The sequence below is a fragment of the Podarcis gaigeae genome, assembly GCF_964106915.1.
Source record: "Podarcis gaigeae genome assembly, chromosome: 13".
Lineage (NCBI taxonomy): Eukaryota > Metazoa > Chordata > Lepidosauria > Squamata > Lacertidae > Podarcis > Podarcis gaigeae.
The window spans coordinates 16,707,494-16,818,155 of record NC_139689.1 but is presented as its reverse complement, the minus strand read 5'-3'; the positions used below and the strand labels follow the sequence as shown (position 1 = coordinate 16,818,155).

Here is a 110,662-nt window from a genome sequence, read left to right as displayed (position 1 = left end):
CAGGCCAGGCATCACCCTGGCATCTCTGTTTTCTAGAAGCACTGCCTGCAATCTGAAGTGGTACAGCACTGACACAATTTTACATGATCCCCTCCTCCTCCTCGGACCTTACAAGGACCCTGCGAGAAAAGTTAGGAAGATTGGTGTCTTAGTAGTTGAGGTCCAAGCTTCAGGTCTAGTGAGGAATCTTTGAAGGTACGGGGGCCGTGACCCTGAGCCTTAAATCCGAAAGCATGTCTCCCTCTCAACTGGGCAAGTGCAGAGTGATTAACTCCCCAGCTCCTTTTGGTACCATAGGCCAGGGGTCAGCAAGGTTTATCTTGCCTGGGTTGGATCGGTCCCACAGAGAGCTCTCTGTGGGCTGGATCGTGCGATTTCCGGTGCTGCGGAAGCGAGTCCCCATGCCGTGCCAGTTTAGCGCAGCGCACGAGTGGGCAACTTGGTTTGGGGGTGGGGAGGGGCGGCTCAAACGACCTCTGCTGGCCATTTCTGGCCCATGGGCCTTAGGTTGCTGACCCCTGCCATACGCTATGCAGCCTTCGATGCTGTCACCCAACTGCAAACTTTGTCAAGCTGTTCCCTTGAAGCAGCCCTACAGAGGCACCTAGTGGCTGACTTGCAGTGCCTCCTCACCTCCTGGCTGGGTTTGTAATGTGTAATGATCTGTTTGCTGGGAGATTGGACAGTGCTGGCTATTGAATGAGCATTGAATAGGCTAAGCAAATCAGTCTCTTAAGCTTAAGCCAAGAAAGAGTATTCTCTCTATAAGATTGAGTATCAAAATACATATCAAGACTTTGAGATTAGACCACTGAAGAAGAACTATCTTGGGAGTGTGCTACCTGCAGGCCCCAGTAAAAGGGCCCCATTGGGGGCGAACAGCAGCCTCTTGATTATTTGGATTGCCAGGGCGAAACAGGTGCAAAAAGCTGGCACCCTGTCGTCTACAACTTTATTGTCTACAACTCTACTAGCATCTCTCGGTATTGTGAATAACACCGAACTTACCTTTGGTTGGTATCTTCATGAACTTATCTAAAAGACTGAGTTAAGCATTTGAAAAATCTATTGAAACCAAACATTATAAGTTCATTATAAGTTCGCAAGTCTCTGTGGCTTGGTTTAATGTTTTGTATTTTTCTCAGAAGGTTAATAAAGTATGTATAATTATTGTTCTGTGTTGCATGAGTGTTGCATGAGTCGCACTACTACTATTGAATGAGCATTGGCTTCTGATTTGTTTGTGGGGAGGTGAGATGACTTTGCATCCAAGTAAGTGCTATCCCACACTTTCCAGCACATTTCTTCTTCACTTTCCTTATCACAAAAAGTCTGGTCTTTGGGGGAAGCAGATTGATTGCACAGGACCTCCCAGTCAACTGTCATTGCACAACCTGAAATTGCTGATATGTGATTGAATCCCACCCGAAAATAGCAACAGTCTGGAAGCAGCCTGAGTCGGCTGCATTCCCCTATTAGCCTGGTTTCCAGGAAACGTTTGCACAAAGATGACTCCAGAGCAGAGCCAAGAGGTGTGTCAGTGAAATATTAGGTTTGAAGAAACAAAACATCTGCTCAAAGGGGCAAAAACCATGAGATCACTGGATGGAAGAATGGTTTTAACTGCAACTGCTTTTAGAATGTTTTTTTTTTTAAAAAAAACTTTTATCTGTTTTTGATTTTTTAAAAAATTGTAATTGCTTTTAGAATGCTTTAACTGTTTTAGAAGGTTTGGTTTTGGTTTTTAAAATGTGTGCCTGCTGTCCTGGGCAAGAAGGGCAGGATGTAAATTCAATAAATAATAATAAATATTAGTATCAGACAGTCAAACGTTCTGCTCAAATGGGTGATATACTTGGTTCAGATAAACAAAAGATCTGTTCAAAGGGGCCTGTCCAATCACTCACCTAGTTCAGCATTTTCTATAGGGAAAGTCGTTACAGGAATAGCAACAAGGATCTGGAGTCGCCTTAAAGAGCAACATATTCATTATGGCATAAGCTTTCATGGGTCCACTTCATCTGATGTGCATTAACCTCAGTTCGCAGGAGTACATGTGCAATGTGCATGCAGCTGGAAAAGTGGAGTTAAGTGCCAATGAAATGCAAGTAAAGCCTGTAGCAATTCAACCAGAGGTGGGTTCACCATCCCTGAATCAGTGCTATGAAGAATAAGACCAGTGACCATTGACAATTCCTCACCAGGAATCTGAAATGTTCTTCTACTGGTTTGTGAATATTTCTGATTTTTTCTACTGTCAGATGTGTGTTCGTTTAGTCCAGCAAGGTAGAACTTTGAGGCAGATGCCCGGGAACCCACCGCAGTGGAATGACCAGGAGGGACCCCAAAAGTAGGAGGCCTGGCTTGCCACATTTTAAAGTCCGGGCAATGATAACCCTTTGCCATCTCAAGGGAGCTCCTGCCCCCCCCCCCCATGAGAATATTAGGCATTACCTGCACTGTGGTTTATACAGGTGGAGAGGCTCCCTGAGCAACCTCACATTATGCGGGAGGTTCCAGCTCCTTCCAGCTAGGAAACTAGCCAGGATTCGGCCCTGGTAGCACTGGGAAAGGAGGCTAAAGGCAGCGTGCTAGGACTGCGCTACCTCCATCTGGCCACTCGAGGGCACTCCTGTACAGTATAAGTAATCGCTTTTGCGCCTGCTGATAAGCACCAAAACCCTAGAATGCCAAAGGTTGTTTTGCGTGGAAAAGGAAAGAATTTTCCTTATTTTATGCATGAAAAAATCAGAAAGTCAGCTTGACCTTCAGGTTTCTGTTTAAGCAAAGAGATCGTGGTTAGAGATTATGCAATCTTGCTGACAGGTTGGAGGAGCTCCCTCCAGCTATGCGATCTTTCGTGAGATCTCCCCCATCTAAAAACCTCTGAAAGAAGCCCAATAATTATAGCCTCTGACGCCTCCTTTCTCCTGCACAAGCATTCAAAATGCTTTACAGTACTTAATTAAGCTGGAACAGCTTTTAAATGGTTTACCTGCTTGAATCGTTTACCGAGGCAGGATGCAGGGAGGCAAATGAACCCCATAATTCCTAAGTCAAGTACAGTGGTACCTCGGGTTAAGTACTTAATTCGTTCCGGAGGTCCGTACTTAACCTGAAACTGTTCTTAACCTGAAGCACCACTTTAGCTAATGGGGCCTCCTGCTGCTGCCGCGCCACTGGAGCACGATTTCTGTTCTTATCCTGAAGCAAAGTTCTTAACCCGAGGTACTAGTTCTGGGTTAGTGGAGTCTGTAACCTGAAGCGTATGTAACCCAAGGTACCACTGTACACAAAAGTTTCTTAGGTCTTTTTAAACCGGGGGGTGGTTCGGCCCGCCTCCTCCCGCGGCTATTGAAAAACAAGCTGGCCTAATCGAACAGCTCATCTCAACTTAGCCAGCAGGAGTCACGTGTTGCAAACAAAAAACAGGATCGCGAAAGGCAGAAGCGAAAGCGCCGGGTGAGCAAACGGACACGGATGCATTCTCTTGCATTTGCTCAGCGCTCGCCTCTTTCTCAGCGCGGAAAGGAAGCGGCGGCAGCTCCTCGTCCGGCTCCTCCCTCTTCCTCGGAGGACGGAAACGGATCCTGGGCGATCCTGGGCCTCCTTCCTTGAGTCTCCCCGGCGCGCGCTCGGGCTGAAGGGGCGCGATGGCCAAGAGCGCCCGGCAGCGCCTGATGGACGCCCTGGAGAACTTGCACGACGGCGAGCTGCGCAAGTTCAAGGCCAAGCTGGCCGAGATCCCGCTCGAGGAAAGCCACGAGCACATCCCCCGAGGGCGGCTGGAGAAGGCGGACGCGGTGGATCTGTCCAGTCTGCTGATCAGCTACTACAAGCAGGATTACGCCCTGCGCCTCACCGCGCAGGTCTTGGACGAGATCCACTGCAAGGACCAGGCGCAGAAGCTCCGCGGAGGCGGCGAGCAGAGTAAGGGAGGAGGGGGAGGCCTGGCCGGGAGACAAGCGTGGATCCGGATCATCTCATTGGACGAGGGGAAGGGAGGCGAGGGGGGGGGGACTTCCCCAGCTTTTCTTTCAGGTCCGTCCCGATCAACTCATCAGGAGTTGGTCCGAGGAGCTCTTCAAGGTCTAAGTGAGGCGCCTCTGAAATATTAGGTACACTTTTGCAAGGAAAGCCACATAAAGAGGGGGAGGAGTGATTTTGAAATCAGCAGATCCTCACCACGTACCTTCTTCCTCGCTACCCTAATAATAATAATAATAATAATAATAATAATAATAATAATTTTATTATTTATACCCCGCCCATCTGGCAGGATTTCTGGGTGGCTTCCAGCACATAAAAAAATGTAAGATAACGTCAAACATTAAAAACTTCCTGATATAGGGCTGCCTTCAGATGCGTTCTAAAAATTGTGTAGTTCTTGATTTCCTTGACCTCATTTGGTAGGGTGTTCCACAGGGAGGGTTCCACTGCGGAGCAGGCAGTACCACCCCAATATGGAAATTAAATCCTATTTGGAAATCGTACCCAATATATTTCTCAATCACTCAGTTCTGTCCACAGAGGGCTTTTCTTTTCAGTAATGTTACAAATTAAAACTTAAAACCACAGGACTGTCCAAACACATCCACCCATGCCACGTGTCTTGACATACTTGTCCTGCAGACTAGAAGCTATGATCTTCTTTCCACTTTTCTCCATTTGGAAGTATTTCAAAATTTCCACAGAATAAATGCATATAGCAGGTATTTAAATATCTTACTGTTTTCCGTTGCATCCTCTGTGCATCTTTACATCACCTTCATTTTACATGGCTGCCTCTCAGCTGTTGTATTTTTCTCCTTTCTACATTTCCAGAAATTAGTTTCCTGATATTTAGTGGCCTTATAATCATGAAAGGATTGCTTATTTCGTGCATCTAAAAATCACATCCATTGAAATGCAGAGATGGTGTTATGCTTCTGTTAAATGGGTGGAAATGTTTCCAGTTACACCCATTCCTGATTATTGTTGGAGCTGGTTTGGGGGGCCCAGAGGTGCCTTTGGTGGAACTGCCCTGCCATCAAGAGTTTTGGGGTACAATTCTAATGAGGTATCAGAAAGAAAACATTTTTAATTTTGTCTATAACCATGAATGATGTTTGTGGGGAATGGGAAACTCAAAACATCAACTCTCTTTTCTGTTCCAGCTGCTTGCTGTAACCCTCAGATCCCTGTGCCTTCCACCAGTACCACCTCTGGAAGAAATGGTGAGCTCCAGCCTCTATCTTCTTAAATATTATCCATCCCCCATCAACATCCATAAGATAACCTTCAGGTCCCTCCTAGCTGTTGGCCTTCGCTCCAGCCTACAGTAATCTTCTCCCTTAAGCCAGATCCACACTACAGTGGTACCTCAGGTTACATATGCTTCAGGTTACATACACTTCAGGTTACAGACTCTGCTAACCCAGAAATATTACATCGGGTTAAGAACTTTGCTTCAGGATGAGAACAGAAATTGTGCTCCGGCGACGTGGCAGCAGCAGGAGGCCCCATTAGCTAAAGTGGTGCTTCAGGTTAAGAACAATTTCAGGTTAAGAACAGACCTCCGGAACAAATTAAGTACTTAACCTGATGTACCACTGTATGTGGAATCTGTGGGAATGTTGTGGCTAGTAGAAGACGATATATTGATTAAATATTATCCTTCCTCACTCACGCTAGTGAGTTAGCAGCAGAGTACATTCCTCTTTATATTTTATGTGTGTCTGCCTTGCTCCTCTATGCAATATCCTGGTGAGCGCTTCTCTTTTTCCTAAGGAAAGCTCTTGCCATTGGCTAAGTAAAGAATACAGACACAGCTGCCTTTGCTTTTTCCGTGGCTAAGTATGGCTTACTGCAAACTACTATTTCCATTTTTTGTGTGTGTGGGAAGCCTGGACAATTAAAGCAGCATTTGCTGTACAGTGGTACCCCGGGTTAAGAACCTAATTCGTTCTGGAGGTCTGTTCTTAACCTGAAACTGTTCTTAACCTGAAGCACCACTTTAGCTAATGGGGCCTCCTGCTGCTGCCACGTCGCCGGAGCCCAATTTCTGTTCTCATCCTGAAGCAAAGTTCTTAACCCGATGTAATATTTCTGGGTTAGCGGAGTCTGTAACCTGAAGCGTATGTAACCCGAGGTACCACTGTACAGAGGAACAACACAAGAATCTGCCTCGTGTAGAGTCAACCCATCTAGCTTAGTACTGTCTACACTGACTTGCTTTCCCACTTCTACCTGGATATGCTAGAGAATGAATCTGGGACCTTCTGCATCCCCTGCAGATGCTCCACCGCTGAGCTGTGGCCCCTCCCCCACCTGTGGACACCCTTAAGGAACCCATAGTCTTCCCTCACAGATAGGACAAGTGTAAATGTCTGGTGTGTGGCTGGATCCCTTGATTCTGGTTCTTCCTTTGGCAGAGACACAGCCTCCAGCCCCACCGGAGCAGCATTTCATTGAGCGGCACCGGGAGGCCCTGATCCAGAGGACGGCCACTGTGGAGGGGATCCTGGACGTGCTGCATGGCGATGTCCTGGATGACGAGCAGTACCAAAAGATCTCCGCCAAAAGCACCAGCCAGGAAAAAATGCGGGAGCTCTACAGGTTGCTGCCCAGCTGGAACCAAGATTGCAAGGATAAGCTGTACAAAGCCCTGAAGATGAAAAACAGGTTCCTCGTTGCCGACCTGGAAGGATAAGGAGGCAGCCAAAGCGCAACCCCATTCTGGAGCACAGGAATTCCACCTCAGCATGTCAGGGGACTACCTTGAAGCCATGTAATATCTTGTATGAGCAAGAAAAACAAGGAAATATACTTTCGGGAAGGAAATGCAGGCAGCAACAGTGGGAAGAACCTGGAGGAGGCCGTCACATTTGACTCGGGGACACTGGAGTGAGAAGGGAAATGAATCTGTCCTCTTTGATAAAGGCCAATTCTATTTTTTCTTTGTGTTTATCCCCCTCGGTGCTTGTAGGAACCATAATGTGTGGGAATGTTCAGGGATGCAGGAGAGGATGCATTGTTTGATTATAGCCTTTCCAACTTGTGTAAACAAGTTCACAATTTAGCAGAGTAACATTCCCCTTTTTAAACTTACAGCGGATGCGTTTGCTCAGGCTCGCTAAAGCTTCTATAATAACTGTTCTGGTATTTCCCCCCTATTCCCTCATAAAAGATAAGACACGACACAGTCTTCTGTAAAAGTATAAAAAGAGTTTACTCACATTCTGTTCACAATCGTATCCCAGAAGGCAGACTTAGCTTAGAAAAGTAACATACACCTTGAAACTATCCCATAAGGAGACAGTCCCTCTGTCCTCTCTTGGCTGGAAGCCAAGAGAGCATCTTTGGCTAAGCAGATGTTGCTTCTTTGATGCATGTAGTCAAAGAGAGAGAGATGGCTGCCCTGCCCTGTGCTTTTGTCATTACCTGCACAGGTGAGGCCACACCCACCTCTAGTCACATGCAGAGGAAGTCTGTCCCAGCCCAGAAGGAAACAGGAAGCTTACCTGCTGGCTGGACAAACATTCCTCCCCATGTGTAAAGATGTTCACTCTGGGAATGTTGTACAGTGGTACCTCGGGTTAAGTACTTAATTCATTTTGGAGGTCCGTTCTTAACCTGAAACTGTTCTTAACCTGAAGCACCACTTTAGCTAATGGGGCCTCCTGCTGCAGACGCACTGCTGGAGCATGATTTCTCTTCTCATCCTGAAGCAAAGTTCTTAACCCGAGGTACTATTTCTGGGTTAGCGGAGTCTGTAACCTGAAGCGTATGTAACCTAAAGCATATGTAACCCGAGGTACCACTGTATTTGACTGCTCTTGTGTTTCACATCCCACATGATGCCCTCAGAGAACCCACTGGCGCCTGCCAAGGTCCCCTGCCCCTCCTAGATTCATCTTTTTCTTTAAAAAACTGGTGGTTGGTAGGTCATTTTTGGGGGGGGGGGAGGATCCTTGTTTGGAAACCTGTTCTCTGCTTTTGTGAGATGTTTGAGGTGTTTTGAGTGGGTAGGTTCTGAGCATTGCCATCCCCCCCCCCTGTGAATTGGGATTTTGTAGTGCCCATGGCAGTTTCTTATATTTCCAAATGGGCCCCTGATCCCCAAAGGTTTAGGAAATCTGCTCTAGAGAAAACGATTCTACCTCCTATATGAGGAACAGACAAGCAGGGGCTGTCAATATTGCCTGGATTCTAACCTTTCCACCCAGTGAAGAGGTGGCGAATAAGCTAGTACATTTTGTTATTGGTGCTATATTTATCATTTTTCAAATACTTAAAATTGACTAAGGACTTGTAAGCAGATTAAAAGTCCTACCTCACCGGCTTGCAATCTAAAATTCAGAACCCAAAAGGAAAAAGAGAAGAGGAGGGAAGAGGAAAACAAGCAACCTCTAGCACTAGCTCTTAGTTACATGGTTCTTGGTAGGATGAGCTTAAATGAAACATTTCAGGGAGGAGAGGAGCTAGATAGCAGCTGTTTGCTCAGCTGAGCCAAGGGAGAAGGCTTTCTGCTCCACCTCTTCCTCCACTGCAGCCATGTGGCTACTGGCTGATGATAGTTTAGAGGGAGGAGGAGGAGGGGGCTAATGGACGCAGATCTCTCAAGCTCTTTCTCTGCAGCAGCCATACAATTTAAGGGATAAATTGCTTTGCATGCAGATGGTCCCGTGTTCAATCTCCTCTTTGAAACTCTGGAAAACCGCTGCCTGTCAGTGTAGACAGTACTGAACTAGATTGGCCAAATAATCTGACTCAGTACAGTGGTATCTTGGTTCTCAAACTTAATCTGTTCCAGAAGTCCATTCCAAAACCAAAGCGTTCCAAAACCAAGGCTCGCTTTCCCATAGAAAGTAATGCAAAATGGATTAATCCATTCTAGACTTTTAAAAAACAACCCCTAAAACACCAATTTAACATGAATTTTACTATCTAACAAGATCATTGATTTATAAAATGAAAGCAATAATTAATGTACTGTACTATAAATAAATAAGACAGTACTGTATTGTAGATGTGAAAAATTAAAATTACATTTTTTTCTTACCTTCATTGATGATAGTCATTGTTTGGATGGGGGGGGAGGGGGCTTTTATCCATTTCCGCAGTCACACAATCAATCAGTACTGAACTGGCTTCAACACAGACACAAAAACAAATTAACCGAAAAAGCTTCAAGAACAAAAACGCAAAATAAATAGCAAAAACAAAAGCACCAAATACAGTGGTACCTTGGTTCTTGAACTTCATCTGTTCCGGAAGTCCGTTTGACTTCTGAAATGTTTGAAAACTAAGCCACAGCTTCTGATTGGTGCAGGCACCCCTGAAACAATAGCCAACAGTCGCACTGGACATTTGGCTTCCAAAAAATGTTCAAAAACTGGAATACTTCTGGGTTTTCAGTGTTTGGAAACCAAGGCATTTGAGAACCAAGGTACCACTGTATAAGACAACTTTCTATGTTGCAGGACTATCCAGCATGGTGGACCTCCTTTGTCCCTAGTCCAATATCACAAAATTCCCGTAATTGGTTTCCCATTTTATAATCAGACTGCCTTGTCCAAATTCCCCCAAACTGGCAGGCAAAATGTGTATATGTTTGTGTATTTGTGGATGGGTTGGGAAAACAATTTCGCAACTCAGTACGTTGTTGTGTAAATGAGATAAGAGTGTCTGTTGAATAAGTATATTTGTGCCTTCAGGGTGGTTTTTTAAAATAAACCCAGATTATGTTTTCAGTTCCAGGAGAAATAAATATATATATATATATAGTAAATGTTCATAAATGTACCAAGCAAACACTCTATAAGGGCTCTTGTGTCCCCCATAAGGGAATAAGGGCAGATTTACATTTATTACACACGCCTGAAGTGTCTTCATTTGGTGAAAGGTGGGCTGGAGTGACCTATCTGGGGGATTTGTCTGGAATTATCTCAGTCATTTATTTCCAGTTCAGCCATTGTTCCACTTTATTAGCTGTTCTGCAATGCTTCCCCCCCGGGGGGGGGGGGGAGAGAGAAAGAGCAAACAACACATTTCCATCAGCAGGTAAACAAAAAAGAGTATGGTCTGAGGCAAGGAGGAAATGCGAAATCCTTTGTCTAAGTTTCCCTCCATAGAAGTTCAGTGGAAAAGAATGCATAGAGGTGTTCACAGAGGAATTTATGAAGTCTTAATCCGTTTATGGGACGCGGGTGGAACTGTGGATTAAACCACAGAGCCTAGGACTTGCTGATCAGAAGGTTGGCGGTTCGAATCCCTGCGACGGGGTGAGCTCCTGTTGCTCAGTCCCTGCTCCTGCCAACCTAGCAGTTCGAAAGCATGTCAAAGTGCAAGTAGATAAATAGGTACCGCACCGGTGGGAAGGTAAACGGCGTTTCCGTGCACTGCTCTGGTTCACCAGAAGCGGCTCAGTCATTTTGCCCCCATGACACGGAAGCTGTACACCGGCTCCCTCGGCCAATAAAGCGAGATGAGCGCCGCAACCCCAGAGTCTGTCACGACTGGACCTAATGGTCAGGGGTCCCTTTACCTTTAATCCCTTTATACACAGTAAACAGAAATTGTCATTTTGGCTGCAGATTTTCTCCACACTTCAAATGACCACAGCATCCGTTTCTTTCACACAGAAAAGAAAACACACGTATGGAAAGTCAATTTCAAATTTTACTTGTAATTTACAGCAGAAGAGCAATCTTGGGTAGCAATAGGAAGCAGCCGCCGACAGATGGGAAAACCCATGGGAAAACATGCATCATGTTTCCTTAACCCTTGTTAGAGAACTAAGGTACTGATGGAACCCAGAGCGTTTGAGAAAGCATTGAGTTTTCCCCTCCCCTGCCAAATGACAAAGCAGAGGAGGGAAAGGAGGAAAAACCGCTCCTTCTGCCCTGGGATGGCGAAATCTTTCTTAGTGCAATCCAAAATGCCCCCAGCCCCCAATCGTCTGCCGAAAGAAAGAAAGAAAGAAAGAAAGAAAGAAAGAAAGAGCAGGCAGGCAGGCTTTCCTACAAGCCCCCTCCGGCGTCTGCACTACTTGCTGCAGGAGTCCCAAGCGCCCGCGGACTCCGCCCTGCCAAGCACCTTCGGCGCTACTTTCCCGAGGCTGCCACTTGCAGTTCAGGGGAGCCCACTTGAATAAGCTATTGGGGAGCGCAGGTAAGCCTTGCCCCACATAATGGATCACAGGATCACACCCTTTGAACGGCTGTGACCGTCAGCCTTGGAGGTGGATCTGGCCCCCTCAAATATTTTAGGGGGGGCAAAGGGCCCCGGGGCCCTGGCTCCTATGCTGCAGTTAATCCCATTGAAGATCTAGGCGGTCAGGTGTGGGGTGTCTTCCTCCGTGTAGTAGCGAAGCCGGAGCAGGCCCACGTGCGTTTGTGGCACCCGCTCCTTCAGCGCCATCCATCGATGGTGTTACGGAAGGGGGGGGGGCATGTCTTCTTCACCTTCTTCGCTATAATATATCCATTTATTAAGGGACAAAAATCTATAAAATCCATAGAAAATCAATGTGCCAATTTGCTCAATTTCTCTAGGACTCCCTCACACCTTCCCTGTCCTCCATAATCCCTCAAGCAAGGTGTCAAGACCCTAATCCTGTCAAATCACTCTGCCAAGCCTTTCCTCCAGGAAATGCCAGTACATGGACCATTGTCTTCTCATCAGGATGTGCTTATCTGCGCATATCTCCAGCTCTGCATATTCCCCCTCCCTCCTCCATATGTTAATCCTGTATAACCCAACCTCTTCTTAATATATTCATGATGTCATCTGTGTAACCCAACCTCTCTTTAATGTATTCATGATGTAACTGGGATGTATTTTGCACTGTATTCTGGGACATGGAGGGAGTTTCAAAAGTTCATGTCACCCCTTTCTCACTGTTCAATCTCGTCTTGAACCTGTTGCGCAATAAACTTGGATCTTCTGTAGTTTGCTCCTGTCTACGGCTGAGCTCATTTTCCTCCGCAGGGACCCGCGGACACTTAGTCCGGCGAGCTGGGTGGCAGAGTAGCCCCGCACCCAGATTTTAGCCTTAACAATGGGAATTGCCTTCAGTTTCTCCCTGAACTTCCGCAGCTCGTCTTTCTCCAAGTTCTCTAGTGGGTCCTTCAGGCACCGGCGCGTGGGCGTTGCCAGGATTATTATTTTTTTGGGGGGGGGTGGACCTTTGTTAGGGGGCAGAACCGACGTGATTGTTCAGTTAAGTATTTCTCTTGTTTTACTTCATCTAGGCCCCCCTGGTTGCGCCCCTGCACCGGCCGACGGTCTTCGGGATCCCGCAGCCAGAAGGTGGGCAGCCACTTTGGCTTCTCCGAGGAAGGGGCGGCGGCCAAGGGCTTGCCTTCCGCGCTGAGAAAGAGGCGCGCTCCACCCTCTTTCTTGGCTCACCAGGCGGTTTCGTTTTTGCCTTTCTGGGTCCTGCAGTTCAGCAAGGGCGGATGTGCTCCTTTTGGCAGCGGGGAGAGAGAGGAGATGCTTGTGGCTGATATGCTTTTAGAGGTTGAGCCAAACTAGGAAGGAAGCGGCGTGTTTTTATTTTGCCGTTTTCCCCCTGCCAGCCAGCCATTCTTCTGGGAGCGCCGGGAAGACCCTTCGCACGTTCTCGCCTGCCCAGGTCCGGCGCTGATTCTCTTTTCGGCGGGAGGAAACCTCGGGAGCCCCCCCCCCCCGCTTCCTTCTTCCTCCTTCGGACGCTGCCGCCTCTCCGGCTCTGCCGCGGGGCGAGACTTTCCTCTGGGCAGGGGCGCCATGGCGACTCCCGAAGACCCCTCGGCGAAGGAGGCCCTGGAGGAAGGAGGCGAGAAGCTGAAGGCGAAAGAGGCCGGCAGGTCCCCCGAGAAGAAGGGGGAGAGGGAGGTGGAACCTCTCCTCAAGTTCCAGAGGTCCCGATGGCTCGAGGGCGGTGGGCACCAGAGTAGCGGCGGCGGCAGCAGCGACAACGACGCCTGGGACCCCAACACGTGGCGATTGCTGCACTCCTTCGCCCCGCTGTCTCTCTCTGAGCGGGGGAATCTCTTTCTCGCTCTGCACTGTAGCGCTCGCGACTTGCTTTTCTCCCTGGGGTCTTTGAGTCGGGACGAGCTGCTGAGGTTCCGGCGCAAACTGCGCGAGATCCCGCTCGAGGAGGGCTTCGTCCGCATCCCCGAGGAGGCGCTGCAGGAGGCAGACGCCTCTCGCCTCCGAGACCTGCTGCTCAGCTACTACGGCGTAACTTACGCAGTCGAGGTGGCGGCCGACGCGCTGAGGGCCGTTGACTGCGAGTACGAGGCGGACAGGCTCCACTCCGTCAGGGAAGGTAAGGCTTTGCTGGATCCTGACCTTCGCAGCCGTTCAGTCTGACAGCAGATCCTTCCTTCCCTGGTTGCGCCAGCCCCGCGCTGAGCTGCAGCCGCGAAGGAGGGAAGGAAAAACAACCATAGCGCCAGGCATTTAGCGCATATGGAATAATTTGGTATGTTTCAACCGTCTGATTGCTATTGCTTAAAATATTACAAATACCTTCAGGGCCCTTAGGACACACAGAACAGCAAAGAATCAGCCTTAAGTACAAGGGCAGGCAGTTCTTTGGACTCGGGGTTGAGCTTGTCCCTTTGTAGAAGGAAAAGTCCTTTTTCTTTCCTGCTTGAGCCCTGCAAAAAATTTAAATCAGGCATGTAAGTTCAGAAGGTTTGCAGGCCATCCTGACTGACATCTCTGGAACAGAGGAAGGTCCCAAATGGGCCTCAGGGTCCATCTAGCTCAGGATTGCTAATCTTGCCTCTCCAGGGTTCCAGGCAGGAGTCTTTTGCAGCCCTACCTGGAGACCCCAGGGATTGAACCTGGGACCTTCTGCAGTCAAAGCAGGTGTTCTGCCACTGAGCCATGGCTCTTCCCTGGTCATCCAGCTGGAAGTGCTGCCTGCTGAATGTCCCGCAAATAGCTTCCTCTAGGAAGAGGAGGAGGAATTTCCATGCTTTATGATGGTATAAAATGGTTTAGTGATGTTAAAATCTAGTGAATAATCTTCTGGAGAAGAATCTTTTGGGGAATATTCTCGAGAATATTATCAATTAATGAGAATGTTAGAGAATTTTCATTTAAAATAGGAGAATATTCATTTTAATGCATTGAAAATGGTATAATTTTGATGCATTGAAAATGATATAATTAATTAATATGCATGTTTATTCACGGGTAAACTTGTTCAGATGGCAACCAAAAACTGTACAGATGCTTTTATTCAATGGGGCAATGCAGTGAATTCACATTCTTTGATTTTTTTGCACCAAACTTGAAATTGAAAAATCACTAAGCCTGCCACTAACCGTATATTTACCATCAACTTTGAATTCTAATTATGTTGTGTATGTATGAAATGTAGCTTTTAAAGTAAAGGGAATATTAAAAAAAACCTCAGGTCCGCTATATGAGTAGGTTCTTTAATAAGCGTATCTACATGGTACAGTATTTTCAGTACCGTACAACACTAATAAAATCAATATAAAGTTTAAAATAAATGCTATTATTTCCGGAAAATAAAACACAAATAATCAGTAATGACAAGTTACATAACATCAGAAATGCAAATTACTATCTGCTTAGAGTTATCTGCGACTGGACTTAATGGTCAGGGGTCCCTTTACCTTTAGACAAGTAAGGCAACACACAACATATTTAAATTATAGCTGAGAAATTGTGACAAAGCCTATTTTTTAAATAAATTTATTTCTTAAGTAACAAGTCTCATATGTTTATAAATTTATATTGACTCCTCAAACATCTTAAGAGGATAAGTCACCATCTTTGTCTCCACTGATAGCTGAGCTTTCAGTTCCACACTGATCATCTGCGAGATCATAGAACGAAGTTGATGGTTGTGTAAAATTCAATGAGCTTGTTAGAAGCTGTGTTTTCTTCTCTTCTAGGAGCTTTAAGTTATGAGCTACATATGCAAGCTTTTCTGCTCTGTCTCTGCCTATTTCTTTTTGCTAAATAAATAAGTCCACCTCACGTGATATTACACATAATTGTATAGGCCTAGGTACTTTAAGTGTATAAAGCATTAAAGCTACTTTCTGTAAAAAAAATCACACTGTATGGCCAAGGGTATACAATTGCTAAGAATAAGGTCACACCAAAATAGAGTTGAAATACATACAAATTAGTTGAAATACATACAAATTCAAATGTTCATCAAATTGAAACGAATAGCATTTTTAAAACAAAACAAAAATGCTTTCTGTAGCTCACATTTCAGAAGTGCCAATGGTGAATGACACATTGCCCAGTAATGTAACTGGATCAAAAAATTCATTATTCATTACTTGCACTGGCAATATCACAGCTTAACTCCCCTGTGTGAGTGTCTGAGGGCCCTGCTCCTGCCACTTACCACCTGGCCCAGGGCGGGGCCTGAAGCCTCAAAAGGACTGCTTTGCTGCCCACAAGGACAGTTGCTGTTACTGCTGCTGCTGTCCAGTAGGACTCGGAGGGGCACAGAGTTCTTTTAAAAATGTTTTTAAAATTTTCTTTTGATCTTTTTGTATATGGGGGGGGGGTGGGGGTGGGATGGATGTTTGGTTGGGCTTGGGAATTTGTTTGATTTTGATGTTTTGTAACTTTTACAGTTTTTTTGATTGTATTGTTTTATTGGTTTTTTTATTTTTAAGCTTTTATTTTGTTCTTAAGGGGGAGGGGTCAGGGCTGCCAGGGAGTGGGTCCCAGCCAACAAAATGGCTGGGGCATGTTCCATAGAGGGGGATGCACTGGGACAACCGATCTCAGTGATCACGGGTAGGAGGAGGAGTTACACTAAGACCAGACCATGTCATTACAGAGGAGGCAGGTTTATGGGACTATCCCTGCCTCCGAACGGATACTAGAATCAGCAAGGGATACCCACATGACCTGAAGGTGCTGCTGTGCAATGCCAGGTCAATGATTCATAAGACCACTGCCATCTATGACTTGATCATGGATGGAGGACTTGACCTGGCATGGGTAACAGAGACTTGGTTGGATGAAGCAGATGGGCCTGTCCTTGCTGCTGCTTGTCCACCAGGTTTCTCTTACGCACAGCAACCCAGGTCATGTGGGCAGGGAGGGGGGGTTGCAGTGATTTTTAGGAAGTCATTAGTTTGCACCAGGCGTCCTATTGGGAAGACCCAGTTCTCTGAGTGCATGTTCTGGAAGTTGGGCAATAGGGGCAGAACAGGATTCCTTTTGGTGTACCGACCTCCCCGCTGCACCAAGGATTCCCTGCCCGAGCTGCTTCAGGTCGTGGCGGATGTTCTCCTGAAGACATCTAGTTTGGTTGTCTTAGGGGATTTTAACATCCATGCTGACACGACCTTACAAGGGGCCGCTCGGGACTTCGTGGAAAGCATGGCCTCCATGAGGCTGTCCCTGAATAAGTCTGGCCCAACCCATAGCCGCGGACATGCCTTGGACCTGGTGTTTACCTCTATGGATGTTGGTGATCTGACACTAAGTAAAAGCGAAACGAAAGAAGTGCCATGGTCAGATCACTTCCTGGTGCAACTGGACTTCTCCGCGACCCATCCCCTGTGCAGGGAGGTGGGACCGATTTGGATGGTCCGCCCCCGCCACTTAATGGATCCAAATGGCTTCCAGAGAGTGGTAGGGGATGCTTTATCCCATGTTGATGGCCTTTCAGCTGATTCCCTGGTGGCCCGCTGGAATGTGGAGTTAACCAGGGCTATTGACTGTTTGGCTCTGAAGTGCCCTCTCTGATTGCATGGAGCCCGGACAGCCCCGTGGTTTTCCACGGATCTGAGGGCAATGAAACAATCATTGAGATGGCTAGAGCGCCAGTGGTGGAAAACTCATTCTGAAGCTGACCAGACACGGGTTAGAGCTCAATGTTGAGCCTACCAAGTGGCGGTAGCGATGGCGAAGAAGACTTTCTTCACCGCCTCTATTGCATTTGCAGAAAACAGCAGCAGGAGACTCTTTCAGGTGGTTCGCAATTTAGCGGTACCACCTGCTCCATTGGGGCCCAGTACGGGCCACATGATCTCCTGCAATGATTTACAAAGTTTTTTGCAGATAAAGTCGCTCAGATTCGGAAAGAGGTAGACTCCACCGTGGGGGCAGGGCCAGGACGGGAGAGTGCTAGAGTCCTGTCTAGTCAAGTTGTGTGGGTTCAATTCCAATCTGTTACCTCCGAGGATGTGGACAGGCTGCTTGGACGAGTGAAACCAACCACCTGTCTCCTTGATCCTTGCCCATCCTGGCTTATAAAAGCTAACCGGGAAGGGCTGGGCAATGGGCTTCGTGGGGTGCTGAATGCTTCCCTCCGTGAGGGAAGACCCGCTGAAAGAGGCGGTTATTAAACCGCTTCTTAAAAAACCATCTTTAGATGTGGCCATGATGGCCAACTATCGCCCAGTCTCAAATCTTCCTTCTTGGGCAAGGTGATTGAGCGAGTGGTTGCTGAACAACTGCAGGCACGCCTGGAAGAAGCGGACCATTTTGATCCCTTCCAGTCGAGATTCAGGCTTCATCATGGGACTGAAACTGTCTTGGTCGCACTGGTTGATGATCTCCAGCGGGCTAGGGACAAAGGTGAGAGCTGTTTCCTAGTTCTGCTGGATCTCTCAGCGGCGTTTGATACCATCGACCATAACATCCTTCTGGACCATCTTGAGGGGCTGGGAGCTGGGGGCACTGTCATACAGTGGTTCCGCTCCTTCCTCCTGGGCCGTGTTCAGAAAGTGGGGGGGGGGGATGAGTGTTCAGACCCCTGGGCTCTCACTTGTGGGGTGCCTCAGGGTTCTGTCCTCTCCCCCATGCTTTTTAACATCTACATGCAGCCGCTGGGAGAGATCATCAGGGGGTCTGGGCTGGGTGTTCATCAGTATGCGGATGATACCCAGCTCTACCTCTCTTTCAAATCAGAACCAATGAAGGCGGTTTGAAAATGGAATAGAAGCAATATATTCAGAACAAAAAGCTAAATTGATAGTAAACAATGTGGTGACAGGGGAGTTTAAAATTGAAAAAGGGACACGGCAGGGGTGCCCCCTATCCCCCCTACTGTTTATTTCAGTTCTGGAGGTGCTATTGAACATGATTAGAAAGGACCGGTTGGTACAAGGAATTGAGGTCGGAGTGAAACAATATAAATTGAAAGCATTTGCAGATGACTTGGTATTAACATTACAGGAGCCAGTCTCTAGTACTAAAAGAGTGTTAGAACTAATTTCTGACTTTGATCGGGTGGCGGGATTTAAGCTGAACAAGCAAAAAACTAAGGTTCTAGCAAAAAATTTGACAACTACAGAAACAGATGAGTTCCTGAAAGAAACAAAACTAAATGTGGTTAAAAAAGTAAAATACCTAGGGGTGTATTTGACCTCCAAAAACTTGAATTTGTTTAAAGATAATTACGAGAAATGTTGGTCAGAAATCAAAAGAGATTTGGAAACATGGTCAAGATTGAAACTTTCCTTGTTGGGCCGAATAGCAGCTATAAAGATGAATGTATTGCCGAAAATGTTATTTTTGTTTCAGGCCCTACAGATCGTGGACAAGGTGGAATGCTTTGGAAAGTGGCAGAAGGATATTTCCAAGTTTGTTTGGCAGGGCAAAAAGCCCCGAATAAAGTTTAAAATATTAACTGATGCGAAAGAAAGAGTGGGATTTGCCCTGCCAGACTTGAGGTTATATTATGAATCTGCAGCCTTCTGCTGGTTGAAAGATTGGATCTTATTGGAGAACACTGATGTCCTAGATCTGGAAGGGTTTGACAATGCTTTTGGGTGGCATGCATATTTGTGGTATGACAAGGTTAAAGTGCACAAATTGTTTAAAAACCACATTGTCAGAAGAGCAATTTTGATGGTCTGGACAAAATATAAAGACTTATTGGAGAGTAAGACTCCGAGGTGGCTCTCACCGGTGGAGGCCAAGGCACGTAAGAGACTTAACATGGAGGCCTCCTGGCCTAAATATTGGGAAAAAATTGAAAAAATTGGAGACAATTGGAGGTTGCAGAGCTTGGAAAAACTAAAAAACAAGGTGCGAGATTGGTTGCACTATGCACAAATTCAGGAGGTTTTTAAAGTGGACAAGAAGGTTGGATTCCAGGTGGAAAAATCGAAACTAGAGACAGAACTGTTAGAGCCAAAAAATAAACTACTTTCGAGAATGTATAACTTGCTGCTTAAATGGAATACTCAGGATGAGACAGTCAAATCCGCCATGATAAAATGGGCGCAGGATTTGGGGCATAACATTATGTTTGAAGACTGGGAAAGGTTATGGAACACCGGAATGAAATTTACGGCATGTAGTGCCTTGAAGGAAAACATTATGAAAATGGTATACCGGTGGTACATGACCCCAGTCAAGCTTGCTAAGATATATCACCTGTCTGACAATAAATGTTGGAAATGTAAAGAGGCGGAAGGGACATTCTTTCACCTCTGGTGGACTTGCCCGAAAGTGAAGGCCTTTTGGGAGATGATTCATAATGAACTAAAAAAGGTACTTAGATTTACCTTACCTAAGAAACCGGAGGCCTTTCTTCTGGGCATGGTGGACCAGAGAGTGCTTAAGAAAGATAGAACTTTTTTTATGTATGCCACTACAGCAGCAAGGATCCTGATTGCAAAGCATTGGAAGACACAAGATCTACCCACGCTGGAGGAATGGCACACGCAGTTGATGGACTACATGGAACTGGCCGAAATGACTGGCAGAATCCGAGACTTGGGAGAAGAAACAATTGAGGAGGACTGGAAAAAATTTAAGGACTATTTGAAAAAACATTATAAGCTGTACGAATGTTAAAAAGTGCACTCTCTAGGAAACTCTAGCTTCAGCAATTGCAAATTAATGAAATGGAAATTAAGGCACAAGAAGTCAGAGGTAGAATAATGAAATAACTTTATTGTGTTTAAACGAAAATGTATAAGATTTGGGTTATAACATCTTTGAAATTAGGTAACATGATAAAATGAAGGATACAATAAGTATTGAAACAAGTTAACAAATTGCTGATGTTCTGTATTGCAGAGAATGCAGGTTTGGAGGATGCGGGGAAGTCCACTAGACTTGTTGGAAAAAAAGAACATGGAAATTTGTAACTTTTTTTATTTTATTTCTTATATTTGTCTTCTATTCTTTTTTTCTGTATTTCATAAACTTAATAAAAATATTTTTTTAAAAAAAAGAACCAATGAAGGCGGTGAAGGTCCTGTGTGAGTGTCTGGAGGTGGTTGGAGGATGGATGGCGGCTAACAGATTGAGGTTGAATCCTGACAAGGCAGAAGTACTGTTTTTGGGGGACAGGAGGCGGGAAGGTGTGGAGGATTCCCTGGTCCTGAATGGGGTAACAGTGCCCCTGAAGGACCAGGTGCGCAGCCTGGGAGTCATTTTGGACTCACAGCTGTCCATGGAGGCACAGGTCAAATCTGTGTCCAGGGCAGCTGTTTACCAGCTCCATCTGGTACGTAGGCTGAGACCCTATCTGCCTGTGGACTGCCTCGCAAGAGTGGTGCATGCTCTGGTTATCTCCCACTTGGACTACTGCAATGCGCTCTATGTGGGGCTACCTTTGAAGGTGACCCGAAAGCTACAACTAATCCAGAATGTGGCAGCTAGACTGGTGACTGGGAGTGGCCGCCGAGAACATATAACACTGGTCTTGAAAGACCTACATTGGCTCCCAGTACTTTTCCAAGCACAATTCAAAGTGTTGGTGCTGGCCTTTAAAGCCCTAAATGGCCTCGGTCCAGTATATCTGAAGGAGCATCTCCACCCACATCGTTCTACCCGGAAACTGAGGTCCAGCACCGAAGGCCTTCTGGCGGTTCCCTCACTGTGAGAAGCCAAGTTACAGGGAACCAGGCAGAGGGCCTTCTTGGTAGTGGCGCCCTCCCTGTGGAACGCCCTCCACCAGATGTCAAAGAGAACAACAACTACCAGACTATTAGAAGACATCTGAAGGCAGCCCTGTTTAGGGAGGCTTTTAATGTTTGATGCATCACAGTATTTTAATATTTCTTGGAAACCGCCCAGAGTGGCTGGGGAAGCCCAGCCAGATGGGCGGGGTATAAATAAATTATTATTCTTATTATTCTTATTCTTATTCTTATTCTTATTCTTATTATTATTTTATTAGATTTTTAAAATGTGGGTTGTAAAACTAGTTCTTACATTAGAATTTACAGTTTGTGGAGAATATTCTATACCCCCCAAACAGCTAGTGTGACACCCCTAGTCATTGGTTAAGGAAAGAAATGCTTACCCAGGAAGAAATGCACTGGCACCAATTAAATATAGAAAAAGACTGTTTGGGGGGCAGGGGGAGGGGGAATAAAGCAGCCAATTTTGACCTCTCCCTTACCTGCCTACAGGTATGCAGACCAATGAAAGAAAGAGAAAAGTGTGGTAAGTCCCAACACAATTCTCTTTGCAGGATGGGCAACTGTGTTGCTAGAACGAATGGTGCTAAGGGATTCGATGATAAGCAAGGGGGACGGGGGACTCACAACCCCCCAAATTTCAAGGAGCGGGTTGGGTCCCCTCAATATTCTGTGCCCGTGACCATGGGAGTAGGCAGAGGGCCAGCTGCCCCCCCATCAAGTAAATAAAAAAAACCTTAACTAATTGATCAGTTGTGTCCAAGAGAACTCAGTTCTGCCCCCCAACATAAAGCCTGCCCCCTAAAATAAATCCTGGCTACACTCAAGGCTTCGACTGGCCCCAATGGGCTGCTGTGGTGGACCCCTTCAGGCCCTCCCTGCTGTTGTGACAGAACCCATCAGGCTTTCTCTCACCACATGACATCACATCCAAACCATAATACTCTGAATTCAAACTTCTGCGTATTATCATAGAGCATGCTTTGTATGCAGGGCTGGCCCCAGACATTTTATGGACTGAGGCAAATCAAATGGGTGTTTCCCCAGAAATTGTAGTTTGCTAAGGGTGTGTGTGTGAAAACACAGGGGAAAGTCACTTCTCTCCTTTCTTTCCCTCCTGCCTTCATTCCTTCTCAGCAGCCCCGCCAGCAATGAGCATCAATGGCAGGGAAACCCCTTGCCCTGCTGTGGGTGGGGGCGATGCTGGGACCAGGGGGGCTGAGCCAGGCTGGGATGGATGAGGCAACCTGAGATGAAGTGGCTTTTTCCTTCTGCTGGTGGAAAGGAGGCTGCCTTACCTGAAAGAGGAGGCAGAGCTGGACCTGACAGCCAAGACCAATCAGCTGGATAATAATAATAATAATAATAATAATAATAATAATAATAATAATAATAATAATAATATAATAGTCCCGAGGGGAGAGGGGGAGGCACAGCTGCTGCATCTTCCTTTCTCAGGAAGATGGAAAAGTATGGACAAGAGAGGCAGCGGACTGGTTTGAGTATATCCTTGGCCATTAAAAAGGATGGCAAATTACATCATGCTTCTCCCCCAGTGTGGAATAAATCAGCATGTTTTCCAGGTTGCAAAGAAAAGCAGATCTCAGCATGCTCAGAGGATCAGTGAAGGCAGTATACCAGAGGTGGAAAACTTAAGCCCCAGCTTGTATCCTAATCAGGTTCTAATTCTCCCCACAACAATGTCTAAAATAAAATCAATGTTTTTGCCACAGGTCCATGAAAGGAGTCGTTTTCACTGGTGATGAAATAGTCTGCAAGGGAAGAAAAGAATTACTTGAAATTATTGAAAAGGACCTAGAATTCTTCTTACGTGAATTAAGCTATGGCTATATTATCACACAGAAAGAATACTGGGACTTTCAGAAAGCAGAGGAAGACTCCAAAGAGAAAAGTCAAAAACTGCTGAATATGGTCCAGGAAAGGGGGGAGGCAACTTGTTGCTGGTTCCTGAAACAAGTAGAAAGGAAACATCCAGGATCTATTAAGATTCTTCTAGTGGCAGTCCATGGTGAGTTTGACTTAGAGTACTTTCTGAATTTCAAGGACAGTTCAACTACCTTCCTCCTCCTTGCAACAGTCATGTCAGGTAAAGAATTGTCTTTTACAGGCTTGGGTAAAGAATTGGTCCAGGAGACAGGCCCCTCAGGGCTGAAGTCAGAATCCCCCCTATTTGTAGAGGAAGGAAGAAGAAGCAAGATGGAAAACCGAGCAGTTTGTGGGGAAAGTGTTGTGTGTAATCTGTGTCCCTGTGAGGTAAGTGGCTGAACACATAGGCCCAGACCGGGGGAGGGGGCAGCTGCCCTCCCCCCAGTCAAGTAAATGAATAAAAATACTTAACTAAAAGTAGGAATTGTAGAAAGATTTTGACAGATTTTTCTGGACACTTGGGGTAAAAAAAACAAAAAACAAAGTACCGTATTTTTCGCTCCATAAGATGCACCTGACCATAAGACGCACCTAGGAGGAGGAAAACAAGAAAAAAAATATTCTGAACGAAACAGTGGATGTATGATTTTTGTGGTTCATGCTGTGGCCACAGACATGATATGTGATTTGACGGTGAGTTTGGGGTAGCCCAATGCAAAAATCCTAAGGATCCATGTGGATCCGTGCTTAGTACCCACATTTTTGTGCCATTGCGGCCCCACAAAACAGTGGCTGTGTGGTTTTTTTGGTGCAGGCTGTAGCCATGGACATGCTATGTGATCTGATGGAGAATTTGGGGTGACCCAATGCAAAAATCCTGAGGATCCATGTGCTTTTACCTCCCTCCTTTATCACTAGAGTCCCTTATCTCCTCACCCGATCGCTTGCTGATCAGCTGCTCATCTGCTTTGTTTCAACACTCCCTTCCCTCTTTCTAAAAAAAAAAAAAGCACAAATTGCTTTTTGCCCCTAGGCAATTCGGCTCCAGGGACCACGCATTCACTCCATAAGACGCACAGACATTTCCCCTTACTTTTTAGGAGGAAAAAAGTGTGTCTTATGGAGTGAAAAATACGGTGATTTTAAACAACTGCTGTTGAGACATTTCATTCCAAATCTGCAAGACACAACCAGACAGATTACTCCTGAGTGTCCCTGCTCAGAAACTGGAGCCAGACCAGCCGCCTGGTTCTCTATGGAGCTGGTAATGAATAAGCGTGTGAGAGGGTGACTACAAGGAAGTTGGCAGAATGAGTCTGACTGAACACAGACTAGAGCCTCTTTGAAGACTTATTCTGTGGCAGTGCATTCCCATTTCCTGGAATGAGAATGTTTTCTTACATTTTCTTTTCCTTTCACTGTATCTCTCATGTGATTGGTTGAGTGTGGGTCACATGAGAGAGGCATTCCATTCTGTTCCAACTGTTATTCCAGTTGAGAGGAGGGAGAATGGCTGCCAAGAGAGAGTTTTCAGGATACTCATTTGGGCCGTGTGTGTTAGTGTGATCTGTCTAAAGTGAAACAGAAGGAGGAAGATCCCTAAACGTTAATAGGGAGAAACCTGTGCAGGGTCTCTCTGTAAGGAACAGGGAGAATGCCACTGAGGTGAAAGAAAAAACCTTTCATAAGAAACTGTCAGACCTGAGTGAGAACTACTATGGCCAAAATGAATGTAGAAGAAAGTAGCTCTAAAAGAGCCATTAAGGTAAAGGTAAAGGTACCCCTGCCCGTACAGGCCAGTCTTGACAGACTCTGGGGTTGTGCGCCCATCTCACTTAAGAGGCCAGGGGCCAGCGCTGTCCGGAGACACTTCCGGGTCACGTGGCCAGCGTGACATCGCTGCTCTGGCGAGCCAGAGCCGCACACGGAAACGCCGTTTACCTTCCCGCTGGTAAGCGGTCCCTATTTATCTACCTGCACCCAGAGGTGCTTTCGAACTGCTAGGTTGGCAGGCGCTGGGACCGAGCAGCGGGAGCGCACCCCGCCGCAGGGATTCGAACCGCCGACCTTTCGATCGGCAAGTCCTAGACGCTGAGGCTTTAACCCACAGCGCCACCTGCGTCCCCAAAAAGAGCCATTAGTGGTCTGTATTTGTGGGTTTGACCTCAAGCAGTGCTCCTTGATGTGGTCGTATGGGTGTTAGAAACAGACAGGAATGTCCTGCTTTCAGGTGGCAAAGGGGTATGGCGGTCATATTAATGATAAATTATTTTGTAGCAGGATCTTCCAGAAACAATCAGACCAGAGGTGTTTTTGGACTCAGAAATGAGTTGTGAAAGATACAGGTGAGCAATGTCTCTCTCAGATTTTCAAAGCTTTCTCCTTTAAGGGAAAGTTATCTACATTGAATATCTTTTGGGGTTTCAGAGAAGTGTTCAGCAGAGCACATTTGGTATATGAAGGTTTCACAATCATCACATGTGGTGGTGCTCTCTAAAACGTTCCCAAACTACATCTGTGTCAGGGACTGGGCAGAGGAGGAGTGGGGGGGAGACCGTCTCCCCCCCCCCCCGAAGCATCCAGGGAGGAGGAAGAGGAAGACAGTATAGATTTAGAACAGGGGTTTGAGGGAGGTCACAGCTCAGAGTCAGATGAGAGGAAAAGTTGGAAAATCATGGGAGAGCAACACACATGTCAGAGCCGCCCCTAGGTCCCAGCTCACAGAGGACCAACGCCCGGCTGTAGTTGTATACAAAAGTCTTTATTGACGTTCAGTTTCCATTTCAAAGCCGCAGCGTGCAGCTCTATGTCTTAAACCCTAGACTGGCGAAGCTCCGTCTGAATCGCCTCCCCTTCCACACCAGTTTAAGACTCTAGCCTTGCTCCACCTCTTCCTTAGCTCCTTCCTCCTCTGGGCCCTCCTGCCCGCTGGGGTTTCATCCTTTCTGGACTCTTCTGACGCTGACCCCCCTGATTCTTGCCCCTCCTTCCGGCGGGCTTTAGGACCTGGCTCCCTATCCGGGCTACCTGCTGTGCCGCTCGCCTGTACATTTGAACTTGGCGCGCGCGCCCAACCGGCAACCTTCCTCTTGACCGTTCCCCCGCTCTCCGATGGAGGCGTGGTCAATCCAGACTCATCTTCTCTCGCTGGTGGTGAATACGCTGGCCCCGATACCTGGGACTCCTCCCCCCCACTACGCTCTGGTGGGGAAGCTGGTCCTGATTTCCAACTGCTGCTCTGGGAGTCCCCGCTGGCCCCTTGCTTCTGGGGTGTCCCCCTTGGGGCCCCCCTTGCCCTGGCCACCGGCGCCCCCTTCTGTGAATCTTCCAATTCACTGGAGAGGCTCATGGAATCTCTCGGGCTACTGTCATCTTCTCCTACGCTGCCCTCGGATTGCTCCCCCTCGCTCTCCATCTCCTCCTCTCCCTGCGCTCCCGCTGCGTCCCTGACAACACAGCTAACATGTTGTCATTGGAAAGCATTCCAGATGCTCCATCTTCCAGAACCCAGTGAGCCTTTAAAGTAGGAGAGCTAAGAGCTCAAAGACACCACCAATAGAAGTGACGAATGAGGAAGAGGGAGAGACGGGATATGTGGAGATTCACTTGGGACAACTCCATTATTGAAGAGACTGGGTGGTATAGCCTCTCTCTGTAAATATTGAATAAAAAAGGATGGTAAGAAATATTCCCTTGTTACGATAATTTTCTGGGCAACAGCTGCGCGTTGCTGACAGCATCCTGACAATCTGTCACTTGCACATTGCATTCTTGGGTTCTCAGGAACAGAGCTGGGAAAACATTACGATTCAACATTGGTGTTGCTTAAATCCAATTGTTTATATCCCCCATCCTCTGAGGAATGGGCGTAGCATCACAAAATGATGTCTAAGCCAAAGCAGATTATGAGGAAAGTGAAATCTGTAAGTTTGGAGAAAAGGTTTTTCTACTCTTTAAATAAAGGAGCTCAGACTTATCAGATCTTGCAACATTGCAGGCACATGGAGAAGAGCAGAAAGGAGGTGTGCCCAGGCAGAGAGGAGGAGATATACCTTTGCCCACTTCCTGCCTGGGCACAAGGGGATGTTCTCACAGAGCTCTTGCTAGCAAGTTTACGGGAAAATTTATGTTGAAATTCTGCCTCGGTCAGAGGGATGTGCCTATCTGTCCAGGCACCGGCTGAATTCCTTTTGACCTCCCTCCTGCGACTCCCGGCAGGAACAACAGATGAGGTCCGTATCGGCGATTTTTCCCAGACTGTGAGAAAAACACACCACTGCTTCTCCCTCCCTGCATATCCCCAGGGAGGGGAATCAGACTCAGACAGAAATGTATCTACATGCTTTTATTCCTGTCTTTAGCAGCCATACAGTTAAAGATGTCTGCACTCTTTGAACAACAGAGAGAAACCTCTCAAACTCCACCCATGTACATCCTGTACAGGTCATATGACACACACTGAGCTCACATCCGGTGCTCAATAAGGAGAATGGACTGCCCCTTTATTGCCATGGTAACAGTCACAAACATCCTGTCTGGCTTTCCAGCCAGCAGCAGCTGGCTTAGCTGCTTCTTCTTGCTTCTGCATTGCTTCTTTATGGTAACATACTCCCCCTAAAGAATCAATGCGTGCAGCGTGCAATGCTTGATCCAGAGAAGAAAACAAACAGTTGTTATATGTATAACACTCCCCTGTTGTTTCAGTTCCACCCTTGGAACTACCCGCCACTGGTTTTACCAATGTACCTCTCTGGTTGTGTGACTTCCAAGGAATGAGTGCATCTGCATTACCTTGGTTAGCAACTCTCTGTTGTGCTTTTGTCTCTGACTCAGACACAGCTTCAATTTGACCTTGGTCGTTTACAACAGCAACACATGCAATAGCTAGGTTGGCAAACTCTTTTGAATACCTCTTGGGTGGTACACCCTTCGTTGCTCTCTCAGACCTATGTAAGAGGTGCTGCTCTTCTTTGCTTTCTGGTTCAGCCTTTGGACTCTTTGGAGAACCAGTACCAATTGTAAACAGTGGTTCATCCTCCTCTTCTGAGGTTTTAGTCATTATGTGAGGCTTCCTCTCAATGACTGTTACAACTGAGCTGTCTGAGCTATCGCTGTCATCATCTGTACTACTGAATTCAATAAAATCAACATCATCATCATCATCAGCAGCAGCAGCATCTCCTGTGGGAAATGTGTGAGCAATCACTCTCTCCTGTTCAGGAGCACTCTCTAGAAATTTTGTGAGAATCACCTTACCAGATTCAGACAAAATTACTCTGTAGAGACCCTTTTCATAACCCACAAAAATGCCTCTGGCATTCTTTACTCCACCCGGAGCTTCTGTCCTCACATGAGACCCAAAAACCTTGAAATGGGCAACAGAAGGTTTTCTGTGGAACAGTTTCTCAAAAGGAGAACTTCCCAACTCTTTTGAAAACTTTCTCAACCACGTATAACAAAACGACATTAGCGACTCAGCCCAATACTCATGTGGCAGATGTGAACTAAGCAATTGCGCTTCCATTCCCTTTTGCAATTCTTTGTTCACCCTAACACAGACACATCTCTTCCAAGCTTCTTCGGAAGCAGCTATTTTGTGTCTTATCCCTTTCTTCTTCAGGAATCTCTGGAAATCCTGTAAGAGAAAAATTGGCTTCTCATCTGTGCAAAGACAATCTATGTCAGCATCATGCATATTTTTAACTTGTCACAAAACTCTTTAAACCTTTCTAAGGCGTCTTTTGGTCTCTCCAAAAGATAAATCCAGACAAAACCTGTGAAAGAATCAACACATATTAGGTAATACTTTGCATTGCCTCTAGATGGTGATAGAGGACCAATCACATCAGCATACACGCGCTGAAATGCCCTGTCGACCCTCGAGGTGACCTGCTTGGCGTTCTTCTTGGCTACACCTGCAAAAGAGATCATGTTAGAATTACATTTCATGTAATCACTTTGATCAAAAGTCAACAAATACAGTCCATCTTTCTCTTTGGCAGAAAGATACAGCTCTCCATCTTTGTAGATCTCGCAGCATTCATCATCATAGGACAGTTTTAGTCCCTTCTTGGCAATCTGCGAAACGCTGAGCAGATTGTACTTCAACTCTGGAACCAAATAAACATTGTTTATAGTCAAGTTCAGACTTTTAAGATACACAGTTCCAATTCCGGTCGCTTCTAGCTCCTGACCGTTGGCTTGTTGTACAACAAAGCTTTGCTTCTTAAACGACGAAAATAGATCCCTGCGATGGGTCATGTGAACCGTACACCCTGTGTCTAAAACGAAAGAATTCCCCACTTCTGGTGTGGCTTTTAGCGACATCATAACCTTTGCAGGCTTCGCCTGTGACTTGGCATGACTTCTGCCTGATGCCTCAGACTTTGTGGAGCTTCCCTTGGCACCTTTGTTCTGACGTGGCTTCTTGCAGTTCCGCTGAAGATGCCCAGTCTGTCCACAATTGTAACATCGGACAACGTTCAAAGCTACAGCATTTTCTCCAGTAGCAACAGCAGTGGGGGGTGTTAGAACTCCGTTCTTCTCTCCCCCTGTCCTTTACCTCCAGGGCAGCAAGTCTGTCCTGTTCGTTCAGAACGACGGCATAGACCCTCTCCGAAGTCAATTCATTCGCTGGGAGGGACCCAAGCTGACTGGCAACGGTTTTGTAAGTCCGATTAAGGCTGTTTATCACCATGAAGCAAAACACTTCCTCCTCCAGACGGAAATTGCGTTCCACCATCTGTTGGCGCAGATATTTCATTTCCGTCAGGTGCGCTTGAACATCTCCATCAGGCGCAAGCCACAGGTTGGTCAGCTTTTCAAAATACAGCAACGCTGAAGAACCTGCATCTCTCTGATGTGTCCTTCTCAGTGTGTCCCAAACCTCTTTCGCGTGCTCTAAAGCTTGTATATGGATAAGCTGAGAGTCTGACACACACAGAATTATAGCCGTAATGGCCTTCACATCCTGTGACTCCCAAGCACGCGTTGGTGCTGCAGGGATGGGGTTCTCAATCACCCCAAACAGTCTTTGATTCTGCAGCAAGGCCTTCATCTTAATAGACCAAGATGCATAATTGTCATTGGTCAGGAGGGGTGGAGAAGGCAAACCTCCCCCCTTCTTGGCATCCATTTTAAGTCCTTTGCCTTAACTTTCAAACACAAGCCTCTAAAATCCAATAGCTGACTTGTTTACACTCTTGGGCACCTGGCAGCTCTAACACTGGCTGTGTGGAAAGTTCCTTCCAAGGGTTCGTGAGAGCCTAAGTCAAAACATAGGTTGTTTTTGCCTCTCTGAGGCATAGCCTGACTTCCAGCCCTCTCGTGTAACTGGCCGGCGTTGCTTAGCAACAGTGCATTCCTTTCCTTGGACAGGAAACCACAAGAATCCCTGGAATGCAGGCCTCTTTCACTCAGAGCTGTTTTTCCAAAACGCTGCTCCTTTGAAGCAGAGAATGAATCAATCTGCATTCGCACTTTTAAGCCCGGAAATCTCATACCTTGGGCTCCGTGGCTTGGCTGTCAGCTTCTTCTGGTCAGCTTCTGGCTGCAGAGAAACAGCCTCTTGCTTCAGGCTTCCATGGATCGGAGAAACCAGCAGCTTTGCTACTATCTTTGCAGACTTCCATGGATCGGAGAAACCAGCAGCTCTGCTACCAATGTTGAAATTCTGCCTCGGTCAGAGGGATGTGCCTATCTGTCCAGGCACCGGCTGAATTCCTTTTGACCTCCCTCCTGCGACTCCCGGCAGGAACAACAGATGAGGTCCGTATCGGCGATTTTTCCCAGACTGTGAGAAAAACACACCACTGCTTCTCCCTCCCTGCATATCCCCAGGGAGGGGAATCAGACTCAGAAATGTATCTACATGCTTTTATTCCTGTCTTTAGCAGCCATACAGTTAAAGATGTCTGCACTCTTTGAACAACAGAGAGAAACCTCTCAAACTCCACCCATGTACATCCTGTACAGGTCATATGACACACACTGAGCTCACATCCGGTGCTCAATAAGGAGAATGGACTGCCCCTTTATTGCCATGGTAACAGTCACAAACATCCTGTCTGGCTTTCCAGCCAGCAGCAGCTGGCTTAGCTGCTTCTTCTTGCTTCTGCATTGCTTCTTTATGGTAACACTTGCTAGCAAGTTTACGGGAAAACCCTTTCATGCGCCTATCTAGCAAAACACAAATTGTTGGTTCGACTGCATTTTAAATGTCTCACACAAAGAGCTCATGGTTTTCCACTTTTCAGTTGTGATCTTGGGGTTAATATTCCACATCTCCATTTCACTCTTTTACACCCTGCTTTCCATAGGGGTTTAAGTGTGCGTAGGTCTCTTCCTAGAATCATAGGATTGTTGGAAGGGATCCTGAGGGTCATATAGTACAACCCTCTGCAATGCCAGAATATGCAGCTGCCCCATGCAGGGATCAAACTTGAAACCTTGGCATTATCAGCTCCAGGGCTTTTTTCATCTGGACCTCACCAGAACTGAGTTCCAGCACCTCTCAGGTGGGCGCCATGGCCATTATAAGAGAAGAAGGGAAGCGTTCATGGTGAGTTCCAGCATCTCTTTCTAGAAGAATAACACTGATCAGAACCGTGCTCTAACCCATTTTATTGTTTCTTTGAGATTTTATGGTCAAATATTATTGGGGTGGGGATTGCTTCCCATCATGGGGGATGCAGAGGGTGTTCAGCTGGTGTTTAATCCATTTCGCTTTCCATTTTCTACTTTGTGGCATTCAGACTGTGTTTCACGGAGGCTGGATCCTTCCTTTGCTTTTATACTGATGTCATATTTGAGGTGAGAGGAGCTGTGACCATCACCTACCACTTTGATTCATGGTCTAAGCACCTGGCCAAACAGAACACGAAGAAGTGGGTTGTTGCTGGGCCTTTGATCAACATTGAAGCAGATCCAGCAGAGGCTGTGGCAGCAGTTCACTTCCCTCACTTCTTGTGTCTTGCAGGTATGACAGGTAAAAAAGCTTGCAACAAAATAAATATTGCATGTAACAGGAAGGGTGCAGTGATGAGCTTTGTCATCCAAACTCATGGGAGGTCATGCACAGGCTGGCTGCAGAGGAGTGGTGGGAGGCACCAGTTGGGGAACCCCCAAGGGAACCCCCAGGGGAAGAAGGCTCAGAGCCAGGAGAGTGCTGGTGGGACAATGACGAGGGAGCAGAGGGAGCAGACTGGGAGGAGATGGTGTTGGAGGTTGGAGAGGGAACAGGGTTTAGTGAGCAGGAAGAGGCTGTGACCGAGAGCAGTGCAGAATTGGGGGCAGAAGTGGAGACTGGAGAGGAAGGGGACCAGGAGACAGATGTGAGGCAGGCCGCTGAGAAGCCAGGGAGTCTCCCCTCCTGATGTGACCAGCTTTCTTCTCCACTCGTCTCCCAGAATCAGAAGTAGTATGAAGAAGGCAGGTCAAATACAGACATGGTGATGTAATCTAAGATCGCTTTGGGAAGGACCTGGGGGAGAAAGAGCCTTAGGGAACAGCCTCATAGGGGCTAGATGTACTGGAATGAGTTGCAGTGCTCAGTAGGCTTGGCTTCCTGGGCTGGCCTTCTTTCTTTGAATAAAGGGTTGACTTCGCTGACACTGGGTGTTTTATTGCTGACCTGCTCTTGACTCCAGTTCCTGGTGGACGGCTCCAGTTTCCCACTTGTAACATGTCTGGTTTTTTTTTCTTTTGCTCCTTTCCAGGTAAAGATGGTTCCCAAGTCCTCATTGCACATTTTGTGGAAGGCGGCATGAGTCTAGAGAAGCCAGACAGAGTGGGGCCATATCATGTTGTGTTGGAAAACCCAAACTTCTCTCCACGTGGAGCCATTTTGAAAACATCATGGTCATGGTTTAAGTGGAAGATAATAGTGCACACTGTGGCACTGCTCTATCAAATGGTTCAATTCCAGCCACCAACATTCCACCTGTACCTTCTGCCCAATGACCATTCCATCACAAAGGTAACCAGGATTCTCCAACTCTGATTGGTATTCCAGACGTCCTGGATCTTTTGCTTGACCATAGGAAGCCTGACAGAGTAGCTATACAAAATTATGCATCAGGGTGTGTCATGGTTTATGAACTGTATCTCCTTTTGTTGGGCTTGAACTAATTTACCAGACTGCTAGCCAACATCAAATTACCTACCCATATTTTGGTCTCTGCTACCGAAGTGGTTTAGTTTTTTTATATCACTGATGGAGATCCTGTGTCCCTTCAAATGTTTTGGGACTACAAAACCCATCATTACTGAACCATAACATCTGGAAGGTTGCAGGTTCCCCATCCCTGCCTTACATGCTGCAACAAAGCCAAGAAAGGGTTAGGGATCCAGTCTTCCAGAAATTGGTTACCTTTCTTGCATAACTCAGAGATGCCCTTCTTTGCCTTTCCCAGGTGGTTCATGAGCATGAAGTACAGTGCCCTTCACAGAGAATAGACAAACCCCCCTGGACCCTGAGGCCTCTGACGATTGGCTCTCGCTTCTTTGTGGAGACAAATGATGTCAGAGTCTGTCCCAAGGTGAGACACAAAGATGATGAAAGGCTTTGCTAGGGCAGAGCCAAGGCTGTGAAGTATGAGAACGGGAGGGACTCCACCAGGATCCCTCATCACGCTTTAATTTGACTCCCTTGGACTGGTCGACTGGGCTAAGCCTTGTTTGCACATAAGGAGGTTTCATGCTTCCCCACAGGAAGTGGAGTTTCAATATCTGGATGCTGACAAGATGCAGCAGTACGTGGAACTGTCTGCTGAGCAAATGCAAGACATGTTCAACTTCAGTGTGATGGAGAAGCCCAAGAATGAACTCATCTGGGAAGCCCATGTGACACAAAGTGAGTTGGATTGGAGGAAGATCGGAAGGTTTGACCATAATTGGGGAGGCAGGATGGAAAATGACACCCCAGTCACATTCCCTCTTTGACTGCTTCATGAATGAATAGACTTTATTTGCGTAGCCGACAGGCCATAGCATCAAAGGACAAACACCGACAAAAATACATTACAAATATAGTTACCCTAACATCTTATGACCTATTAACACCCTAGGTAGAAGCTGGATTATCATTCATCCATGACCCTCTGTCCCATGGGCGGCAGCCTTTTCTCTGGCAGATTGTTCCAGGTCGGTTAAGTGAATAGACCAGCCAAATTGAAAGATTATAAATATAACCTCGGAGGGATGGTCAGGACAGGGAGAAAGATGGTAATAACCAGATGCAGATAAATTAATAATCTCAGTACTTAAAACTTGGCAGAGGTAATAAAATAATAATAATAAAACGTAATGATAATAATAATAAGATCCTAGGCGAGGAATCCAGGTGACAACACTGATGTCACTCAGATAGCAGCTCACAGTCTCATTGCTCTCTTGATAAATTTGGCAACCTTCTCTGTTGTCGAGCTGTTCTGGTCGGCTAGGAGTGAGAACAATTTGGCTTCACAAGAGCGGCCCGGGATGGCAGATAGGAGTGGCGTGATGGTCTCGTCCCTGAGATCTTTATATAGGGAGCAAGACAAGAGAACATGTGACACAGTCTCTACGTAGCCAGCTCCACAGGGGCAGAGCCGGTTCTCGAATGAAATTTTTTGATATCTACCTTCAAGAACAGCTGAGGGTAACATATTTAGTCTGGCCAGTGTAAAGGCCCGTCTGAGTTTTGGAATGGTTAAGGTAGACAAATAAGGTGCCCGAAAATCAAAGTGGGAGGGGGGCAGATAAGTGTACCAAGCACTAAATTTCTTAATATGGGCCAGATTATTCTGCTGCTCAGTATCCTTCATGCGCTGGTCAATAAAGGTTTTTGCATTGGGGAGACCCATTTTCAGGAGATGCTGTGCTTGGAGGCCACATGTAAGTAGTTTTTGATGCACTACTTTGGACCACCGACTTCTATGAGCATCTCGTGCTGCTAGAGGTGACTGCCTCTTTCCTGTTCTCTTTCAGAAGAGTTAAAGTCTCCTGAGATGACGTCTTCTCCTTCAAGCTCAGAGCAAGGTCTGCAGGTTTTAATTACTTACTTCCTCGTAGTTAAATCCCACCTTCCTCCCAATGGCAGCACAGAGTGGCTGGTGATACAGTACCACTGAAAAGTCACTTTTGTAATGTTAGGGAATCGCCTTCCGGTGCAGGTTCCCCATTGCTTTATAGTCTCCTTTGGTGCCAGATGAAGTTCTTTCCACGCAGCTAAATTTTGTAGAAACAGCTTTGGCTTGGATTCAGCACACCCAGTGTGCTAACGGAATCCAGTGCAAATGCTCACGATACTTCAATTGGGCTTTCCTCCCTTCACCCGCCACTTCCCTCAAATGCACTTTGGAGGGTCAAGGGGAACCCTCAGAATAGTCGGAAAGGGTGCAGTGTGTGTACTTGGCTGTTGGGGAGGGATAGCTCTGTTTGGCAAGCAGGAAATGTCACGGAGGGTGACATTTAATTTCTCCCTGTATGTTTTACAGCCTGGACTTCTTAGTTTTCAGCTGAGTGTCAGTTGTTGAACTATTTTTCTAATTGCATGTTAATGTGTGTGTTTGTTGCTCTGTTTTTCCTTGTGAGCCAACTTTGGAAATTGTGTTATGAAGGGGTAGTGCAAGTGTAAGACTTTAACAAGTAACATATGTGACACAGAGTCCAAAAAGGTGGTATTCTTCCAAGGACAGGAGCCTTGTGGGTAGTTTTCATGGATTTAAATGCCGGCAGAATGGCCTCTCTCTCCCTGCAGTATCGCAGCAGACCCCTGCCGACAGTCCTGGTTTGCGCCCCAAAAAAATTGTTCACCCGGGGCGATGGCCCCCTGGGCCCCCCACGCTATACCCCTGCTACAACTATGATGTAGAATGGAAGGTGAGAAGCGTGTGAGTGTGCAAAATTTTGGTGTCACACACAAAGCTGCTGTAATTTGAGACCCGAAGGTCCTCTACTGGTTCACGTTCCATGATTATCATTTCCCCGTGATCCCTCCTTGTTTCCTACCTGTCCATAAACTTTCTCTCTCTCTTTTCCAGGTGCTTGTTGCTGCACTCTGACCTATGCTGCTTCCAGCAGCACTGACTCAGGACATGGTGTGGAAAACAGGTAGGGCTTGACATTCCCTTTCCTCACACAAAGCCAGTCCTGCTATTAGGGACAATGCAGCAGCTGCCACAGGCAGACAGCAGATGTTGGGGGGTGCTGTTTAGGCATTGGCTGCACTGCTGTTGCTGGAGGAGCAGGAACATGCAAATGTGTAAAGTCAGCAGAAGCTAAATTGGGTATCTCTCTAAATATCGGTTGCATGCAAGGCTCCCCTCAGAGCAGGAGGTGGTTTAGCTCCAATCCCAGCATTGTGTTGCTCGGACCTTGAATCACTGATCAAAGATGGCTCTCTAAACTTCAAAGCAACTTCAGGCCACCCCTCTTTCCCCTCCCTCAGTGCCAGTCACAGTCATGGAAGGTGACAGCACCTCCTGATGTAGTTCCTTCTCATATCCCTTTGCTGAGCTTCTCTTGTTTTGTGTCTGCTTTTCCCTGCTGTTGGAGGCGCCAGTGCAGAGTGAAGGTGAGGACCATCAGAGAACGTCTGCTGTCCGTCCTGGAGAATCTGGATGAGGATGAACTCAAGAGGTTCAAGCTCAATCTCAGCGATTGGGGTGGCTATGGCAACATCCCTCGAGGGAAGCTAATGAAGGCGGATGTCATGGACCTGAGCATGCTGCTGCTTGGTTACTACATGGAAGATGCTGTGCAGGTGGCGGCTGAGGTGCTCAGAGCCATCAACTGCAGGCCTGAGGCAGAGAGGCTCATCTCCCTCTCGGAGACTGAGTAAGAAAAAAGGAATTCCAGCTCACAGAACTTGCTAGGGTGGAAGGCAAATGGAGTGCCACCTGCCCCAGCCCCCCCCCCCCGGCAAATGCAGAGTGGTGGATTGATAATCTCTTCATGGGGGCAGTGGGGATGAGAGGATAAAAACCTTACATCAGGGATAACCAACCTGGTGCCCTTCAGTAGTTGGCTTATCTCTTTTATTTAACAGAATGTGTGTAATGCTCAGTTATAAGAAACAAATCTCTAAGCTATTTGTATAAAACAAAAAATATTATTTTTAAATAAAAGTCAGAGGTTTAAAATGAGTTGAGCTTAAAAAAATTCAAAATGTTAATAATATCAGCAGCTAAAATATAATTTTTAAAATAAAATCACCTCTTAAAAGACGTGTCAGCTTTACGTATCTGGGTAGGCTTGCCGAAACAAATTTTTTATTAGCAGGCCCTGAGCATAGTACAAAGAAGACAGCTGTCAATGGGCAAGTCGTTCCAGAGTGTAGGTGCTGCCTTGCTAGAATATGGATCCCCTAGAGGTGTTGGACTGCTGCTCCCATCAGTCCCAGCCAGCACTGCTAAAAATCAGGCATGATGGGAGTTGTAGTCCGGCAGTTTATTTAGGGCACTGTGTTGGCTACCACTGCTGTACATACAAAAGCTGTTTGCTCTGGGGCAATGTTGTTGGGGATATGAAGACATGGATCTAGTTGTGCATCCACACCACATTTTTAATGCACATTTAGAGCATGTGGCTTCCCCCAAAGCATCCTGGGAACTGTAGTTTCACAGGGCTGAAATACACCATGCTCTAAATAAAATACTGTTCCCAGGATTCTTTGGAGGAATTTATGCACTTAAATGGTGTTGATCAGCCCTTCGTCTTTTGTCCCTCAGATCTGAGGCTTACAAAAGAGCATTTCCCATGGTCACGCAAGATGGGAGTTGTAGTCCAGCATCTTCTGGAGGGCACCATATTGACTACCCCTGATTCACATGGTCTTATGTTCCCCAGTTTGGGGAGTTTTGCTACAACATGATCAGGGGACAGTTTGCTCTGCCTGGGAACAGGTACATCAGTGAAGCTTCTCGCAAATTTAGGGATGTGTTTCTCACTTTAGGTAAAACATGCCCTTTCTAACTTCCTGAACCCCTTGCCTGCACCCACCGTCATACTTTAGGATTACATGCCTAGGCCACCACTTGGAACATTCTAGAGCTGTTTTTCAACTTTGGATCCCCTGATGTTGCTGAACTTCAACTCCCACCCTCTTTGAGGTCAGGTTAAGCTGGCTGGGGGTGATGGAACTTGTAGACCAACAACATCCGGGGCCCAAAGTTGAAGATCATTCTCTAGAGCAGGAGCAGGTAACCGTTGAAGCTCCAGAAGTTGTTGAACCAACTCCCATCACTCCCAGCCAGCTTGGCTAATGGAGCCCAGGATGATGGGAGTTGTAGTTCAGCAACATTTGGAGGGCCAAAGGTTTCCCACACTTTAGAAATTTGGGGGCTTCTTTTCCCTTCATTTCCTGACAGTATTTAATAGCTTCACACATGTACTCAATGATCCCTTTTTTCCTTCCTCCAGGAAGTAGTTCATGCTGAAACCTGTGCCTTAGAACTTGAGAAGAGCCTGCTGGATCAGGCCAGCATCCTGTTCTCACCTCTGCCAACAAGATGGCTGTGCGAAACCTGCAAGTGCAACAACTCACTCCCTTTCTGTGGCTTCCAACAACTGCTATTCAGAAACATTTCTGCCTCTGACTGAGGAGGGAGAGCACAGCCATCATGGCAAGGAGCTGTGTCTTCCATGAAGTTGTCCAGTAACTTTTTTGAAACCACCCAAGTTGGTGACCAGCACTGTCTCCTGTGGAAGTGAGTTCCATGGCCTAACTCTGCGCTGTGTGAAGGACTTCTATCTGACCTGCGTCTTCCAACATCCAGACTCATTGGATGCTCACTGGTTCTTGCTTTCTAAGAAAGGAATAAGAACATTTCTCTGTCCACTTTGCTCACACCCTGAAGCATGTTATAAACTTCTATCATGTCCTTTCTTACCTTTTCTCTAAACAGTCTCAAACCCTGCAGCCTCTCTCATATGGGAGTTGCTGCATCCCTGCAATCATTTTGCTTGCGCTTTTCTGAACATTTTCCAACTCTACGATGTCCTTTTTGAGGTGTGGATACCAGAACAGTACACAGTATTCCAAATGTGGTTGCGCCATGGATTTGCATAACGGTATTATGATATTCAGAGTTTTAAGTTCAGTTCCTTTCCTAATGATCCCTAGCATGGAATTTGACTTTTTCACAGCTGCCACACACTAGATCCACCTCTTCTTCATGCTACCCACTGTGAATTTTAGCCCATTGAGCTCTTAAGAATTCTCCCACAAAATCCCTAGCCTTTTCCAACAGAACTTCAATTTCCAGACCTCCAGGAAAATACCAATGAGCCACACAAGGCAGTTCTGGTATTTCCCCCTTTATTCCCTTATAAAAGAAAAGACAAGACACAGTCTTCTATAAAAGTATAAAAAGAGTTTACTCACATTCTGTTCACAATCGGATCCCAGAAGGCAGACTTAGCTTTGAAAAATAACATACACCTGAAAACTATCTCATAAGGAGACAGTCCCTTTGTACTCTCTTGGCTGGAGGCATCTTTGGCTATGCAGATGATGCATCTTCAACTAAAGTAGTCAGAGAGAGTTAGATGACTGCCCTGCCCTGTGCTATTGTGGTTACCTGCACAGGTGAGGCCACACCACCTCTAGTCACATGCAGAGGAAGTTTACCTGCTGGCTGGACAAACATTCCTCCCCATGTGTAAACGTCCACTCTAGGAATGTTGTACTTGACTGCTCTTGTGTTTGACATACCACAGAAGAGCTGTCTCATTCACTAAGCACAGTGCCTCTGGTGAGCAAAGTTCCACCTGAGGCTGCAGTTCAGTGCATGTTACTTTCCTGACAGGACTTTTTCTCCTGCTGGGAGATGTACATCTTGGGAGGAGGAGCAGGTTTCAATCCCAGGAGATGAAGCCAGAGAGAGACAGCCTGTCCTCCTCTGAACTTCCTGGGTGGTGGAGACTTGAAGTTGTTTTGCCTTAAGGCTTCCTAACATTTCTCCTTTCCAGTTTGTACATTGTAAATAAAAGTACTTTGTAATAAAGATATTTTACCAATAACATTCTGTCCTTTACATTAGGCCTGCATAAGCTTCCAATATTCTTTCACTGAAAGGAAACTGGTCCAAGAAGTCTTGCTCAGTTTTTGATACAGTTCATGGGAATTTGGTTATTTGAAAGAAATGAGAGGAATGGTCTGGGATGCACAGAAGTCCACCCAAGATTTCTCGGCACCTGCGCTAGATATTGAAGAAAGCCCTCCTCTAACCAGCTCCCTACAGATCCAGATAATTTGATCAGGTCCGACCTACCTGAGAACTTGGGGAAATTCTCCTTCGTATCCCTAGTCCAATCCACTTCCCGGAGCCTGTGCCTGGTCGCTGCAGCTCAGGGAAACCAACTTGAACGAAATATGGGGGCGGGGGGCCTGCAGGTATGCCTTGCCCCACATAGTCGATCACAAGATCGCACCCTTTGAATGGCAATGACTCTCAACCTCGGAGGTGGACCTGGCCCCCTTCAAATATTTTAGGGGGGGCAAAGGGCCCTGGAGCCCTGGCTCCTATAATGCAGTTAATCCCATTGAAGATCTGGGCTGTCAGGTGTCGGGCGTCTTCCTCCGTGTAGTGGCGAAGCCGGAGAAGGCCCGGCCCACGTGCGTTTGTGGCACCCGCTCCTTCAGCGCCATCCATCCATCCATCCATCCATCCATCCATCCATCGGAATTGCCTTCAGTTTCCTCCTGAACTTCCGCAGCTCGTCTTTCTCCAAGTCCTCTAGGGGGTCCTTCAGGCACCGGCGCTTGGGCGTTGCCAGGATTATTTTTGGGGGGTTGGACCTTTGTTAGGGGGGCAAAGCCGACGTGATTGTTCATTTAGTCCTTTCTCTTGTTCTACTTCATCTAGGCCCCCCTGGTTGCGCCCCTGCACCGGCCGACGGTCTTCGGGATCCCACAGCCGGCAGGTGGGCAGCCACTTTTTGTTCTCCGAGGAAGAGGCGACGGCCAAGGGCTTCCCTTCCGCGCTGAGAAAGAGGCGCGCTCCACCCTCTTTCTTTGCTCACCAGGCGGTTTCGTTTCTGCCCTTCTGGGTCCTGCAGTTCAGCAAGGGCGGATGTGCTCCTTTTGGCAGCGGGGAGAGAGAGGAGATGCTTGTGGCGACTGGAAGTTGAGCCAAACTTGGAAGGAAGCGGCGTGTTTGCATTTTGCTGTGTCTCCCCCCCCCCCCCCGCCAGCCAGCCAGACTTCTGGGAGCGCCGGGAAGGCCCTTCCCACGTTCTCGCCTTTACAGGTCCGGCGCTGATTCTCTTTTCGGCGGGAGGAAACCTCGGGAGTCTCCGCCCCCGCCAAGCGCCCGCGGAGGAGCCGCTTCCCCGAGGGCGTCTCCCGCTTCCTTCTTCCTTCTTTCGGATGCTGCCGCGGGGCGAGACTTTCCTCTGGGCCGGGGCGCCATCACGACCCCCGAAGACCCCTGGGCGAAGGAGCCCCTGGAGGAAGGAGGCGAGAAGTTGAAGGCGAAAGAGGCCGGCAGGTCCACCGACAAAAGGCCGGGAGGAAAGAAAGCGAAGATGGAGGTGGAGCCCCTACACAAGTTCCAGGGGCCCCGAAGGCTCAAGGGTGGTGGGCGCCAGAGTAGCGGCGGCGGCGACTTTTCCCCCTGGTGCCTCCCCAAGGGCAGTCTTCATATCTCTTTCGCCTTGCAATGGGACCTGCAGCATTTGAATGACGACGAGCTGCGGAGGTTCCGGCGCAAACTGCGCGAGATCCGGCTCGAGGAAGATTTCGTCCGCATCCCTGAGGAGGCGCTGCAGGAGGCAGATGAGTCGTGCTTCGGAGACCTGCTGCTCAGCTATTACGGCAGAACTTACGCCACCGAGGTGGCGGCCGACGCGCTGAGGGCCGTTGGTCGCAAGGACGAGGCGGACAGGCTCCTCTCCATCAGGGAAGGTAAGTCTTTGCTGGATCGTGATCTTCGCAGCCGTTCAGTCTTGACAGCAGATCCTTCCATCCCTGGTTGCGCCAGCCCAGCGCTTGAGCTGCAGCCGCGAAAAAGGGAAGGAAAAACAACCATCTGGTTGGAATATTTGGAAGTATCTTTACTTTAGCGCCAGGCATTTAGCGCATATGGAATAATTTGGAATGTTTCAGCAATCTGATGGCTTTAAAAATCACAAATACCTTCAGCGCCCTTAGGACACACAGAACAACATCCATTACAATTAATAGCCAAAATATGTAGAAAAAGAACAAGGAAGTAGAAATGTGACCACAATAAGCTTTGGACCATTTCAAACAAGACACTCAGTATGGAGGATACTGGCCTCTACAAGATGGCATTGTGTCCAACCCAGTGATTTTTGGGGTCCAAAAAACTGTCAAGGGTGTCAGCCATTGCCAAGAATAGCCTATATATTAAAAATAATGAGGAACGGAGAGTGTGCACCCCACAGTAAGCTGCTCTCCACGCACAATGATACAGCCACACCCCCAGGAGACTGTCGGTGGATCATATCCATCCCAATCTCTAATGTCTAATGGACCCAACAGCAAAAAACTTGCCAAAATATTTAGACTAGAATAAAGTGCTGTGAGTGCTATATTATTTGATCCACTTCTCTCTAAGTATGGCTGCTGCTGTGAGAACTGTGAATTCCCATCAGTTTCCAGGAGCAGCTTCTGCCAGCGGGGCTTTTCATAGCCATCCTTTTCCTTGTAAGAATTCTCAGGTCATTGTCAATCTTGCTTCATATTTCTTTTTTAAAAAAATAATAATATTTATTACTTTTAAAGATTACAAAATAGGAAAAGAAAAGAAAAAAAGACGAGAGAAAAAACAAAAGAGAAAACAAGCAATACAATACAATATATAAACAATACAAAACACAACCTAAACACATTAAACTAAACACATTAAACTAAGCTAAACAAAATCTTAACCCTAACCCTAAACAAAACAAAACAAAAACAATTTAAAAACATACATCACACCTTTTCCATACTCTATCTTTCATTCCCTTGTTTCCTCGACCTCCTCTCACCTCCCTTTTTGTATTCCACTTCTATTAATTGTTTCAGCAAATCCTTTCCATCTTTCTCTATTTTCTATCATATTATAAATATCTCAACATATTTTTAACCTTATTTTCCATTAAGACTAAAATACTTATATATGCTTAACTCCTTATAACATTTCTGCTAAGGCCATAAAATTTCATTCCACCATTTTTCTATCACTCATTAATTTTACAGTGTTTCTTGTCAGGGAACTGCCATTGGAAGGACAGGTGGTGGAGAGGCTCCAGGAGAATAGGAGAGACTCTGCAGCAGAGGAAGGAACCAGCAGGGGGAGAGCAGGAGTTCCAGCGGAAGGGGAATCGGAGGGGAGGCTCTGGGATACTTCTAGTGAGAATAGTGAAGAGGTAACAAGACCCCCGTTAGGAACTCCCACCCTTCGCCGGAAACTGTCACGCAGAGAGTCACGAAGGCGCATGTCCGTCAAACAGCTTTTGTGTTGGCGTAAGTTCCGTAGACGCCCACTGTCAGATTCTACCAGCGACTGACGGAGTCATGCTTTGGGGGCTCCGTTAGTGCCTCGGTTTGGTTGACCAGCCAAACCCCAGAGGGATCAAGCTTTTACGCACAAGCAGCTCATAATCCCATCACAGCAATCTGACAGTCTTTGAAAGCAGCTTGTGCAAGCAGAGGGCATCATGAGCGAACCAGCTGGAACCGGAGGAGCTGGAGCTGGAGCAGGTCCAAGCCTGGAAGAAAGGTACAGGGTGTTGGAGGTCCAGCTCGCGCTGCAAACGGCAAGGCTCGAGGAGAGGAGGGCTCAAGATGCGGATAAGGGGAAAACCACCCCACTTGCCAGAAAGGTGCCTGGATTGGTGCAGAAATTTGGGGGGGATCCCAGGAACTATCAAGCCTTTAGGACAGAGATGCAATATGCTCTCAATCTACTGTTTGATGACTTCCCCGATGAGAACTCTAGAGTGGCGTACATGATTGGCCATCTAGAGGGAGGGGCGAGGGACTGGGTTAGACCCCTGATGGCAGCCAATAATGAAATCTTAAAGGACACAATGAAGTTTTTTCGCGCCGTGGACTTGATGTTTTCCAGCGAGATTGAGCAGGGGGTGGTGCGCAGGCAGTTAATGGCGTGTAAACAGGGGAGCCGATCTGTACGTGAGTACTGGACTGAGTTCACCATGCTGATTCATAGACTGGGGTGGAACCTTGCGAGTGAACCTATTCAAATGCTGTTTGAAGAAGGGCTCTCTCCGGCAGTGAAAGATGAACTTTCCCGGGCGCCTAGGGCGGAGTCTATAGATCAGCTGACTAAATCTGCGCTGTCCATAGGAGCGCGCCAGGAGGCAAGAGCTTTGGAAAAGCGGGAAGGAAAGGGGGAACGTTGTAAGGACTTCCGCATTCCAGAGATTCCGGAGCAGCCTTTCCCGCCAGCAGAGCCGATGGAACTTGGAACAGCGCGCGCGTGCGCAGTTTCAAACACCAGTGAAGGGCGGAAGAAGGAGGGAAAGAGCGCCAAGAGATGTTATCTCTGCCAACAGCCAGGTCACTTTGCCAGAGTCTGTCCGCAAAGGAAGGAATGGCAAGGGATGGCGGGAACTGTTGGGGGGAAGGAGGAAGAAGAAATCAAGGAGCAAGTAAAAGCCAATGCCTGGCTGCCAACATCAGGGCACAGCAGCCAGGCCAGGGAGTAGTGAATGTGCCCACGCCGGAACCTCCAAGACCAGCGCTTGTGATAGAGGTGTTGCTGGAACTGTCAAACGGACACCCACTAAAGATAAAAGCGCTATTGGATTCAGGCAGCTCCTGTAATTTCATGAGTAAGGAGTTTGCAGCTGAACACCAGATACAGACTATCCCATTAAGTAAGCCTTTGCAGGTTACCACGATTGATGGGAGGGAACTGTTGGGAGGAGAAGTGAGCCAACAGACTGTACCAATGATAATGAGGGTGGCAAGGCACACAGAACTGATAGCGTTTAACGTAGCCACCTTGGGAGGAGCTCCTATTATTTTGGGAATGAGCTGGCTGGCAGTACACGATCCGCTAGTAGGCTGGCATCAGAGAGTGGTTTCCTTTGGATCAGCACATTGCCTAGAACACTGCAAGGAGGGAGAGGCTCAGGCAGGGGCCAGGGCCACTCTAGCAGGGATGGAAGTGATGGACAAGGGGAAGGTGCCACCACAATACGCTGACTTGATTGACGTCTTTAGCGAAAAGGAAGCAGATAAACTGCCCCCGCACAGACCCTTTGACTGTCAAATTACCTTACTCCCAGGAGCACAATTGCCAGTGGGCAAGCTGTATGCAATGTCAGACAGTGAGATGCAGGAGTTAAGGGAGTTCATTGACAAGAACCTCAAGCGAGGTTTCATCAGAGAGTCACGAGCGGTGGGGGGCAGCCCAGTGTTCTTTGTGGACAAAAAAAACACGGGTAAACCCAGGCTTGTATGTGATTTCAGGACCCTAAATGCAGTGTCAGAACCAGTGACTTTCCCTATGCCTAGAATTGATGACATTCTGACACGGGTGAGAAAAGGGAAATTTTTTACTAAGCTGGACCTTAGAGGGGCATATAACCTGATACGTGTGAGAAAGGGGGATGAGTGGAAGACCACTATGTTCACCCCCTTGGGGGCCTTTGAGTACTTGGTTATGCCTTTCGGATTACAAGCGGGTTCGGCCTGTTTTCAATCATTCATGAATCACGTCCTGGGGCCATTGCTCTACAAGAACTGCGTGGCATTCTTAGATGACGTCCTGGTGTACTCAGAGAATGAGGAGCAGCATGTGCGAGATGTAAGAGAAGTACTGAGCAAACTGCGAGAAAATCGGCTGTGGGTGAAACTGGAGAAGTGTCAGTTTCATACCAGGGAGGTGGAATTCCTGGGGTACCGGTTGTCTGACAAGGGATTGGCCATGGATCCCAGCAAGGTTCAAGCGGTACTGGAATGGAAAACACCAAAGACCAAGAAGGACGTGCAACGATTCCTGGGCTTCGGAAATTTCTATAGGAAGTTCATCAAAAACTTTGCCCATTTAACAGCGCCCATCACGGATTGTCTTAGCAGCAAGAAAAAATTTGTTTGGACGGAAGAAGCGCAGCGGGCGTTCGAACACTTAAAGCAGGCGTTTGCGTCGGAAGAGCAACTTTTGCACATAGATCTACAACAACCAATGAGAGTGGAGACTGACGCGTCAGACCGAGCGGTGGGGGCCGTGCTTCTCCAGCCGGGAAAAGATACGTCTGAATGGAGGCCGTGTGCATTCTTCTCGCGGAAGTTGAACAAATCCGAGAGGAACTACACAGTATACGACCGAGAACTGCTCGCCATTCATGAAGCATTCCGGAGATGGCGGCACTTGCTGATTGGGGCGCAGCACAAGGTTCAAGTCCGAACTGACCACAAAAATCTGGAATACTGGAGAACAGCCCGAGTGCTGAACCAGAGACAAGTGAGATGGGCCCAGGAGTTCTCCAAATTCCACTTTGAGATTCGTTACGTGCCAGGCTCCGAGAACGTGAGGGCGGACGCTCTTTCCAGGAAACCTGAGTACTTAGAGGGGGAGGGAGCGCCTGAGGCAAGGCATGTAATCCCTGAAGACCGCTGGGTGTGTGGGGCGGCATTGGTGGGGCAGAGGGAACTGATAGAGGGTACTGAGAACGATGAATACCCAAGAGAAAATCAGAGAACTCAGGAGGACAGATGAGAACACAGGGGGGTTTGAAGAAAAGAACGGGGCGTTGTATTACAAAGGGGCACTGTACATACCCGATGGGGAACTGAGGGGCAGAGTACTCAAGCAGTTGCATGACAGCCCCACAGCGGGACATTTTGGACAGCACAAAACCATGTGGTTGGTTACCAGGGAGTTTTGGTGGCCCAAGGTGAGGGAGGACGTACGGGAATATGTCAGGGGTTGCGACAGGTGCCAGCGAGCGAAAGGGGAGAGGGTGGCGCCAGCGGGGCTATTACAACCCTTACCCACACCAGAAAGGCCATGGGAGGCAGTATCCATAGATTTTATGATGGACCTGCCAAAATCCAAAGGCAAAACAGCTGTCATGGTGGTGGTAGATCTATTAACTAAGATGTGTCATTTTATAGCCTGTTCACATGTGGTCACAGCGGAGGAAACCGCCAAGTTGTTTGTAGAGCATATTTTCAGGTTGCATGGCGCCCCCTTGAGGGTGGTCAGCGACAGAGGGAAACAGTTTACTTCCAGGTTCTGGAGGAAACTTATGAGCTTACTGCACGTTGAACTCAATTTCTCAACTGCCCGGCACCCAGAAACAAATGGGCAAGCGGAAAGGGCAAACGGGATTTTACAACAATACCTGAAGTGTTATGTAAAAGACAGAGAAAATGATTGGGTAGATAAGTTACCTCTGGCAGAATTTGCCTACAACAACGCGGAGAACGTGTCCACAGGGATGAGTCCTTTTCTGGCAAATTATGGGTGTCATCCCCGGGCATTTCCAGGAGAAGGAGGGGAGAGGTGGAGCGTGCCGGCGGCGGAACATTTTTTTGAAGAGATGGAAGCGATCCACCATCAGCTTCAACTTAACTTAGAGAAAGCCAAGGAAGAATATAAGAAGCAAGCAGACAGAAATAGGAGGGAAGGTGAAACTATAAGGGTGGGAAACCGGGTGTGGCTGTCCACCCAAGGACTACCGTTCAAGGGAGGGAGTAAGAAATTGAGACCCAAAAGATTGGGACCCTTTGAGGTTATACAGCAGGTCAACCCAGTAGCATTCAAACTCAGACTGCCCAGTCACATGAAATTGCACCCAGTATTTCACAGGTCATTACTGTCGCCGTACCGAGAGGGACGTGAGTGGGGGGAGCGTGAGAGAGAGGTCACCCAAACGCCCGTGATAGAAGAGAGAGAACGCGACATGAACGTGGCAGGAATCATTGATTCCAGGTGGAAGGGGAATCAGGTGGAATATCTGGTAGAATGGGAGGGGGAAGTAGAGTCGGAAAACACTTGGGTACCAGCAGAGGTAGTCAATGACGAGGTTTTAATAGAAACATTTCATCAGCGTTTCCCAAAAAAACCGCAACCCGTGGCACAATTTAGAAGGGAACACTTTGGGACCACCGATGAGGAAGGGGAGTTTGAAGGGTTCCCAGAGTCAGGGGTGGGTGAGGAAGCCGACTCCGACGAAGAAGAGGAAAACAGGGAGAGAGACGGTACGCAGTGGCTAGAAGTGTTTGAATCCTCGGACGACGAGGAGAGTTCCTTCAGGGGCTTTCCGCCCTCACCGCCAGTGGGAGAGGAGGCGGGGGGGTGAAGGGGGCCCTGGGGGGGAGGTGGATGTCAGGGAACTGCCATCGGAAGGACAGGTGGTGGAGAGGCTCCAGGAGAATAGGAGAGACTCTGCAGCAGAGGAAGGAACCAGCAGGGGGAGAGCAGGAGTTCCAGCGGAAGGGGAATCGGAGGGGAGGCTCTGGGATACTTCTAGTGAGAATAGTGAAGAGGTAACAAGACCCCCGTTAGGAACTCCCACCCTTCGCCGGAAACTGTCACGCAGAGAGTCACGAAGGCGCATGTCCGTCAAACAGCTTTTGTGTTGGCGTAAGTTCCGTAGACGCCCACTGTCAGATTCTACCAGTGACTGACGGAGTCATGCTTTGGGGGCTCCGTTAGTGCCTCGGTTTGGTTGACCAGCCAAACCCCAGAGGGATCAAGCTTTTACGCACAAGCAGCTCATAATCCCATCACATTTCTATATATAAACTTTAAATTTTCCAATCTTCTTCCACCATCTCCTCTCCCTGGTTTCGGATTCTGCCAGTCCTTTCCGTCAATTCCATATAGTCCATCAACCTAGAGATCTTATGTCCAAGGCTCTTAACTCTTTTCCAGGTCCCTTCTGCAGGTCTTCTTCATATTCTTTAATGCTAAAGAGCAGATCTCGGGAAGACTCCAACCTAACAATACTTTTATTCCTTCTAGACAGGTCAGCCAAATTTCCATAGTTGAAGCTAAGATCCATAAAGTGTTTCAGGACATGTTTCAAGATTCCTCCAAATCCAACGGCCCCCAGAACTTCAATCTCCTCCAGACCCAAGTCCAAGTCAGTTAATCCCTACATAGAGGGATATTTCCAACTTTCCTTCTTCAGTCCAGGCCGGGATCCGATCCTCAAATTCTGACTTTTTCTAGATTCGATCATAAAAGGCCTCAACTTGTAGTCCTCAATTTTCTTCTGTAAGACTGAGGATCCCGCTTGTATTACTTTAGGTTCAACAGCAACAGCTTTCTCCTTCTCCTCCACAATTTGTCCTGCCAAAGTAGATTCTTGTACCAAGTCCTGAATTATTTCTGTGTTGGTGCTCACTTTCTGTCTCATGTTAGTCACTTTTTGTCCCAAGTTGTCAATTTTAAAAGCCATGTCATCCGTCGTCTTATGAAGCTGTTCCAGCGAATAGCTTATCTTGCATAATACAGTCACTATGGCTTCTCCTGTCAACATTTTTAAATGGTCCAAGGTCAATCTCTGGTTCTCACAATTTCTTATCTTGCAGCTGGAGATTCCCCAGTTACACTCCTGTAACAGTTTCAAAAGCACCCTCTAGAGGGAAACAGTCTCCACTTGTATCAATCCTTTCAAACACAACTCAAGCCATAAAAGATAGTTTCAATTTTCAGTTACTTTTCCTCCTTTTTAAACGCAGAAAAGGACAATGGAAACAGTATCTTTCTCTTATTTAGCTAGCTGTCAAATACTTTCTGTTCATAGTCAATGAACTCTCCCAAAACGTCACTCTTTCTGGCAGCCCTTTTCCAGGTTCAGAGCAGTGGTAATTTGATTTTTCACTCTCTCCTGCAGGCTCGCTAGGTCCAAAATTTCACCCCTCTTCTCCTGCTTCCAAGGGTTTTTTTTTTGCAATTTTAACCGATGGAAATTTAATCCTTTACCAAAGGCTTTCCAAGACTTTAGCTTGCAACTTCTTTGCTTCAATCTATTTACAAAAGGGGAAGGCGGACTTCCTGTTTGAATCCTTCCCATTTCGGTGCCAAATTAAAGTATTTAAGGATCCAATTTTCCGTTCTACTCACAGGTAGTTGTTTAAAGTCCAATTGTCCACAGGAAAAAGTCAGCGCTCTCTGGCAACAGCAGTGCGGCTTCACTCTGTGAAAGAAGCAGTCAATTCGAAGCACCGCGCCACTCACCCCACGTTGCTCCGGATCCCCAAAACAGGGTTTCCCCGTGAGTTGGGGAGGCGCAAAAGGTGCCAGCCGAATCCCAGGTTCACAAGCTTCTCCCGCTTGTGATTTCAATGAGTCTCCGCCTTCGCCATCAGACTCTGCTTTTCACGGAGCAAGTTCCTCCCGATCGGAGGAGCTCCGCCATTGCCGGAGGCGCCAACCCGGAAGTAACAATTTTTCATATTTCGACCCTCCTCCCTTGGACTTCCCTCATACTCCCCTTTTGTTTTATTTCCATATCGTTCACCCTGCGTATTGTTTCCCTAAAATTTGCTCAATACATAAACAGTGGTACCTTGGGTTCAGAACTTAATTTGTTCTGGAGGTCCGTTCTTAACCTGAAACTGTTCTTAACCTGAGGTACCACTTTAGCTAATGGGGCCTCCTGCTGCCACCACACGATTTCTGTTCTCATCCTGAAGCAAAGTTCTTAACCCAAGGTACTATTTCTGGGTTAGCGGAGTCTGTAACCTGAAGCGTATGTAACCTGAAGCGTCTGTAACCTGAGGTACCACTGTAGTCTTATTTTTTGTTGTAAACAGTTGTGATTGTTTACTCAAACCCTGCCAATGAGTCCATTTCTTCATATATGTTGTAAATGGTTCCCATTCTCCTTTAAAGTCTTTGTTGTCCTTTTCATGTAATTTTTCTGTTAGTTTTGCCAGTTCTGCATATTCCATGTTTCCCTTGCCATTGTTCTTCTTCTGTCTTCCAAGTTTGTGCTAATATAATTCTTGTCGCTGTTGTTGCATACATAAATAATTTCCAATTTCCTTTTTTTACATCTTGGTCTAAAATTCCTATAAGGAATGCTTTTGGTTTCTTAACAAAAGTCTTTTTAAACATTTTTTTTCAATTCATTATATATCATTTCCCAATAATTTCTAATCTTTTTGCATTCCCACCACATATGATAGAATGTCCCATCTTTTTCTTTACATTTCCAACAAGTTTTTGATCCCTTTTTATACATTTTGACCACTTTCTCTGGTGTTATATACCATCTATATATCATTTTCATATAATTCTCTTTCAGTAAGATACAATCTGTAAATTTTAGGTTCACCTTCCCCATCTTTTCCCAATCTTCAAGTTGTATATTATGACCTAAACCCTGAGCCCACTTTATTTGTGCTGACTTTACCATTTCATCTAACATTTCCCCATAAAGTAGGAGATAATACGTTTTTTAAAGTAATTTTGTGTCACTCTCAACTATCTCTTTTTGAAAGTTTGAAACTGTATAACTAAAACCTTTCTTTTTGTATTCCTTAAACTGTTCATTTAATTGTCTGTGATGTAGCCAGCTTTGTAAAAAGGTCTTCACTTCCTCATAGCCTTTCAGCTTTAACCCTTTTCCCGCCTCTATTAATACTTCTCTATATGTCGGCCAATTCCTCCCTTACTAACTGGTTTTAATGCTAATGCTTCCACCGGTGAGAGCCACCATGGGTTTTTTGGTTCTAGAAAGTTTTTATATTTATTCCAAACTTTTATAAGTGTTTTTCTTATTATATGATTATGAAAACCTTTCTTTTTCAATCTTTCCTGTACCATAAATATGAATGCCAACCAAATCTATTATCATGTCCTTCCAAGTCCAGTATTTCATCTCTTTCTAACTTTATCCAGTCCTGAATCCATGTGATGCAAGCTGCTTCATAGTATAATTTCAAGTCTGGAAGGGAGAAGCCAGAGGAGGCTGACATCCACACCCCTCAACCCCCGCCATCGGTGGCGTTCTGAACTACCTCACCCTCAGTGGCGACGGGAGGAGAGGGTGGGAAGCCAAGGAAAGAATTGTCATCCTCCTCAGTGTCCTCAAAAACCGCTTCCCAACCCCCCCCCCACAACCCCGTCCACATTGGAGAGTCCTCGGGGTGTTCCTCCTCATCAGAGCTCTCAGTGACTTCATCAACTATTCCCCCCCCCCTCTGAGGGTGGGAATCCCTGGAAGTCCCCCTCGTCCTCTGTGGGTCCAAACACTTCTCCAAAAAACCTCCCCGGGGGTTTGGGCTTGTCTGGGAAGAGAGCGTGGAATTTCTCTATGAGAAACTCCTTAGTTACGCACCCCTCAGGAATCCACGCATTTTCCGAACTGGGCACCCCCTCCCAGGCAACTAGATAATCTAGTTGATGTCCGTTCCACCTGGAGTCAAGTCTCTCCATCACTTCATTGTATTGTTCCCTATCTTCTACGTTTGGCGAGGTGGGCACCTCCCTCCCCCTCCCCGGGCAGCCGTGCCCCTCCCTGTAAGGTGACAGCAGGGACCTGTGGAAAACCGGGTGTATTCAAATGTCTGAAAGCTTCAACCTAACCGCTACTGGATTGACCTGCTGGATGACCTCAAAGGGGCCCACTCTCCTAGGCGGCAGTTTCTTGCACCTCCCCCTCAAGGGCAGCCCCTGAGATGACAACCACACCTTGTGTCCCACCTGGATGATCTCCCCTGGTCTTCTATGCTTGTTGGCCTCCTTCTTGTATGCCTCCTTTGCCCTCTCCAAGTTCATCTTGAGCTGTTGATGTATCGCCTCCATCTCTTCCGCAAATTGCTCTGCGCCCAGCACACTCCAAGCCTCCTCCCCACCGCCCTGGGAAGGCCCTGGGGTGGCACCCACAATTGGCAAGAAAGGGACTCATCCCAGTGGATACGTGTTCAGCATTATTGTACACAAACTCTGCCAGTGCTAGCTTCTCCACCCAATCATTCTGCCTCCGATTGATATAACAGTGCAAGTACTGGTGCAAAAGGGCATTCGGTCTCTCAGCTTGTCCATTAGTTTCTGGATGCCTTGCTGTCAAGAAGCTCACCTCTACCTGCAACAAACTCATGAGCTTGCACCCGAAACGTGAGGTGACCTGCCTTCCATGGTCCGAAATTACCCGCAAAGGGACCCCATGCAGTCGGAATACATGATCCACGAATAACATGGTGGTCTCCTTTACTGTCACTGCATGGGAACATGCCACAAAGTGACACATCTTGGTTAGTAGATCCATCACCACCATGACCGCCATCTTACCTCTGGCTATGAACAGGTCCGTCATGAAGTCAATGGACACCACCTCCCATGGCCTCCCAGGTGTGGGCAAGGGTTCTAGCAACCCCGCCGGCACTGCCCTCTCACCCTTTGCCCTTTGATAAATGTCGCATCCTCGCACATAATCTTGCACATCCTCCCTTACTTTGGGCCACCAACTAACTAACTTGTGTCGCCCAAATGCTCAGCAGTGGGGTTGTCATGGAGCTGTTTGAGAACTCTGACCCTTAGGGACTTTCCCAGTACATACACTGCCCCTCTGTAGGACAACAACCCCCCTTTCTCCTCAAAACCCCCCTCTGCTCCCAACCCCCGCTTGAGCTCGCTGAATTTCCTTTGAGCAAAGTCATCTTCTCTGGTGAGTCGCACCAGTTCTGCTTCTTCCACTAGTGCTCCTCCACAGGTCCATTTGTCCTTCTGTAACATATGTCTGGCCATGGGGGTTCTTCTTCCTCCATGTTCTCTGGTTTCCGAGATAACGCATCTGCCCTCACGTTCCGCTCTCCCGGGACGTACTGGATCCTAAAGTTAAAGTTGGCACCCAACTTTAAAAACTTCACCCAACGGCAAAGCACACGTGTGGTTCTCCAGTATTCCAAATTCTTGTGATCTGTATGCACCTGTATCTGCTGCTGAGCCCCAATCAGGAAGTGTCTCCACTGCTTAAAAGCCGCAAAAATTGCCAACAATTCTTTGTCATAGATACTGTAGTAATGCTCCAATTTGTTCAGTTTCTGGGAGAAAAAGGCGCAAGGCCTCCAATCCCCCCCCTGCATCTTGCTGAAACAGGACTGCTCCAATGGCCCGATCGGAAGTGTCAGTTTCCACCTCTAATGGCTTGTCAGGATTCATGTGCAGTAGCTGCTCCTCTGATGCAAAAACCTTCTTCAGTTTCTCAAATCCCCTTTGCGCCTCCTCAGTACACAGAAACTTTTTCTTCCCACTGAGACAATCAGTTATGGGTGCTGACAAATGGGCAAAGTTCTTGATAAACTTTCTGTAGAAGTTGCTGAAGCCAAGGAATCTCTGTACATCCTTCTTTGTTTTGGGTCTTTCCCATTCCAAAACCACTCTCACCTTCTCCCGGTCCATTGCCAGTCCCCTATCTGACAGCCGGTACCCTAGGAACTCCACTTCCCAAACATGGACTGGCATTTCTCCAGCTTGACCCATAACTGATGCTCCTTTAGCTTCTCCAACACTTGCAGGATATCTCTTGCGTGCTGTTCCTCGTTCTCCGAGAAGACTAGCATGTCATCCGAAAAGCAGACGCAGTTCCGGTACAGTAGGGACTCCAGTACATGGTGCATGAATGCCTGGAAACAGGGGCTTCCACTTTGTAATCCAAACGGCATAACAATATATTCAAATGCCCCTAGGGGGGTAAACATGGTCGTCTTCCATTCGTCCCCCTCCCACACCCTGATCAGATTGTACGCTCCCCTGAGGTCCAGTTTGGTAAAAACCCTGCCCCGCCTGACTCTCACCAAAATGCTGTCGATTCTCGGCATGGGGAAGGCCAGGGGTTCCATCAAGGAATTTACAATCCTGAAATCCACCACTGGGTGGTGCTCTTTTGTCCCCTTCTTGTCCACAAAGAACACAGGACTCCCTCCCACTGCTTTGGATTCCCTGATGAAACCCCTCCTCAAATCATGTATATCTTAGTCAGACATTGAGTACGGCTTACCTGCCGGCAGCTTGGCCCCTGGGACTAAATTGATCTGACAGTCGTACGGCCGATGTGGGGGTAACGTGTCAGCTTCCCACTCGCTGAACACCTCCTCAAAATCTGGGTACTGTGGAGGGATTTTCTCCTTCTCCCCCAGACGCATCGTCACAACCCTGGCTTTCCTCTCCTGTGGCTCATCCCCCTCCAGACAGTGCTCTACACGTTGTGCCGACATGATAGTAAGGGATCGATGGTGCCACGACACCACCAGATCATGGAGAGCCAACCAACTCATTCCCATAATAATGGGGGGTCCTGCCAAGGTGGCCACGTGAAAGGCAATAGTTTCAGAGCACGTGGAGACCCTCATTCTCATGGGGGGGTGTCTGGTTTGCCACCCCCCAACAACTCTCATCAATGGTGGTTACTTGCAATGGAAAGTCAAGAGGCAACAGGTGCTGCTGATGCTGCAAAGCAAAGTCCCTGCTGAAAAAGTTTGCACTGGCACCAGAATCCACCAATGCTTGTACTTCCATTGGGTGGCCATTAGGGAGCTCCAGCAACACCCTGACCACTATGCCTGCTTTGGGAGGGCATGGTCAGGGCTCTTCTACTGCGCTCCTGCCTGGCCGCTGCCCCGGTTTCTCATCAGCCAGGCATCATCGTTTCCCTGTTCCTTGGCCCCCTGTCCTTCCTCCTTAGCCGTTGCCCCCACCATCCCTTGCCAGCCTTGACGCTGCGGGCAAGCCTTGGCAAAGTGCCCTGGTCGTTGACAGAGGAAACACTTTTTGGCTGTTTTCCAGTCACTTCCCTCCTTTTTCTTTGGATGCTCAGTGTTTGAATCTTCCCATGCACTGGCTCCATCAATCTCCATCGGCTCTGGCTGAGCCCGCCTGTGAAAAGCCCCGGCTGCTATCTCAGGAATGTGGTTTCCATGGAAACGTTCCCCTCTGATCTCCCTCCTCTCCAGCGCGTGGGCTTCTTGACACACACACCAATAGCTAATGTGGCCTTGGTTAATTCATCCATTGTTTTGGGTCAGGGCTGCCTGGAAAGCTCATCTTTCACGTCTGAATTTAATCCTGCCCTTAAAAGAGCTTGCATGGGTTCAGATGACAAGTCCCAGCCCAGCTTGTGCACCAGCATCGCAAACCTTGACCAATCGCTGCGGACAGTTAAGGAACCTTCCTTAAGTGTCAATAGCTCCTGTTGTGTCACCTCCCCCTGGATCTCGCTGGTAAACATGGCGTCCATAGCCTCATAAAACTTTCCCAAGTCCTGGAGGGCATCGTTTTCGGTTGCAATAAGGGGTCTCATCCACTCTCTGGCAGCCCCCCACAAAGGCAACCCTCTCCTTGTCATTGGCAAACTCCCTCTTTTGCAAGTCCAGGGCTATTTGATCTCAGTCTTAAAAGCAAGGTATTCCTGAGGGTTCCCCCCAAATTTGCTAACCAGCGATGGTACCTTTCTCCCCACTAGAGTGGCCCTGAGTTGCTGGTCTTGCGCTCTGCGTTCCTCCAGTCTGATTCTGAGCTCCGCCACGCGCCCTACCAGGTCTGTGTTCCTCTTCCTTAGGGCTGCTACTTGGTGCTGTGTCTCTTCATCCATCATGCTGCTCTGCCCTGCTACCTGCAAGCAACCGCAGTGACTCCTGGAATGCTGTCAGGTCTGTAGGTGGTTGCTTGCAAGTAAACAGCCAAGACTCCAACCTGTCTTTTACAGGTTTTATTTAGTGCAACTATGTGCTGTTCAAAGATCCAAAGTTCATGTCTTTCTCAGTCACTTGCAGATTCCAGGAGTGGCTTTTTCCAGCACTCCCCCAGCATAAGAACTTATACACCCCCCAAAATCTCCTCCTCCCCTCCTTACGCTTCATACCTCTACAAAAACTGGGTGACGAAAGCGGCATGTTTGTTTCCCGACCAGCCTGGCTGAGCGAGGTGCTTGGGCTCACAGTAAAGTCTGTGAGCCTCTGTCTCACTTTGTCCCTCCTTTCCCCCTTTGCTTTGCTGGAGGCATCACACTCTCCACTGCCTGACAAAGTGCTACTGCTCAGCAACGTTGGAGGCTCCCTGTACTCTTCTGCCCCCCTCCCCCCTTTCGATGGCAGTACCCTGACAGTGATTAACTACCCATGTCTTTCACTTTTGTTTCCCCACGACTAGAATTATATGCAATTACATGTCTCAAAAGGGAGGAAATTTGGCTTTCTGCCAATTGTACTGGGCGTATAATTGTGTCTTCGTAAATCTTTTCCACACAGTTAATGATGAGATCAAAATAAGCCCCAAATATTATAATACACTCCAATCTCACTTGCTTACATAGTCATTCGGCAGTCAGTCCTTCCTGGGGGGGGGGGGGGCTCTGTTGATATTTTCACCCCCTCCAATTGCGAGAATCTCCTGATATGAAGTTTTCAGAAAGAAGGGAGTGGAAACCTGCTCTTCGCTTCTTCCACTCCTGCCTGACACTGTGTGCAGTCTGTGTTTTATCTATGTAGTGATTAGATGGCTGAGTGAGAGCTGTAACAGTCATGCAAGCCAGTAGCTCTGTAGTCTTAGTTTGTAGCAGCTATTAGAAATAAATGAAGTTATGCTTCAGCAAGCTTCCACATTGTTTATACTTTGTTGAGGTTGGTGCTCACAGTGCACTGTTGTGAGTCCAGTACACTGAGACCTGCTTTCCAGGAGTGGAAGGTCTCTGGAAGTGCTCCCGTCACCTAGCCCAGTCGGGGCAGAACCAATTATTGAGCCCAGTCGCTGGTACCGGCTCAAAGGCGTACTGACAGGCTCTTGCCCGGTAAAATAGCAAATACAGAATATATCGAAGGAAGCAAAAAATACTCCGTCCCCCTTCTGTTCTGACATACGATCTCCATCTTGATGATAATCCTTCTTCAGCTCAAATCTTTTTGGCTCCTCAGTGGCTGGTATGGCCCACATTCCTTTCTGGATTGGGGGCTGGTGTTGGGCGATCTGTGGGTGTGCTGCCCCTCCAGCCCTGGTGGGGGTGGGGAGGATGATTACTCCCATCTCATCCTCAAAACATCCTGTGTTAAACGGCTCCGATGTTATAATCAGCCCCCTGCCATGGTGATCCAAACCAAAACAAAAAAAGCTTCTTCTAATCCAAAACAAATGTAAAACACTTTGCTTTTGGGTTGTTGTTGTTTAGTCATCTTAGTTGTGTCCAACTCTCCATTACCCCAGAGCCAGAGCTTGCCTTGGAAACTCTCACTTTCTTCTCAAAGCTTCTCCTTATTTATGTCCACGAAGTTTTCTTGGCAAAATACTGGAGTGGCTTGCCAGTTCCTTCTCCAGGTGGTTCACATTTACTCTAAACTCTTGGCTATGACCTGTCCGTGTTGGGTGGCCCTGAAGGGGTTGATCCATGCAGGGTTTGCTTTTCGGTAGTCCTGCTTAATTTCCATCCAATTTTTGTTCGTTTTTTTAAAACCCAGGTGCACTTTTAATTCTTTAGTTTACGCATAAGTAGATCTACAAGGTGGTCCTTTTAAGACATTGTCACTAATTATCACCTATACAACATTCCCCAAATTTCAGACAGAGACCACTTACCGCATATACTTGAGTATAAGCTGACCCGAATATAAGCTGAGGCACCTAGTTTTAGGACAAAAAACTGGGAAAACTTATTGACTCGAGTATAAGCTGGTTCACCACACCACAAACCTGGTGGTGGCAGTGGAGGAGGAAGAACAAGCAGCCCGAAAGGGGGGGGGGATAAAACAGCTAATTTTGACCTCTCCCTTACCTGCCCACAGGTTACAGTGGCATGCCTCCTCATATACAGAGGAATGTAAGAAAGAAAAAAGTGTGGTAAGTCCATCACAATTCTGTTTGCAGCTTACAGTGGAAGAGTAATGATTGGATGGTGTGAGTTTCAGAAGACAGGATTAGACCTTAGCTTGGGAGGGAGTTGCATCCAGGAACCAGGATGGGCAAATGTGTTTCTGGAAAGAACAGTGCTAAGGGATTCGGTGATAAGCAGGGGGCATGGGGGACTAACAACCCAACATTTCAAGGAGGGGTCTGGGATCCCTCAATATTCTGTGGTTGTGACCATGGATGTAGACAGGGGGCTAGCTGCCCCACCCCCGAATCAAGTAAATTAAAAAAAACTTAACTGACCAATTGTGTCTCAGATAACTCAGTTCTGCCCCCCAAACCTAAAGCCTGCCTCCTAAAATACATCCTGGCTATACTCAAGGCTGCAACAGGTCACGATGGGTGTCTGTGGCAGACCCCTTCAGGTCCTCCCTGGTGTCGTGACAGGCCCCATCGGGCCTCCTCTCACCACATGACGTCACATGCACATCACAATTTTCTGACTTCAAACTTCTGCATATTATAGAGCATGGTTTGCATGCAGGGCTGCCCCAGACATTTTGGAGCCTGAGGCAAATCAAAGTGGTGTTCCCCCAGGAATTGTATTTGCTAAGGGTGTGTGTTGGAAAACACAGGGAAAAGTCACTTCTCTCCTCTCTTTTCCTCCTGACTTCTTTCCTTCTCAGCAGCCCCACCAGCAATGAGCAGTGGCAGGAGCAGCATCAGTGGCAGGGAAGACCCTCGCCCTGCTGTGGGGGGAGGCAGTGCTGGGGCTTCTGCTCCTCTCAAGGAGGAAGAAAAAGAGTGGAGAAGTCACATGCAATCCAGGGGGGTCTTTAACAAGAGATGGCAATCTTTTTCCAAAACGCATGTTATGTGCACACATGCACACACTCTTCCTTTTTCAAAACCAACACCTAAATGTATACAAAATCCAATCTGTGGGTGGTGGGCTCTGGGAGGAGGACTGTCATGCTAAACCTCGAGTTAACTTGGTTGATTAGCAAGCTCTGCTAGAAAGGCTGCCCCATTCTGCTCCCAGTATATTTCTGAAGTCCATTATTTACAGCTGCCTAGGGGCACAAGGGTACTCTTCCCTGACACTTTGGCCTTTTAAAAAACCCTAAAATCAAATTCTGAGTTGCCAGTTTGTCAGTTCCCCACCCCCTGATGGGGTGGCTAGTGGCTATTGCCTTCTGCTGGCGGAAAAGAGGCTGCCTTACCTGAAAGAGGAGGCTGCCTTGCCTGAAAGCCAGCTTGATAATAATAATACTACAGCCCAGAATGGAGAGAGGGAGAAGCAACAAGAAGAGAGGCAGCTGATGGGATTGAGCTTCCTTTACAGATTTGGGCCACCAACACAGCTTCAAACCAGCCACACACCTTCCTTTCAGGTCTCTGTTTTGAAAATCACTCCATTACAACTTTGCCCTCCTTGTTCCTTGGGGGTACAAGTGAAGTTGTTACAGTTTCATTTTCAAAATAGGTGTGCAGCTGAGGAGGGGGAGAGTTATTGGGCTGCGAAGAGGCACCCAAGCAAGGTGAAATAAGCTGCCTTTTCATGGGCAGCCTGGCTCTGTTTTTGTATAAAAACTAAGTCAGCAGGGGCATCAGCCTTGGATGCAACCTAGAGAGCAGTGCAAAATGTATCACGAAGACTGCGTATGTTTTCCAGGTTGCAATGGAAAAGCAGATCTCAGCATGCTCCGAGAATTAATGAGGGCAGTAGAGAACCCCAGCCCCAGCTAGTATCCTAATCAAGCTCTAATTCTCTCCCCACAACAATGCCTAAAATCAAATAAATGTTTTTGCCACAGGTCACTGGAAGGAATCGCTATCACTGGTGATGAAATAGTCCGCAAGGGAAGAAAAGAATTACTTGAAATTATTGAAAAGGACCTAGGATTCTTTATAGGTTTATTAAGCTATGGCTATATTATCACACCGAAAGAATACCGAGACTTTCAGAAAGCAGAGGAAGACTCCAAAGAGAAAAGTCAAAAACTGCTGAATATGATCCAGGAAAGGGGGGAGGCAACTTGTTGCTGGTTCCTTGAACAAGTAGAAAGGAAACATCCAGACTCATTTCAGATTCTGCTAGTTGCAGTACATGGTGAGTTTGACTTAGAGTACTTTCTAAGCTTCAGGGACAGTTCAACCACCTTCCTTCTCCTTCCAGCATTCATGTCAGGTAAATAATTGTCTTTTACAGGCTCAAGTAAAAAATTGGTCCAGGCGACATGCTCCTCAGTGACGCAGTCAGAATCCCCACTGTTTGCAGAGGAAGGAAGAAAAACCAAGATGGAAAACCCAGCATGTTCTGGGACAAGAGTTGTGTGTAACCTGTGTCCCAGTGAGGTAGGTGACTGGACACCTTACTTGCATACACATTGATACTTGATAGGTGGTTCTGTCAAAGCTCTGATGGATCTCTGGAATGGAGAAATGACCAGCTTCTCTTCTCTGCAGCTGGAGCTTCTCTTCTCTGCAGTCTTTTTCTAATTGTACTGTCATAAACTTTAACTTTTAACATGCTAACTAAGGCCTGTACAGCCTGAGATGTAACTCTTGGCCCCCCCCCCCCCCAATTTCTCTGAGCATTGTACGGTAAGGCTACTAAAGCCAAAACAAATGCAGAACAAAGCAGATATAGAAGAGCCGTAAGAGGTGGATTTTTTCCTGGGTTTGACTTCAAGCAGTGCTCCTTGGTGTGGTCATAAGGATGCTAGAAACAGACAAGAATGCCCTGTTTTCATATGCAAAAAGGCGTCTGGTGAGTGCTGGGTGGGCCGCTCCCTTTCCTGCCAACTCCATCTGGCCTAGGGGGCGGAGCCTGCACTCATCGCCACAGCTTAAAAGGCCTGAGAGAGGCCTCCGGGACGCTACTGCTGCTGCTGCTCGGGTAAGTGCTGGATGGGCCGCTCCCTTTCCTGCTACCTCCATCTGGCCTAGGGGGCGGAGCCTGCACTCATCGCCACAGCTTGAGGGCCTCCATCAAGGCCTCCGGAACACTGTTGCTGTTGCTGCCTGCGTGAGTGTTGGGAGGACTGCTCCCTCTCCTGCCAATTCCATCTGGCCTAGGGGGCGGGGCCTGCACTCACCACTACAATTTAGAGGCCTGAGCAGCTACCTGCAGCAAGTGACAAAATGGTTTTAAATGTTTTAACTGCTCTTAATTTGCTGCACCTTAAATTGTGGTTGTTGTTTTTTATAATGTTTTATAATTTTATAATTTTATTTCTGCTTGCAGTTGGTTAAGTATTTAGTTAGGGTGGGGAGTAGTTTAATTTTAGCACTATTGTTTTTTGCTGTGCTTCTATTTTTATTATTCTGTTAAGTTATTAGATAGTTTGTATTTTGCCTTTTAAGGGGAAGGGTCAGGGATGCCTGGGAGTGGGCCTCAGCCAATAGAATGGCTGGGACAAGTTCCACAGGGGGGGAAGCACTGGGACATCCGATCTCGGTGATCATGGGCAGGAGGAGGAGTTAAGCTAAGACCAGACCATGTCATTACCGAGGAGGCAGGTTTAGTCGTTGTTTGAGGACTATCCCTGCCTCCAGGTCTGGTCCTGACCGGAAGGATACTGGAATCAGCAAGGGAAACCCACATGACCTGAAAGTGTTGCTGTGCAATGCCAGGTCAATGATGAATAAAACCACTGCCATCCACAACCTGATTTTGGATGGAGGATTTGACCTGGCATGTGTGACAGAGACCTGGTTGGATGAAACAGATGGGCCTGTGCTTGCTGCTGCTTGCCCACCAGGTTTCTCTTACGCACAGCAACCCAGGTCATGTGGGCGGGGAGGGGGGTTGCAGTGATTTTTAGGAAGTCATTAGTCTGCACCAGGCGTCCTATTGGGAAGACCCAGTTCTCTGAGTGCATGTTCTGGAAGTTGGGCAATAGGGGCAGTACAGGATTCCTATTGGTGTACCGACCTCCCCGCTGCACCAAGGATTCCCTGCCCGAGCTGCTTCAGGTCGTGGCGGATGTTCTCCTGGAGACACCTAGCTTGGTCGTCCTAGGGGATTTTAACATCCATGCCGACACGACCTTACAAGGGGCAGCTCGGGACTTCGTGGAAAGCATGGCCTCCATGGGGCTGTCCCTGAATAATTTTGGCCCAACTCATAGGACATGCCTTAGACTTGGTGTTTACCTCTACGGATGTTGGTGATCTGACTTTTTTTTTTTTAAAAAAATATTTATTAAAGGTTTAAAGATTACAGAAAAAAAATTAAATACATAAGAAAGAAAGCAAAAAACAGTATAGTAAAACAGAAAAAGAAAAACAAGAGCATTTAAAAACACATCCAATATTTCCATATCTTTATCTTTCATTTACTTGTTTCATCGACCTCCTCACACCTCCCTTTTTTTGTATTCTAGTTCAATTAGCTGTTTCAGCAAATCCTTTCCATCTTACTCAATTTTTGTTCCATAATTTATCTTAACCCAATCTAACCTTAAATTTTCCACTTTGACCCATTAACAATCTGTTTTTACTTAAATCTTTATAACCTTTCTGCTAAAGCCATGTAACTTCATTCCAGCATCCTTCTAACATTCCTTAATTTTACAGTATTTCTGTAGATAAACTTTAAATTTTTTCCAATCTTCTTCCACCAACTCTTCTCCCTGGTCTCGGATTCTGCCAGTCATTTCCACCAGTTCCATGTAGTCCATCAACTTCATCTGCCATTCTTCCCGGGTGGGTAAATCTTGTGTCTTCCAATGCTTTGCGATAAGTATTCTTGCTGCTGTTGTAGCATACATAAAGAAAGTTCTATCCTTCTTTGGCATCGATTGGCTGACCATGCCCAGGAGAAAGGCCTCTGGTTTCTTCAAGAAGGTATATTTAAATACCTTTTTCATCTCATTATAAATCATCTCCCAGAAAGTCTTAATCCTTGGGCATGTCCACCAAAGGTGAAAGAATGTGCCTTCAGTCTCATTACATTTCCAGCATTTATTATCGGGCAAATGATAGATTTTTGCAAGTTTGACTGGTGTTATGTACCACCTGTAAATCATTTTCATTAGATTCTCTTTTAAGGCATTACATGCTATAAACTTCATACCTGTGGTCCATAACTGTTCCCAGTCAGCCATCATAATGTTATGTCCAACATCTTGTGCCCATTTAATCATAGCAGATTTCACTGTTTCATCCTGCGTATTCCATTTCAACAGCAAGTTATACATTCTTGACAAATTCTTAACTTTGGGATCTAACAATTCTGTTTCCAATTTTGATTTTTCCACCTGGAAGCCTAGTTTTTTGTCCAAATCATATGCCTCCATTATTTGATAATAATGGAGCCAGTCTTGCACTCTATTTTTTAATTTTTCAAAACTCTGCAGTTTTAATCTATCTCCCAAAATTTCCCAATACTTCGTCCATTTGGCCTCCATATTGAGCTTTTTCTGAGCCTTTACTTCCATTGGTGACAACCATCTTGGGGTTTTATTTTCTAGCAAGTCCTTACATATTATCCAAACATTAAACAATGCTTTTCTGACAATATGGCTTTTAAACGCTTTATGTGCTTTAACCTTATCATACCACAGATAATAAAAAAAAGATCTGACATTAACTAAAAGCAAAACAAAAGAAGTGCCATGGTCAGATCACTTCCTGGTGCAACCGGACTTCTCCGCGACCCTTCCCCTCTGCAGGGAGGTGGGACCGATTCAGATGGTCCGCCCCCACTACTTAATGGATCCAATTGGCTTCCAGAGAGTGGTAGGGGATGTTTTATCCCAAGTTGATGGCCTTTCAGCTGATTCCCTGGTGGCCCGCTGGAATGTGGAGTTAACCAGGGCTATTGACTGTCTGGCTCCGAAGCGCCCTCTCCGATTGCATGGAGCCCGAACAGCCCCGTGGTTTTCCCCGGAGCTGAGGGTGATGAAACAATCGTTGAGACGGCTAGAGCGCCGGTGGCGGAAAACTCATTCTGAATCAGACCGGACACGGGGTAGAGCTCAACGTTGAGCCTACCAAGTGGCAATGGCGACGGCGAAGAGGGCCTTCTTCACCGCCTCCATTGCATCTGCAGAAAACAGCAGCAGGAGACTTTTTCAGGTGGTTCACAATCTATCGGAACCACCTGCTCCACCGGGGCCTGGTAGGGACCCCAAGATCTCTTGCAATGCTTTTGCAAAGTTTTTTGCAGATAAAGTCACTCAGATTCAGAAGGAGGTAGATTCCACCGTGGGAGCAGGGACGGGGCGGGAAAGTGCTAGAGTTCTGTCTAGTCCTGTTACATGGGATCAATTCCAGTCTGTTACCTCCAAGGATGTGGACAGGCTGCTTGGACAAGTGAAACCGACCACCTGTCTCCTTGATCCTTGCCCATCCTGGCTGATAAAAGCGAGCCGGGAAGGGCTGGCTCTGCGGGGTGGTGAATGCTTCCCTCTGTGAGGGAGTCTTCCCAGACCTGCTGAAAGAGGCGGTCATTAAACCGCTTCTTAAAAAAGCATCTTTAGACTCAGCCAATTTGGCCAACTATCACCCAGTCTCAAATTTACAATTATTGGGCAAGGTGATTGAGCGGGTGGTTGCCAAACAACTCCAAGCACGCCTGGAGGATGCGGACCATTTGGATCCCTTCCAATCAGGATTCAGGCCTCACCATGGGACTGAAACTGCCTTGGTCACGCTGGTTGATGATCTCTGGTGGCTAGGGACAAAGGTGAGAGCTGTTTCCTAGTTCTGCTGGATCTCTCAGCGGCCTTTGACACCATCGACCATAACATCCTTCTGGACCGTCTAGAGGGGCTGGGAGCTGGGGCCACTGTTATACGGTGGTTCCGCTCCTTTCTCCTGGGCCGTGTCCAGAAAGTGGTGGTGGGGGGATGAGTGTTCAGACCCCTGGGCTCTCACTTGTGGGGTGCCTCAGGGTTCCGTCCTCTCCCCCATGCTTTTTAATATCTATATGTTCAAATGGGGCCAGCACAGTAGACTACTGTCTAACTAACAGACAGGCCTTCAAATCAATTAAAAAATTCACAATAGATAATAGGACTGAAAGTGACAATTTACCTCTTATCATCTCCACTACTGGCCAAAATTCAGTTCAGCACTCTCACATAGAACATGAGGATATAGTCAAAGTAAATGATCCAGCATTGCGTAGGAAAAAATGGACACCTGAGATAGCAATTGCAGTTGAGAATAGATTGAATTCACAAACTACAATTGAGTTAAGATCAATTATAATAAACAATTTATCAATAGACTCCTCCCTGACAGCTTATGAAAATCTCATTGAGTCCTTGCAGGATGTGGTCTCGGTTAATATAAACTCAGCCGGCAAGCCACGCACTGCTAAAGGGCACAGCTGGTTTGACCAAGAGTGCCACACAAAGAAGGAAGCCTTAAGGAACGCCTATTTGGCCTATAGAAACGCTGGATTAAGCTACTTACCTCAATCTTATTTCAAAATCAAAAAAGAGTACAAAGCCCTTTTGGCCTCAAAAAAAAGGCAGTCCGAACAAAATTCCTGGTCCCTACTATTGAATGCCTCACTAAACAATGAAACTAAACTTTTTTGGCAACTGGTCTCCGACTCAATGAAAAATAGTTCCTCAGCCCCAAGCTGTGTCATTCCAGCTCAGGTTTGGGAGAACCACTTCAGAAATATATTTATGGAAAATCCAAACCTCCCTTCCAGTTTACAGGAGGATGACAGGGCACAATTGTCACTGCTCCCTAATTGGAGGCCGGTTACTGTGGAGGAAGTCCATACATTAATTGGGAATCTGAAGAGTGGAAAGGCTCCGGGGAAAGACTTTATCCCAGCTGAGTTGATTACATCAAACCAGCACTGGTGGGCTCCGCTTCTGGCAGCACTCTTTACGGTAGTAAATAACTCTGGTAAGGTACCATATAGCTGGAAACATGCTATAGTAGTTCCAATCTTTAAGAGAGGCCACCCAAATGTACCTTCCAGTTATAGGCCTATTAGCCTGCTCTCAATAATTGGGAAACTGTATGCCCATTTCCTCAGTAGCAAATTGACAACTTTTCTAAATGAACATAATATACTATCTGAAGCCCAGGCAGCTTTCCGTGAGAATCATTCAACAACAGACCATTGTCGAATGCTGTCCTTCCTAGCTGAGAAGTATACCAGACACCTACAGGGTAAACTCTTCGTGGCCTTTATGGACCTGAAATCAGCATTTGACTCCATCCCCAGATCCCAGCTATGGTCCAAATTGAGTCTGATCTTGCAGGACAAACGACTTCTCTTTCTTATAAAAGCCCTGTACAATGGAACCAAACTGCAGGTCCAATATGGTCGACAGAGACAGCTATCGAACAGCATTGAGATGACTAGGGGGGTGAGACAGGGTTGTATTTTGGCCCCCACACTGTTTTGTCTATTCTTAAATGACCTAGAAGAGAACTTAATGGACCCAGATGAACACATTCCAAAAATAGGAATGAGAAGGACCTCTTTGTTGTTGTATGCTGATGACGCAGCCATCATCTCGCGTTCCAGGCCGGGCTTGAATTATCTGTTGAGGAAATTTTCTGATTACTGTTCTGGAAATGGTTTATCCATTAATTATGAAAAATCTAAAATCTTAGTCTTCGAAAGAAGATTCTCCCAGTCTAAATGGGTGCTGGATGGCCATAACCTTGAACAGGTAAAATACTTCAGTTACCTAGGGCTCACATTCCATCATACAAGATCTTGGAAGCACCATTGGCAAACCTCCCTTCAAAAGGCGGAGATTACAAAGCTAGCCATACATAGATTCTTCTTCACAAAGGGCGGCAAATATGTTCCAGCAGCCTTAAGGGTTTTCAACGCAAAGCCCGTCTCCCAACTCCTGTATGCAGCAAATGTCTGGCATAATGGGGACCTGCCAAAGCTAGATGGTTTTCAGGCAAAATTTACACGATCTCTGCTGCAGGTACCTAACTGCGTCCCCAACTCCGTACTTTTGTTGGAAGCTGGTGAATGCCCAATTTCAGCTAGAGCGTGGTGGGCTGCCCTAAGACATTGGCTCAGGATTTCAGTGTTTAATCTAGGGAAGGGTCTGTACCAACATTTGACCAATGAGGAATTTGTCAGCAAATGGCAGAAAACCATGGCTAAAAAAGCCACCTCTATTGGTCTGTCTCCCCCCCAACTGTATTACCTGGGCTATGAAGGCGCCCAAAAGGCTTTAAAGCAAAGATTATGGGACAATGCACACAGTGACTTGCAATCTCGATCACATGCAGTCTGTAGTCCACTGGCAGCAGGAGTTCAATATGGGTATGTCTTTGAGTTAACATCTTACATCAAAAACCTGACAGTACCTAACTATCGAAGGCTTTTTACCAAGGCCAGACTGAATGTCTTCCCCTCTGCAGTGCTGGATGGTAGGTTGAGAGGAGTTCCCTACCAGGACAGACTTTGCTCGTGTGCTCAAGACATCGATTCCATAAATCATATTTTGTTACATTGTGCGAAGTATGAGCAGGCCAGGGCTGAATTGATACTACCCTTGCTGGTGCCTTTCCCGGGAAAGTCAGAGATTCACTATGTCAGGTTCCTACTGGAAGACCGGACAAAAGCTAGAACTTTGGCAGTGGCAAAGTTTTTATCGGTGGTTGCAAGAACAAATGAGCCCTATATTCCAAACAAAGTGCTTGATTAACCTGGAGGTAGGCTGTATGAACTCTGTATTGATTTGTAATGTTCTGTTGGTCTCTGGACCGTAATAAAGATTGTTGTTGTTGTAATATCTATATGAAGCCGCTGGGAGAGATCATCAGGGGGTTTGGGCTGGGTGTTCATCAGTATGCAGATGACACCCAGCTCTACCTCTCCTTTAAATCAGAACCAGTGAAGGTGGTGAAGGTCCTGTGTGAGTGCCTGGAGGCTGTTGGAGGATGGATGGCGGCTAACAAATTGAGGTTGAATCCTGACAAGACAGAAGTACTGTTTTGGGGGGACAGAGGGCGGGCGGGTGTGGGGGATTCCCTGGTCCTGAATGGGGTAACTGTGCCCCTGAAGGACCAGGTGCGCAGCCTGGGAGTCATTTGGGACTCTCAGCTGTCCATGAAGGCACAGGTTAAATCTGTGTCCAGGGAAGCTGTCTACCAGCCCGCGGACTGTCTTGCCAGAGTGGTGCATACTCTAGTTATCTCCCGCTTGGACTACTGCAACGCGCTCTACGTGGGGCTACCTTTGAAGGAGACCCGGAAACTGCAATTAACCCAGAATGCGGCAGCTAGACTGGTGACTGGGAGTGGCCGCCGGGACCACATAACACCAGTTCTGAGAGATCTGCATTGGCTCCCAGTACGTTTCCAAGCACAATTCAAACTGTTGGTGCTGACCTTTAAAGCCCTAAACGGCCTCGGTCCAGTATATCTGAAGGAGCATCTCCTCCCCCATCGTTTAGCCCGGACACTGAGATCCAGCGCCGAGGACTTTCTGGCGGTTCCCTCATTGCGAGAAGTAAGGTTACAGGGAACCAGGCAGAGGGCTTTCTCGGTAGTGGCGCATGCCCTGTGGAACGCCCTCCCATCAGATGTCAAAGCAATAAACAACTATTTTACTTTTAAAAGACAACTGAAGGCAGCCGTCTTTAGGGAAGTTTTTAATGTCTGATGCTGTACTGTTTTTAATATTCAGTTGGAAGCCGCCCAGAGTGGCTGGGAAAACCCAGCCAGATGGGCGGGGTATAAATATTATTATTATTATTATTATTATTATTATTATTATTATTATTATTATATTAATGGTTAATGATTTTGTTACAGCATCTTCCAGAAACAGTCAGACCAGAGGTGTTTTCGGACTCAGAATGGAGTCATGAAAGATACAGGTGATCTTCCAAAGCTTTCTCCCTGAAGGGAAAAGTTTCTACGTTGAATTTTTTGGGTGGGATTCACAGAAATGTTCTGCAGAAAACATACCCCAATTACATATGCTTTATATCCCTGCCCTGCCTAACCTTTTAGGAATGGAGGTAGCAGAGTGTGAGGAAGGTGAAGTCTGTAATTCTGGCTTTTGGGAGAAATGGTTGTCCCTACTCCTTAATATGAATGTATGCATTTATTTGTTTGTTTGACTTCTATCCCACCTTTCTTCCAAAGTGTTGGAATTCTAGAAGAGGATATATTCATTATGTATTATCCTTCCTTCTTCACATTTGTGAGTTCACCAGAGTGCCACATCTTTGCAGCTTAACAGAGAAGCTTACTAGGCTAGTTTTAGCTTGTGCAGTGCTATCTTTTTAGAAAAAGAGGTACCGCAACTTGCCATGAACGCCTCTCTTGTTCTCTTTGAATGGCAATAGTGCCCACCTGAGAGGTGGTGGAACTGAGTTCTGACTCAAAGAAAGGTCTGGTGTGGTGAAAGATAAAAATAATATGTGCTCACCCCAGCACCTCTCATGGCCCTATCTGGCAAAACATGAAGAAAGTGGCTAGCCCAAAACCACATAAGGAGCTTCACAAAGGAAGATCATTGTCCTGCTTTCTCTTTCTGCACTTCTTGGGCTTCATGGCCCCTTCCTCCGAATAACCGTCTCTAGTTATTTCCCCCCAGATGTGCTACACTGTCCAGACATTTGCTGGGATGCAAGCCATCCATTCCACTTTTCAATTGTGATCCTGGCATTAATATTCCACATCTCCAAGCCATTCTTTTATGAACTGCTTTCCATAGGGGTTTAAGTTTGCACAGGTCTCTTCTTAATCATCATAGAATGATAGAATTGAAGAGTTGGAAGGGACCCAGGGGATCATCTAGTCCAACCCCCATACAGGGATTGAACTTGCAACCCTGGCACTGATCAGCACCATTCTCTAACCTGTGGTACTGTTTAATTGATATTTTTAGTCAAATATTATTGAGTCCAAGTAGTTGGGGTGGGGATTGCTTCCCATCAGGAAGATGCAGCTGGTGTTCAATCCACTTCTCTTTCCATTTTCTACTTTGTGGCATTCAGGCTGTGTTTCACGGAGGCTGGATCCTTCCTTTGCTTTTATACTGATGTCATATTTGAGGTGAGAGGAGCTGTGACCATCACCTATCACTTTGATTCGTGGTCTAAGCACCTGGCCGAACAGAACACGAAGAAATGGGTTGTTGCTGGGCCTTTGATCAACATTGAAGCAGATCCAGCAGAGGCTGTGGCAGCTGTTCACTTCCCTCACTTCTTGTGTCTTGCAGGTATGGCAGGTTAAAAAGGTTTGTAACAAAATAAATATTGCATGTAACTAGGAAGGGTGCAGTGATGAGCTTTGTCATCCAAACTCATGGGAGGTCATGCCCAGGCTGGCTGCAGAGGAGTGGTGGGAGGCACCAGTTGGGAAGGGAACCCCCAGGGGAAGAAGGCTCAGAGCCAGGAGAGTGCTGGTGGGACAATGACGAGGGATCAGAGGGAGCAGCCTGGGAGCAGGTGGTGTTGCAGGTTGGAGAGGGAGCAGGGTTTAGTGAGCAAGAAGAGGCTGTGACCGAGAGCAGTGCAGAATTGGAGGCAGAAGTGGAGGTTGGAGAGGAGGGGGACTAGGAGACAGATGTGAGGCAGGCCACTGAGAAGCCAGGGAGTCTCCCTTCCTGATGTGACCAGCTTTCTTCTCCATTTGTCTCCCAGAATCAGAAGTGCTATGAAGAAGGCAGAGCAAATACAGACATGGTGATGTAATCTAAGATTGCTTGGAAAGGAGCCTTAGGGAACTGCCTCTATGGGCCAAATCTACTGGAATGTGTTGCTGTGCTCACTAGGCCTGGCATCCTGGGATGGCCTTGTTTCCTTGAGTAAATAATAAAACAAGGTGTTTTATTGCTGACCTGCTCTTTTGTGCTTCTTTCCAGGTAAAGATGGTTCCCAAGTCCACATTGCACATTTTATGGAAGGGGGGATGAGCCTAGAGAAGCCAAACAGAGTGGGGCCGTATCATGTTGTGTTGGAAAACCCAGACTTCTCTTCCCATGGAGCCATTTTGGAAATACCATTGTTTAAGCTAATGAGAAAGGTCCACACTGTAGCACTGCTTTATCAAATGGTTCAGTTCCAGCCACCAAAATTCCACCTGTACCTCCTACCCAATGACTCTTCCGTGAGAAAGGTAACTGGGATTCTCCAACTCTGATTGGTATTCCAGATGGCCTGGATCATTTGCTTGATCATAGGAAGCCTGACAGAGTAGCTATGCAAAATAATACATCAGAGTGTGTTATGGCTCATGAACTGCACCACCCTGTGTTGGCTTGAACTAATTTACAAAACTTCTCACTAACATCAGCATGCCCCTAGAGAGATCAGTAGTTGCCCTTCACTGAGTTACTTTGACTCCCACCAGTAGTGATGTTTAAAAGTGACATTTCTAAATGCTAGGCAGCCTCCTTTCCAGATGGCGAATGCCATGCCTGGTTCCATAGACAACAGCATTGTCACTGAATTTGCTTAGGAATTGGCTTGGTATTTACTAGGAGCTTTCTCCAAGAACTCATGAGGGAAAATGTTGCTTTTGGTTTGCAAAGTTGGCACATGATAGATAAATTGCCTTCTCAATTTCAAGTATTCCTAAGACTATTATGTTATGTTTTGATCAAAGTGTAATGCTTTCTTTTTTTATATAATAATTCTTATTAAATTTTTCCTTTTACAAATTCACCATCTCAAACAATATTCACAAATTTCAACTTTGTGGACTTCCACCAGCTTCTCCACCAATCATCCATATTTTCTATTTTTACGCATTCTCTATACTTAATATTGCCATTTAATATTATCCTTTCAGTTCTATTTATTTTTTACAATACATCTTTAACTTTCACAAAGCCTCTTTAAATCCCACTAGCGTTGTCTGTTCGTCACATATGCTTTTCAGATAATCTGTAAACTTTCTCCAGTCCTCGATGAACTTGTGATCCCGTTGATATCTGATCTTCCCAGTCAATTTGTCCAATTCTGCATAGTCCATAAGTTTCATTCTCCACTCTTCAAGGATCGGTAACTACTCTTGTTTCCATTTTTGGGCCATTAATATTCTTGCCGCTGTTACTGCGTATTGAAAAAGATTGTAGTCCCTTCTGTTTATCTCTCTTCCTATTATTCCTAACAAAAAGGCTTCTGGTTTCCTTACAAATGTATATTTAAACATCTTCTTCAACTCATTGTATATCATTTCCCAGAAACCCTTTACCTTCTTACATTCCCACCACATATGGAAAAACGATCCTTCTTTTTCTTTACATTTCCAACACTTATTACATGTTTTAAACATTTTTGCTAACTTAACCGGTGTAATGTACCATCTATATGTTATAATCTTTAGCCTTTGGCAGAGGAATTTGCCACTCTCCAGGCACCCGGCTTAGATTACATGTTGACCTCCCTGTCTGCGACTCCCGGCAGGAGACAGGCAAGGTCTCTATCGGCGATTCTCCTCAAACGTGAGAAGAACACACCACTCTTCCCTCCTCCCTGTCTTCCCCAGGAGGGGGCAGAGAAACAGACAGAAATGTATTTACATGCCTTTATTTCTGTCTATGCAGCAGTACAGAGAAACACGTCTGCACTCTCCAAACACCAACAGCAGAGAGAGAAACTCCACCCCTGTACTTCCAGTACAGATCAGATGACACTCTGAGCTAACATCCGGTGCTCAGTACAGTGAATAGACTGTCCCTTCGTTCCCACGGTACAGTCACAAACATCAACATCCTGTTTGGCATTCCAGCCAGCTGCAGCTCGCTGCTGCATTGGTCCTTTTTCGTAACACTATATACCATTTTCATAATATTCTCCTTTAATGCTGTACATGCAGTAAATTTCATATTTTCATTCCATACTTTTTCCCAGTCAGCCAATTGTATATTATAACCAAAGTCTCTGGCCCAATGTATCATAACCGACTTTACCTCCTCATCCATCGTTTGCCATTCCAACAACATTTTTGACATTTTTGACATCTTATAATCATTATTTATTATCTGTTTGAAATTTCGATTCTTTTTCTGTATATCCACTCTCTTTGAAGTCCTTTTTAAACATTTCATTTACCTGAAAATAATGCAACCAATCAAACACATGTTCTTTTACTTGTTCATATGGCTTCATTTTCTATTTCCCCCCTTCTTTAATTATTAAATCTCAGTAGGTAATCCAATTCCCTCTCATATTAATTTTCTTTACACTCATAACCTCTAATGGAGACAACCAGTGTGGAACTTTGGGTTCTAATATATTTTTATACCTGTCCCATATTTCTATTATGGAACTCCTGAAGATATGATTCTCAAAACCCTTATGACTTTTCTTCTTCTCCAACCATAAATACGCGTGCCATCCAAATCTGTTATCAAATCCTTCTAAATCTAACAGTTTATTGTTTTTTAATTTTATCCATTCCTTTAACCAACAGAGACAAGACGCTTCATAGTATAATTTCAGATCTGGCAGGGCAAAGCCTCCTCTTTCCTTTGCATCTGTTAATAACTTAAATTGTATTCTGCCAGATATATCTTGAAATTACTCTTTGCCGCTCTTTGAAAGTTGTTGTCCCCTTAAGTATAGGAATCATTTGAAACAAAAATAACATCTTTGGAAGTACACTCATTTTGATCGTTGAAATTCTACCCCCAAAAGAAAGTTTCATCCTTCCCCAAACTTCCAGATCCTTTTTGATTCCGTTCCACACCGGTATATAGTTGTTTTGAAATAAATCAATATTTTTTGAAGTTAACCATATTCCCAAATATTTTACCTTTTTCGCCACTTCAATCCCTGTTTCTTGTTGCATTGCTTCTATTACACTCTGGTCCATATTCTTAACCATTACTTTGGTTTTTTTCTTATTTAGTATAAACCCGGCCACCTTGCCAAATTGTTCAATCTCCTCTAACACCTTGTTTAAACTAGTTAAAAGGACCTTCTATCGTTATTACCAGGTTATCAGCAAAGGCTTTAACTTTATATTCGTTTTGACCTACTGTCACCCCTTTTATTAATTCATTTCGTCTGATTGAACTCAAAAGGACTTCCAGAACCATTATGAATAGCAGTGGCGAAAGAGGACATCCCTGTCTTGTACCTTTCAGTATCTTCACTTCTGTAATTACATTATTCACAATCAATTTAACTCTTTGCTCTGTATAAATCGCCCTTATTCCATTATAAAAATCGTTCCCCACCTCCATAAATTCTAAATTTTTAAACATAAATTCCCATGATATATTATCAAATGCCTTCTCCGCATCTACAAACATTAATATAGCTTGTTTCTCATTCCTAGCAGTCAGATATTCCAAAGTATTTATTATGTTTCTCACATTATCTTTCATCTGCCTGCCTGGAAGAAAACCTGCTTGATCTTTGTGAATAAATTCTCGCAATACCTTTTTTAATCTTTTTGCTAATATTCCAGAAAAAAATCTTATAGCCTGTATTCAACAATGAGATCAGCCTATAGTTCTTGACTTGTGTTAAATTGGAATCTTGCCTGGGAATAAGTGTGATAAAGGCTTCTTTCCAAGTTTCCGGAATATCTTTTTCCTTCAAAATGTTATTCATGACTTCTTTCAATGGTACCGTCAGGGTATGCCTGTTCTTTGTAATAACTAGATGTAAATCCATCTGGTCCTGGAGCCTTTCCTTTTTTCAATTCTTTTATGACCTCTATTATTTCCCCATTCTCAATTGGGGCGTTCAGTCTGTCTTTCTTTTCTGTCGGGATCTTTTGCACCTTTTTTTCTTTTAAATATCTTTCTATTTTCTTCATATTGTTCTTTTCTGTTTCTGTACAAATGATTATAAAAGCCCAAGAATCCTTTTCTGATGCCTTTCGGGTTCTCTATCTCTTCTCCATCCACAATAATTTTGTTGATTGTGTTTTGTTCCTTTCTTTTCTTAATTTGCCATGCAAGCCATTTACCTGACTTGTTGGCAAACTCGAAATTTCTTTGTCTTAGCTTTTTAATATTCCATTCCACCTCATTGTTTATTATCATTGGGAGCTGCGTTTGCAAAACTTTGATGTTTTGTTTTATTTTTAAATTGTTCGGTTTCTTGATTAATTTTTGTTCATTGTCCATTATTTGTTTTAAAATTTCCTTCTTTCCTTTCTCTCTGTTCTTGTTTTTAATCGCATTCTGTTGGATGAAGAATGCTCTCATTACCGCCTTACTTGCGTCCCAAACTGTACTCATCTTTGTGCCTTTGTTAGTATTGTCCATAAAATATTCCATCAACTTCTTTTGCGCCTCTTGTATGATTTTTTGGTCATCCAAGAGGTTATCATTAATTCTCCATCTAAATGATCTTTCTTCATAACCTTTAATCTCCAATTTTATTGGACTGTGTTCTGAAATTACTCTTGGCTGAATTTCAATTTGCCGAATTCTTGGAGTTAATTCATTTGAGACCCAAATTTGATCTATTCTTGATACTGACTGATTTGGTTCTGAATAAAATGTAAACTGTTTCTCTAATGGATGTCTAAGTCTCCAAACATCAATTAAGTTACAGTTTTTCGTCATTGAAAAGAAAGTATTGGGTAGTTTTCCTTCTTTGCTAACTTCTTTATCTCTTAATCTGTCCATTTCCATTGAAACTACTCCGTTCATGTCTCCCATTAGTATGATTTTTTGATCCATATATTCAAATAATCTTTCTTCCAAATTTTTATAGAAATCAGTCTTGTTTCCATTAGGTTCATAGATCCCGACAATTATTAATATTTCGCCTTGCCATTTGACCTGAATTGCAGTTATTCTTCCTTCTTCATCCTTGAAGATTTGCTGAGCTTCAATTTTTTTCCTTACATATAATACAACCCCTCTCTTTTTCCCTTTGTCAGAAGATATGAATTCATTTCCTAATCTGTTATTGATCAAAAATTTTCTGTGTTTCCTTGCCACATGTGTCTCTTGAAGACAGATAATATCCAAGTTTTTCTTTTTTAAATATTGTTCAATTTTGTTTCGTTTTTTCCTATCGTTCATTCCATTGATATTCCAATTCCATAATTTCAACGCCATGGTGAACGCCTTATTAAAATTGATTTAATTTATTTGTTCTTTATAATCTATCCTCTTCTTGTTCTTCCTCTTCTTGTTCCTCGTCCGGCTTTTCCACATTCTTCTCCTTTTCTTCCGGATACTTCCCCCCTAGAGGACCTACTCCTCCCACTGCTTCTCCTTCTTCCTCCTCCTCTGCTGTTAGTTCCTTGTATCATCTCTGGAATTTGCCTGTTTCCTCTGGACTGGTAAGTCTGTGTTTCTTGCTTTTGTAAACAAAGGAAATCCCCTGTGGGAATTCCCATTTGAATTCAATCTTGTTCCTCTTGAGAATTTGGACCAATGGTTTATATGGATCGCTTCGTTTCAACAATCTGACTGGAATATCTTTAAAAATAATTATATAATTCCCATCGATATTCAGTCTTTTTTCTCTATTTTTTTGAAGTATCAAATTTCTCATATCTCTGTCCTTAAAAGTGATCAAACAATCTCCAGGAACTTTCCTTGATTTGGTTGTTCTTACTCTCATCCTGAATGCATTCTGTACAGTTCTCTTGACCTCTTCCTTTTGTAGTTCCAGCCATTGCGCTATCTCTATTACTAATTTCTCTCTGATATTTTCACCTTGAACCTCAGGCACAGCTCTCAGCCTGAGGTTCACTTCCCTCTGCCTCAGTTCATTCATACCAATTACATCCCATATCTCCTCCTGTGACTTATTAACTTCTGATAAACCCACTTTGATTTTCTCTTCCTCACGCTTCACTTCCTTCATTTCAGCTCTTGTCTTCTTCATTCCTTCTTCCAAAGATTGTGTTCTTTTAGATACTTCTTTAATTTGACCTTTCAATTCTTTTACTGTCTTGTCAATTTTTTGGTCCATTTCCCCAATTCTCGTATCTACCTGTTCAATTCTCATATCCACTTGTTCTAGTTTGTCCTCTAAATTCTTTTCACTTTGCCTAATTTCTGCAAACATTCTTAATATTTCTCCTTTAAAATATTTCTCCTTTAGTCGTTTAGTCATGTCCGACTCTTCGTGACCCCCATGGACCAGAGCACGCCAGGCACTCCTGTCTTCCACTGCCTCCCGCAGTTTGGTCAGACTCATGTTTGTAGCTTCGAGAACACTGTCCAACCATCTCATCCTCTGTCGTCCCCTTCTCCTTGTGCCCTCCAAGGACCAGTAGATGTGTAACTCAAAAGATGTGTGCAGAAAAAAACCCCAATTAGAAAGCAAAAAACCTTCCGTAGTTACTAAAAGGCAAACAAAGGACAAGCAATGGAGTCGGAAGCTCTTCTTCCGTTGCGCAGTTTTTTAAAAAGTGAAACTGGGATCGATTTCTCTGTCTTTTTCCCTCACAGTTGCAAAGAGGACCTTCAAAGTTCCAAATTTAAACCCTCTGTTCCCCCTTTTAACTTGGATTCTTCTTAAGATACTTTATGTCTTCTAAAAAGTTAGTTTTTAGCGAGTCAAAAGGGGAAAAGAAACAATAGCCGCTAGCGGCAACTCACTTCTCTGTTCTCCGGCTTTGCTTGTATAATGCGTTCAAACTGATTGCAGATGACAGCTAATCTCGTATTTATATATTCCTCATCCGGCTCCTTCCTGATGTTGAAATCCACTTCTTTTTAAGCAATTTAGCTCCGAATTTCTTATAATCGAGAATTAAGCACTCCCCCTGCAAGCTCGGGGCTTCGTTTTCCGGAGGTAGCTGTGGCTTCCCTTCAGCCTTCTCACCCTCCCCGCAGCACTCTTCGCTCCTTTTGGGAGTTACCTGGTGGCCGGGTGGTCTGCATTTTGGCTTCCGTGGGAACCTGAGTGTCTGGACACCCTCCAGACACTGCTTCTGGGGGCCACTGCGCCCTGTGACACTCCTAAATCCTCCGAAAAACCCGGGATTCTCCACTCGGAAAAATCCCTGCTTGCGATGGGGTCGCTCTCAACCGGAAGTCCACCCAAAGTGTAATGCTTTCTATGCTTTCCTGTGTTGCCTCCTCAGGAGAGTTAGCAGGGTGTCCCAAGATAGCTGGTACCTCTGCTGTTTCATAGGTTAAGCTGGCCAATTCAGGGGTCCAGAATAGAGTTCCCCAGGTGGTCAGAAAATTGCCTGTCCATATTTTGGTCTCTACTACCAAAGTGGTTTAGTTTTCATTATATTACTGATAGAGATCCTGTGTCCCTTGAAATTCTGTGGGACTACAAAGCCCATCATTCCTGACCTATACTGTCTGTGGCTGATAGGAATCCAATGACACCTGGAAGGTTGCAGGTTCTCCATGCCTACCTTACAAGCTGCAACAGAGCCAAGCAAGGGGTAGGGATCCAGTCTTCTAGAAGTTGGTTACCTTTCTTGCATATCTCAGAAGTGACCTTCTTTGCCTTTCCCAGGCGGTTGATGATCATGAACGTAGTCATTCACAGAAAATAGAGAAGCCCCCCTGCACTCAGAGCCCTCTGAGAATTGGCTGTCGCTTCGTTGTGGAGACAAATGGTGCCAAAGTTTGCCCCAAGGTGAGGCACAAAGATGATGAAAAGCTTTGCTAGGGCACAGCCAAGGCTGTGAAGTATGAGAATGGAGGGGACTCCACCAGATCCCTCATCACCCCTTAATTTGAATCCCACATAAGGTTTAATGCAGGGGTCGGCAAACTAAGTTCCACGGGATGGATCAGGCCCAATTGCCTTCAAGATCCAGCCCATGGACTGTCCGTGGATCAGCGTGGGGATTCTGTTCGTTTGGACTGTGCCATCCCCCCACAGCGCCATTCCATCCCCGCCCTTCTCTATCACACATACCGCGGCACCCCCTCCTCCCTCCTTCCTCCTGGCTTCTCCCCACCCTGCCTAGAGAAGGAAGGGGGCTAGACTGAACTGGCTGACTGACATTTTAAGCAGCCCCTCTCCAGAGCCAGCCCTTTTGCACTGCTTATCTTCCCTCCGCTGCCGCTGCACTGGTGCTCCTGTGAGCCAGAGAGTGGAGTGGACAAGCTCACTCTGCCTACCCACGAGAAGCAGCAGTGGTAGTAGCCCCAGGGAAGGTAAGCTGGGGGTGGGGAGGAGGACCACTTGCCCCCCTCGCATCTTCTTCCAGCTCCCCCCCCCCCCCGGTGTCACTTTTCCAGCCTGCCACAAGTTCTGAGGGACAGTGGACCAGTCCATGGCTAATTTTCCCCCCCAACCCCTGGTTTAATGTTTCCCCACAGGAAGTGAAGTTTCAATACCTGGATTCTGACAAGCTGCAGCAGTACGTGGAACTGTCTGCTGAGCAAATGCAAGACACATTCAACTTCTGTGTGATGGACAAGCGCAAGAATAAACTCATCTGGGTGGCCCAAGTGACACAAGGTGAGTTTGAATGGAGGAAGATCAGTAGGTTGGACCATAATTTGGGAGGCAGGGTGATAAAGGACATGCCAGTCACATTCCTTCTTTTGACTGCCTCTTTCCTATTCTGTTTCAGAAGAGTTAAAGTCCCCTGAGATGACTTCTCCTCTTCTACATGCAGCACAAGGTCAGCAGGTTTTAATTATTTCCTCATACTTAAATCTCACCTTCCTCCCAATGGAAGCACAGAAACCTCCGGCAGCAGGCAGGGTCAGACAGAGATCCCTGAATGGGGGCGTGATTTCTCCTGGTATGTGTTACAGCCTAGGCTTCTCAGTTTTCAACTTAGCGTCAGTTGTTAAAATATTGTTTTTAATGGGTTTAACTGGTTTTCTAACTGCATGTTAATGTGTGTTCTTGTTGCTTCCCCCCCCCCCCCCCTTGTGAGCCAGCTAGAGAACGTTTGTTATGAAGTGGCAATATAAGTACACAGTAAGGGTTATTGCACAGAGTCCTAAAAAGTGGCTTTCTTCCCAGGGTAGAGGCCTTGTGGGTAAAGTTTTCATGGATTTAAAAGCTGGCATAATGGCCACTCTCTTCCCACAGAAGAAAGGAAGGATCATGGGAGACCCCCACGGCAGGCAGGGTGGAACAGGGATCACTGTGTCTCTGGTTTGGTCCCTGTAAAAATTGTGCAAGTGGGGCTTATGCCCCCTGGCACCCCACACTGCTATAATGTAGAATGGAAGGTGAGAAGTGGGGCTAGAAAATTTTGATGTTGCACAATGCGCTGCTATAATTTGAGACCCGAAAGTGTGGCACAGGTTCATGTCCCATAATTATCATTTTCCCATAATCCCTCCTTGTTGCCTACCTATCCACTAAATTTCTCTTTTCCAGGTGCTTCTTCCTGCACTCGGTCTCATGCTGCATCAAGTGGCACTGACTCAGGGCATGGTATGGAAAGCAGGTAGGGCTTGACATTCCCTTTCCTCACACAAAGCCAGTCCTGCTATTAGGGACAATGCAGCAGCTGCCACAGGCAGACAGCAGATGTTGGGGGGTGCTGTTTAGGCATTGGCTGCACTGCTGTTGCTGGAGGAGCAGCAACATGCAAATGTGTAAGGTCAACAGAAGCTAAATTGGGTATCTCTCTAAATATCGGTTGCATGCAAGGCTCCCCTCAGAGCAGGAGGTGGTTTAGCTCCAATCCCAGCATTGTGTTGCTTGGACCTTGAATCACTGATCAAAGATGGCTCTCTAAGCTTCAAAGCAACTTCAGGCCACCCCTCTTTCCCCTCCCTCAGTGCCAGTCACAGTCATGGAAGGTGACAGCACCTCCTGATGTAGTTCCTTCTCATATCCCTTTGCTGAGCTTCTCTTGTTTTGTGTCTGCTTTTCCCTGCTGTTGGAGGCGCCAGTGCAGAGTGAAGGTGAGGACCATCAGAGAACGTCTGCTGTCCGTCCTGGAGAATCTGGATGAGGATGAACTCAAGAGGTTCAAGCTCAATCTCAGCGATTGGGGTGGCTATGGCAACATCCCTCGAGGGAAGCTAATGAAGGCGGATGTCATGGACCTGAGCATGCTGCTGCTTGGTTACTACATGGAAGATGCTGTGCAGGTGGCGGCTGAGGTGCTCAGAGCCATCAACTGCAGGCCTGAGGCAGAGAGGCTCATCTCCCTCTCGGAGACTGAGTAAGAAAGAAGGAATTCCAGCTCACAGAACTTGCTAGGGTGGAAGGCAAATGGAGTGCCACCTGCCCCAGCCCCCCCCCCCGGCAAATGCAGAGTGGTGGATTGATAATCTCTTCATGGGGGCAGTGGGGATGAGAGGATAGAAACCTTACATCAGGGATAACCAACCTGGTGCCCTTCAGTAGTTGGCTTATCTTTTTTATTTAACAGAATGTGTGTAATGCTCAGTTATAAGAAACAAATCACTAAGCTATTTGTATAAAACAAAAAATATTATTTTTAAATAAAAGTCAGAGGTTTAAAATGAGTTGAGCTTAAAAAAATTCAAAATGTTAATAATATCAGCAGCTAAAATATAATTTTTAAAATAAAATCACCTCTTAAAAGACGTGTCAGCTTTACGTATCTGTTTAGGCTTGCCGAAACAAATTTTTTATTAGCAGGCACTGAGCATAGTACAAAGAAGACAGCTGTCAATGGGCAAGCCGTTCCAGAGTGTAGGTGCTGCCTTGCTAGAATATGGATCCCCTAGAGGTGTTGGACTGCTGCTCCCATCAGTCCCAGCCAGCACTGCTAAAGATCAGGCATGATGGGAGTTGTAGTCCTGCAGTTTATTTAGGGCAGTGTTTCCCAACCGGTGTTCCGCGGCACACTAGTGTGCCGCGAGACGTTGCCTCGTGTGCCGCTTGGGAAACACTGCTCTAAGCGAGAGGGGACTCTGCTCAGGCTGCATCCGCCGTGCGCGAGGGAGGCGCTTCCTCTCGTGAGGGAGGCGAGAAGAAGGGAGGCGGGGCCGAGCAGGCGGATTGGCCCGGCGGCGGCCGTGACGTCACCCTGCGCGCGGCGGCAGATTCGAAACTCCTCAGGCGCAGGCGCGGCTGGAGCAGGAAGGCCGCTCTGCTTGAGAGGAAAGAGAGGGAGCCGCCGCCGGCGGGATGAAGAACACCGTTCCGCGGAGCACCGTGAAGAAGCTGCTGAGCAAGCACAAGCCGCACTTGCCTCAGGGTCTTACTGCCCACCCGCCTCTGTTTCCTTGCTGTGCTTGCTCAAACGGAACAAAGAGCAGGGAAAGCCCCTCCCCTCCAGGCAAGCAGGCAGGAGGGGGAGAGAGAGAGAGAGCGTGCGAGCTGGCTGGCTTGGGTGAGTAGGTGAGGGAAAACTTTTGCCTTCCTTTCCTCCCTCCCCGTTATACCCCTCTCCTGCATTCTTAGCCAGCTGCTTCTCTGCACACCCCTCTCGTGCTCCTTGTCCGTTCTGTGTTTTTCCTTCCCTCCCCACTTAAAATGTGGTTTAAAAGCATGGATCCACATGGATCCTCAGGATCTTTGCATTGGGTCACCCCAAATTCACCAACAGATCACATAGCATGTCCATGGCTACAGCCTGCCCTCCAAAAATCACGCACCCACTGTTGCCTGGGGCTGCAGTGGTGCAAAAACGTGGTTACAAAACATGGATCCACAGGGATTCTCAGGATTTTTGCATTGGGTCACCCCAAATTCACCATCAGATCACATGTCTGTGGCCACAGCATGAAGCACAAAAATGATACATCATTAATATTCACTGCCCACGGCGGCAGCCAATCGGCTGCCGCAAAGGGCGGGCCCTCACAGGTTCACTGAATAAAGTATTTTATAATTTTTCATATTTCTGTTTACTTACTATTTCATAATAAAGTAATTATAAAATACTTTATTTGTGTTTATTTGATTCCTATTAAAGAGAGTTACTTTATATATAGTCAATATAGGCACAGAGTTAATTTTTTAAACATTTTCTAATGGTGGTGTGCCTCGAGATTTTTTTCATGAAACAAGTGTGCCTTTGCCCAAAAAAGGTTGGGAAACACTGATTTAGGGCACTGTGTTGGCTACCACTGCTGTACATACAAAAGCTGTTTTCTCTGCGGCAATGTTGTTGGGGATATGAAGACATGGATCTAGTTGTGCATCCACACCACATTTTTAATGCACATTTAGAGCATGTGGCTTCCCCCAAAGCATCCTGGGAACTGTAGTTTAGCCCTTCACAGGGCTGAAATACACCATGCTCTAAATAAAATACTGTTCCCAGGATTCTTTGGAGGAATTTATGCACTTAAATGGTGTTGATCAGCCCTTTGTCTTGTGTCCCTCAGATTTGAGGCTTACAGAAGAGCACTTCACATGGTCACGCAAGATGGGAGTTGTACTCCAGCATCTTCTGGAGGGCACCATATTGACTACCCCTGATTCACATGGTCTCATGTTCCCCAGTTTGGGGAGTTTTGCTACAACATGATGAGGGGACAGCTTGCTCTGCCTGGGAATAGGTACATCAGTGAAGCTTCTCACAAATTTAGGGATGTGTTTCTCACTTTAGGTAAAACCTGCAACCTGCCCTTTGTAACTTCCTGAACCCCTTGCCTGCACCCACCGTCATACTTTAGGATTACCTGCATAGGCCACCACTTGGAACATTCTAGAGCTGTTTTTCAACTTTGGGTCCCCTGATGTTGCTGAACTTCAACTCCCACCCTTTTTGAGATCAGGTTAAGCTAGCTGGGGGTGATGGAACTTGTAGACCAACAACATCTGGGGGCCCAAAGTTGAAGATCATTCTCTAGAGCAAGAGCAGGTAACCGTTGAAGCTCCAGAAGTTGTTGAACCAACTCCCATCAGCCCCAGCCAGCTTGGCCAATGGAGCCCAGGATGATGGGAGTTGTAGTTCAGCAACATTTGGAGGGCCAAAGGTTTCCCACACTTTAGAAATTTGGGGGCTTCTTTTCCCTTCATTTCCTGACAGTATTTAATAGCTTCACAAATGTACTCAGTGATCCCTTTTTTCCTTCCTCCAGGAAGTAGTTCATTCTGAAACCTGTGCCTTAGAACTTAAGAAGAACCTGCTGGATCAGGCCAGCATCCTGTTCTCACCTCTGCCAACCAGATGGCTGTGGGAAACCTGCAAGTGCAAAACTCGCTCCCTTTCTGTGGCTTCCAGCAACTGCTATTCAGAAACATTTCTGCCTCTGACTGAGGAGGGAGAGCACAGCCATCATGGCAAGGAGCCGTGTCTTCCGTGAAGTTGTCCAGTAACTTTTTTGAAACCACCCAAGTTAGTGACCAGCACTGTCTCCTGTGGAAGTGAGTTCCATGGCCTAACTCTGCGCTGTGTGAAGGACTTCTATCTGACCTGCGTCTTCCAACATCCAGACTCATTGGATGCTCACTGGTTCTAGCTTTCCAAGAAAGGGATAAAAACATTTCTCTGTCCACTTTGCTCACACCCTGAATAATGTTATAAACTTCTATCATGTCCTCTCTTAAAGGTAAAGGTAAAGGTACCCCTGCCCGTGCGGGCCAGTCTTGACAGACTCTGGGGTTGTGCGCCCATCTCACTTAAGAGGCCAGGGTCCAGCGCTGTCTGGAGACACTTCCGAGTCATGTGGCCAGCGTGACATCGCTGCTCTGGCGAGCCAGAGCCGCACACGGAAACGCCGTTTACCTTCCCGCTGGTAAGCGGTCCCTATTTATCTACTTGCACCCGGAGGTGCTTTCGAACTGCTAGGTTGGCAGGTGCTGGGACCGAGCAGCGGGAGCGCACCCCGCCACAGGGATTCGAACCGCCGACCTTTCGATCGGCAAGTCCTAGGCGCTGAGGCTTTAACCCACAGCGCCACCTGCGTCCCCCATGTCCTCTCTTACCTTTTCTCTAAACAGTCTCAAACCCGGCAGCCTATCTCATATGGGAGTTGCTGCATCCCCTCAATCATTTTGCTTGCCCTTTTCTGAACATTTCCCAACTCTACAATGTCCTTTTTGTGGTGTGGAACCAGAACTGTACACAGTATTCCAAATGTGGTTGGCCATGGATTTGCAAAATGGTATGATATTCAGTTTTAAGTTCAGCTCCTTTCCTAATGATCCCCAGCATGGAATTGGACCTTTTCACAGCTGCCGCACACTAGATCCACCTCTTCATCATGCTACCCACTGTGAATTTTAGCCCATTGAGCTCTTAAGAATTCTCCCACAAAATCCCTAGCCTTTCCCAATAGAGCTTCAATTTCCAGACCTCCAGGGAAATACCAATGAGCCACACAAAGCAGTTCTGGTATTTCCCCCTTTATTCCCTTATAAAAGAAAAGACACGACACAGTCTTCTATAAAAGTATAAAAAGAGTTTACTCACATTCTGTTCACAATTGGATCCCAGAAGGCAAACTTAGTTTTCAGGTGTATGTTATTTTTCAAAGCTAACTCATAAGGAGACAGTCCCTTTGTCCTCTCTTGGCTGGAGGCCAAGAGAGCATCTTTGGCTAAGCAGATGTTGCTTCTTCAACTAAAGTAGTCAGAGAGAGAGAGATGGCTGCCCTGCCCTGTGCTATTGTTGTTACCTGCACGGGTGAGGCCACACCCACCTCTAGTCACATGCAGAGGAAGTTTACCTGCTGGCTGGACAAACATTCCTCCCCTTGTGTAAACGTTCACTCTAGGAATGTTGTACTTAACTGCTCTTGTGTTTGACATACCACAGCAGAGCTGTCTCATTCACTAAGCACAGTGCCTCTGGTGAGCAAAGTCCCTCCTGAGGCTGCAGTTCAGTGCATGTTCCTTTCCTGACAGGACTTTTTTTCTTGCTGGGAGATGTACATCTTGGGAGGAGGAGCAGGTTTCAATCCCAGGAGATGAACAGAATCCCAGGAGATGAAGCCAGAGAGAGCCAGCCTGTCCTTCTCCAAACTTCCTGGGTGGTGGTGACTCCAAGTTGCTTTGCCTTAGGGCTTCCTAACATTTCTCCTTTCCAGTTTGTACATTGTAAATAAAAGTACTTTGTAATAAAGATATTTTACCAATAACATTCTGTCCTTTTCATTAGGCCTGCATAAGCTTCCAATATTCTTTCATCCAAAGGAAACTGGTCCAAGAAGTCTCTCTCAATTTTTGGTACACTTCATCATGGGAATTTGGTTATTTGAAAGAAATGAGAGGAATAGTCTGGGATGCACAGAAGTCCACCCAAGATTTCTGGGCACCTGCACTAGATATCGAAGAAAGCCCTCCTCTAACCAGCTCCCTACAGATCCAGATAATTTGATCAGGACCGACCGACCAGAGAACTTGGGGGAGTTCTCCTTCCTATCCCTAGTCCAATCCACTTCCCGGAGCCTGTGCCTGGTCGCTGCAGTTCAGGGGAGCCAACTTGAATTAAATATGTGGGGGGGGGCTTAGGCAGTGGTGTAGTGGGGGGTGCAGGGGGGGCGGGCCGCACCGGGCGCAACATCTGGGGTTAGGGTTAGGGGGCGCAAATCCACGGGTTAGGGGGCGCAAATTACTTGCCTTGCCCCGGGTGCTGACAAGCCACGCTACACCACTGGGTTTAGGTAAGCCTTGCCCCACATAATCGATCACAAGATCACATCCTTTGAATGGCAATGACCATCAACCTCAGAGGTGGATCTGGCCCTCTCAAATATTTTAGGGGGTGCAAAGGGCCCTGGCTCCTATGCTGCAGTTAATCCCATTGAAGATCTGGGATGTCAGGTGTGGGGCGTCTTCCTCCGTGTAGTAGCGAAGCCGGAGCAGGCCCATGTGCGTTTGTGGCACCCGCTCCTTCAGCGCCATCCATCGATGGGAATTGCCTTCAGTTTCCCCCTGAACTTCCGCAGCTCGTCTTTCTCCAAGTTCTCGAGGGGGTCCTTCAGGCACCGGCGCGTGGGCGTTGCCAGGATTATTATATTTTTTTGGGGGGTGGACCTTTGTTAGGGGGGCAGAACCGACGTGATTGTTCAGTTAAGCATTTCTCTTGTTTTACTTCATCTAGGCCCCCCTGGTTGCTCCAGTCCTGCACCGGCCGACGGTCTTCGGGATCCCGCAGCCAGAAGGTGGGCAGCCACTTTGGGTTTTCAGAGGAAGAGGCGGCGGCCAAGGGCTTCCCTTCCGCGCTGAGAAAGAGGCGCGCTTCACCCTCTTTCTTGGCTCACCTGGCGGTTTCGTTTTTGCCTTTCTGGGTCCTGCAGTTCAGCAAGGGCGGATGTGCTCGTTTTGGCAACAAGGGGAGAGGAGGGAGGGAGATGCTCCTGGCTGATAGACGATTAGAAGTTGAGCCAAACTTGGAAGGAAGCGGCGTGTTTTCCTTTTGCCGTTTCCCCCCCTGCCAAGGAAGCGGCGTGTTTTCCTTTTGCCGTTTCCCCCCCTGCCTGCCAGCCAGCCAGTCTTCTGGGAGCGCCGGGAAGACCCTTCCCACGTTCTCGCCTTCCCAGGTCCGGCGCTGATTCTCTGCTCGACGGGAGGAAACCTCGGGAGTCTCCGCCCCCGCCAAGCGCCCGCGGAGGAGCCGCTTCCCCGAGGGCGTCGTCCGCTTCCTTCTTCCCCCTTCAGACGCTGCCGCCTCTCCGGCTCTGCCGCGGGGCGCGACTTTCCTCTGGGCAGGGGCGCCATGGCGACCCCCGAATACCCCTGGGCGAAGGAGCCCCTGGAGGAAGGAGGCGAGAAGCTGAAGGCGAAAGAGGCCGGCCGGTCCACCGAGAAGAAGGGGGAGAGGGAGGTGGATCCCCTCCTCAAGTTGCAGACGTCCCTATGGCTCAAGGGTTTGCTCCAGAGTAGCAGCAGCAGCGACGACGACGACGACGACAGGGACCCCAACACGTGGCGATTGCAGCAGTCGGTCGCCCCGCAGTCTCTCTCTGAGCGGGAGAATCTCTATCTCGCTCTGCTCCCTGTCGTTCGCGCCTTGCAACTCTCGCTGTGGACGTTGAGTCGGGACGAGAGGCGGAGGTTCCGCCGCAAACTGCCCGAGATCCCGCTCGAGGAGGGCTTCGTCCGCATCCCCGAAGAGGCTATGCACAAGGCAGGCGCCTCTCGCCTCCGAGACCTGCTGCTCAGCTACTACGGCGTAAGTTACGCAGTAGAGGTAGCGGCCGATGCGCTGAGGGCCATTGACTGCAAGTACGAGGCGGACAGTCTCCTCTTCTCCGTCAGGGAAGGTAAGTCTTTGCTGGATCCTGACCTTCGCAGCCGTTCAGTCTGACACCAGATCCTTCCACCCCTGGTTGCGCCAGCCCAGCGCTGAGCTGCAGCCGCGAAGGAGGGAAGGAAAAACAACCATCTGCTTGGAATGTTGGGAAGTAGCTTTACTTTAGCGCCAGGCATTTAGCGCATATGGAACAATTTGGTATGTTTCAACAGTCTGGTTGCTATTGCTTAAAATATTACAAACACCTTCAGCGCCCTTAGGACACACAGAGTGGCAAAGAATCAGCCTTAAGTACAATGGCAGGCCGTTTTTTGGACTCGGGTAGAGCTTGTCCCTTTGTAGAAGGGCAAGTCCTTTTTTCTTTCCTGCTTGAGCCCTGCAAAAAAAATTAAATCAGGCCTGTAAGTTCAAAGGTTTGCAGGCCAGGAACAGAGGAAGGTCCCAAATGGGCCTCATAGTCCATCTAGCTCAGGATTGCTAATCTTGCCTGACTGTGGCCCTCCCGGGTTTCAGGCAGGAGTCTTTTGCAGCACTACCTGGAGACCCCAGGGATTGAACCTGGGACCTTCTGCAGTCAAAGCAGGTGTTCTGTTACTGAGCCATGGCTCTTCCCTGGTCATCCAGCTGGAGGTGCTGCCTGCAGAATGTCCTGCAAATAGCTTCCTCTAGGAAGAGGAGGAGGAATTTCCATGCTTTATGATGGTATAAGCAGGTTCCCACGATTTTCTGTTCAATTCTGCCACTACAGCACAGTCTCCAAATGGCTGTCTGCTGAACATGCTGCATGCCCATTATTACAGGATGATGTCAGATGATTATTATAAATCAGGAACTGGGTTTCCACCCCACAATAAACTTTCGGTTAACCTTCCTTCAAATCAGCCTGCAGCGTGCCCGAGCCACACATCTCTCCCAATAAATCTGTTGTAATTTTTGTTGCTCCACAAAAAGTCTTCCATATTACAGAGCTTAAAATAATACCTAAATAAGACCATAGGAATTTGACACTGTACTGGCATAGTTCCTGTTTCTGCTCTAATACTAGCTGCTGGAGTTGGGGGGGGATAAACCGAGTAGTGTTATTAGAAATTAATTTCTCCCCAATACGTTAACTGTGGGAGCACCTAAACCATTATTTGTTCTCAGTGCCGACTTTGCTTCTGGTAAAATTAAGAATTGCTTGTGCAGATCTTGATGTCTTCAAGGCCTAAGTGCTGCTATATGGTACCAAGTACTTTTATCGGAGAACAAATCTCCAAATAATTGAAATGTCTCACTTGTTCAATTATTTGTTCATTTAGGAACCATTTATGCTTCACAGGCTGTGCCTCAAATACTACAGCTTTTGTCTTGGAATAATTTATATTCAAACCTTTGTTAGGACAAACTACTAAAGTTCTTTAGTAATCTCCTCATACCCACGTGTTTGTTCTCATAGCACCATATTGCTGGCATATAGCAAGATGGATACCTTATGGGATAAAAGTGTAACAGGAAAAAATTCTGGTTGTTTTAGTTCTAGTTATTACATCATTTACATAAATGTTAAACAGTAGGGGTGCCAATAAGCACCCTTGTTCTACTCCATTTGTTGTCAGGACTAGAGCTGTTAAGTGTCAACTGACCATTCGCCCCTACTCTTTCTCTCATATACATTTTACAGTATGATATCCACTGGAATTCCAAAGGGCTAGTGTCACACAAACATCAATGGTTAAAGGAAAAAGTGCTTACCCAGCAAGAAATGCACCGGTGCTAATTAAATATAGCAAAAGACTGCTGGGGGCAGGGATAAAACAGCCAGTTTTGACCTCTCCCTTACCTTTCCACAGTTGACAGTGTCATGCCCCCTTATATGCAGAGGAATGTACGAAAGAAAAATGTGTGGTAAGTCCCATTGCAATTCTACTTGCAGCTTACAGGGGAAGAGCATTGATTGGATGGTGTGAGAATCAGATCTTAGCTTGGGAGGGAGCTTCATCCAGGAAAAAGGATGGGCAAATGTGTCACTGGAATGGACAGTGCTAAGGGATTTAGTGATAAGTATCACTTCCTAGGCACGGGGTTGCTAGGCGATGTTGGTGTACTAGTAAAGAGACAGAAGTAGTTCAGTGGTCCTCAGGAACCTGATGGATGGGGGAACGGGAGAAGCAGCCTTGGAGAAAGGCTTGTGTGTGAGTCCAGAGGGCAACGTCTCGGCCATTTCTATGACTTCAAGCTTCTGCTTATTATTGTGCAGCATGGTTTGCATGCAGGGCTGGCCCCAGACATTTCGGCGCCTGAGGCAAATCAAATTGGTTCTCCCCCTGGAATTGTAGTTTGCTAAGGGGCTCTCTCTCTCTTTCTCTTTATGCACACACCCACACGCACGGAAAACACTTGTCTCCTTTCTTTCCCTCTTGCCTTCCTTCTCAGCAGCCGAACCAGTGATAAGCAGTGGCAGGAGCAGCATCAGTGGCCAGGAAGACCCTTGCCCGGCTGTGGGTGGGGCAGTGCTGGGTCAGGGGTCTGAGCCAAGTTGTGATGGAAAAGGAAATCTGAGAGCCACCAAAGATGCAGCAGCCATTGTGACTGAAGGAGGGAGCTGAGGCGAGAGAGGACTCTGGTTTAGAAGCATCCTTCCTAGATCAGCTTCTGCTCCTCTCATGGAGGAGGAAAAAGAAATGGGAAATCTCATGCAGTTAAGAGGGGTCTTTAACCAGAGGTGGCAATCTTTTTCCACAATGCATGTTATGTACATACATGCAGACACTACCCCCCCTTTTCAAATTCAACACCTAAATGTATACAGAATCCAGATCTGTGGGTGGTGGGCTCTGGAAGATGGACAGTCAAGCTAATGAGTCGCTTTGAAGCCTCTTATTAACTTGGTAGATAAGCAAGCCAAATTTTCTTTCTGCTAGAAAGACTGCCCCATTATCCTGCCAGTATATTTCTAAAATCCATTATTTATAGCTGCCCTGGGGAAAAAGGTTTTCCCTCTTTCACCTTTAGAAAAACCTAAAATCGAACCTTGAGTTGCCTGTTTGTCATCTCCCCCCGCCCCAAGAAGTGGCTTTTGCCTTCTACTGGTGGAAAGGAGGCTGCCTTACCTGAAAGAGGAGGCAGAGCTGGACCTGACAGCCAAGACCAATCAGCTTAATAATAATAATAATAATAATAATAATAATACCCTAGCCCAGAGGGGAGAGGGGGAGGCACAGCTGCTACATCTTCCTTTCTCAGGAAGATGGAAGAGTATGGACAAGAGAGGCAGCTGACTGGTTTGAGTCCCTGCTGCAGATTCAGGCCACCAGCGCAGCTTCACCCCCACCCACCACCTGCCACACAACTTCCTTTCCGGTCTCCATTTTGAAAATCACTCTATTACAACTTTGCCTTCCTTGTTCCTTAGGGGTGTGGATGAAGTTGTAACACTTCCATTTTCAAAATAGAGACCTGCAAGGAAGGGCAGATGTGCAGTTGTTGTTGAGGAGGAGGAGGAAGTGGTGAGTTAGCGGTCGATGGAGAAGGAGAGGCAGCAAGAGGGTCTGTGGAAGAGCTGGTCACAGAGGCAGTGGCAGGCAGATATGACACCCCTCTTAGGAGGGTCCAGGTATGCCTCCCCCCCCCCCCGACAGCTTTCCCTCCCCTCTTCATGGGCAGCCTGGCTGTGTCTGCATGTAGAACATATAATAACAAAGTCAGCAGGGGTGCCTGCCTTGGATGAAACCTAGAGAGGAGTGCAAAATGTATCACGAAAACTGTGTATATTCTTGGCCATTAAAAAAGGGGTGGCAAATTACATCATGATTTCTTTTCAGTGTGGAGCAAATCAACATATTTTCCAGGTTGCAAAGGAAAAGCAGAGCTTAGCATGCTCAGAGGATCAGTGAAGGCAGTATACTAGGTGTGGAAAAATTAAGCCCCAGCTTGTATCCTAATCAAGCTCTAATTCTCTGCCCACAACAATGCCTAATATAAAATAAATGTTTTTGCCACAGGTCACTGGAAGGAGTCATTATCACTGGTGATGAAATAGTCTGCAAGGGAAGAAAAGAATTACTTGAAATTATTGAAAAGGACCTAGAATTCTTTTTACATGAATTATACTATGGCTTTATTATCACACAAAAAGAATACAGGGACTTGTGGAAAGCAAAGAAAGACTTCAAGGAGGAATGTCAAAAATTGCTGAATATGATCCAGGAAAGGGGGGAGGCAACTTGTTGCTGGTTCCTGGAACAAGTAGAAAGGAAATATCCAGGCTCCATTCAGATTCTGCTAGTTGCAGTACATGGTGAGTTTGACTTAGAGTACTTTCTGAATTTCAAGGACAGTTCAACTGCCTTCCTCCTCCTTGCAACAGTCGTGTCAGGTAAAGAATTGTCTTTTACAGGCTCGGGTAAAAAATTGTTCAAGGCGACAGGCCCCTCAGGGCTGAAGTCAGAATCTCCCCTATTTGCAGAGGAAGGAAGAAGCAGCAAGATGGAAAACCCAGCAGTTTGTGGGGAAAGTGTTGTGTGTAATCTGTGTCCCTGTGAGGTAAATGGCTGAACAGATGGGCCCAGACGGGGGGGGGTGGGGGGGTGGGGGTGGGGCAGCTGTCTCCACCCAATCAAGTAAATGAATAAAAATACTTAACTAAAAGTAGAAATTGTAGAAAGATTTTGACAGATTTTTCTGAGCACTTGGGGTGAAAAAAAGTATTTTTTATTTTTATTTTTTTCCAATTCAATGCTTTATTGAGTTTCATAAATAACAAAAAACAAACAAAAAACGATCTTATGTAAGTAATCTTATGTAAATATACAGATAAAAAAGATTTGATCTTATACAATCTCTTTAGTTCAACATTCTTACTAAAGTGTAATAGACTTCCCGTCAACTCCCAGTGCATTTAACATTTCTAATATTGAGTGTACTTATTACTTTCATCTATTTATATTTTCTAATACATTCTTACAACATATTGTACCAATTTCTCTTATTTCTTTGTTATTATTTTACACAAGGGTCACTCAAATGCAGCCATAGGTGTCACACCGCTGTTATATTTTTGTTAATAAATCTTAAACATGTCCCATTTTTGAACAAATGATTGTTTTGTATTACCTCTCAAGTCAATTGTGCCATTTATTCATATTCTAGTAATTTATTCTGTCATTCCATTCTCGTTGGAACCCTTGCCCCTTTCCAGTTTATTGCAATTAAGGTTCTGGTGGTGGCTGTTGTGTATAGCTGTTGTTGAGACATTTCATTCTAAATTGCAAGACACAGCCAGACAGATTACTTCTGAGTGTCCCTGCTCAGGAACTGGAGCCAAACCAGCCGCCTGCTTCTCTAGGGAGCTGGTAATGATTAAACATGAGAGAGGGTGACTACAACGAACTTGACAGAATGAGTCCGTCTGAACACAGACTAGAGCCTCTTTGAAGACCTATTCTGTGGCAGTGCATTCCCATTTCCTGGAATGGAGATGTTTTCTTATGTTAAATGACTGTGTACTTTAAGGGGCGCACGCGTTCCTTTCGCTGTGGGTCACATGAGAGAGGCATTCCATTCTCTTCCAACTGTTATTCCAGTAACTGTCTTTTTCAACTGTCTTTCTGCTTCTCTTTCTGCATGAGAGGAGGGAGAATGGCTGCCGAGAGGGATCTCAGGATACTCATGTGGGCAGTGTGTGTTAGTGTGATCTGTCTAAAGTGAAACAGAAAGAGGAAGATCCCTAAATGTTAATAGGGAGAAACCTGTGCAGGAAAAAAAAGAATTACAGAAGATATCAGGTTTGGCAATAGTAAACAATAGTACTTGGGAATATGGCTAACAAACAAAAATAGTAACCTATTTAAGGATAATGATACAAAAATTTGGAAAGAAATTAAGAGATCTGGAGATCTGGAATAAGTTAAGACTATCACTCTGTGGCAGGATATCAGTAGTAAAAATGAACGTGTTGCTTAAAATGATGTTTTTATTTCAAATTATACCAATCATTGGAGGGAAGGGCTGTTTCAAATTATGGGTGGCATGTGTATCTAGGATACGAAAAGGTGAAAGTTCACAGGGGATTTACCAATCATATCATAAGAAAATCGATATACAGAGTATGGGCAAAATACAAAGAGCTACTAAAACCAAAGACACCCTGGTGGATTTCACCCTTACAAGCGATAACGGTAAAAAAGAAAAACAAGGAACTAAATTGGGCTACATAAAAGGATTTATTAAAAGGGGGGGAAATAAGCTGATATTAAAGGTTACAAGGAAATAAGGTGGATCTAACAGGGTGGATTCAGTATCACCAACTAAATGAAGTGTTCAAGGCAGACAAGAAAAGAGGCTTTTGAAAGGAAATCTCATTACTAGATAAAGAATTATTACAAAATAAGACCAAGGTAACTTCTAAAATTTATGAAACGCTACTGGAGTGGGAGGAGAAGGACGAACAGGTAATGATTAGATGGGCTATAGATATAGGTAAAACTATCGAATTATCATCATGGGGAAAATTATGGAAAGAGAGTTGGAAATTTATGGCTTGTGGAGCGATAAAGGAAAATTTAATAAAAACGTTTTACAGATGGTATTTAACACCAACCAAAATATGTAAAAGGGACACGGGTGGCACTGTGGTCTAAACCACTGAGCCTAGATCAGAAGGTCGGCGGTTCAAGTCCCCACGACAGGGTGAGCTCCCGTTGCTTAGTCCCAGCTCCTGCCAACCCAGCAGTTTGAAAGCATGTCAAGGTGCTAGTTCCAGCAGGAAGTTAAATGGCATTTCCATGTGCTGCTCTAGTTTCGCCAGAAGCGGCTTAGTCATGCTGGCCACATGAGCCTGAAAAACTGTCTGTGGACAAATGTCGGTTCCCTCAGCCAGTAAAGTGAGATGAGCGCCGCAACCCCAGTTTGCAACTGGACTTAACTGTAAGAGGTCCTTTGCCTTTTTAAAAATATGTAAAATGTATAAAACAAAATCAAATCTGTGTTGGCGGTGTAACAAATACATATGTGTTATACATATGTGTTGAACTTGATAAAATCAAAGGCTTCTGAGATATCACGGTTTAAACAAAACTTTGTTAAGAAAACAGGCGCGTTTTTATTGGGGAAACTAGACACAGATATTGCCAGAGAAAATAATAAAATATTCTTTTATGCCACGGGAGTGGCAAGAACACTAATTGCCAAAAATTGGAAAAAAGAAATAATCCCAACAAAAAAAGAATGGCAAGACAAATTATTTGATTATATTGAATTGGCCAGATTGACAGAGGCAATTAGGAGTCAAACCAACCCAAGCAAAAATTCCAAAAAGAATGAGTAAAATACAGAGAATATATTAAAAAGCAGTGCATTCAAATTAATACTTTGACTTGTTTCGATTAACTTCTGCAAAATAGTTTATGGCACTTAAGTTAAAAACAGAAAGAAAAAGGGGTAATAATGAACTAAAAAGGAGATGGTTTACCAAAAACAATAAAAGAACCGTGTTGAGGATGAAGGAAGTCAATTGGAAGAAAAAAAGAACTGAAATACGGTGTGTGTATGACTATTTGTTTTGTATAAGTTTTCATACGTTAGCATGTTTTATTTGTACTTTTTTGTTTTGTTTTGTGTTGTTTTGTTTTGTTGTTTCTATTTGTTATTTGTTTCTCTTTTGATTCTGTACCTGTATTATTATTTTCATGCCCAGTTTGACAAGTGTGTGTGTATGTTGTAAATAAACTCAATAATTTTTAATTTTTTTAAAAAATGAAACAGAAAGAAAAAGATCCTTAAATGTAAATTGGGAGAAACCTGTGCAGGGGCTCTCTGTAAGGAACAGGGGGAATACTGCTGAGGTGAAAGAAAAAACCTTTCATAAGAAACTGTAAGACCTGAGTGAGAACTACTATGGCCAAAATGAATGCAGAACAAAGTAGCTATATTTGGATTTGTGGGTTTGACCTCAAGCAGTGCTCCTTGGTGTGGTCATATGGGTGTTAGAAACAGACAGAAATGTCCTGCTTTCAGGTGGAAAAGGGGTCTGGCGCTCATATTAATGATAAATTATTTTGTAACAGGATCTTCCAGAAACAATCAGACCAGAGGTGTTTTTGGACTCAGAAACAAGTCATGAAAGATACAGGTGAGCAAAGTCTCTCTCAGATCTTGCAGAGCTTTCTCCTTTAAGGGAAAGTTGATTTTCTTTTTAGGTTTCAGAGAAGTGTTCAGCAGAGCACATTTGGTACATGAAGGTTTCACAATCATCACATGTGGTGGTGCTCTCTAAAACGTTCCCAAACTACATCTGTGTCAGGGACTGGGCAGAGGAGGAGTGGCGGAGACCGTCTCCCCCCCCCCCCGAACCATCCAGGGAGAAAGAAGAGGAAGACAGTATAGATTTAGAACAGCGGTTTGAGGGAGGTCACAGCTCAGAGGCAGATGAGAGGAAAAGTTGGGAAATCATGGGACAGCCAGAGCAACGCACAGCTAACACGTTATCATTAGAAAGCATTCCAGACCCTCCATCTTCCAGAACCTGGCAAGCCTTAAAAGTAGGAGAGCAAAGACCCCCCCCCATACTGTCTTCCTCGTCTTCCTCCCTGGAAGTTTTTTTTTGGGGGGGGCAGGTTTGGAGTGGGGATTTCTTCCCATCAGGAAGATGCAGAGGGTGTCCGGCTGGTGTTCAATCCACTTCTCTTTCCATTTTCCCTTTGTGCCATTCAGACTATGCTTCACGGAGGCTGGATCCTTCCTTTGCTTTTATACTGATGTCATATTTGAGGTGAAAGAAGCTGTGACCATCACCTACCACTTGGATTCATGGTCCAAGCACCTGGCCGAACAGAACATGGAGGACTGGGTTGTCGCTGGGCCTTTGATCAACATTGAAGCAGATCCAGCAGAGGCTGTGGCAGCTGTTCACTTCCCTCATTTCTTGTGTCTCGCAGGTATGGCAGGTAAAAAAGCTTGCAACAAAATAAATACAGCAGTACCTCACTTTTTGAACGTAATCTGTTCCGGAAGACCATTTGAGTTCTGAAACATTCAAAAACTGAGGTACTCTTTGCAGATAGGGAAACAAATAACTTGCACTCAGTGGAAGCTGCGTTTCCTGTTTGACTTTGAAGGCGTATTCAAAAACCGAAGCATTTACTTGGGTTTATGCAGTTCGAAAACCAAAATGTTTGTCAACAGGGACGTTAAAAAACTGAGGCACCGTATTTTTCGCTCCATAAGACGCACCGGACCATAAGACGCACCTAGTTTTTAGAGAAGGAAAAGAAGAAGAAAAAATATTCTGAATGAAACAGTGGATGTATGATTTTTGTGGTTCATGCTGTGGCCGCAGACATATGATTTGACGTTGAGTTTGGGGTAGTCCAATGCAAAAATCCTGAGAATCCATGTGGATCAGTGCTTTGTAACCACGTTTTTGTGCCCCTGGCAACAGTGAGTGTGTGATTTTTTTTGGTGCAGGCTGTAGCCATGGACATACTATGTGATCTGATCTGATGGTGAATTTGGGGTGACCCAATGCAAAAACCCTGAGGGTCCATGTGGATCCGTGCTTTGTAGCCACGTTTTAAGTGGGGCGGGAAGGAAAAACACTGAAGGGACAAGGAGCATGCGTGGGGTGTGTGGAGAAGGAACCTTTCAGTGAGGTGAGCCGGGGAGGAAGGAGGGAAAGAGAGCACGCTCGCTTTAAAGCAGCCAACTGGACAGGAGCCGCTTACACTCATGTAAGCAGCTCCTTTCCTCTCCCACTTTGCTCCTTTAAAGTGAGCGGGCTCTCCTTCTCTCCCTCCTCCCCGGCTCAGCTCGTGACTGCAGCAGGATCCCCCCACCATCCGTAGGCATTCGCTCCATAAGACACACAGACATTTCCACTTACTTTTTAGGAGGAAAAAAGTGTGTCTTATGAAGCGAAAAATACGGTACTTTACTGAGCAGGGAGAGGCTGTGGCCGAGAGCAGTCCAGAATCGGAGGCAGAAGTGGAGGCTGGAGAGGAGGTGGGCCAGGAGACAGATGTGAGGCAGGCTGCTGAAGAAGCCTGGGGAGTCTCTCCTTCCTGCTGCGACAAGCTCCCTTCCCCACTGGTCTCCCAGAACCAGAAGAGGGACAGTGGCATGTGGTCAGTGGACTTGGGGGAAGAGGCTAGTTTCCTAAGTGTTCTCCTGGCACCTGCTTCTCAAAGCCCAGGAAGCTCCTGCCTGCCTTAGGGAGAGAGGCACATTACTCTGATGGGTGCAAGAGCCTTCCCGTCCCCTTCTCAAAGCTCGCCTGACGTTGGGAAGAAGGCAGCAGGGCTTCAGCATCCTTTCAGAGACCTGGTGCCCCTTCCCAAAGCCCAGGAAGTTTCTGCCTGGCTTAGGGAGGGAGGTGCTATACTCATGTATGCAACATCACAATGTTTTCACCCCACCCCCCAAATCGCCTTCACAAGCTGGTGCCTACACCATGACTGTTACCTACAGAAAATGTCACCCCGTGCCACTAAAGAGGTATGAAGAGAGCAGAGCAAATACAGATATGGCGATGGAGTCTCAGATTGCTTGGGAAGGACCCAGGGGGAAAGGAGCCTTAGGGAACTGCCTCATGGGGGCTAGATCTACCAGAAGGAGTTGCTATGCTCACTAGGCCTGCCTTCTTTCTTTGAATAAATAGTTGACTTCACTGACACCAGGTGACAGACGGTCCACAGTTTCCCACTTGTGACACGTTTGTTTGTTTCTCCTTTGTGCTGCTTTCCAGGCAAAAGTGATTTCCAAGTCCACGTTGCACATTTTGTGGAAGGGGGGATGAGTCTAGAGAAGCCAGACAGAGTGGGGCCGTATCATGTTGTGTTGGAAAACCCAAACCTCTCTCCCCGTGGAGCCATTTTGAGAACGTCATGGTCATTGTTTAAGCGAAAGATAAAGGTCCACACTGTGGCACTGCTCTATCAAATGCTTCAATTCAGCTCACCAAAATTCCACCTGTATCTCCTACCCAATGACTCTTCTCTGAGAAAGGTAATCGGGATTCTCCAACTCTGATTGGTATTCCAGACAGCCTGGATCATTTGCCTGACCATAGTAAGCCTGACAGAGTAGCTATGCAAAACTATGCAGCAGAGTGTGACATGGTTCATGAACTGTATCTCCCGTTGTTGGGCTTGAGCTAATTTACCAAACAGCTAGCCAACATCAACTTGCTGCTGGAGAGAAGATTTGCAGTTGCTCTTCAACTGAGTTATTTTGGTTGCCACCAGTAGTGGTTTTTAAAAGTGATCTTTCCAACACTGTAATAAGCATTTTTCACTCGCTGGGCAACCTCTTTTCCAAATGCCCTCCTTGGTTCCATAGACAGCATGGTTAGTCAATTATGCGAACAAAATATGTTTACTCTATAGTTCTAAGTACACTCAGCCTTCTCTGAAATCAGTGGCGCTACCTTCAAAGTAAATGCATTTAGTGATGAGCAAATTCTCCTTGCTTCATTGAGTAGTTACAAGCTTTCTGCAAGAACATTGTTTCTGGTGTGCGAGGCTGGCACATGAGAGATAAATGCCTTTGCAATGTCAGCTGCTCCCCATGCAGTCTGAAAATTGCCTGTCCATATTTTGGTTTCTGATGAGATTTAGTTTTCTTTATATTGAAGATGGAGAATCTGTGTCTCTGCAGATGCTCTTGGACTACAAAACCCATCATTCCTGACCCACACTGGCTGTGGCTGATAGGAATCCAATGACATCTGGAAGCTTGCAGCTTCCCCATCCCTGCCTTGCATGTTGCAACAAAGCCAAGAAAGGCGTAGGGATCCAGTCTTCCAGAAGTTTGTTACCTTTCTTGCATATCTCAAAAGTGACCTTTGCCTTTCCTAGGCGGTTCATGAGCACGAAGCACAATGCCCTTCACAAAGAATAGACAAACCCCCCTGGACCCTGAGGCCTCTGACGATTGGCTGCCACTTCTTTGTGGAGACAAATGATGTCAGAGTCTGTCCCAAGGTGAGACACAAAGATGATGAAAGGCTTTGCTAGGGCAGAGCCATGGCTGTGAAGTATGAGAACGAGAGGGACTCCACCAGGATCCCTTGTCACGCTTTAATTTGACTCCCTTGGACTGGTCAACTGGGCTAAGCCTTGTTTGCACATAAGGAGGTTTTATGCTTCCCCACAGGAAGTGGAGTTTCAATATTTGGATGCTGACAAGATGCAGCAGTATGTGGAACTGTTTGCTCAGCAAATGCAAGACATGTTCAACTTCAGTGTGATGGACAAGCGCACAAATGAACTCATCTGGGAAGCCCATGTGACACAAGGTGAGCTTAGTTGGAAGAAAATTGGAAGGTTGGACCATAATTTGCGAGGCAGGATGATAAAGGACATCGCAGTCACATTCCCTCTTTGACTGCCTCTTTCCTGTTCTCTTTTAGAAGAGTTAAAGTCTCCTGAGATGACGTCTTCTCCTTCAAGCTCAGAGCAAGGTCTGCAGGTTTTAATTGCTTATTTCCTCGTAGTTAAATCCCACCTTCCTCTCAATGGCAGCACAGAGTGGCTGGTGATACAGTACCACAGAAAAGTCACTTTTGTAATGTTAGGGAATCGCCTTCCGGTGCAGGTTCCCCATTGCTTTATAGTCTCCTTTGGTGCCAGATGAAGTTCTTTCCACGCAGCTAAATTTTGTAGAAACAGCTTTGGCTTTCATTCAGCACACCCAGTGTGCTAACGGAATCCTGTGCAAATGCTCAAGATACTGCAATTGGGCTTTCCTCCCTTCACCCACCACTTCCCTCAAATGCACTTTGGAGGGTCAAGGAGAACCTCCAGAACAGCCGGAAAGGGTGCGGTGTGTGTACTTGGCTGTTGGGGAGGGATAGCTCTGTCTGGCAAGCAGGAAATGTCACAGAGGGTGACATTTAATTTCTCCTGGTATGTTTTACTGCCTGGACTTCTCAGTTTTCAGCTGAATGTCAGTTGTTATAATATCATTTTTCATACGATACGATAATCTTTATTGTCATTGTCCCATAAAGAACAACGAAATTGAAAAAATCTACATCAGACATTCAAAAACCAACAAGCCTGCTATCCCAGCTATCCCAGCCTGGTTAACCCCCTAAAAACTCTGATACCCCATAATTAAATACAATATACTCCCATAGAGACTACCTTACACTGCGTTTAAAACCAAAATTGCATTTGGATAGAAACTGTTTCTCAGGTGGCTAGATCTAGTCTTTATAACCCTGTACCTTATTCCAGAAGGCTGAAGCTGAAAGAGATCATTTCCGGGGTGCGCACTATCCTGCACTATCTCTGCAGCTTTCTTATGACACCTGGAAGCATAGATTTGATCCAAGGTGGGAAGAGTGCACCCAATTATTCTCTCCACAGTCTTTACAACCCTGGACAGCATTGTTTTTTCCCTGACCGTGCAGCTCCCAAACCACACACACAGACCATACATTAATACACTCTCAACAGCACAATGGTAAAATGCCATCAACAGGTCCTTTGAGAGATTATTTTTCCAGAGGATTCTCAGAAAATATAACCTCTGCTGTGCTCTCTTCATCGGGTCTTTACTGTTTTCTCCCCTGGTTAGGTTATCTCTCAACTCCATTCCCAGAAATCAGAACACCGAGCCCTGTTCCACACACTTCCCCTCAGTAATTAGTGGCTGAATATTTCATTTCCATTTCCTAAAGTCCACAATGATCTCTTTTGTTTTCTTTAAGTTAAGGAGTAAGTTGTTTTTCCTGCACCACCCCCCCAACTGCTCAACTTCCTTCCTATAGGCCGCCTCCCCCTCTCCAGCCATGTAGTTCCAGTACTGTGGACAGAGAGTGATTGGTTCCTTAAGAAATACATTTGTTAGACTATTAGGACTGTCTTATTTGATTAGTCATAGTTTGGGCCAGGAAACCATAGTTGGCTTGTATCACCACACCATACTTTTTAAAAAGCCCTCTTACACCATTTCAGCAGTGGTGGGGAATCCTGGGAGCTTTAATTTTCTAAGCATCTCCTAAAGCACAATTCAAAGTGTTGATGTTGACCTTTAAAGCCCTAAACGGCCTCGGCCCAGTATACCTGAAGGAGCATCTCCACCCCCATCGTTCTGCCCAGACACTGAGGTCTAGCACAGAGGGCCTTCTGGCAGTTCCCTCACTGCGAGAAGCAAAGCTACAGGGAACCAGGCAGAGGGCCTTCTCAATAGTGGGGCCCGCCCTGTGGAACGCCCTCCCATCAGATGTCAAAGAGATAAACAACTACCTGACATTTAGAAGACACCTGTTCAGGGATCTTTTCAATGTGTGACATTTTAATGTATTTTTAATCTCTGTTGGAAGCCGCCGAGAGTGGCTATTTAATTATTATTAAAAATAATAAATTATTATTATTATTACTAACAACCCCAGCACCCTCACTATCACCCACACAGTAGCCATCACATTTTTCTAAAGAGAGGGTTTCCTGCTGTGCCAGGCACACTTTCTCTGGGTTTGGTTTTTTCTTAAAAAGAAATAATTCAGTGCAGCCCAGCAATTGTCAAGACTGCAGCCTTGCTAACTGAGCACACTGGGGATGCTTCTGGTTTCCTGACTTTCTTTCCCTGCTCCCATTTGCTTGCTGGTAGTGAACTGAGTCAACACACTTGTTCATGATGCAAAATGCTGGAGAGATTTGAAAATCCTGGGTTCACGTCCAGTGATTATGATTTTCCCATAGTCCCTGCATGTTTCATAAACACACCTTCTCTCTCGTTTTTCCAGGTGCTTCTTCCTGCACTCGGTCTCATGCTACATCGAGTGGCACTGACTCAGGACATGGTGGGGAAAGCAGGTAGGGCTTAACTGTTCCTCATGAAAGGCCAGTCCTGCTATTAGGGACAATGAAGCAGCTGCCACAGGGAGGCAGCAGATATTGAAGGGGTGGTGCTGTTTATGCTTTGGCTGCACTGCAATCTCTGGAGGGGCAGAAACATACAAACATGCAAATTTAACAGAAGCTAAATTGGGTCACTCTACCTATCAGTTGCATAGAAGGTTCCCTCCAGGGAAGAGAGAGACGGCTGCTTTTTCTTATTCCATGGCCAAGAGATTATAAGCCTAGCCTGTTGCACAATTTGGAATGGGGCAGCGGAAGAAGGGGAGACATAATTTTTTCGGACAGGGCCAGCTAATCTTTTTGGCCTGAGGATGGTCAGATACAGGCCACAGGTGGGCATGGCCAATGTATGTGCACACAACACACAGAGATCACGCACACAAATACTGTGCATGCATTGCACAGAAGCACACCTATGGAGCATGCAGGCTCACCAGGCATAAGGCACACACCTCAGACACACAATGTCACATAAATCTCCACCTCACACATACACACAAACTATTCCTCATACAAAACCCTACACTGAGGTCCAGCGCCGAGGGCCTTCTGGCAGTTCCCTCCCTGTGAGAAATTAGGGCATAGGGAACCGGGAAGAGGGCCCTCTTGGTAGTGGCGCCCGCCTTGTGGAACGCCCTCCCATCAGATGTCAAGGAAATAAAGAACTATCTGACTTTTAGAAGACATCTGAAAGCAGGCCTGTTTAGGGAAATTTTTAATGTTTGAATTTTTATTCTGTTCTTAGTGTTCTGTTGGTAGCTGCCTAGAGTGGCTGGGGAATAAAATTTGATGATGATGATTATTATTATTATTATTATTACTATTACTACTACTACTACTACTACTCCACTGTGTGAGATCAGGATGCCAAAATGATAGACTTACCCCATTATACCCAGGGATTATGGCACACTTTTCAGGACAAAACCTCCTGCTGGAACCATCTCTTCAGGAAGTCCGTTTTTGAACTGAGTCTTTATTCTGGCAGCAACTGCCCTTTAGAACTGCCTCCTGTTACGCATCAGTTAAGCGCTGTCTCCATGCTCCTTTTGAATACCTTGTTTTTTCAACTAGTGGAGATCTTTATCCCCCAGTCGGCAGCAGTATTGGATCTGGAATGGTTTTATATATTGGTAAGTAAATTCAGCAGTTTCGTAGGAAACTGAAATTAACTGAAATGGAAATGGAATGAAACACTCTCACACAGGACTAAACACCCTGAAGTGGACAGATGTTGCCTGTTAATCTTTAAAGAGCAGGAGGAAGGAGTTTAGCTGCCATCTCAGCATTGTGATGCTTGGCCCTTATTGCGGATAAATTTAAGACCACTGCAACCTGCATTTCTTTCCGCTCCCTCTGTGCCAATCCCAGGCATGGAAGTTAGCAGCACTTACAGATGCTGTGGCTCCTTCCCAGGTCCCTTTGCTGAGTGTCTCTTGTTTTGTGCCTTGTTTTTCCCTGCCTCTGGGGGTGATAATGCAGAGCAACAGTGAAGAGCATCAGAGACTGCCTGGTGTCTACTCTGGAGAACTTGGGTGAGGACGAACTCAAGAAATTCAAGCTCAAGCTCCACGAGATCCCTGTCATTGAAGGCCATGACAACATTCCCCTGGGGCGGCTGAAGAAGGCAGATGCCATGGACCTGAGCCAACTCCTCCTGAGTTTCTATATGGAGGACTATGCTGTGCAGGTGACGGCTGTTGTCCTCAGAGCTATCAACTGCAGGGATGAGGCACAGAGACTCCTCAGCCTCACCAGGAAGAGGTAAGAAAGAAGGAGGGTCATCTCATAAAACTGGCTGGGAGGGAAGGCATATGGAGGGCCAGTCGCCCCTGACGCCCCACCTATTGTGAGGTGAGAGTGATGGATTCTGATCATGTCTCCATGGGGGAGAAAGGAGGCAAGTCTTATATCAGGGCCAGCCAATCTAGTGCCCATCAGCTCTTTATTTTACTTATTTAACAGATTTGCATATCTTTTAGCTGTAAACACCTCTAAGCAGTTTATATGTTGCTGGCTTTTTATATATAAAGATCAGAAGTTAACGATGAGTTGAGTTTAAAAAATTCAAAATGTAAAAAAAATCAGCCACAAAGATATACACTTTATAAAATAAAATGATGTACAGGCAACTCCCCTCTTGCACGTGAACTATTGGTGTGCAGCCGCATGTATGCGTAGTGCCAGGAACCTGGAAATGGAGGGGGAAGCGGGAAGGTCATTGTGGCTCATGAGGAGAACCTTCCCAGAGCCCAAAGAGGAGGCTGAGGAGGTCAAAGGCTCAGTGGGGCTTTGTTTTGGCTGTGAAGTCTCCCTTCTTTCTTCTCCTGTCAGTATTTAATTGTATTCCATATAAACTTATTCATTCTTTCCCTCTCTCTCCTAGGAACTAGCAGTTCTTTGTTAAAACCTCTGCGAACAATGGTGACCCCTCTCCTGCCTTATCTGATCCTGCCAACCTCCAAAAATATCTGGAAGTCAAATTGATTTGTCTCAGCCCAGCCATGGCTGCCATCCAGAATCCTCAGCAACACTTCAGTACTATGAACTTTTCCCAGTTTTATAATGTATTGGCTTCCCTCAGAGAATCCTGAAAATTGTAGTCTAGCAAACTGCTAACAATTATCTCAAACAGAAACAAAAACAGCCCAAGCTTCCAATGAAACTACAGTTCCCAGCGCTCCAGGAAAATGCATACTGATAGAAGAGTTTCAGCTTTGGCTGGCCTCTTGCCCTCCAGACGTTCCAAACTACAACTCCCATCAGCCCCAGCCAGCGTGTTGCATCAGTGCCACTTTTCATCAAGGGATACTGGAAACAGCTGGTCCAATGGACTGCATTGGTGGGAGTGGTGTTTACTATCAGGAAATGCAGGTGCAAGCATTGTACAATCAGTTTGGGACCTGGTCCCGATCAGGTGCAACCGAGACCCAATATGAACCAATCAGGACCCTGGATCTGAATCAAAACCTAGATATTTGAATCTTCAGTATTCTTATTCACTCAGAATGGGGGAACAAAAGGGCCATAATTTGTAATTTGGACACATGGTAGTCCCTCCAGAGGGAATTAACTGCCAAATTTCAGAAAGTTAGCTCAAGAGTTTGTTTTTTGTTTGTTTTGTTAACCACATTTAAAATTTGCTGTTTTTCTAAAGAAAAATCAGCCCTGCAAATTCTCACACTCTTTTTGGACCTGATCCTGTTTGGCTATGTGCTGGTTCTAAGCTGTACAGTTTAAGGACTCACTCTATGTGTTAAGTATGTGTTATACCTAAAGGATCATCTCCACCCCCATTGCTCAGCCCAAACATTGAGGTCCAGCTCTGAGGGCCTTCTGGTAGTTCCCTCCCTATGAGAAGTGAGGTTGCAGGGAACCAAGCAGAGGGCCTTCTTGGTAGTGGCACCCATCCTGTGGAATGCCCTTCCATCAGATGTCAAGGAAATAAACAACTATCTGACTTTTAGAAGATATCTGAAGGCAGCCCTGTTTAGGGAGGTTTTTAATGTTTGATGTTTTATTGTGCTTTTAATTCTGTTGGGAAACCCAGCCAGATTTGGGGGGGGGTTATAAATTTGTTATGATTATTATTAGTAGTAGTAGTAGTAGTATATAAGTACTTCCTAAAAACGACTCAGTAAGACAAAGAGAAAGGCTGTGTGTGTGTGCATGTGTGTGTGTGTATAAGAGAGAGAGATAAGAATTGGCAGTCCTGGTATAGCATTCTTCTAGAGGACTTTTGCAGTAGATTTCCAGGCCTGCCTTCCACACTAAAATTCTCTCGTATATGGTAAGCAAAGCACCTAATTCAAGGAAGCCCATGGATGCAGCACAATGTATGGCTTTGAGTTTGCTGAGGGAGGCGGTCGAACTCCCCTAAATCTCTGGATTCCGAAAAGGGTTAGCATTTAAGCAACCCCCTAAATTCGTGGACGCAGGTGGCGCTGTGGGTTAAAGCCTCAGCGCCTAGGACTTGCCAATCGAAAGGTCGGCGGTTCGAATCCCTGCGGCGGGGTGCGCTCCCGCTGCTCGGTCCCAGCGCCTGCCAACCTAGCAGTTCGAAAGCACCTCCGGGTGCAAGTAGATAAATAGGGACCGCTTACCAGCGGGAAGGTAAACAGCGTTTCCGTGTGCGGCTCTGGCTCGCCAGAGCAGCGATGTCACGCTGGCCACGTGACTCGGAAGTGTCTCCGGACAGCGCTGGCCCCATGCCTCTTGAGTGAGATGGGCGCACAACCCCAGAGTCTGTCAAGACTGGCCCGTACGGGCAGGGGTACCTTTACCTTTACCTTTAAATTCGTGGATCTAGCAAGTGTTGGAAATAACACAAGACAGCTTATTCATGAGGCAGCCTGATAATGGTCAAGTCATAAGCAAACAAAGGCAGGGTGATGACAATCAAGAAAGCCACCAACCAGGCAAAGAATCTTCTGGATGCAGCCCACCCTGAGCCAGAGGGAGTTAGATGAACAAAGGCCAATAGGTTCGCCTGATGTGGACAGGAGGAAAAATCCTTTGGGTCTATTAGTGGTGACTAGCAAGAAGCGGGGGCAAAGAATCATGTGGGCTGAAAGTCTGTAAATGGAGAGCAGATTTCTGTTTTGGATTCAAAGCTGCTGCACCTATGGGAGAAGCAAGGGACCCTCTTGGAATGTAATACTTTGAACAGTAGGCTCAGGCTGTATATATGTGTAAATAAACCAAATATAATAAAGACACCACAGTCTCCTCTGTGCCTCATGCTTTGAGCCCTGCTTTGGGTGAAAGCTTCCTGCATTGCAGGGAGTTGGACTAGAGGATCATTGTGGTCCCTTCCAACTCTACAAGTCTATGATTCTCTGACTCCTACATGGAAAAGTCTAAAAGTGTCCATGGATCGCTGAGAGGTCATTTGATAAAACACTCAGAGAGAGGAGGTGGTACATTAATTGTCGTTTAATAAAGTGAGTGAACTTTGAGCAGCAGGGGGAAAATAGATTAGTATTGTAGGATGGTTATTGTAATGGGGGGAAAGGGCAAGTAGGAAAGCAGGGTGTGAAATGGAGTAGGGAAGCAGAGGGAGAAGAAAGAAAGCAGGAAAGCAAGGGGGACGAAATGGAGAAGGAAAATGGTGGGCAAGGAGGGAAAGCTTTCCTGCACTCCTGAAGAAACTGTCCCGGGGAGTAGGAAGCGACAGCGCCACAGGCAAGGTGGCAGAAAGTGGGCACAGCACCCAGATACAAATATGCCACCCTTTCCAGAGTGGAGCTTGAGGCACCTGCCTCAGACAGACTGAGGATAGCGCCGGCCCAGAGAACTCACTCAAAATGCTCATAATTCCAAAAAGGCAAGTTAAAAATCGGTAAGTATGATCCAGGAAAGGTAAGGGGGAGAGCTTGTTGCTAGTTCCTGGAATATGTAGAAGTGACAAAGCAGGTTCAGATCAGGCCTGGCAATATATAGGTGTGGCGTTTGCCCTCCTAGGTGTGTGACATCATACTGGGTTCATAGGGAAAGGGTGAACTAATTGTAAAATGACTAACCAAGGGGAACCCAAGGGGCAGAGTTAACTGTATAAGGTTTAAGCACAGAGGGGTTTTTTTAGGAGTTGTTGAGATGACAGTCTGGAGTTAGAAGAGACAGAGAAGATAAGTCTGTGGGTTGGGCTAGCCTGGTGTGAGAGAGAGAGAGAATTTGTTAAGAGGAGTCAGTCAAACAGTTGAGATAATCAGTCAGAAGGTATTAGGAAGGTATAGGCCGGTAAAGAAACTAAAGTTAACATACCAACAGGAATATTATCTGAGAAACCATAAACTTGTAAATGTTTGTAAAATAAACTTGTTTTGTTTTTGTTTTTTGTTCACTTTTAATAACTGACTGGACTCAGTGTTTCACCAGAGTGTAACTGGTTGGTGGCAGCGGGGAAGCGAGCACAGTGGTGGCACAGGGATCAATAGACCGTTAAACGTCCGGGGACCCTGTGTGGTTGCCACAAGAGGTCATGGTTAGTTTGATTCAGGGTTCTGCTTTCTTTGTCCTTACAACAGTCAAGTGAGAAAAGAGATTATGGTTAATTTAGAGGTTTACAAAAGGACACAAAATAACATTAGAAGAGTTTGCTGTATCAGGCCAATGGCCCATATACTCCAGCATCCTGCTCTCGCAATGGCCGAACTGTTGCCTGTCAGGAACCAGCAAGCAGGATTTGAGCACAAGGGCTCACAACTCCCTCCTGTGGTTTCCTGCAACTGGTATTCAGAAGTATTGCTGCCTTCAACTGGAGACAGAGGGTGGCCATTGTGGCTAGCAGCCAACAACAGCCCCCGGTCCACTAATTTGTCTAACCCTCTTTTAAAGGCATCCAGGTTGGTAGCCAGCACTGCCTCTTGTGGGAGCAAGTTCCAACGTTTAACTCTGCGTTGCATGGAGAAGTAATTTCATTTTTCAGTCCTGAATCTTCCAACACTCACCTTTATTGGATGCTAACAGGTTCTCCTGATATGAGAGAGGGAGAAAAACATTACTCCAACCACTGTCTCCATGCCGTATGAACTTCAATCATGTCAGCTCTGACTCGCCCTTTCCCTGAACTAAAAAGTCCCAAATGTTGCAACCTGTCTTCTCAGCACAGTCACTCCACCCCCCTTGATCTTACATTGTAGGAGGATATGAAGCTGCTCTTTGAACCTCAGTTTCAGGCCTACCAATCCAGATCATAAAGTTTGCTGATAGCATGTTATTGTAAACAGAGCCAGACCCATTGCAAGATTAAGCATTGAAGAACTGCAGGTTATGGGCAGTGATCTCTTCTTTGTAGGGTGGCACTGTGGTCTGAACCATTGAGTCTCTTGGGCTTGCGATCCAAGTGAGCTCCCATTGCCCTGTCCCAGCTTCTGTCAATCTAGCAGTTCGAAAGCATGCCAGTGCAAGTAGATAAATAGGTATCACTGTGATGGGAAGGTAGACAGCATTTCCGTGCACTCTGGCTTCTGTCACAGTGTTCCATTGCGCCAGAAGCAGTTTAGTCATGCTGGCCACATGATCCGAAAAGCTGTCTACAGACAAACACCAGCTCCCTTGGCCTGTAGCAATATGAGCGCCACAACCCCTTAGTCACCTTTGACTGAACTTAACCATCCAATGGTTAATTAACCTTTTATTTTTACCTGTAGGCAGGAAGGTGGAGAAATAACTGACATGGATGAATCCATATATGACCTTTGGGTTTGTGGGTTCCTGCAGAGATCCATCTTGTCTCTGATGCAGCTTAACATTTGCATGAAACTGCTGGAAGAGTTTTGTCTGGAAATTTCTCATGTGGTTTCATGGAGCCAATTCCTGGGGTGAGGAGCTC

The 110,662-nt window shown here is 46.3% G+C and overlaps 3 protein-coding genes and 2 long non-coding RNA genes across 14 annotated transcripts; 4 read left to right on the top strand and 1 right to left on the bottom strand.

Moving 5' to 3' along the window:
• The first annotated feature begins 1,712 nt into the window (after nucleotides 1-1,712).
• On the top strand, nucleotides 1,713-9,048 carry LOC310829331. The gene is made up of 2 exons (XR_014557233.1): nucleotides 1,713-3,280; nucleotides 7,796-9,048. It is a non-coding gene; the product is annotated as an uncharacterized lncRNA (long non-coding RNA).
• LOC310829278 (apoptosis-associated speck-like protein containing a CARD) lies at nucleotides 3,578-6,935 on the top strand. The gene is made up of 3 exons (XM_083707572.1): nucleotides 3,578-3,930; nucleotides 5,157-5,216; nucleotides 6,414-6,935. Exons 1-3 carry the CDS (start codon nucleotides 3,654-3,656, stop codon nucleotides 6,689-6,691), a joined length of 615 nt encoding a protein of 204 aa, XP_083563698.1. The 5' UTR covers nucleotides 3,578-3,653; the 3' UTR covers nucleotides 6,692-6,935.
• A 3,629-nt stretch (nucleotides 9,049-12,677) lies between the features above and the next one.
• Nucleotides 12,678-86,369, top strand: LOC310829179 (uncharacterized protein). Of its 9 annotated transcripts, none has more exons than XM_083707366.1 (15): nucleotides 12,678-13,300; nucleotides 17,467-17,571; nucleotides 21,369-21,402; nucleotides 22,610-22,905; nucleotides 23,005-23,150; nucleotides 25,041-25,108; nucleotides 31,517-31,740; nucleotides 32,480-32,739; nucleotides 33,176-33,301; nucleotides 33,474-33,615; nucleotides 34,731-34,781; nucleotides 35,786-35,855; nucleotides 36,300-36,581; nucleotides 38,166-39,599; nucleotides 86,183-86,369. In XM_083707366.1, exons 1-14 carry the CDS (start codon nucleotides 12,754-12,756, stop codon nucleotides 38,170-38,172), a joined length of 2,358 nt encoding a protein of 785 aa, XP_083563492.1. In that variant the 5' UTR covers nucleotides 12,678-12,753; the 3' UTR covers nucleotides 38,173-39,599; nucleotides 86,183-86,369. The 9 variants fall into 9 exon arrangements, with proteins under 9 accessions (XP_083563492.1, XP_083563493.1, XP_083563500.1 ...); XM_083707367.1 differs by lacking the exon at nucleotides 86,183-86,369 and adding an exon at nucleotides 35,503-35,624 and having other exon boundaries at nucleotides 38,166-39,154; XM_083707374.1 differs by lacking the exons at nucleotides 17,467-17,571; nucleotides 86,183-86,369 and adding an exon at nucleotides 35,503-35,624 and having other exon boundaries at nucleotides 38,166-39,153.
• A 1,237-nt stretch (nucleotides 86,370-87,606) lies between these two features.
• Nucleotides 87,607-108,047, top strand: LOC310829182 (uncharacterized protein). 2 transcript variants are annotated; one of them, XM_083707381.1, is made up of 14 exons: nucleotides 87,607-88,496; nucleotides 90,319-90,373; nucleotides 92,470-92,765; nucleotides 92,865-93,010; nucleotides 96,532-96,596; nucleotides 97,178-97,401; nucleotides 99,207-99,466; nucleotides 100,318-100,443; nucleotides 100,616-100,757; nucleotides 100,872-100,922; nucleotides 103,215-103,284; nucleotides 104,812-105,093; nucleotides 105,716-107,267; nucleotides 107,639-108,047. In XM_083707381.1, the coding sequence occupies exons 1-13, from the start codon at nucleotides 87,950-87,952 to the stop codon at nucleotides 105,720-105,722; spliced, it is 2,271 nt and encodes a 756-aa protein (XP_083563507.1). In that variant the 5' UTR covers nucleotides 87,607-87,949; the 3' UTR covers nucleotides 105,723-107,267; nucleotides 107,639-108,047. The 2 variants fall into 2 exon arrangements, with proteins under 2 accessions (XP_083563507.1, XP_083563506.1); XM_083707380.1 differs by having other exon boundaries at nucleotides 96,529-96,596.
• On the bottom strand, nucleotides 93,659-96,535 carry LOC310829317. Its single transcript, XR_014557217.1, has 2 exons — nucleotides 96,266-96,535; nucleotides 93,659-94,215 (listed from the first exon to the last, which is right to left on the bottom strand). It is a non-coding gene; the product is annotated as an uncharacterized lncRNA (long non-coding RNA).
• Nucleotides 108,048-110,662: the final 2,615 nt, after the last annotated feature.

Bases quoted from the DNA above. Each gene is read 5' to 3' on its own strand.
- LOC310829182 (XM_083707380.1), top strand. From the start codon at position 87,950: ATGGCGACCCCCGAATACCCCTGGGCGAAGGAGCCCCTGGAGGAAGGA. The intron at 96,597-97,177 runs GTGAGCAAAGTC...TGTGCCATTCAG, and splicing joins ACAAGTCATGAAAGATACAG to ACTATGCTTCACGGAGGCTG. The intron at 103,285-104,811 runs GTAGGGCTTAAC...GTGATAATGCAG, and splicing joins GGACATGGTGGGGAAAGCAG to AGCAACAGTGAAGAGCATCA.
- LOC310829179 (XM_083707366.1), top strand. From the start codon at position 12,754: ATGGCGACTCCCGAAGACCCCTCGGCGAAGGAGGCCCTGGAGGAAGGA. The intron at 21,403-22,609 runs GTAAGTCCCAAC...TTTTTGCCACAG, and splicing joins GAAAGAAAGAGAAAAGTGTG to GTCCATGAAAGGAGTCGTTT. The intron at 25,109-31,516 runs GTGAGCAATGTC...TGTGGCATTCAG, and splicing joins ATGAGTTGTGAAAGATACAG to ACTGTGTTTCACGGAGGCTG.
- LOC310829278 (XM_083707572.1), top strand. From the start codon at position 3,654: ATGGCCAAGAGCGCCCGGCAGCGCCTGATGGACGCCCTGGAGAACTTG. The intron at 3,931-5,156 runs GTAAGGGAGGAG...TTTCTGTTCCAG, and splicing joins CCGCGGAGGCGGCGAGCAGA to CTGCTTGCTGTAACCCTCAG. The intron at 5,217-6,413 runs GTGAGCTCCAGC...TTCCTTTGGCAG, and splicing joins TACCACCTCTGGAAGAAATG to AGACACAGCCTCCAGCCCCA.